Raw genomic sequence first — 138,472 nt, forward strand, 5'->3', positions numbered from 1 at the left:
AAGCAGATGGTAACTCCCACCCCATCCAAGAAGGGCACCAGTCTCTGGGGAAGGGAGGTGCGAGGACAGAGGCAGCTGCAGCCTGGGAGACAGGTGACCCTAGCACCCTCCAGGGCAATGCCGTGACTGTTTCTTGCTTCCTGCCCTCTGAATTTTAGAGGTTGGTAGTCCTGGGTTCCTCCCAGGTCTCGACATCATCATCCCAGCTGGAGCCATGGAGCCCCCAGTCACAGGGAAAGAGACAGTGGTATAAGAGCCTCCTTAGATTCAAACTGAATTCCAGCCTCGGCTCCACTGTTCACCATTGAACTACCTTGCATCTCCAAGTCTTGGTCTTAAGTCTTTAAGTCTTCCACTTAAAAAGGAAGTGAGCTTTTTCCTCGCAGAGGTGCTGAGGATTAAATGAGATAATACATGGAAATATCAGGCATGCAGCACACTTAGCAAATGGTGGTTGTCTCCCTCTGCTTTTCCTCCAGTCTGTGGCCTACAGTTTAAATGGAGAGAAAAGGGTGTGAGATTTGAGGCTAGGGAAGGAGGCATGGGGCTCTAGGCAAGTAGGGGCAGTCACTTAGGCCTGGAGCAAGGGGCCAGGGACCTGGGCAGGCCACAGAGCCCCACAGTGCCCTCTCTACCCTATTAATGGGCCCAGAATTTGGAAGCCAGCCATCAGCTGCCCTCATGCCTAGGGTCTTCCTACAGGTGGAGCTGAAGAGCCAAGAGGCTCAGAGTCTGCAGCAGCAGCAAGACCAGTACCTGGGTCACCTGCAGCAGTACATGGCTGTCTTTCAGCAGTTGACCTCCAAGAAGGAGGCACTGCAAAGGTAGTTACTGCTGCAGACCTTGCTCATGGATCAGCTGCAGCAGCAGGAAGCTTAGGGCAAAACAGTGGCCGAGATGGCCCGCCAAGAGCTGCAGGAGACTCAGGCGAGGGAGTTACTGAGGGCAGGGCCCCAAGGGGGACAACCTGGCAACCTCCGTGCTTTCTCACTCTCTTTCCTGGTCCCTTAGGAGCGCCTGGAAACTAACAGCCAGCAGAAACAGCAGCTACAGGCCTGTAGATGAGCATCATGGCTCTCCCTGGGGAAGGTACGGGAGACCACTCAGAGGAAGAGGCGAGAGCCCCAGGAGGAAAGGGGGACTGTTAGCAGCATAGGATTGAGGAGTTGGAAGAGACCTTTAAGACAGCTGGTCATTATGCCTACCGGTGTCCGCACTAAGTTTGGTATCAATATGGTGACCTCCTGGGAGCAGGGGGCCATCAGATTGCCTAAGGAAGGGAGAACTGGCCCAGCTCAGAAAGGGACCAGGTCAGAACTCCCACACTGATGGCTAGTGGGACTGTGCCTGGGCCACATAGCGAGACCTTGGCTCTTAGAAAAAAAAAAAATGAAAATAGAGAACAGCTACTCATTCCTATCTGGGAAGGGGCTGGCCCAGGGTTACACAGTGAGGGTGGGGACAGAGGTGGGCCCACTGTACCTCCCCTGTTGGGTTGTCTGAGGACCCCTCTAGCCACCCCCCACAGGAGATGGACTGGGCAGTAAGGAGGAGAAGAAGGTGCCTCAGCCCATGCCGAGCATCTTGGAGGACCTGGAGAGCTGGAAGGCCAGGGTGAGCCTGACTCCCACTGCCCCACCTTTGCTGCCTCCCTCTGTGGTCCCTCCCAGACCCCCTTTTGCTCTTTATTTCCTGCCCTCTGGTTTCTCTGGACCCTTGTGCCTTCCCTGGGAGCCAGTGGTCAGACATCATTTCACCTGTGACCCACAGATGCACCCTCTGAGGCCCCAAAGGAAGAGCTCCTGTCCCCCTCCCTGCCACATTTGTCCTGTGTATCCCCCTACAAGAATGCACACGCCTTGCCTGCAGGTGGCCTTTTTAAACTCGGCTTTAGCCAGTGCCAAGGAAGAGCAGTAGGCACAGCTATGTGTGCAGCTGAAGGAGCAAAGGGTGCGCTGCCAGCGCCTGGCTCATCAAGTGGCCTTGGCCCAGAAGGAGCCAGAGGTGGCAGTCCCAATCCCAGGGACTGGGGGCGATTCTGCATGTGGGGAGATCCACTGGGTTTTCACCATGTTGGCCAGGCTGGTCTTGAACTCCTGACCTCAAGTGATCCACCCTCCTTGGCCTCCCAAAGTGCTGGGATTACAGGCATGAGTCACCACACCCAGTCCAATGAAGACCTTTTTAAAATTTGCAGTTCAGGTTGTGGAAAATTTGAGCTACAAATTAGCAAGAGTTTACTCTTCATATGAATGTTGTCAGATTCATCGTTTAATAATTGGTGTTTATATTTTCATTTAATGTCATCCACTTTTCTACAGGGTATGGACAGTGGATTTGCAGGTGGAGAAGACAAAATTTATAATGTTTATGATCAAGCCTGGAGAGGTGGTAAATAAAGATATGGCCCAGAGTATTTATAGGTCCAGTAAAAATCTGGACAAGGACATGTATGGTGATGACCTAGAAGCCAGAATAAAGACCAACAGATATCAAGCCGTATAACTCTGTTTCAGTATTTACACCAGTGAAAACAAAGTAGTTCATAGTCTTTTCTCTTGTTTCCTAGATTTGTTCCCGACAAGTTTTCTGGTTCAGATCACAGGCAGAGAGGCCAAAAGGATGAGAAGGACCAGTTCAGTCTGAGGAAGATCCTTTTGGTCTGGACAAATTTTGGAAGAAGCCAGACAGCATGGTGGCTCTCAAAGACCCTCAGCAGCAGCCCCAAAGAACATGAGCATGAAGGCAAGAAGAGGAGGAAGGAGTAGACACACATCTCTTCAAAGCAAATGAACTGTGATTATCCATAACCCTAATGATGCAAGTGCTATGGGGCAACACTTCGTGAGTGGTCAGGATACAAACCAGATCTGGATGCTACTTTTCATTATTGGAGAAAGTGGGAGTAGGGAGGGAGTGGGGATAGAAAATTCTACTTTGAATTATTTGGTTTTTTTAAAGAGTGGGTTTTATTTGTGCTCCTCCCACCTTTCAGCATTTATAGAACATGCTGGCCCACATCCACAATCAAGACCACTGCCTTTTGTGTGACACGTAGTTCGCGTTAATATTTTGTGTAAGAACAGCTGCTTATGAGTCAAGTTGCCCCAATCGCAGTGAGGTGGAGGATGTTCACATGTTGGAACTGTCCTGCCAAATAAATGTGGCCCCTGTTGCACTGTGTTTTAAGTTGGAGTGGGGAAAAGAAGCTCTTGCTTTGTTTCAAATAAAAACCTTTAGACAAAATTCTTGGTTGTGTTTCCTTTATGTAATAGGCTGGCACAGTCTCAAAAATCTTCCTCTTCATCAGATGTTTGGATAACTTTAGGCCTTTGAGTTTGAACCTGGAGCTGAAAAAAATAAGCACTGTAGGGAAGGAAAGGCAATGTCTGCAAAAACATTCAATTTGAAAATCACCTTTTTATGAGGGAGTCAGTAAAAAGAACTCAGGCAGTTTTTATTTTCACCTTGTTCTTTTATTTGTTTTCTCATCAAATTCCCTTTACCATCTTTGTTGTTCTTATGACTCCCTCACCCACCATTAAAAATTGCAAATTGGGTGAGTCCCAGTGGCTTAGTCCTATAACCCCAGCACTTTGGGAGGATGAGGCAAGAGGACAGCTTGAGGCTAGGGGTTCAAGACTAACCTGCAGCATAGAAAGGCCCAGTCATGATGAAAACAAATAAATGAAAAAATAAAGTAGTAAATCAATCTGGCCCAAGATCACATAATCAGTGGGAAAGACAAGATTTCAGCCCCAGCTCACCCGACTGGAAAAGTATGCTGCTAGGTCTCCTGTGTTCTATATATCTTGCTAACCATTATGGGTCTTCTTTTTATTTTATTTATTTACTTATTTATTTTTTGAGACAGAGTCTCACTCTGTCGCCCAGACTGGAGTGCAGTGGCACAATCTTGGCTCACTGCAAGCTCCGCCTCCTGGGTTCATGCCATTCTCCTGCCTCAGCCTCCCGAGTAGCTGGAACTATAGGCACCCGCCACCACGCCCAGCTAATTTTTTGTATTCTTTAGTAGAGACGGGGTTTCAATGTGTTAGCCAGGATGGTCTCGATCTCCTGACCTCATGATCCACCTGCCTCGGCCTCCCAAAGTGCTGGGATTACAGGCGTGAGCCACCGCGCCCGGCCTAAGGGTCTTGTACTTCTCCTTTAAAAGCGGGAACTCTTCCACCCCACCATTCTAACAAGCATGAAGGCAGCTTCAGTTACAAATCTCTCAAAGTCCCATCATTCCACATTTATGATCTATTTAATTGATACATAATCAGATAGTAGCTACATGTATATCATAGATGTATCTGGTATACAGATTGACCTTTATTCCATCTAGAATATGATTTTCCTGTTGTAGTGCATTCTGAAGTTCTTCTGAAGAAAACTGAATCCAACCCAAACCTCTGTGAAAGCCAGTCTCCTCGTCCTAGAAATTCAAAATATGGGAAAATATTAATCATGAACTTGAGAAAGTTTCCACGAGCTCCAAATCAAATTGCCAACTTTTTCATTTGCCACAATCGGGTTGATTATCTACTGTTTGAGACAGGGTCTCACTCTGTGGCCTAGTCTGGACTGCAGTGGTGTGAACATGACTCACTGCAGCCTCACCTTCCTGGATTTAAGGGATCCTCCCACCTCAGTCCCTTCAGTACCTGGGATCATAGGTGCGCACCACCATGCCTGGCTAAGGTTTTACATTTTTTGCAGAGATGGGGTCTTGCCATGTTGCCCAGGCTGGTTTCAAACTGCTGGGCTTGAGCAATCCTCCCACCTGGGCCTCCCAAAGTGCTGGAATTACAGGTGTGAGCCACCATGCCCAGCCTCAAACCGGATTCCAGACATTTAGAAATGTCAGTAACCTTGCTTCATACCCTTCCTCATTACCCAAGGCTAAATTCCTACTCTGTTTTCCTCACTGCTATTAGACAAGATATGGGTAATGAGCTTTCTATGTCATTCTAGATGCAAACCATATTAACAGTAATAGCCAAGGGAGATTTTGATCAGAACTCTTGTTTCTAACCTCATTTCTAGAAAATAGAAAATTAGGCCTCAAAACCTAGGTGCACTATGATCATTTCTGAGCCCAGTCACCCTCATCACCAGCACTATCATCATCACGCGTTTCTAATGACGAACAGACAACATTTAGCCCTTACTTAACCTAATTACAGACTTCTGATTAATTTAAACAATTGTGTTACTTTCCCTTTGTGCAAACAGAAGACTTCTTGAGATGGAGTCTCACTCTGTCGCCAGGCTGGAGTGCAGTGGTGCAATCTTGGCTCACTGCAACCTCCAACTCCGATTCAAGCTATTCTCCTGCCTCAGCCTCCTGAGTAGCTGGGATTACAGGCATGCGCCACCATGGCCAGTTAATTGTTGTATTTTTAGTAGAGATGTGGGTTTCACAATGTTGGCCAGGCTGGACTTGAACTCTTGGCCTCAAGTGATCTGCCTGCCTCGAGCTCCCAGACTGCTAGGATTATACGTGTGAGCCACCGCACCCAGGCTACATTACCACAGCCCTTACAGTGCTGCAAGGAACAAAAGGGTTTCAGTGAGGTGCGTGTAAACTCTGTGTACTCACATCACACCCTAGAAAGCCCACAGAAAAATACAGGCCAGGATAAATGTATAGACTGACTTCTAAACCCTCACAAGAAAGCTAAGGAAATGTAATTAATATAAAATAGTATTTTATTAGTTATAAATCTAAAAGGTACTCAATGAAGATAAAACTGAAAATATTCTCTGCCGATTATTAGACATCTATTAGAGATTATTAGCATACTATAGTAGGCAGAATTCTAAAATGGGTCCCGTGATCTCCACACATCCCCCATGTTACACCCTATACAATCCCCTCATTTTGAGTGTAGGCAAGACCTGACTTGTTTCTTGTTGTTGTTGTTGTTGTTGTTGAGATAGAATCTCACTTTGTCACCCAGGCTGGAGTGCAGTGGCGTGATCTCAGTTCGCTGCAGCCTCCACCTCCCAGCTTCAAGTGATTATCCTGCCTCAGCCTCCCTAGTAGCTGGGATTACAAGTGGTGGGATTAGCCATCACTCCTAGCTAATTTTTTTGTATTTTTAATAGAGATGAGGTTTCACCATTTTGGCCAGGCTAGTCTCGAACTCTGGACCTCAAGTGATCCACCCACCTCGGCCTTCCAAAGTGCTGGGATGGGAGACCTGACTTGTTTCTAATCAAAAGAATATAGCAAAAGTGATGGGATATCACTCTTGTGATTATGTTCTATATAAGATACCATCTTAGCAGACTGTAGAAGCCCTTGCTGGCTTTAAAGAAGCAAGCTGCCATGTCATAAGACAGTCTACAGATGAGCCAGGTAACAAGGAGCTGCAGGCAGTCCCTAGGTGAGAGCAGCTCCCAACTCAGAGCCAAAGGTCATCAAGGAAACAGATCTCAGTCCTACAGTTAAAGATGAATTCTGCCAGCCACATTGAGGGAGCTTAGAAGTTAGTCTTTTTCCCCAGTTTGCCCTTTGACACACTGCAGCCCCAGCTGATACCTGGACTATAGTGATGAGAAACCCTAAGGAGAAGACCCAGCTAAACTGTGCCCAGCTGTGAGACACGTGTTATTTTCTTCAGCCATTATGCTTGTGGTATTTTGTTATACAAAAATTAAAAAAGCTAACACAAATACCTATGATAAAGCTTTTTTATTTCTTAATCAATATCACTCAAAATGTTATCAATAAAGACCTTAGACCAGACACAGTAGCTCACGCCTTTAATCCCAGCACTTTGGGAGGCCAAAGCAGGAAGACTGCTTGAAGACCAGCTTGGGCAACATGGCAAGACCCCCATCTCTATAAAAATATGTCGGGCGCAGGCCGGGCGCAGTGGCTCATGCCAGTAATCCCAGCACTTTGGGAGGCTGAGGCGGGTGGATCACCTGAGGTCAAGAGTTCAAGACCAGCCTGGCCAACATAATGAAACCCCATCTCTACTAAAAGTACAAAAATTAGCTGGACATGGGGGCGCATGCCTGTAGTCCCAGCTACTCAGAAGGTTAAGGCAGGAGAATTTCTTGAACCCAGGAGGCAGAGGTTGCAGTGAGCCGATATTGCGCCATTGCACTCCAGCCTGGGCAATAAGAGCAAGACTCTGTCTCAAAAAAAAAAAAAAAACAAGTAGGCCAGGCACAGTGGCTCACAGCTGTAATGCCAGCAGTTAGGGAGGCCAAGGTGGGTGGATTATTTGAGTCCAAGAGTTCGAGACCAGCCTGGACAACACGGTGAGACCCCCATCTCTATAAAAATAGGCCAGACACGGTGGCTCACACCTGTAATCCCAGCACGTTGGGAGGCCAAAGTTGGTGGATCACTTGAGCCAGGAGTTCAAGACCAGCATGGGCAACATGGTGAAACCTTGTTTCTACAAAAAAATACAAAAATTAGCTGGGTGGCACACCTGTAGTCCCAGCTACTTGGGAGGCTTAGGTGGGAGGATTACTTGAGCCTGGGAGGCAGAGGCTGCAGTGAGCCAAGATTAGGCCACAGCACTCCAGCCTGAGGGACAGAGCTAGACCCTGTCTCTAAATAAATAAAAAAATATTTTTAATGTAGGTTGAGCGCAGTGGCTCACGCCTGTAATCCCAGCACTTCGGGAGGCTGAGGCAGGCAGATTACAAGGTCAAGAGATGGAGATCATCCTGGCTAACACGGTGAAACCCCGTCTCTACTAAAATTATAAAAATTAGCTGGGCATGATGGTACACACCTGTAATCCCAGCTACTTGGGAGGCTGTGGCAGAAGAATCGCTTGAACTCAGGGGCAGAGGTTGCAGTGAGCTGAGGTCACGCCACTGCACTCCAGCCTGGGCTACAGAGTGAGACTCAGTCTCAAAAAAAAAAAAAGAAAAAAGCAAAACATAAAAACAAACAAAAAAAAACTTTACATTTTTTTTCTTTTTAAAAAATTTTGTGGGAACATAGTAAGTGTATATTTTTATGGGGTACATAAGATGTTTTGATACAGCGATGCAATGTGAAATAAGCAAATCATGGAGAATGGGGTATCCATTCCCTTAAGCATTTATCCTTGAACTACAAACAATTCATTTGCACTCTTTGAGTTATTTTTAAATGTACAATGTACTCCATGGAGCACTTAGTAGGTGCGAGTCACCCTATTTACCATGTTATATGCACTTTTATTTTAACTTTCATGAGTTAACTTTTTTTTTTTTTTTTGAGACGGAGTCTCGTTCTGTCACCCAGGTGGAGTAGAGTGGCACGATCTTGACTCGCTGCAAGCTCTGCCTCCCAGGTTCACACCATTCTCCTGCCTCAGCCTCCCGAGTAGCTGGGTGCCCGCTACCACACCTGGCTAATTTTTTTGTGTGTGTTTTTAGTAGAGACGGGGTTTCACCGTGTTAGCCAGGATGGTCTCCATCTCCTAACCTTGTGATCCGCCCACCTTGGCCTCCCAAAGTGCTGGGATTACAGGCATGAGCCACCATGCCTGGCCAAGTTAACTATTATTAACATGCCCAATTTTTATATGAGAAAAGTGAAGCTTAAAAAGGTAGGTGATTTGTCTAAGGTCACTAAACTCAAAATTAGTAATGCAGAACCAACTCTGAGATTTTGTAGACAATTTTATACTGGGAGAAATGGTGTAGTGACTTCAGAAAGAATAGAATTCAATTGATAATTGCAAGGAGGCATAACATGTGTACATGGAGAGGTTTTACTATTTGATCTGAACATTGCATTTCAGACGTAAATATCTGATCTTTGCTGTTGGTTACCCAGCAAATGACATCATGGGACATGAGATTCTGGATACCACCCCACTTATTTAATTCTGTGGAAGTGATTAGGAAACAAAGTACAGCAAGTTCTTCTCAAAACACCATTGTCATGAGAGGTCAACACAGACCCAAGAGCTAGGTAGCAGTGTCATGGCGACCTGCGTTAGACCACGAATTTTTGTAGGTCAAGAGAGGTTGGATATTGGCAATTACATAGTTTCCCATTTAATACAACTAGATCTTCTTATTGAAAGATAACTGATATGGTTTGGATCTGTGTCCTCACCAAATCTCATGTCAGTTATAATCCCCAGTGTTGGAGGTGGGTGCTGGTGGGAGGTGATTGGATCATGGGGACAGTTTCTCATGGTTCAGCACCATCCCCTTTTGGTACTGCATAGTGAGTGAGTTCTCACAAGATCTGTTTATTTAAAAGTGTGTAGCATGCCCCCCACTTCCTCTGGCTCTGGCCATGTAAAGGTATTTCTTTATAGCAGCGCAAGACGTATTAATACAGTAGCCTCTGCAAAGCATGCAGAATGAAGTAGGGGAAATGAAAAAAGAAACCCAGTTAGAACTTTTGTGGTGCTACAGGCAAGGAAGAATGACTGTTTTCATAAAAGTGGCGTTTACCTGTAATCCCAGCACTTTGGGAGGCCGAGACGGGCGGATCACGAGGTCAGGAGATCGAGACCATCCTGGCTAACCCGGTGAAACCCCATCTCTACTAAAAAATACAAAAAGCTAGCCAGGTGAGGTGGCGGGCGCCTGTAGTCCCAGCTACTCGGGAAGCTGAGGCAGGAGAATGGCGTGAACCCGGGAGGCGGAGCTTGCAGTGAGCTGAGATCCGGCCACTGCACTCCAGGCTGGGCGACAGAGCGAGACTCCGTCTCAAAAAAAAAAAAAAAAAAAAGTGGCGTTTACAAGGAGAGGTCGAGTACGTTCCTGAATCATTTCTAAACTAAAATGACAGATTACCAAGTGGACATGAGGGACGAGAACGTGAGAATCACCAGGAAGACACTGGGGTTTGCAGGAAAAGACACTGAGAGCATTCCATGAGGTTTGACTTCTTCCAATGTCAAGAATATCAAGAAGAGTTTCTTCACACTTTTGTAGACTTTATTCTGTATGCCATAACTGGGTCCATGCTAATTTTTAAAAAATGCATTTCCATTTTAAAAACAAATGCTCAGCCGAGCGCAGTGACTCACACCTGTAATCCCAGCACTTTGTGGGGCAGAGGTAGGTGGATCACCTAAAGTCAGGAGTTCAAGACCAGCCTGACCAAAATGTTGAAATCCCATCTCTACTAAAAATACAAAAACTAGCTGGGTGTGGTGGCAGGCACCTGTAATCCCAGCTACTCAGGAGACTGAGGCAGGAGAATCACTTGAACCCAGGAGATGGAGGTTGCAGTGAGCTGAGACCACACCATTCCACTCCAGCCTGGGCAGCAAAAGCAAGACTCCATCTCAAAAAAAAAAAAAAAAAAAAAAGGCAGAGAAGAGAAGTTATACCATCAATAATTAATGAAATGAGAATGATTAAACTGGTAACAATTGAAATGGTGATATAACTGGAGAAGGAGGAGGGGGACTGGGAAGGTAGATCATAGTATGTATTGGTTAGCTACTGCTGCATAACAAACTACCCCAAAACTCAGTGGCTTGATACAACAATCATTTGTGATCATTCACCCATCTGCAGATGTACAAGAATTCAGCTGATCTAGGCTGGGCTGGCCAGATTGCTTTGCTTCTGTCTGCAAGTCTGCAAGTCACTGGGATGGTGTTGCCCTACATCTTCTATCCTTCTCCCAAGACCAGCAGGCTAGCTAGATGATGACAGAGGTACAGCAGAACAGACCTACTGCACAATCACTTTTCGCTTTTTTTTTTTTTTTTGAGACAAAGTCTCACTCTTTCGCCCAGGCTGGAGTGCAGTGGTGCTATCTCAGCTCACTGCAACCTCTGCCTCCAAGGTTCAAGCAATTCTCCCACCTCAGCCTCCCGAGTAGCTGGGATTACAGGTGCATACCACCATGCCCTGCTAATTTTTTGTATTTTTAGTAGACACAGGGTCTCACCATTTTGGCCAGGCTGGTTTCAAACTCCTGGCCTCAAGTGATCTACCCACCTCGGCCTCCCAAAGTGCTGAGATTACAAGCATGAGTCACCACGTCCGACCTCATTTGTTTTTAAAAGAACTCAGTAAGGATGCAATGGACAGGAAAAAAGATCGAATTTATAGCTGGCTAACAGAGGCCCAGAGAGAGCAGATTATATTGCTATTGTTAATACCATTGTGACTGGCCAGGCATGGTGGCTCACACCTGTAATCACAGTACTTTGGGAGGCCGAGGTGGGCAGATCTGGGCAGATCACCTGAGTCCGGGAGTTCGAGACCAGCCTGACCCATATGGAGAACCCCATCTCTATTAAAAATACAAAATTAGCTGGGTGTGGTGGCACAGGCCTGTAATCCCAGCTACTCGGGAGACTGAGACAGGAGAATCGCTTGAAGCCGGGAGGTGGAGGCTGCGGTGAGCCAAGATCACACCATTGCACTCCAGCCTGGGCAACAACAGCAAAACTCCATCTCAAAAAAAAAAAAAAACCGTTATGACTACCACTGTTTGTTTGAACCTTTATTGAGTGCTTTACCAGGCACCACACTAACAATCCCACTTAATCCTCACAAGAACCATAGGAGACAGTTACTATTATCACCTCTATTGTATAGATGAAAAACATGGGATATTAGAAGTTAAGTGCTTGCCTAAGATCACTCAGAGCTGGGATTTGAACACCAAGGTATAGCTGATTCTCTAAGCCCATTTTTTCGCTGGGGATGAGGGCACAGAGAGGAAGGGGGAAATTAAACTTTTATTCACTTTTTGAAAGGATGACTTATTCACATAGTCCAAAACTCAGAAGGTACAGAAGGGAAGTATCTCCCAGCCACGCTGTACCTCTCTCCTGAGTTTTGTATGAATGCTTGCAGACTTGTTTTATGTACATTATCATAGTACATACACATACACACACACACGTGTGCCCTCTCTGTATTCTGTGTGGGAAGAAACATATGAAAGGGTCATTCAACTTCTGGTAAGAATCTCCCAGGACGGGGTGAGCCAAGTGCTGAAGCTCATTCTAACAATCTTCCATCTCCCCAGACCTCAAGGAAAAGCCCAGTCTGAGCCTTCTCCCAGCACAGCCCCTAGGAAGGGCACTTGGCCCTAGGGAACAAGCCACCTGTGAAAGGAGAAGAGAATCCATAGTAGGTACAAGAGGGTAGCAGGCAGAGTCAGGGAGGCAAGAACCTGAGGACGATGATGAGGAAGTAGCAGTCTGGGCAGTGTACAATGTGGCTATCTGCATCTCTCCTCCTTTCCTCCCTTCCCTTCTCTATGATTCTGCAGTGGCACAATCATAGCTCACTGCAGCTTTGACCTCCTGGGATCAAGCGATCCTCCCACCTCAGCCTCCCAAGGAGCTGAGATTACAGGCACACGCCACCATGCTCAGCTAAATTTTTATACAGACGTGGTCTCGCCATCTCCCCCAGGCTGGTCTCAAACTCCTGGGCTCAAGTGATCCTCCCACCTTGGTCTCCCAAAGTGTTGGGATCACAGGTGTGAGCTGCTGCACCTGCACCTGGCTGGTCTCAACTCCTGGGCTCAAGCGATCCTCCCACCTTGGTCTCCCAAAGTGTTGGGATCACAGGTGTGAGCTGCTGCACCTGCACCTGGCTGGTCTCAAACTCCTGGGCTCAAGCGATCCTCCCACCTTGGTCTCCCAAAGTGTTGGGATCACAGGTGTGAGCTGCTGCACCTGCACCTGGCTGGTCTCAAACTCCTGGGCTCAAGCGATCCTCCCACCTTGGTCTCTCAAAGTGTTGGGATCACAGGTGTGAGCTGCTGCACCTGGCCCTGTAGGCTGTGTTTCTGACTCAGGCCTTTTCAAGGAAGATGAAGTCACCCAACTAGAAGCCTCTCTGCACCCTCTGGAGGCAAAAAGAGAATAAACTGTGGCCTCCACCCCCACACCAACCTCTTACCTCCAGAAACATCTACCCAACCAAGAAACCACCCAGGAAAACAGAGGTAAGACATCTGCCCTATGGCTCTTGGCAACTTGGAAGTTGTGGGACTTCTTACCTGGGGAATAGCAGCTGGGGACAATCCTAGGATTCAGGACTTGGGGTCACGTGGAGCCTCTCTCTTGACCCCAGTTGGACCTACCTGCTTGACCAGAGCCCCACCTAGCCTCTCTCCAGTCTCTGGCCTTACTCTTGGCCCAAACATCTGGCTCAAGAGATCTTCTAATATCCAACAGGCCAGATGGGCAGACAGTAGGAAAAGTTGGCTAATCAGCTAAGCTGGACAAGAGAAAAACACCAGGGAGCCAAGGCCTGACCAGGGCAGCTGGGTCTGGGGGAAGTGGTTACGACTCTCTTCAGGGAAAGGACTGCCTGCTCACTGGACCCTTCAGGCCTGGCCTCTGAAAACCCAAATCCACTTCCCTGCTTAGAGCAAGTGCTGCAGAGTCTGGCGGAAATGAAAACGAGCCAAGTTCTCTTTGTAACTTTACAAGTCTACTGTGACCATGGAACCTGGTGTTGACTTAACAATGTCTACAACTGAATCTAATAGGTTAGGCCAGGGGTTCAGCTGCTGGCCAGGCATGAGTCTTGAGGGAAGGCTGGAACTCCTAGCCATAGACCCTGCTAGGCTTTAGGGCCCACCTGGCATCCTGGGTTCCCACTGAGCTCTACGATTAGACACAGGAATCCTCAGAGGAGGGAAAAAAGTATTATCTTTTTAAAAATTTTCAGACCAAGTCTTGCTCTGTCGCCCAGGCTGGAGTGCAGTGGCTTGATCTTCGTTCAGTGTAACCTTCGCCTCCTGGGTTCAAGAGATTCTCCTGTCTCAACCTCCTGAGTAGCTGGGATTACAGGGACATGCCACCATGCCCAACTAATTTTTGTATTTTTAGTAGAGACAGGGTTTCACTGTTGGCCAGGCTGGTCTCAAACCCTGATCTTAGGTGATCCTCCTTCCTCGACCTCCCAAAGTGCTGGGATTACAGATATGAGCCACCGCATGGAGCTGAAAAACTATTTTTCTGAGGGCTATTCAATACACATAGCATGATTATTTTGTGAGCAACCAAGTTATTTCATAATTTGAAGTCTTGTAGCTAAGAATGGAGTTTTTAAAAAATGCCTACTTTCCTCAAAATGTCCCATCCCATCAAGATATTTTTTCTCTGTCCATTATTCCCTATATCTGGAAATGTTATCAGCTCTACTTAGGATACTTCAATCACAGGCCTGCACTCCTGGAGTAGAAAACTTACATGGTAATAAAAATGAGAAATTAAAACAAAACAGCTCATGCGTGTAATCCTGGCACTTTGGGAGGCCAAGAGGGGCAGAACACTTGAGGCCAGGAGTTTGAGACCAGCCTGGGCAACATGGTGAAACCCTGTCTCTACTAAAAATACAAAAAAAATTAGCCAGGCATGATGGTGCACATCTGTAATCCTAACTACTGAGGAGGCTGAGGCATGAGAATCACTTGAACCCTGGAGATGGAGGCTGCACTGAGCCCAGACTGTGCCACTTTACTCCAGAAGAGAGAGAGACTGTCTCAAAAACAAAAACAAAAGAGCAAGAAGGAAATATGGGGATCTGGTCCTTTGTTTCCAGAACAGAGGGACCTGGGCTGGGCACAGAATCTCGGAGCATTAGGAAACAGGCTGCAGACCCCTAATCAACTGCATCATTGGCAGAGCAAAAGCCGAATGCTCAGCTGCAGGACTCCTCTAGGCCTGTGCTCCCCACAGTACCACTCAGTGTCTCCTCTGAGCCAGCAAGGTGAGTCATAGCACCTGGACAGACCTGACTGGCCAACTGGGGGTTAGTAGGTGTGATGACTGAACAGCTCTCTAACAGCAGCCAGGGTGCTCTGTCTCAGTGCCCCCAACTACCCTCCATGCCTACCCCCAACAGGATCTGGCTCCATCTGCCCTGCTCCTCTGGCTTGGCAGGAGTCCCCCAGGCAAGTTAGCTATGGAAGAAATGCCGAATCACAGCCAGAGGAGGTCATCTCCTAGCCCCGTGTACTCCCAGGACCTGCCCCCCACCAGGATCCCTGTGCTCCTGAAAGGTACTTTATGTGAGTTCATAAAGCTGGCCATGACCTCACTGATCCCCCTGCCTCCCCCACATGGATGGATGTTGCCACCTTTAATCTTCAAGCCAGCCTCAAATGCCACCTCCACCAGCCTTGAATCCATTTGGAACCAACCTCCCCCCAAGGTGAGCATTTGGAATGTTCCAAAATTTTCTCTTGCCTCCTTCAGAGGAGCCTGCCTTCATTTAGTCTTTGCACTGTTTATTGAGCAAAGTGCCTTTGTTGTCAAGAGCCCAATGAATATGGCCAAGTGTCCATATGATTTTCAAGAGATGAGGGACAGAACATCTTGGTCATTCATCTGTTTGGTTATCCTCACATCTTTTACAGTTAGCTCCTCTGAAAAAATAGCTTCAATACTTCCAACTGTCATGTGAACTCATTTTCCCTTAACTCCGTGTTCCCTACTCTTAAACCAAAGTGAATTAATTCAAAAAATCACAAACTTCTTTTTTTTTTTTTTTTTTTGAGATGGAGTCTAGCTCTGTTGCCCAGGCTGGAATGCAGTGGCACGATCTCGGCTCACTGCGAGCTCCACCTTCCAGGTTCACACCATTCTCCTGCCTCAGCCTCCCAATCAGCTGGGACTACAGGCGCCCACCACCACGCCCAGCTAATTTTTTGCATTTTTAGTAGAGATGGGGTTTCACCGTGTTAACCAGGATGGTCTTGATCTCCTGACCTCGTGACCCGCCTGCCTCAGCCTCCCAAAGTGCTGGGATTACAGGTGTGAGCCACCGCGCCCACAAACTGATCAGTTTGTGATTTGGCCAAACTGTGGTCTACTGATCTTTGCCATTAGGGAAAAACCTAAAGGTTGGTTGGGTTTTGTTTTGTTTTGTTTTGTTTTCATCTCTTCGACTCTGAGAGCACCACACTGAGCATTCAAAAGCCCAAATCCCAGGCCAGGTGCAGTGGTTCGCGCCTAGCACTTTGGGAGGCTGAGGCGGGCAGGTCACTTGAGGTCAGGAGTTCCAGACCAGTTTGACCAACATGGTGAAACTCCGTCTCCACTAAAAATACAAAAATTAGCTGGGTGTGCTGACGGGTGCCTGTATTCCCAACTACTCGGGAGGCTAAGGCAAGAGAATCGCTTGAACCCGGGAGGCAGAGGTTGCAGTGAGCCAAGATCATGCCCCTGCACTCCAGCCTGGGTGACAGAGTGAAACTGTCTTAAAAAGAAAAACAAATGTCTGTTCATAAGAAGACATTCATGCAGCCAACAGACACATGAAAAAATGCTCATCATCACTGCTCATCAGAGAAATGCAAATCAAAACCACAATGAGATACCAGTGGCCTCATGCCAGTTAGAATGGCAATCGTTAAAAAGTCAGGAAACAATAGCTGCTGGAGAGGATGTGGAGAAATAGGAATGCTTTTACACTGTTGGTGGGAATGTAAATTAACCATCGTGGAAGACAGTGTGGCAATTCCTCAAGGACCTAGAACTAGAAATACCATTTGACCCAGCAATCCCATTACCAGGTATATAACCAAAGGATTATAAATCACGCTCCTATAAAGAGATATGCACACATATGTTTATTGCGGCACTGTTCACAATAGCAAAGACTTGGAACAAACCCAAATGTCCATTAACGACAGACTGGATTCAGAAAACGTGGCACATATATATCATGGAATACTATGCAGTCATAAAAAAGGATGAGTTCATGTCTTTTGCAGGGACGTAGATGAAGCTGGAAACCATCATTCTCAGCAAACTATCACGAGGACAGAAAACCAAACACTGCATGTTCTCACTCATAGGTGGGAGTTGAACAATAAGAACACATGGACACTCCGGGGCCTGTCAGTGGGTGGGGAGCTGGGGGAGGGATAGCATTAGGAGAAATACCTAATGTAAATGATGGGTTGATGGGTGCAGCAAACCAACATGGCACATGTATACATATGTAACAAACCTGCACATTGTGCACATGCACCCTAGAACTTAAAGTATAACAAAAAAAAAAGAAAAGAAAAAAGCCCCAAATCCCACATGCCTGCTCTGAAAGTTATTACCAGATTATTAAAAAACTTTAAGGTATGTCTCACCTTCTCCAAGATAATAAAATATGTGGGGGAAGAAAAGAAAACCAATTAATCAAGCAGGTGAAGAAGTGGACATAAACAAACTGAAGGTTAATGGCAGCAACATAAATAAGCCGGGGCAAAGTATCCCCCAAACTAGAGAAGGCTCAGGGGCATGCACAGCTAGAGAGAGCAAGCCAGAGAGGGGTCTCGGCACTGCCTCACCTTACACTTGTCTGATATGGGGAGCGCTTCCCCATTGGAATGGTTCAGGTTAGACACCATCACATTGAGATTAAATATAAATGACTAGGAATGACCTTCAGATAGCGTTTAGCATCTGTAACCAATCTGACAATAACGTGCTCATCAGGTACCTATGGATTAAATCACATACTGGCATATTCAAACTGAATGTCAGTCTGGAAATAAATTTACTATATTAACTGAAATACCACTCTTTGTGTAAGTATTTTGTCATACATTTAAGAAAAAGCTAAAAAGAATGGAAATCCTATGATAATAACTTAAGTCTTTCTTCAAAGTGCATGCACTCTTTTGCAATACCTCATTCAGCCAAGTATTTGTTCTCTTCCTCATTCAGTACAAGGCAGCTTTCAATTTGCTTAGAAGGCAACATTAGAAGGTTAGAGTTCAGCAGAAACACAGAATTTTAAAATGTGAGTTCAAACTGAATAAATCTGAATTTCTGTAGGAGGTAAAGAATCAAAATACCTGTTTATTTAAAGATTGCAGTATGTGATAATCATTTTTAAAGTATTTGATTAAACCTGATAGGTTTTCCAGAAATGAAAAAAAAATCAATTTTAAAACCAAAGCTGATTTTCTGAAATTTTCAAAATGTAAATCAGCTCTATCCAGAATATAGTTTCTCTAAAACTTTATCTTAAGGAGTCATTTTACAATAGTATAACTATTAAAAAATGTACTGTTATTTTAATGTTTTGAAATAAATTAAAACAGTTTTTTTTTTTTTTTGAGACGGAATCTCGCTCTGTCACCCAGACTGGAGGGCAGTGGCGCGATCTCCACTCACTGTAAGCTCTGCCTCTCAGGTTCATGCCATTCTCCTGCCTCAGCCTCCCATGTAGCTGGGACTACAGGCGCCCGCCATTGCGCCTGGCTAATTTTTGTATTTTTAGTAGAGACAGGGTTTCACCGTGTTAGCCAGCATGGTCTCGATCTCCTGACCTCGTGATCCACCTGTCTTGGCCTCCCAAAGTGCTGGGATTACAGGCGTGAGCCACCGCACCTGGCCAAATTAAAACATTTTAAAATATGAATACTGTAGCATAAAAGAAAGAAACTGGAGAAGGAAAAGTAGAGAAAGAAATGCCAATTCCAGTCCAAAGCTTTGTTTGCCAAGTTTTCTTAGAATAACTTTTACCAATTTACGAATTCTTGTAAACAGAATCTATATAGAAATACTGAAAGACTTTTGCCTAAAGTGGCATTATTGAATACTGCTGTGATGCTACTGTAATGTAATAAATTATCGTTGCGAAGTGCTGTTTTTGACTTAAAATTTTATTTTGTGTGTCTTGAAAACCATAGTATTAAAGGTATTGAGATTGTGCAAATGCTGGGCACAATTGGCATGAGATAATGTTTTTATTTTTACAAAATTATAATGTAACTATGCAAGTGTTTATTAAAAGAACACAAACTGAAAAAGTTATGGGATTAAAAAAATAATGGGATTAAACAAGTTATGAGATGTTCAGCATGGTGGCTCACACCTGTAATCCCAGCACTTTGGGAGGCCGAGGTGGGCAGATCACGAGGTCAGGAGATCAACACCATCCTGGCCAACACAGTGAAACCCCGTCTCTGCTAAAAATACAAAAAATTAGCCAGGCGCGGTGGCACACCCCTGCAGTCCCAGCTACTTGGGAGGCTGAGGCAGGAGAATCACCTGAACCTGGAAGGCGGAAGTTGCAGCAAGCCGAGATCGTGCCATGGCACTCCAGTCTGGGCAACAGAGTGAGACTCCGTCTCAAAAAAAAAAAAAAGCTATGAGATTAAAAAGTTATGGGATTAAAAAAAAAAAGTTACACTATGATATTTTAAAATGTTGTGAAAAAAGCGGTGGAAAAAAATTGTGGGAAAGAAGTTGTGGAAAAAGTTATGGAAAAAAAAGTTATTCCAAAAAAAGCTTTATGAAAAGCTATGGGATTTTTAAAAAAAAAAGTAATGTGATAAAAATTAAATAAATAAAAGCAGGCCACTGTCAGCAAAGACTGGAGAAGTGTCTAATGGGCAAGACAGGTGCAGATCAGATGAAGATCACCATCATCCAAAAGCAGGGAACTAGGCCCAGTGTGGTGGCTCACTCCTGTAAGCCCAGTATTTTGGGAGGCCAAGGTGAGCAGATCACCTGAGGTCAGGAGTTCGAGACCACTCTGGCCAACATGGCAAAACTCTGTCTCTACTAAAAATACAAAAAATTAGCTGGCATGGTGGCCTCTGCCTATAGTCCCAGCTACTCAGGAGGCTGAGGCCGGAGAATTGCTTGAACCCAGGAGGTGAAGGTTGTCGTGAGCCGAGATCACACCATTGCACTCCAGCCTGGGTGACAGAGCGAGACTCCGTCTCAAAAAAAAAAAAAAGTTATGGAAAAAACTTATGAAAAAAAAGTTATAGGATTAAAAAAAAGTCATGGGATAAAAATAAAAATAAGACTGGGTGCGGTGGCTCACGCCTGTAAGCCCAGCACTTTGGGAGGCTGAGACAGGCGGATCACCTGAGGTGAGGATTTGAGACCAGCTTGGCCAAATGGAGAAACCTCATCTCTACCAAAAATACAAAAATTAGCCAGGAGTGGTGGCGCATGCCTGTAACCCCAGCTGCTCCAGAGGCTGAGGCAAGAGAATCACATGAACCTAGGAGGTAGAAGTTGTAGTTAGCCAAGATCGCACCACTGCCCTTCAGCCTGGGCAACAGAGTGAGACTCCAGGGGTAAAAAAAGGAGTGTCATGTAATGCTTCACTCATCTTCTTTAAACGGCAGTGGGAGTAAATCCCACCACTTTAGGGCAACCTCCATCTCTTACTGCAGCCAAGATTCAATCTAAGGGGGTTAGTGGGAAGAAAGGCTCAGCATAAAATACTATATGAACCCTCAAAGTCCAGTGTGAGCACAGCGTGTTTTTTGTCTTTTGCTTAACCTTGTATTATATAGCTTTTCAAACATAGAAAAGTAGGGAGAAGCTCAGCAAGGTGGCATATGACTGTATTCCAGCTATCTGGGGGGCTGAGGCGGGAGGATCACTTGAGCCCAGGAGCTCCAGGCTGCTGTAAGCTATGACTATGCCACTGCACTCCAACGTGGGCAACAGAGCAACATTCCATCTCTAAATAAATAAGTAGAATACTAAAATGCAATAAACCCCCATGTACCCATCAGCTTTAACAATTAACAAATGGCCAATCATTTTTTTATTTTTTTATAGACATGGGGGTCCTGCTATGTTGCCTAGGCTGGTCTTGAACTCCTGGGCTCAAGCAATCCACCTGCCTCGGTCTCCCAAAGTGCTGGGATTACAGGCGTGAGCCACTGTGCCTGGCCCAGTCTTTTTCCTGAGTGTTCCTTCATCTCCCCCTGGGTTATTTTAAAGCAAATCCCAAACATATTTTAGCATTTTTTTATTTTTTAAGAGACAGATCGGGCCAGGCATGGTGGCTCGCGCCTATAATCCCAGTACTTTGGTAGGCCAAGGCGGGCAGATCGCCTGAGGTTGGGAGTTCGAGACCAGCCTGACCAACATGGAGAAACCCAGTCTCTACTAAAAATACAAAATTAGCTGGGCGCATGGCGCATGCCTGTAATCCCAGCTACTCAGGAGGCTGCAGCAGGAGAATCACTTGAACCTGGAGGTGGAGGTTGCAGTGAGCTGAGATTGTGCCATTGCACTCCAGCCTGGGCAACAAGAGCAAAACTCCATCTCAAAAAAAAAGAAAAAAGAAAAGAAACGGTGTCTCACTTTGTTGTCCAGGCTGGGGTGCTGTAGCATGATCATAGCTCACTGCAGCCTGAAACTCCTGGGCTCAAGTGATCCCCCTGCCTCAGCCTCCCAAGTATCGAGATTAAAGATGCCCACCACCACGCCTGGCTATTTTTTACGTGTTGTAGTTGGCCAATCTCATCTCAAACTCCCAGCTCAAGCAACTCCCGCCCCCAGCCCCACCCCGCCACCTGGACTTCCCAAAGTGGTGGGAATTACAGGCACGAACTCCTGGCCAAATTATTTCATCTGTAAAAACTTCAGTATGTATCTCTAAGAGATAAGGACTTGTTTTTAACAGAAATACAAGCCTGTATAACATAGAAATAAAAAAAAAATGACAACATAGAAATACAATACCTGACCGGACGCCGTGGCTCACGCCTATAATCCCAGCACTTTGGGAGGCCGAGGCAGGCGGATCACTTAAGTTCAGGAGTTCGAGATCAGCCTGGCCAACATAGCGAAACCCAGTCTCTGCCAAAATTACAAAAATTAGCCAGGCATGGTGGCACGCGCCCGTAATTCCAGCCTACTCAGGAGACTGAGGCAGGAGAATCTCTTGAACCTAGTGCTGGGGGTGAGGGAGGGGGGTGGCGCGAAGCTTGCAGTGAGCCGAGATCCTCCACTAGGCAAAAGGGCGAGACTCTGTCTGGAAAAAAATGAAAAGAAAAGAAATACAATACCTGAAAAGTTTTAGTAATTCCTTAAATCAGTTTTCTTTCAATTATTATCCGAAGAAGATCCACACATTGAAACATTTAGTTGATATATCCCTTAAATCTCTTTTATTCTGAAGTGTTTCCCCCTCCCACATTTCCCCCTTTGCCATTTTTTTGAATAAGACAGATCATTTGTCCCACATAATTTCCTACATTTTGGATATGGTTGATTTCATACCTACGATGTCTTAACATATTCCTGCTAATCTCTACATAGCCTATAAACTGGTAGTCAGATCTTGAGACTTGATTAGGTAGGTGATGCTCTGTATTTCCTATGCATATCACCAGGAAATGACATAAGGATATGACTGATCAGAGTTCAGGTATTGTTAGCCTGATGCATCCATTATGTCTTTTTTCTTTCTTTCTTTTTTCCTTTCTTTTCTTTTTTCTTTCTTTTCTTTTCTTTTTTTTTTTTTTTTTTTTTTTTTTTTTTTTTTTTTTTGAGGCAAGGTCTAGCTTTGTTGCCCAGGCTGGGGTGCAGTAGCACGATCGCAGTTCACTGCAATCTCCGCCTCCCTGACTCGAGCGATTCTCCCACCTCAGCCTTTGGAGTGCTGGGACCCCAGGCGCTGCCACCTAATTAATAGACGCGTTGCCTGTGATTTTTAAATGTCCCTTTCAAGACGCCGTCCCCTTCCTGGTACGCGAAGCGCTGGGAACGAAAGGGACTTCCGGGAGATCTAGGAAGCCGCTTCTCTTTCTGGCAGGAGGCGGGGTTCTCCCCGTACGCTGCGGAGTCTCTGCGGGGTGTAGACCGGAATCCTGCTGACGGGCTGAGCGGATCAGGGAGGGAGGGTCAGGACACGGTGGCTGCAGGTCTGAGACAAGGCTGCTCCGCGGTAGTACCTCTCTTGCCTGGAGGTGGCCATTCATTCCTGGAGTGCTGCTGAGGAGCGAGGGCACATCTGGGGTCTTTGGAAGTCGGTGCCCAGGCCTGAAGGATAGACCCCTTGCGCTTCCCCTGGGCTGCGGCCGGCCTTCTCAGAGCGAAGCGCGTCCTTCCACCCCGCGGCGCAGGTCACCGCTGCCATGGCTTTTCCCCATCGGCCAGACGCCCCTGAGCTGCCTGATTTCTCCATGCTCAAGAGGCTAGCTCGAGACCAGCTCATCTATCTGCTGGAGCAGGTCAGTGCTCGCCTGGCGACTTTATCAGATCTACAGTTTAGCACTCATTGGATGCACATTTCTTCCTTGCCGTGCCCCTTTTATCTTGTTCTTGGTCCCTGGTATTTCCTTGAAGCTTCCCCAGCAGGTCCAGAATGAATCCAGGGAGTAGTAAGAGCTGTTTGGAACCTGGCCAGAGAGTTAATGGCAGTCAGCCCCCAACCCCCATACAAGCAAGGGAGACACTATTAGTGCCAGGCATCCCTAGGGACGGAAAGATGGTTAAGACATATTTGCCATTAGGGATCCTACCACTCCAGCAGGAGCTGTGTGAAGCACAAATTATCACACACAGGTGGTAAATGAGTGATAGAGTAGTGTACCCGAAGAGTTCAGAATAAGTGATCATTTCTAGCTGAGGTGATGATCTAGGAGCTTCAAGGAGGTGAGTGTGAATAATAAGCTTATTTTCTTTGGAGACTAAGCATGCTCCAGGCAGATAGATTGGTAGAAGCAAAGTTGACAAACCAGGGAAAGACAAGGCATGTACAGGGAAGACACCCATCAGCAGTTACACAGTAGCCACTGACGATTTTTTTTTTTTTTCCATTTGTGGCATGAGACAATACTTGATGATGATTCTAATAGTGATGTGTGTGGTGGGGTAAATGGGCAACAAGAAGGCCAGTTAGGAGACCGTAGATTAGACAAGTAATAAAGGCCCACACAAAACTGGTAGCAATGGGAATGAAGGGAAATGATGGATTTTTAAGTTATGGTGAAAGAAAACTCAAAGACTTACTGATTGGTTATAAAGGTTGAGGAGAAGCAAAAATGAGTGAGATTTTTAACCTGGTTATTAGGAAAATAATACTGCTACTGTGATTTTAATGGATCACTTGTGTAATCATTTAGTTATTCATTTTATGTCTGTATTCCTCATTAGATTGGAAGGTGGGCAGGGATCACGTTTGTTTTGGTCAACACTACCCAGTGAGTACCTAGCTTAGAGTCAAGCACACACCATATGCTTAATAAATATTTGTTGTATGAACATTGAATAGAAGTGAGAAAAATAATTAGAAAAAGGAACAGGTTTGGTGGGGGAAGTTGATTTGTTTGGGTTTGGATGGGGGAAGTTAAGATGCCAGTGAGAAATACAGCTTGTAACATCCAGCAGATAGAAATGTGGAACTGCAGCTCCATTGTGAGGACTGGAAGGAAGATGGATCAAGACGAGAACTGCAGGGCATCTTGGACCAGATTTTATTTCTATTTAATTTTACTTATTTATTTTTTTTGAGACAGAGTCTCACTCCGTTGCCCAGGCTGGAGTGCAGTGGCGCAATCTTGGCTCACTGCAACCTCCACCTCCCGGGTTCAGGCGATTCTTCTGCTTCAGCCTCCTGAGTAGCTGGGATTACAGGCGCGCACTGGCCAATTAGCCCACCTGGCTAATTTTTGTATTTTTAGTAGAGACAGAGTTTCACCATGTTGGCCAGGCTGGTCTCGAACTCCTGACTTCAGGTGATCTGCCCGTCTCGGCCTCCCAAAGTGCTGGGATTATAGGCATGAGCCACTGCACCCAGCCTATTTCTCTTTTATACTTAGTGCTTGCACAGTGACGTGCACATAAAAGACTTGCAACAAATGTCTGAAGAATTGAAAAGAGGTGCTAGTTAAAGCTGCTAGTTCAGGTGAGATCAAGTAGAGGAGACCAAGGAGAGAAACTTGAACCTACTGGGTTATTCAGCATGGCCAAAGTGGATTTCCAGGCAATAACGTCCTCTCCTAACTAACTTCTGACTTAATTTTTGTTAATGTGCATTGCTAGTCAGGCTTGAAATATCAGAATCATCTTTGCCTCTCCTTCACCCTGATACTTAACTGAACCAGTTGCTGAGTTCCATGTATACTTCTTTACACATAACTTTTTTATGGTGATTATCAAATAACACTTGCACATTATAGAAAATGTAAGAAGATCAAGGAAAGTAAAAAGAAAAAAAAATTACTTATGGCCCTACCATAAGTTATAAGCACTGTTAACACTGTTAATTTCTTTGAAGTATTTTTAAAAATTATATTAGGCTGGGCGCAGTGGCTCACGCCTGTAATCCCAGTACTTTGGGAGGCCGAGGCGGGCAGATCACCTGAGGTCGGGAGTTCGAGACCAGCCTGACCAACATGGAGAACTCCCATCTCTACTAAAAATACAAAATTAGCGGGGCATGGTGGCGCGTGCTTGTAATCCCAGCTACTTGGGAGGCTGAGGCAGGAGAATTGCTTGAACCCAGGAGGTGGAGGTTGGGGTGAGCCGAGATCATGCCATTGCACTCCAGCCTGGACAACAAGAGTGAAACTCCATCTCAAAAAACAAAAACAAAAAACCAACATTATATTACACATTCCATGTATCTCTTAATCTATTTTTGCTCGTACCACTACCAGCCTAAATCAGGCCCTCTTTCATTGCCACATGCTTGGGCTTCCTGGATGGTTTCATTAACTCCCTAAGTGGACTCCCTGCCTCCAGTTTCTCCAGTCTTCAGATTCATTAACATTTCCAGCTGATTGGAATGCTTCAATGCACAAAAGTTTTATTTTTCCTGTTAATTAGAGGATCAAGGTCACACTCCCCAAAGCTGGCATTTGGAGCCCTTCCTGCTCAATCCTAGCCAACTATTTCAGTCTATTTTTCACCATTCACCTACCTCAAGATTTCCTACCCTCTGTTTACCATTTTGGATTTGGGAAACTAAAAAATAAATAAACATTTAAAAAGCCCAAACATGGTGGCTCATACCTATAATCCCAACACTTGGGGAGGCTGAGGCAGGTGGATCACCTGAGGAGGTCAGGGGTTCAGGAACACCCTGGCCAACATGGCTACTAAAAATACAAAAATTAGCCAGGTGTGGTGGCATGCACCTGTAATCCCCACTACTTGGGAGGCTGAGGCAGGAGAATTGCTTGAACCTGGGAGGCAGAGGTTGCAGTGAGCTGAGATCCTGCCACTGCACTCCAGCCTGGACAACAGAGCAAGACTGTCTTTAAAAAAAAAAAAAAAAAAAACAGACCGGTAGTGGTAGCTCACGCCTGTAATCCCAGCACTTTGGGAGGCTGAGGCAGGTGGATCACGAGGTCAGGAGTTCAAGACCAGCCTGGCCAAGATGGTGAAATGCTATCTCGACTAAAAATACAAAAATTAGCCGGGTGGGGTGGCGGGCACCTGTAATCTCAGCTACTCGGGAGGCTGAGGCAGAGAATTGCTGGAATCCAGGAGCCGGAGGTTGCAGTGAGCCGAGATCACACCACTGCACTCCAGCCTGGGTGTCAGAGGGAGACTTCGTCTCAAAAAACAAACAAAACAAAACAACAAATAAGATTAAAAATAAATAAATAAAAAATTTCCTGCCCTCTATACCGTTGACCTTTTGGACTCGATCATTCTTTGTGGTGGGGGCTGGCCTGGGCATTGTTGGATGTCTCGCAGCATCCCTGGCCTCTACCCACGAGATGCCAGTAAAACCCCTACCCTGAGTCAGATAACCAAAAATGTATCTGGATATTGCCATACGTCCCTCAGAGGGCAAAATCGTCCCCTGACCACACAGCCTATGTTCTCTTTCTGATTTTTGCTGGACTGCCCTCTTCAAACATCTGTGTCAACATCCTACCCATTCATAAAGGCCTGGTTGAGAGGAATCTCCCAATGACTTTCAGCTCCCTGTCACTAACTGTGACCTCTCCTTCCTCTGAACAGACATTGAGATCTGTGTCAGGAGTGGTGGTGTAGAAATCGTATGACAGGGATTGTGGGGTGGGGGAGTGGAAGGGTGATGGGGTGAGGATTGTCCTGGGTTTGCTAAGTTTTCTGCAGTGAGCGTGCGCTATTTTATTTTGTACTTGGGAGAAAAATGCAAGGTGGGATTCTGTTGTGTTTGGCTTTGTTCAGCAGGAGACCAGGGGTGGTTGGGAGCCAGAGTGGAGGAGGCAGCAGAGAAGGGGAGTGAAATGCAGACCAAGGTCACAGGTGAGCAGAAGGGTTGAGTGACAAGGAGTTAACCTGAGAAAGAAGGTGGGATGTCTTCTTCCCGCTGGTACAGAAAACAAGAAGGCAAAACAGGTAAATATACAGAAAAGTGTCAACTGTGGATACAGATAATAAATAAGGTGCTGGGCTAGACGATGCTTAGTGCCCTCCCACCTCAGAGACTATGCTTCTGTTAGATGGGTGGCTAGGCTAGTTCTCAAGTGAGGAAGCTCGTGTGACCTGTGAGTGACCCAACATATTGTGTCTCCTTCAGCTTCCTGGAAAAAAGGATTTATTCATTGAGGCAGATCTCATGAGCCCTTTGGATCGAATTGCCAATGTCTCCATTCTGAAGGTACCATCCCTTTCCCCTGGGGGTCATGCCCCTCTTTCCTCTTTGAGCAGTTTTTCTTTTGATGAACAATACAAATTACTGAAGAGTGACTACCGTTGTAGGGCAAACATAGGGTAGCTTAATTGGGTGGAAAAGGGAGATCGATGCTGTTGTTCATATTTTTTTGTTTTGTATTTTTTTGAGGAGGGAGACGAAGTCTCTCTCCGTTGCCCAGGCTGGAATACAGTGCAATGGCACAGTCACAGCTCACTGCAATCTTGACCTCCTGGACTCAGGCGATCCTCCTGCCTCAGCTTCCCAAGTAGCTGGGACCACAGGCATGTGCCACTACACCTGGTTAATTTTTAAATTTAAATTTGTTTTTATTTTTCTGAGTCTGTTTGCTACGGAATATATGATTTTTTTTTTTAATTTTGTAGAGATGAAGTCTTGTTATGTTACCCAGGCTGATCTCAAACTCCTGGGTTCAAGTGATCCTCCTGCCTTGGCCTCCCAACATGGCTGGGATTACAGGCCTGAGCCACCGCACCTGGCCCATACTGTTTTTATTTCATTTTTGGTTTTCCTATTGACAGCTTGGGGAAAGTTCAGTGGGATGGTTGTCAGGGGAGCAGTTTGATTCCTAGAATTAGCATAATTAGGAAGCCCTCAAGAAGTCCCCTATCTTCGTATCACCCTTTGTGCTTTTCAGGCACTCTTATGTCCATTGTCTTATTGGATTCTCTCTGTAGCAACACGAAGTAGACAAGCTATACAAGGTGGAGAACAAGCCAGCCCTCAGCTCCAGTGAACAGTGAGTGTCTGGGAGAGTCTGTCCCTACTCCAAGCTGGAGGAGGTCCCTAGGGGCACATTTGCCTTTCATCTGTCCTTGTTGAGATATATGGTTCACCTCCCTGAACTTTACAATTTCATAGCTAGGTTACTCTTCTGTAGTTTTGTTTTGTTTTGTTTTGTTGTTTTGTTTTGTTGTCTGTAGTTTCCTTTCCGTGGTTTCTTGTCCTCTTCCCTCTCTAATTTATATTACAGTCTATAACCAGATTGGCTAATCTTTCAAAATTATTTTCATCGTGCTCTTCTCAAGAACCTGCAAGGCAGCCGGGTGCGGCAACTCACGCCTGTAATCCCAGCACTTTGGGAGGCCGAGGTGGGCGGATCTTCTGAGGTCAGGAGATAGAGACCAGCCTGGCCAACGTGGTGTAACTCCATCTCTACTAAAAATACAAAAATTAGCCTGGTGTGGTGGCGTGTGCCTGTTATCCCAGCTACTCGGGAGGCTGAGCCAGGCGAATCACTTGAACCAGGGAGGCGGATGAGTTGCAGTGAGCCAAGAGCACGCCACTGCACTCCAGACTGGGTGACAAAGCAAGACTCCATCTCAAAAAGAAAAAAGAAAAAAAAAAATTGAATCTGCAAGGCCTCTCATTACTTGCTGAAGATTGTCTACATGATTTGTCATAGACTCCAAGGCTGTCTGCAGCGTGGCCTCCCACATTACCTTTCCAGCCTTGTCTCTCGTGTGTCCCCTTCAAGCCTCTGTTGAGTTGTGCTTCCACCTGCCTCTCAGTTCTGTGCCTGTGCCTTCACCTTTTTCATCACTCCATTCGCTCTGCCTGAAATTCTCTCCTGTCCTCACTGCTCCTATAAAGAATGTCCGCCAGGCGCTGTGGCTCACGCCTGTAATCCCAGCACTTTGGGAGGCCGAGACGGGTGGATCACCAGGTCAGGAGATCAAGACCATCCTGGCTAACACGGTGAAACCCTATTTCTACTAAAAATACAAAAAATTAGCCAGGTGTTGTGGCGGGTGCCTGTAGTCCCAGATACTCGGAAGGTTGAGGCAGGAGAATGGCGTGAACCCGGGAGGCGGAGCTTGCAGTGAGCCGAGATCGTGCCACTGCACTCCAGCCTGGGCAACAGAGCCAGACTAAGTCTCAAAAATAAAAAAAATTTTAAAAAAAGAATGTCCATCATTCAGAGTCCAGCCACCTCCTCCATGAAGTTCTCTGTTGCCGTTCCAGTCCAGGGTGATTTTCTCCTCTGGATTGCCATGGCATTTTGTATTTATCCTGTAGTCATGTACAGCTGTTGCCTTGATTTTAAAGTGTTTCTGAAACTTAATGTACACGTTTTCTTAGAAGATAAAATTCTCCTGGATACATGGAGAATATATCCATGGACCCCAGTTTGAAAAACATTATTTTCTATTACTTTCTTTTTTTTTTTTTTTTTGAGACGGAGTCTCACTCTGTCGCTGGGGCTGGAGTGCAGTGGCCGGATCTCAGCTCACTGCAAGCTCCGCCTCCCGGGTTCACGCCATTCTCCTGCCTCAGCCTCCCGAGTAGCTGGGACTACAGGCGCCGGCCACCTCGCCCGGCTAGTTTTTTGTATTTTTTAGTAGAGACGGGGTTTCACAGTGTTCGCCAGGATGGTCTCGATCTCCTGACCTCGTGATCCGCCCGTCTCGGCCTCCCAAAGTGCTGGGATTACAGTTTTCTATTACTTTCTTACATTTTTAAATTTTTTTAATTAAATTTATTTATTTTCAGAGACAGAGTCTCACTCTGTTGCACAGGCTGGAGTATAGTGGTGCAATCATAGCTCACTGCAGCCTTGAGCTCCTGGGCTCAAGGGATCCTTCTACCTCAGCCTCCTGAGTAACTGGGATTACAAGTGTGCACCACTGCGTCCGCCTGTAGTTTTATTTTATTTTTTTGAGTAGGAGTCTAACTCTGTCACCCAGGTTGGAGTGCAGTGGCGGGATCTCAGCTCACTGCAACCTCCGCCTCCCAGGTTCAAGCAATTTTCCTGCCTCAGCCTCCCAAGTAGCTGTGATTACAGGCGCCTGCCACCATGCCCAGCTAATTTTTGTATTTTTAGTAGAGATAGGGTTTCTCTATGTTGGCCAGGCTGGTCTTGAACTCTTGACCTCAGGTGATCCGCCCACCTCGGCCTCCCAAAATGCTGGGATTATAGGCATGCACCACCTCGCCAGGCCTTTATAGTTCTTGTATTTTATTTTACGATTATTATTATTTATTTTTATTTTATTTTATTTTATTTTTTTGAGACAGAGTTTAGCTCTTGTCATCCAGGCTGGAGAACAATGACACAATCTGGGCTCACTGCAACCTCCGCCTCCCGGGTTCAAGTGATTCTCCTGCCTCAGCCTCCTGAGTAGCTGGGATTACAGGCATGTACCACCATGCCCAGCCAATTTTTGTATTTTTTAGTAGAGACGGGGTTTCTCTATGTTGGCCAGGCTGGTCTCAAACTCCTTACCTCAGGTCATCCGCCTCTGCCTCCCGGAGTGCTGGGATTATAGGTGTGAGCCACTGGTCCCAGCCTACTCTTATTATTTTTAATAGAGATGAGGTCTCACTGTGTTGCTGAGGCTACTTTCGAACTCCTGAGCTCAAGCAATCTGCCCACCTTGGCCTCCCAGAATGTTAGGATTACAGGTGTGAGCCACAATGCCCAGCCTTTATTTTTAACTGGCAAATAATAATTGTATATTTTTATGGGGTATTCTTGTATTGTTTTTCGGCACTGACTGTTAATATACTCCATATGTGCACCTTTTTTTGCCCACTGGATTGTAAGTTATTTGAGAACAGCAATTTTTGGGTCCACTATAGGGCCAGTAATGTACCCAGCTCATCACATTCTATCCATTGTATTGAGAGTATCTTCTGTGGTTGATGTATAGTGGACCAAGAGAATGGCATAGCTTTGGCTAGGATGAGACCTATAGGGCAAATGGCAAAAAAGTTGGTATTGTTTCAGTTTCTTCTAAGTTGCTATCCAACTTGATAATTTTTCTTCACTGTTTTTTTTTCTTTCTCTCTCATAGATTGTGCTTCTTGGTCAGACCCCGCATCAAGAATATGCGATACATTGCCAGTGAGTGTGCCATGGTACTATGTGTGACTGTGGGAAACGGCGGGCAAGATCTAAGGGCTTTGGCCATAAGGACCCTCTAATAAGAAAATAATTGTTTGAGTTGGCTGTAGCACTTGTGAAGGATATCTGCTTCCCTGCTTCTTTTTTGTTGTTGTCATTTTTTTTTTTTTTTGAGATGGAGTTTTACTCTTGTTGCCCAGTCTGGAGCACAATGGCGTGATCTGGGCTCACTGCAACCTCCACCTCCCGGGTTCAAGCGATTCTCCTGCCTCAGCCTCTGAGTAGCTGTGACTACAGGTGCCCAGCACCAGACTGGGCTAATTTTTTATATTTTTAGTAGAGACGGGATTTCACCATGTTGGCCAGGCTGGTCGCAAACTCCTGACCTCAGGTGATCCACCCGCTTCGGCCTCTCAAAGTGCTGGGATTACAGGCGTGAGCCACCATGCCCGGCAGCTTCCCTGCTTCTAGTGTAACTGATGGCTCATGGCTTGCTGGGCTGCATTCCTTCTCTCTGTAGGTCTTGTCAATGCTGACAAATTGGCTGGCAGAACTCGCAAATACAAAGTGATCTTCAGCCCTCAAAAGGTGAGTTTGAATCCTGGAGGAAGTGGGATAAGGTAGAACAGGACTGAGGACCAGGCAGGGGTAAGGGGCCAACAGCACTACCTCCCTGTCTCAGTTCGTTTTCTGTTGCTGTAACAGAATGCCTGAGACTAGGTAATTTATAATGAACAGAAATTTATTTAGCTCATGGTCTGAGGAGGTAGTGAAATCCAAGAGTGTGAGGCTGGCATCTGGCGAGGGTCATCCCATGGCAGAAGGGTGGAAGGTAGAAGCCAGCACATGAGACCAAGAGGCACCCAGGGGCTGGACTTGCCTTATAGCACCCCCCTCCTGCCATAAGGACATTAATCCATTCATGAGGACTCCTCCCTTGCGACCCAATCACCTGTTTTTAGGCTGCACCTCCCAACACTGTTGCCCTGGGGATTCAGTTTCCATTGCACTCCCTCAAAGCAAATTATGTATGATTGAACAAAATACCTGTCACTGTCTTTTCATTTACATATCTTCAATTGTTTAGCAGAGGGTCTGCCAGCATACTGTTCCAAATAAAGTGTTGTGGAATTGTGTGAGGAGGCCTCTACGTAGATTTTTTTTTAGTGAAAAGCTTCACACTTGCGAGGTAGAACCTGCTCTGTATCCCTTACACAAACTCTAGTATAGTAATGGTGCACAATGTTACGGCTTTCCAATGACTTTCTCCCTGTATCTCTCTTTAATAATAAATTAGATAAATCATCACCCCCCTCCTCCCATCCCCTATGCTTATAGGGATGTGACTGGGCTGCCCCTAGGTTACTAGAACCATGCCACCATGTATTGGAAAAGCCTTTTCTTGCACAGGAAAGGAGCCTTAGAGACTGTTTTACTCCACCCCAACTTTGAGCAGCTGAGGGAACTGAAGCCCATGCTCACACAGTGAATTAGCATAGCCAGGCTAGAGCTCTTCCATCTTTAACTCAATGATTGCAGTACATATTTGGAGGTCATCATAGTCTGTCCATTTTTTGATTCCATTGAGCTCCCCTCTCACCTCTGCATTAGCTACATTCATCCTCAATCCCAGTGATTGGGAGGAATGACGTTCCAGGCCTTTACCTTGCCAACCATAGGCCTATAAAGCTACAGCAAGTAGTGCATGCATACTTAGAGAAGGTAGAAACTAGACTAGGAAGAACAGGAATTTATTCCTTTTCAATCTTTCTAAGAAAATTCTAGAGAAGGCCGGGCGCGGTGGCTCACGCCTGTAATCCCAGCACTTTGGGAGGCCGAAGCGGGCGGATCACAAGGTCAGGAGATCGAGACCATGGTGAAACCCCGTCTCTACTAAAAATACAAAAAATTAGCCTGGCGCGGTGGCGGACGCCTGTAGTCCCAGCTACTCAGGAGGCTGAGGCAGGAGAATGGCGGGAACCTGGGAGGCGGAGCTTGCAGTGAGCCGAGATCGCGCCACTGCACTCCAGCCTGGGCGACAGAGAAAGACTCCGTCTCAAAAAAAAAAAAGAAAATTCTAGAGAAAATAGAAGCAGTAACTAAGGACTGAAGCCTCTGAAACCAGGCTGTCTGGATAAAATCCACCCTTGAGGCCTTATTACCTGTGTGGTCTTGGGTTAGGTACTAAGCTGTTCCATGTCTCAGTTTTCTCATCTGGAAGACAGACTTGATAATAGTACCTGTCTCTTAATTTAAGTGAGATGACTTTGAGTCTCTGTTGAAATAAGAAATCAAGTGGGACCCTAGGCTTATATTGTTTTCTCCTTCTGTAAAAGGAATAAGAGGAAAGAACCAGTGACCTTCCTTTGAATGTCACCTGAAGATTGATAGCACAATCTTACAAATATTTATCTTAAGATAATATGCTTAGGAATACAAACACGTGAAGTATTATTACCAGGGCAAGAAATTATTGAGTAGGACAACCACTCAGAATTATAGGTACTTTTGAATGCTATTAAAACAGTCATAGCAATAATTTCTAGTTCTTGGACCCTTACAAAACCATTTCTTTTTTTTTTTCAAATTATGCTTCCAAGGACAGATTTGTTGTTTTGTTTTGTTTTGTTTTTGGAGACAGTGTCTTGCTCTATCACCCAGGCTGGAATGCAGTGCTGCAGTCTTGGCTTACTGCAACCTCCGCCTCCCAGGTTCAAGCAGTTCTCCTGCCTCAGCCTCCCGAGTAGCTGGGACTACAAGTGTGCACCACCATGCCTGGCTAATTTTTTGTATTTTTAATGGAGGTTCAGTTTTGCCATATTGCCCAGGCTGGTCTCGAACTCCTGAGCTCAGGCAATCCACCCACCTCTGCCTCCCAAAGTGCTAGGATTACAGGCATGAGCCACTGTGCCTGGCCAAGGACACATTTGTATTAACAGGGAATAATCCTACAAGTTAAAATAATCCTACAAGTCTCTATATTACACAGAAAAACAAAATTGGTATTTTTATGAGTGTTCTCCACTTAACACCTTATCTAATCGAATTATTTGACCTAATTTTATATTAGGAGGCATCTCTCTCTCTTCTTTGAGACTCCTTTGTTAATTATGAAGATTGGCAGTTTTCAGACCTGGCTCTGGAATTCCATTACTTCCCACTAAAAGTTAAAAGCAGGCCTGTAGATTTCAGTTTTCCTGGTAGAAATGAGTGAGGGAGGAATAGGATTCTTCTGTGTAACAGTAAAACAAGGAGCACATAGCATTGATCTACATCTCACAGAGCTAGTATGAAGATGAAGACAAGTGATTCTTGTAAAACACGAAGAATAATGCCTAATCCATTTTAAGGGCTTACAACATTAGCTGTTAATAGTGTCATCTTATTATCAGATGTGAGTGCCCTCAGCATTCTTTCTTATTACTTTCAAATATTCACCCTTTCCCCACTTACCTCAAAGGAGGAAGAGATCGTGGCCTTTTCCCTTTGAAGATGAGCTGTTCCATGCCAGTTCTTGACCCCGTTTCTGCTTTCCTTCTCCATTGTCTTGCTTTACCAGGTAGACTTTCTCTTCTGCCTTCACCCATGTCTGTCCCTTCTAAACAATGTCCCCCATTTCATCTCTTCTCAGGACTCCCCCTTCTTTCATGGCCAGGCTTCTGTGAAGACTGTTGTACTGTCACTGCTTCTGCTTCCTTATCTCTACCTTCATCGTTTCATCAAGTCTCCCTCAGGTCTCTGTTGTCAGATCCACTGGTGTCTATTTAATGTTAATCCTACTTAACTTCCCTGGCATTTGACACTGTTGCCCACCCTTCCTTGCAACTCTGACCTTTTCTGCCTTGACTATTGCTGTTTTCTCCTGCCCCTACCTCTCTGAGTGTTCTTTCTCAGTCTTCTCTGCCAGGTCCTGTACTCTGGCCCCCTTTCATCTTGGTGTTCCCTAGGGTCCTGTCCTTAGCTCTCCTCTGTGTGTTCTTTTCTCTTGGACAGACCATCTACTTTTTTATTTATTTATTTGAGATAGGGTCTCACTCTGTTGCCCAGGCTGGAGTGCAGTGGCGCAATCTTGGCTCACTGCAGCCTTGACCTCTTGGGCTCAAATGATCCTCCCACCTCAGCCTCCTGAGTAGCTGGGACTACAGACACGCACCACCATGCCCGGCTAATTTTTCATTGTTTGGTAGAGACGGGGTCTCTACCTTGTTGCCCAAGCTGGTCTAGAACTTCTGGACTCAAGCGATTCACCTGCCTCGGCCTTCCGAAGTTATGGGATTATAGGAGTGAGCCACTGCACCCAGCCACATCATCCACTTTAAATACAGGGTATATGCTACTTAATCCCAAGTCCTTGTCTGTGACTCCAGAGGTCCCATGGGCATGTCCTAAACAGAACTTACTCTCCCTTGTACAGATCGTTTGCTCCCATCTGCTCCTCCACAATTTCCAGAGCACTTCATGCCGTTGCTCTCATCTCTGCCTGTACAACTTACCTTTCGAAGACAGCTGAATTCCTTCTCCTTTGTAAAGTTCTTCCATTCGCTCGTGAGATAAGAAACAATTTACTCAAACATAAATTAAATGGATGAGAAAGAAATGAAGTGCTGGGCTGGATGATTCTAATGGTCCTTTCTAGATCTAAGAGTCTGGGTTCTCTTTTCTTTCACTGAGTTCAGTAATTATTGTCCTCATCAGTGACCACAGAGGAACTGCAGAGAAATGGAGAGAACAGAGAAAAAGGTGGTTACTAATCAATTTCCTTTTCTCTTTCAGTTTTATGCATGTGAGATGGTGCTTGAGGAAGAGGGAATCTATGGAGGTGAGAGGAGATGAATGTGAGTGGAAAGGGAGAGAGAACATACAGAAGAAAAAACTGTTGTTGTTCTCCACCCCCCAGCTCTTTCTTTTCCTAGTCTTATTCCTGTTAGTGTAGCAGGAGGAGAGGTTCCTGAGAATGGGAATGGGAACAGGACCACAAATTAGAACACTACTCGGGGCTGGGCGCGGTGGCTCACGCCTGTAATCCCAGCACTTTGGGAGGCCTGAGGTCAGGAGTTCGAGATCAGCCCAGGTAACATGGTGAAACCCCATCTCTACTAAAAATACAATAATTAACTGGGCGTGGTGGTGCACACCTGTAATTCCAGCTTACTCAGGAGGCTGAGGCAGGAGAATTGCTTGAACCCAGGAGGCAGAGGTTGCAGTGAGCCGAGATCACGCCATTGCACTCGAGCCTGGGCGACAAGAGTGAGACTCAGTCTCATAAATAGGCAGATAGATAGATAGATAGACAGACAGAACGAACACTATTGGGGTAGTATGAAAGTAATACCAGGGCTTAGAGTTGGAAATGACCAACCACTCTTTTCTCACCTTCCAAGGCTTCCACAGGAAAAACTGGGCCTCCCCTGTGTGCATTTCTCAGGCTATTCTCCACACAGCCCAAACCTGATCACAGCACTCCTTGCTGGAAATCTGGCAGCAGCTCAAAATAAAGCCCAGAATCCCCAACATGCCTCCTATCCCTTGCACAGTCTGGCCCCTCCTGTCCCATTAGCCTCATTGTGTGCTACTTCCTTCTCTTGACTCACCACCCTCCAGCCAGAGGGATTTTGCCCATGATTTTCCAGGTGCCCAGGATGTTCTCCATCCTACAGCTTTTTGCCTTCCCAAGTCTTACGCAAATTCTAAGCTTAATTTTCTCTTCTTGACGGAAGTCTTTCCTACACCCCCAGTTGTGGTTACAGCCCTTTAATATATGGTGCTCACAGCTTGCTGTTTGACCTCTTTGGAGCACAACCGTGATTTAACAGTTTGTGTCATAATTTGTCTGGTGTGTCTCCCCCACTAGACTGTAAGCTCCAGAAGGTTGGGAGCATGTCTATTTTGCTCACTGCTGTATCTCTGGTGTTCATATAGTCCTGCATGTAGGCAGCTTTCAGTAAATATTTGCTGAATAATGAATGAGCAAGCTGGGCATGGTGGCTCACGCCTGTAATCCCAGCACTTTGGGAGGCTGAGGCGGGCGGATCACCAGAGGTCAGAAGTTTGAGAGCAGCCTGGCCAACATGGCAAAACGCTGTCTCTGCCAAAAATATAAAAATTAGCTGGGCGTGGTGGTGCATGCCTGTAATCCCAGCTACTTGGGAGGCTGAGGCAGGAGAATTGCTGGAACTCAGGAGGTGGAGGTTGCAGTGAGCCGAGATCTCACCATTGCACTACAGCCTGGATGATGAGAGCTAAACTCAGTCAAGAAAGAAAGAAAGAAAGAAAGAAAGAGAGAAAGAGAGAGAGAGAGAGAAAAGAAAGAAAGAAAGAAAGAAAGAAAGAAAGAAAGAAAGAAGAAAGAAAGAAAGAAAGAGAAAGAAAGAAAGAAGGAAAGAAAAGAAAGAAAGAAGGAAAGAAGGAAAGAAGGAAAGAGTGAATGAACGTTTTCTTGGCACTTTTGGTCAGCCTTCTAGTAAAAACCCATCACTTACCACATTGTGTTACAGGCTGCTGTGGTCACATCTCCTTTCCTTATCAGACTGTGAGCTCCTTAAGGGCAGGGACTGTGTCTTATTCTTTGAGCCTCCATTGCTTAATGCAGTACTGGCGTGTGGCAGGCACTCAAATATTTATTGCATGATTGTGGCAGACCTTCCCTCTTAACGTGGAGCTAAGTACCTTCTACAGGGAGGCTGATGCTCTGTGTCCCCACAGATGTGAGCTGTGATGAATGGGCCTTCTCTTTGCTGCCTCTTGATGTGGATCTGCTGAGCATGGAACTACCAGAATTTTTCAGGGATTACTTTCTGGTAAATGCAGAGGCCCTTGGGTCTTGGCATCAGGGGATGGAGACACATGTGGGATGCAGAGGGCTAGAAATACCAATGTAACCTTTATCCAACTCAAGTAATTTATCACGAGTGATAGTGATATAGTGATTGAGTGCTACAGATTGGTCTTTGCGGGACTTCCCGTGGAGCCAATGAAAATGCATCCCCCAGACCCTGCCACCCTGCTCCAGGGCTTCTAGGGCTAACCACTTTCCAAAGGGTCCTATTGGGTTGATTCATATCTTTATGACTTGTGTGGTCCCTGCAGGAAGGAGATCAGCGTTGGATCAACACTGTGGCTCAGGCCTTACACCTTCTCAGCACTCTCTATGGACCCTTTCCAAACTGCTATGGAATTGGCAGATGCGCCAAGGTAAGAGCACTAGCAGTACTGTTGTCCCGGCAGACCCTGTTTCCCCTGTTGTGTACCCACGTGAGGTTATCCAAGGGTATCTGTGATATAAGGTGTATTCTTTGCTTTCATTGTTCTGGAATGGATCCTCAGAGAGGAGAACTTATGTGGCTAACAGAGAGGCAAAAGCCAGGGTCTCCTGGGTGGCATTCCTAAATCTCTTTTCATTTTGGGGACAGAGTAACACATCTTCTCACCAGTATGAAGAGTGTCGGGGAAGGATAGACACAGATGGGAGTAGATAGGGCCATATTGTAAATAATGAGCTCCTGTCTCGGGGACAAGAGGAAGTATCACATGGAAGGGGTTGGCTGCAGTAGGGACCTGGACACAAGACTGAGAATATTTTGGGCCCTGGCAGATGGCATATGAATTGTGGAGGAACCTGGAGGAGGAGGAGGATGGTGAAACCAAGGGCCGAAGGCCAGAGATTGGACATATCTTTCTCTTGGACAGAGGTAAATTATGCCCAGCGCTCCTGTCATCTTTTGGCCTTAGAAGACATGGGAATATGGAAAGCGTGGTGGCAAAGTTAAAATCCTAAGGTTAGGGCTGTGAATCCCAGCTTTGAGGAGCGTGGGTCCTTGGCCCTATGGAAGTGTCAAAGCTGCCCTTGAGCATGCTGTGTAGAAGGCTGGGTCAGAGAGAACCTTCATGGTCAGGGATCTCTGTTTCAGATGTGGACTTTGTGACAGCGCTTTGCTCCCAAGTGGTTTACGAGGGCCTAGTAGATGACACCTTCCGCATCAAGTGTGGTAAGTGCCATGGTCCTCTGCATCTTGGCAAGATGGATGTGGTCATCAGCCTTGGCACCTCCCACATGGCAGGGCTTGTGGGAGAGACCCAGACCCTGAATGAACTGCTGGCTTCCAAATAGTTTGAGGACCTTTATGGCAGTTCAAGGAAGGGTAGGAGAAGTCCTCATTGGAGATCCTAAGAACTGTCCCTCTGCTCTCAAAGGGAGTGTCGACTTTGGCCCAGAAGTCACATCCTCTGACAAGAGCCTGAAGGTGCTACTCAATGCCGAGGACAAGGTGAGGGTGTGGGTGCTAGCAATGGGCCCCCCTAGGGCCACTGCTTATACCAGGCTGTGGGCCCCAGCTCTGTGAGGGGAGGCTGAGTCTGTGGGAGAGAGGGTTTCCCCACCAGTTAAGAGCATACCCCAGAGCACGGAGTAGGCATTTGATATGGACCCATGGATCCCAGCTGAGCTTTGTTTGTATTTCTGCCAGAACACCTGAGCACCCTTCCTGTACTGTCATTCTACTGCTAAGTGATGGTTCTGATAGAGTAAGTTGTTCCTGTCTTACTCCCCTCACAGGTGTTTAATGAGATTCGGAATGAGCACTTCTCCAATGTCTTTGGCTTCTTGAGCCAGAAGGCCCGGAACTTGCAAGCCCAGTATGATGTGAGGCTCCAAGCCCTGGTCCTCTGTTTTGTTCCCTCAGTGGCTTCCCAAGGCTGCTGCTCCTTCTAATATTATGACAGGTTCCCTGTCCTTTCTCATGGATGGATGACAACTGAGGGAGGGTGGTGGTTTCTCATGTCTGAGGTTGGGGGGTTAACCTTTGGGAATTTTCCCACAGCGCCGGAGAGGCATGGACATTAAGCAGATGAAGAATTTCGTGTCCCAGGAGCTCAAGGGCCTGAAACAGGAGCACCGCCTGCTGAGTCTCCGTAGGTTTCAGCTTGAGGGGCGTGAGGGGAAGTGACTGTATCCCTCTGGGGAAGGCTCCCGAGTACCGTTACCCCAAGGAGGAGGTCCCTGTTCATCTGCCGCATATGATCTTATTTGGTGTAAAGTGGGAAGAAGTGCTTTTGGATTTTGCCTTAAGAGGTTTTTATTCTTCTGGACAATAAAGGGGCATCTTTCTAGAAACAGGAATATGTCAGCTCCCTTTATCCAACCTGCAGATATTGGGGCCTGTGAATCCATCATGAAGAAGAAAACCAAGCAGGATTTCCAGGAGCTAATCAAGACTGAGCATGGTAACTGCCACAACCTTGCTGTGCTACTGCCCACACTTCTACTTCCCCAGCTCCCAGCCCCATCCCACCCTTAAAAGATGTTCTCTGGCTCTTTCCAGCCGACACTGGCTATGTGGAATGCTGTTTCCTGCTAGAAGTCCTGGGGGTCCCTTAACCCACCCCAAGGATGGAGAAAGAGATGGGGAGACAGACATCTGTTAGCATAGATGGCAACAGCTGAGCTGGTCCCCCAGTAACAGGCTCTCCTCTGATTTCTCACAGCACTGCTAGAGGGGTTCAATATCCGGGAGAGCACCAGCTACATCGAGGAACACATAGACCGGCAGGTGCGCAGGTGGAGGGCTGCGGGGGCCAAGAATGGCGTTTAGAGGGGGGGTCAGCCTTAAGCAGAAGGAAAAGAACATGTGTTGTGAAGCCTCAGTCCTCCTTGAGTCTTTCTTCCTATGCAGGTGTCGCCTATAGAAAGCCTGCGCCTCATGTGCCTTTTGTCCATCACTGAGAATGGTGAGCCCAAAAGACTAAAGATGAGAATGTCAGATTGAGAAACTATGTCTTAGGGACAGAAGAAGTGATTTTGAAAGGCTAAGGCAAATGTCTTAGCAAACAGAATGTTTCCTTGTAATTTCATGGGTTCTTTTTTGTTTGGGGTGAATGATCACCAGGACACAGGGTAATTTATTGTTTTAGCCCTAAGTGGGACCACATCCAGGCCACCCTAGAGCCCTGTCATATCTTAGGACTGCAGGGGTGTAGAGCTGAGTGGCGTTTCTCTCATCACTCCATCTGTCCTTATTTTCAATAAGATAAAGATACATTCCAGGAAAAAGGGACAGCAAGTTAATTTCATGAACATTTATTTTATTTATTTATTTTTTTGAGACAGAGTCTCGCTCTGTCACCCAGGCTGGAGTGCAGTGGTGCGATCTCGGCTCATCACAACCCCCACCTCGTGGGTTCAAGTGATTCTTCTGCCTCAGCCTCCTGAGTAGCTGGGACTACAGGTGTGCACCACCACGCCCAGCTAGTTTTCATGAACATTTCTAAAATCCCAGATTCTGTAATCTTCGTGGCAACTTCTTTTCACTGTTGAAGTCTTGCAGTTGGTGAATATTCTTGAAGGTTGCCTTCTTTTTCTTTTTCTTCCTTTTCTTTTTTTTTTTAAGACAGAGTCTTGCTATGTTGCCCAGGCTGGAGTGCAATGGCACGATCTCGGCTCACTGCAACCTCTGCCTCCTGGGTTCAAGCGATTTCTCACCTCAGCCTCTCGAGTAGCTGGAACTACAGGTGCACGCCATCACACCAGGCTAATTTTTGTATTTTTAATAGAGACGGAGTTTTGTTATGTTGGCCAGGCTGGTCTGGAACTCCTGACCTCAGGTGATCCACCTGCCTCAGCTTCCCTAAGTTCTGGGATTACAGGAGTGAGCTACTGTGCCCGGCCGAAGGTTGCTTTTTACCCAGAGAAGTATTTTGCTTATTCTAAATCTCATTTACTATAGTTAGAATCCCAGTTATTCTTACCTCGATGGAGAAAAACATATAAGACCATGCTTTTGGAACTCATTTGAACACTTTTCCTATTTCTCAATAGTTGTGAAGCAGTTCCTAGTAGAACTCCCCCTTAGCCAGGAAGAAATGCATGAGTCTGCCAGGTGCAGTGGCTTATGCCTGTAATCCCAGCACTTTGGGAGGCCAAGGCAGGTGGATCTCAAGATCAGGAGTTGGAGACCAGCCTGACCAACATGGTGAAACCCTGTCTCTACTAAAAATACAACAATTAGCCAGGTGTGGTAGTGCATGCCTGTAATCCCAGCTACTCAGGAGGCTGAGGCAGGAGAATGGCTTGAACCCAGGAGGTGGAGGTTGCAGTGAGCCAAGATCGCGCTTCAGCCTGGGTGACAAAGCAAGACCCCATCTCAAATAAATAAATAAATAAATGAGTCATCACTTCTCCCTCCTGCTGCATCCTCCCCACATCCCACTACGATCACCATTAGTTCCAGTGTCCCCTCCTCAGCACCCTTATGTTTCACAGGTCTTCTTGGGAGCTCCCAGACCTAGGCTTTATTTTTCAGTAAGCAAGCTTAAAATGTGAACCAACTGTATACTCTACAGGATTAACATTTACTGAATCCTTCCTCCTGAAGAAGGCATTCTTTGCTGGTTGATCTGTACATTTTAGGGTGCCTCTGCCAGCCTCTTTCTCATGCACCTGTCTTATTTTCTTCACGCTTAGGTTTGATCCCCAAGGATTACCGATCTCTGAAAACACAGTATCTGCAGGTAAGGCCTGGAGAATGTATTCTTGAGGGAACTTGGTGGAGGGCAGTTACTGGGCATTTTTGAAAGAGGCAAAAGAAGTGGCCCCTTTCCTGCCTCCATTACCCTCCTGTTTCCATTCAGGCCTCCCTCTTAGAGCTACTAGGGAGAGTCACCTTTCACCACGCCTCTCTGCTCTCTACCCTTGTTTCACCCCATACACTGACGGCGCATGGCCGGTGCTGAGAATTTAATTTAAACATTTCAGCGCTGGCCCCAGAGGTGAGTTCTTACTCCTGGGAGTCTCTCTCATTTTAGCACCGTGTGAGGCATTGATTCAGCTTTCCTTCCGGGTACTTCTTAAGTCTTACTTCATCCAGGAAGCCTTTCCCATACATCCATAGGTCTCTAAAGTCTCATGCTGCTTTTTATTCTTCTTCGTTTGGTGTTTAATTATTTCTTTTTCTTTTTCTTTTTTTTTGAGACGATGTCTCGTTCTGTCGCCCAAGCTGGAGTGCAGTGGCGCAATCTCGGCTCACTGCAACCTTTGCCTGCCAGGTTCAAGCAGTTCTCTGCCTTAGCCTCCTGAGGAGCTGAGACTACAGGCACGAGCCACCATGCCCAGCTAATTTTTGTGTTTTTAGTAGAGACAGGGTTTCATCATGTTGGCCAGGCTGGTCTCAAACTCCTGACCTCAAGTATCTGCCTGCCCTGGTCTCTCAAAGTGCTGGGATTACAGTCATGAGCCACCGCTCCCAGCCCTGTTTGGTTATTTCTGATGTGAAAATTTATCTCAACTAAGTGTGAGCTCCTTCACACTGCAGCAGAGGCTACATAGTCCTTCTCTCCCTCACCTCTGTAGTGCCTGACAGTGCTAGATGCTCTTTGGACACTCAGTAAATAGTCTAATTGCATCTTCTTCAGAGCTATGGCCCTGAACACCTGCTAACCTTCTCCAATCTGCGACGAGCTGGGCTCCTAACGGAGCAGGCCCCCGGGGACACCCTCACAGCCATGGAGAGTAAAGTGAGCAAGCTGGTGACCGACAAGGCTGCAGGTAAGCAGGGAGCACAGGTGACCCCTACTCCAGCTGTTGTCCTGACTTCTCTCAACAGGCAGCATGCTGGGAGGGACAGAATGAATTGGAGAAGGTGGACTGATTCCTTCCTATTAATGTCATTACTATTATTACTACTACATCTGACAGTAAGAGCGGTTTCCACATAGTGAACACTTACCATGTGCTGAGCCCTTTAGTTTCTCATTGAATCCTCACAAAGACTCTGTGAGGTAAATTTTCTCATCCTCATTTTATGGATGATGAAACTGAGGCTTAGAGAATTAAGTGATTTGTCCCAGGTCCCTTAGTTAGTAAGTTAGGTCAGTTTAACTCCAAAGCACATACCAATAAACTTGGGTTACCCTGTGGATTGCATTTAGTAGAGACCTGGTACCCTGTGGGAGGGGGAAGACTGTGGGTGGGGAGAAGGGTGGGAGTTCCAGGGAACTGTAGTTGAACAGCTTCCGAGAGTTTTTGGATGTGATTGGTGCTGTCGTGTCCTGACTGGTGTTGTTCGTGGCAGTGTCATGAATCCATAGACCTTAGGTGAAACCTGACACAGATTTCTTCCCCAGGAAAGATTACTGATGCTTTCAGTTCTCTGGCCAAGAGGAGCAATTTTCGTGCCATCAGCAAAAAGCTGAATTTGGTATGTGGAACAGGGATGATTAGGGGAGACGGTGGGTTCATTCCATTGTGGGGTACTTTTTTTTTTTTTTTTTGAGATGGAGTCTTGCTCTGTTGCCCAGGCTGGAGTGCAGTGGCACAATCTCAGCTCACTGCAACCTCTGCCTCCCAGGTTCAAGTGATTCTCCTGCCTCAGCCTCCTGAGGGATTACAGGCATGCGCCACCACACCCAGCTAATTTTTGTATTTTTAGTAGAGACAGGGTTTCACCATGTTGGCCAACTTCTGACCCCGGAAGTTCTGGTCTCGAACTTCTGACCTCAGGTGATCCACCCACCTCGGCCTCCCAAAGTGCTAGGATTAAAGGCGTGAGCCACTGTGCCCAGCCCATTGTGGAGTACTTTGAATCCACAAAAACCTTTTTGTCATTTCATGTGTATAAAGATTCTTCTGTTTGGTAGTCTTATAGCATGGTAGATTCATTCATTTAATCAACATGTAACAAGCACCTGCCAATGCCAGAGAATATTCTAAGTGCTGCTTCAGTGACAACCATATCCCATGTCTCTTAAGGACAGGGAAAGGAGAACCTGTCCCTCCAGCCCGTTCACATTATTCAATAGTGGTGCATGGGAAGTCATTCCAGAGAACTGGCAGTTGCTGAACAGAAACTGCTATCTTCTGTTACGGATTCTCTTTTCAGGGCTATTGCTGGTTCTCCCTTTTGTTGAAATAAGAATTGTTCTTTGGGCTATGCCACTTTATCTGACCCTTTAAAGTGTTAGGGAGCTGAGCTGTCACTTGCCTAATGAAGTCCCTTTGTGTTTTTTTTTTTTTTTGAGACGGCGTCTCCCTCAGTCGCCCAGGCTGGAGTGCAGTGGTGCGATCTCGGCTCACTGCAAGCTCCGCCTCCTGGGTTCACACCATTCTCCTGCCTTAGCCTCCCAAATAGCTGGGACTACAGGCGCCCGCAGCCATGCCCGGCTAATTTTTTGCATTTTTAGTGGAGATGGGGTTTCACCGTGTTAGCCAGGATGGTCTCGATCTCCTGACCTCGTGATTCACCCGCCTCGGCCTCCCAAAGTGCTGGGATTACAGGCGTGAGCCACCGCACCCGGCCAAGTCCCTTTGTCTTATAGATCCCACGTGTGGACGGCGAGTATGATCTGAAAGTGCCCCGAGACATGGCTTACGTCTTCAGTGGTGCTTATGTGCCCTTGAGCTGCCGAATCATTGAGCAGGTGAGAGCATATTACTCTTGCTCCCATTCATATTTCATTCTCTCTGCTTTCTCTTGGTCCCTAGCCTGTCTTCACTTTTTTTGTTTTCTTTGAGAAATGGAGTCTCGCTCTGTCACCCAGGCTGGAGTGCAGTGGCGTGATCTCAGCTCACTGCAACCTCCGCCTCCTGGATGTAAGTGATTCTCCTGCCTCAGGTTCCCAAGTAGCTGGGACTACAGGCATATGCCACTGCACCCAGCTAATTTTTGTATTTTTAGTAGAGATGGGGTTTCATATAGACGAGGCCAACTATATGTTGGCCAGGGTGGTCTCGAACTCCTGACCTCAGGTGATCGCCCCGCCTCAAACTCCTAAAGTGTTGGGATTACAGGCGTGAGCCACCACACCTGGCCCTGTCTCAACTTTTTGCTACTTGAGTAATGAGCAAGAAATGTGACAGTCTGGCTGCTGTGCCCTTCCTTTCCTAAGCCTGATATTGTCTGTAGCCTTAAAAACAGTGCTTATACCTTCACAGGTGTTAGAGCGACGAAGCTGGCAGGGCCTTGATGAGGTGGTACGGCTGCTCAACTGCAGTGACTTTGCATTTACAGGTATGTGGCATCAACAGTGGGGTAGGCTGGCAGTGAGAGGTGGGCTGGATGCACCACTCAGGACTAGCATGTCAGGGAAGAGCTGAATCTGGTCTGATCCTCACAGACATGACTAAGGAAGACAAGGCTTCCAGTGAGTCCCTGCGCCTCATCCTGGTGGTGTTCTTGGGTGGTTGCACATTCTCTGAGATCTCAGCCCTCCGGTTCCTGGGCAGAGAGAAAGGTAAGAGAGAGCAGAAAGGTGAGAATTGGCCTGTATTATATCTGGGCAACAAAGTGTTGGCTGGGCGCAGTGGCTCATGCCTGTAATCTCAACACTCTGGGAGGCCGAGGCGGGCAGATCACCTGAGGTTAGGAGTTCGAGACTAGCCTGACTAACATGGTGAAACCCCATCTCTATTAAAAATACAAAAATTAGCCAGGCATGGTGGTGGGTACCTGTAATCCTAGCTACTCAGGAGGCTGAGGTAGGAGAATTGCTTGAACCTGGGAGGTGGAGGTTACAATGAGCCAAGATGGCGCCATTGCACTCCAGCCTGGACAACAAGAGCAAAACTCCATCTCAAGAAAAAAAAAAAAAAAAAACACGCAAAGTGTCCTGCATAGGAATAGTTTTCTCCTGGCCTCGGAGTACAATTTGCCATAGCCTTACTGTGGGCTGCTATAGTAGGGAGCCCAGTTATACCAGGCGTAGAAAGCAGTGGTGCCCAAGGGTATGGCACTCACGTCTCTGTCTATAAACCGGTGCTCTGATCCCATGGGGACTGTAGAAATGGAGGGGCTCTGTGGTTATCGTTGGGGCCTAAGATCTGCGCTGTCTCTTCTGCTGCTGCATTTGACTCCTTAGGCTACAGGTTCATTTTCCTGACAACAGCAGTCACAAACAGTGCTCGTCTTATGGAGGCTATGAGTGAGGTGAAAGCCTGATGTTTTTCCCGGCCAGTGTTGACATCTTCCCTGAACACATTCCTCAGTGGGAGGCAGGCATCTGGCACCCAGCTGTTATAACCAAGTGTCTACCAACTATCTGCTACGAGCCGGGAGCATGGAACATGTTGGGATTTAGAGAACATATCTGAGAAGAGAGTTCACTTCCTGCTCCCAGGATATTTCTCTTTTCTGTTTATGAAGTACAACCCATGCTGCTAAGATACAAGCAGGAAGAGGTATCCTTTGCTAAATCCTGTTTGAATATCATTGTAAATAAAGCCTCTGCTCTCAGATGTAATATGTTTGTTGTTCTGTACATGCACTTCCATCTTTATTAGTGAAAGCCCATTGGAGCTTTCTGCAGGGGCTTCCTATGCTTCTCGGCCTGGACTTTGTAGTGGCCTGGTCTGGTTCTTCCCTGTAAAAGTCACTCGACCATTCTGTACCTGAGTTTCCTCAACCATAAAATGAGGGGGATGGATGAGGTGACCAGCAAGCATGTTTCCAATTCTAAAATGTTGTGATTCATTACATTTTTGAGAAAATGACTTTGTTGTTTTAACTTAAGGAGGCACTTCAATTTTAAGCGTTTTGTTTCTTATTGCAAAATGAAAGACTGTGTGCCATTAGAGCCATTTCAGGCATCAGCAAACAGTGCTCCTGTAAATGTACCAGCACCCTCCTCATTGCTGATGCTAGTATCCTTTCTCCCTCTCTATTTACCTTTCAAAAATGATGAAATATAGGCCAGGTGCTGTGGCTCATGCCTGTAATCACTGTACTTTTGGAGGCCAAGGCAAGAGGAAAGCTTGAACCCCGGAGTTTGAGACCAGCCTGGATAACATGGCAAGACCCCATCTGTACAAAAAATAAAAAAATTAGCCGAGGGTGGTGGCACACGCCTGTATTCCTAGCTACTGGGGAGGCTGAGGTGGGAGGATCCCTTGAGCCCAGGAGGTTGAGGCTGCAGTAAACTGTGACCCTCTCTCCAAAAAGAAAAGAAAAAAGAAGGAATTACAACCACCTGTGTTAGTGGCCACTTTTCAGGCCTCTTCCAGCTTGATCCCACTGATGACTACACTTTCCTTGAAATTGTCGTATTCAGCTTCCATAATACCCTTTCTTTGTCCTCCCACAGTCTCTTAGGTTGTTCTTTGATCCCATTTGCTGACATCTCCCCTCTCTCTGTCCTTTGTTGTCATCCACTTCCAGATCTCAAGCTTTCATCTCACTCCACACAAGTATGTCCTACCTGGTCATTCCACAGGCACTTCAAACTCAGCATGTACAAAATAAACTCATGAGTGGAAGCTCTTGTCCCTACTTGAATCCTTTAATCTGCTCTTCTTCCTGTATTCCCAAACTTTGTTCAAATGAGCAAAAAATTGTATTCTTGACCTCAGATTTTTTCTTTCTATGCCCCACCTTCAGCTGGTTCCCTTGTCCTATTGGTTCTTATTTCTAAATGCTCTAGTTCATCTTCTCCTCACCATCTTCTTCAGCTGGTTCCCTTGTCCTATTGTTCTTATTTCTAAATGCCTCTAGTTCATCTTCTCCTCACCATCCCTATGATAGAGGTCTTTATTGTCTCTTGCCTAGGTTTTTGTAAGAGTGTCCCTCCCAGCTGCTCATCCTCCCATCTGTTCCCCATTCCACAGTGCTGCCACTTAATAAAAGGAAGAAAGAAAATCAAAACCTGAGTTACTAGATCATCAAAAGTATTCTTCCTATAGAATAAGGATCATTCTGGGCCCGGCACAGTGGCTCACACCTGTAATCCTAGCACTTTGGGAGGACGAGGCAGGCAGATCACTTGAGGTCAGGAGTTCAAGACCAGCCTGGCCAACATGGTAAAACTCTGTCTCTACTAAAATATAAAAATTAGCCGGCTGTGGAGGTGCGCACCTGTGGTCCCAGCTACTCGGGAGGCTGAGGCGGGAGAATCACTTGAACCCAGGAGGCAGAGGTTGCAGTGAGCCGAGATCGTGCCACTGGACTCCAGCCTGGGCAAAAGAGCAAGACTCTGTCTCAATAAATAAATAAGTAAATAAAAATAATGATAATTCTGTATAAGAATACATTCCAAGGAAAAGGCATTCCTCAAGCATCTAGCTAGAATTTTGAGTGTTATTTCAAGCTAGTGTGCAAGACCAAAGACACTGCCAACAGGGCTGTTGTTCGCAGAAAGAATAGGTGGCATCAGAAAAAGATTAAACAGTGGCAAAACATTGCACTTCCATCAAGTAGAAATATATGACCCTGTAATAGGGTTTTTGTTTGTTTGTTTGTTTGTTTTTTGAGAAAGGTTCTTGCTTTGTCGTCCAGGCTGGAGTGCAGGGGCATGATCATGTCTCACTGCAGCCTTGACCTCCTGGGCTCAAGTGATCCTCCCACCTCAGCCTCCCAAGTAGCTGGGACTAGAGGCTCATACCACCACATCTGGCTAATTTTTGTATTTTTTATAGAGACGGGGTTTTGCCACATTGCCCAGGCTAAGGTCATATATTATAAACACATATTACACAGTGTTTTACATGCAGCGTTTATGCTCTGAATGGATATCTTTGCATCAGTTCTGTGACTTTGTTAGCCTCAGCACCTCAGTGTAAAGGACGAGAGAAAAATTGTCTTATCTCTGGATACTTAATAATGCTGGCCCTAAGAACATGTATGAAGATCACAAATTTGTGAAGCTTTCTGAAAAGCTCTCCTGTTAATTTAACCAACAAAGAATGCAAGTAAATTTTAGAAGTGGTGCTGCCATCCACTATTAGTGGTGTCAGTGTTAATCAACAGAGTGCAAGGAAACTGAAAAAGTAGTGCCTGTTGTCCACTGAGTTTGTGCTGTGAATATCTGGCATGCTGCTGATAGGTTAAAAAGAACATTGAAGCCGGGCGCGGTGGCTCACGCCTGTAATCCCAACACTGGGAGGCCGAGGCCGGCGGATCACCTGAGGTCAGGAGTTCAAGACCAGCCTGGCCAACATGGCGAAACCCCATCTCTACTGAAAATACAAAAAAAGTATCCAGGCATGGTGGTGCGTGCCTGTAGTCTCAGCTACTTGGGAAGCTGAGGCACAAGAACCCGGTGGCGGACGTGCAGTGAGCCGAGATTGGGCCACTGCACTTCAGCCTGGGTGACAGAGCGAGACTCCATCTCAATTAAAAAAAAAATAAAAAGAAGAACATTGAAAGCAGCAATGAAGTTTTTCTGAAAATAAGAAAAATATGGTTCTGAAGCTGAAGCAAACAAGCATCCTTTACCTTTAGGGAAAAGGCATGTGAACGTAAGTTACAGTTGGTCAGTAAACACGAAAAATGTGCAATTTCAGTTATAATCAAGTGCCAAACAAGGAAATGCCAGTATTATTATTTTACCTACAAAATGAGCAAAGATGTTTAAAAGTACGATAGAATTCAGCCCTGCTGAGGGTAACAAAAGGAGGGTACTTTTCCGGTGAGGCTTTGTGCGGAAGGCAAATTAATAAAGGGAGCATTCAGTAATTACACCTCTAGGAATCAGCTGTACGAAAATGCAGGATGCAAAGATTTATGTATGAATATATTCAGTCCAGCCTTATATTTTAAATTATTATCTAAATATCAATAGCAGAATGGGCGAGATAGTTACACACCAGGATATTATGCCACCATGAATCACTGGGGAAAAAAATGTGATACATAAGCATTTAGGGATGTAACATGTTCATAGAGGAAAGGAGGCTACAAAAGTACTTTGATGTTTATTTTGAGTTTTAAATTTTTCATGTAACAATTTAGAAACTCATCTAATTTGAAAGAAAACCACACCTAGGTGATCTGCACTTATTCACCAATCAGGTGAGTTGGGCAAATCATTCAAATCTTTTTGAGTTTCCTCTGCAATGGTGACAATACTCGCCATACAGGATTGTGAAGGTTAAATGGGATAACTAGCGTTGAAAGGTTCCAGGCCCATGAGCAGGACTCAATGTTCCTTCCCTTCCCCTTAGTGTACGGCTTCCTACATCTGGGGAAGAGTCCCACCAAAGATCAGTTCCAAGGTTGGCTTCTTGGATGAGAGAGGGAAACTAGGCGCTAACTTTCCTATTCCTCCCCGCTCCCGGTCTCGGCAGCCGGGAAGCCACGGTGCTCTCAACTCCCCCGCCCGCGCACTTCGAATACAAACTGCGCCGGGCGGGGCGGGGCGGGGCGCTGCTCCGATGACGTAGCCGACTCGGGAGGGGAGTCCCTTGAGGCTGCCGCCAATCGAGGGAAGCGGGAGGCGCAGGCCCCGCCCGCCCACTCACGGACAGTGACGTCATCCCCCGCCCCGTTCCAGCGCTTCCCGGGTCCGGCTCACGAGTCCCCGCCCGACTGCGCACCCGCGAGCTACAGCCCGAGGGGCGGGGATTTTCGTGGAGCGACGGGACGCGACGCCAATCGCGGCAAGGCTTCGCCCCGTGGCGCGGTTTGAAATTTTGCGGGGCTCAACGGCTCACGGAGCGGCTACCCGGGGTGAGGTCGCCGGTGTTTGCGGGTGGTTGTTGCTCTCGGGGCCGTGTAGAGTAGGTCTGGACCTGGACTGACGGCTGCTTGGAGCGTCTGCCATGAGGAGAAGGTGCGGGTTGCGGGGAAATCGAGGGGACGCGGGAGAGAGCGACGCCTCTCTCGGGTTCTGGGCCAGTTCAGGGGTGCGGGGCCCGTGCGAGGTCCCGGGACTAGGGCGTCACAGCAGTCGGCGCTGAGTGAGGCCGGGGGCGCGAAGGGGCAGGGTCTGGAGGCGGCGAGCCAGTGCGAGGGCCGCGGCGGAGGTGAGACCTGACGCGCTGTCTCCCGGCGGCCCCGGGTGTCCGCAGGCTCAGACGCCCGGGTGGGAGCCGAGCGCCAGTGCCCGGACGCGGCAGGGCGGGCGAGGCCGGGGGCCCGGGTCGGCCTCCACCCAGGCGGTCAGCGCTGGTGCTCGGACTCCACCTTCCCTGCCCTCGGCGTCTCAGGTGCCGCTTCTTGGCGCAGATGACTCGTTGTAAACCTTCTGTGGTCCTGGCTTCTCTTTAAAGCTGTTAAGTTTATTTGTCGTTGTTTTGTTTTATTCTTTGTTTTTGTGGAAACGCGGTCTCCTGTGTTGGCCAGGCTGGAGGCGTGAGCCACCGCGCCCGGCCCGTTGTTTTTCTTTGTATGTGGCCAGCGGTGTTAACGTTTTGTTTGAATTGGAAAGATAGTTTTGTTTCTTTGCAAGTTAAGAAACGGATTATGGAATTCTTTTCCGGTCGTTTTAATAACTTCCTAGGCAGTGTTGGGGAGGGACTGTCCGACTTGAAATCCTGACCAGTGACACTGACACTTACCAGCCTTGTGACTTCCAAATATTAACTTTAATTTCTGAAAGTCGTAGATGAAGTATTGTGATGATACAGCGTTAATTTGTAGTTTTTGGTGGAACTGATTGTTCTAAGGCTTTGTAAGATTCTTCATTTCGTGATCACTAATTCTGATCTGTCTTTTTCAAATGCTTGCCCTCAGAATAATGAGAATTGAGTGCCAACATGGTGAAACCCCGTCTTAACTGAAAATACAAAAATTAGCCAGGCGTGGTGGTGCCCCTGTAGCCCCAGCTTCTCAGGAGGCTGAGGCAGGAGAATCGCTTGAGCCTGGGAAACAGAGGTTGCATGAGCCGACATCTCGACACTGCACTCCAGCCTGGGTGGCAGAGTGAGACTCTGTCTCAAAAAAAAAAAAAAAGGCCATTAACAGTTTATGAATTATTTAGGCATCTTCTCTATCAAGGGATTGAATGAAGCAGGAGAAAAAATTACCCTTTAGTGTTGGTTCCAGGCTAATGGATATAATTAGGCTTTTTTTTTTTTTTTTTTTTTTTTTTTAAGACAGGGTCTCACTCTGTCACCCAGGCTGGAGTGCAGTGGCGAGATTGCTCACTGCAGCTTTGACCTCTGAGGCTCAAACAAAACTCTGGCCAGAATTAATTATGGTTATCGGTCCCGGAAACAGGTTGCACAGGAGATCAACAAAACTCCTTCTCTGGAGTGCTAAGAAAAAATAGGGCAGTGGATCAGTGAAGGCTGCCTGAAGGTAGGAAATAATTTAGAGGACCACTTTGAGATTTCTTCCAGTCCAGTTATTTATGTTCAAGACTGGAAAAACTGACCCATTCTACAACCTTTGTGTCCTTGAGTGGTAGTCTTTGTATGCACTCTGAGTTTTTCAGTGAGTCTAAAAAAAATCTCAGACTTGCTCCTTTTAGGGGATTACCTGAAACAATTTAGCCAGGTAGTATTTCAGTGTATCATGATAATTGTTCATAATGATTGCTCTGAAGCATCTTAAGAACATACAACTTTTTTGAAATGTCACATTATTCATTCAAAAAGACTTCTTGGGCCTGGCACAGTGGCTCACACCTGTAATCCCAGCACTTTGGGAGGCCAGGTGGGAGGATGACTTGGGCCCAGGAGTTCAAGACCAGCCTGGGGCACCATAGCAAGACCCTGTCTCTAAAAAATAATAATAATTTATACTAAAAAAGAAAAGAAAAATAATTCTTGAATGTTATATACAAGGAACCATTCCAAGTGGTGGGGATATAGCAGTGAGCAAAAGTGACATCCCTGCCCTCACAGTTTGTATTCTAATAGCAAAAGAGGAGTGTAATAAATAAGTTAATCTTAAATGGTGATAAGTGCTATGTAGAGAAATCAAGCAGAGAAAGGGGATAAGAAGTACTGAAGGTGTAGAAAGTGGGGTTGTGGTTTTAAAGAGATGGGTCAGGAAAGGCCTCCCTGAGAAGGTGATCTCTGAGCAAAGACCTAAGGAGGAAAAGGGTGAAGCCATGCAGCATGGGGGAAAAGAGATCTAGGTAGAGGAATCAGCATATCAAAAGAAATGGCTTTCAGATGGAATGGGCCTTCATAGGGCTTTGGAAAGGCAGAGGCTTTTCCTTGGCGTGAGATGGCAAGTCACTGGAGGGTTCTGAGTAGAGGATTAGGACTTGGGGCTCCTGTGTTGACAATAGACTTAAGGAGGCCAGCATTGAAGCAGTGAGACTAGTTAGAAGCCATTGCCATACAGCAAAAAGTTGGTGGTGGTGACCTGGACGAGGGTGGGGGTGGTAGTGGTAGCAGCAGAGGTCAGGAGGAGTGAGATTCTGCCTGTCTTGTGTAGATAATGCTAATGGCGCGAATATAAGAAAGAAGTGTCAAGGATGATACAAGATTTAAGTTAAAAAAAAAATTAAGTTCAGTACAATTTGAATGTTAGGAAGAGTAAGAAATGTTAGTTTTTAATTCTTTGAAAATGATCCTGTTACAGGAACTGTCTCTAACTAGAATAATACCCATTTCCAACAGGCCAAATAAAATGCATTATATATTAGTAAAGTTTTCTTTCTTTCTTTCTTTTTTTTTTTTTTTAAGACAGTCTTGCTCTGTCGCCCAGGCTGGAGTGCAATGGCATGATCTCAGCTCACTGCAACCTCTGCCTCCTGGGTTCACCGGGTTCAAGTGATTCTCCTGCCTCAGCCTCCTGAGTATCTGAGATTACAGGCACCGGCTACGACGCCCAGCTAATTTTTATGTTTTTAGTAGAGATGGGGTTTCACATGTTGGCCAGGCTGATCTCTCGCTCCTGATCTCAGGTGATCAACCTGCCTTGGCCTCCCAAAGTGCTGGGATTACACAACGTGAGCCACCAGGCCCGGCCATAGTAAAAATCTGTAAGTTTTTCAATTAAGTCGCAAATCAAAAAAGTTTCAGATTGTGTGCCGAGATGTTTTTAATAACAGCTTTGAGATATAATCCACATACTATACAATGTACTTAAAGTGTATAATTCAGTGATTTTTAGAATATTCACAGTTGTGCAATCATCACTGCAATCAGTTTTAGAACATTTATATCACCCCTTTAAAATCCCATTAGCGGTCAATCCCCTTTCACCTCATGGTCCAAATTCTCTCCACCCCCAACTACAAATCTACTTTTTGGCTAGGCAAGGTGGTGCACACCTATAATCACAGCACTTTGGGAGCCCAAGGTGGGAGGACTACTTGAGCCCAGGAGTTCAAGAACAGCTTGGGAGACTGCCTCTACAAAAAAAAATTTTTTTTTTTTTTTTAAGATGGAGTCTCACTCTGTCACCCAGGCTGGAATACAGTGACACGATCTCAGCTCACTGCACCTTCTGCCCCCTGGATTCAAGCGATTCTCCTGCCTCAGCCTCTCGAGTAGCTGGGATTATAGGTGCCCACCACCACGCCCAGCTAATTTTTGTATTTTTAGTAGAGATGGGGTTTCACCATATTGGCCAGGCTGGTCTCAAACTCCTGACCTCGTGATCTACCGGTCTTGGCCTCCCAAAGTGCTGGGATTACAGGCATAAGCCACCGTGCCTGGCCTAAAAAAAATTTTTTTTTGTTTAAGTTAGCTGGGTGTGGTGGCTCACATCTGCAGTCCCAGCTACTCCGGAGGCTGAGGTGGGAGGATCACCTGAGCCTAGGAGGTTGGGGCTGCAGTGAGCCATGATCATGTTACTGCACTCCAGCCTAGGTGAAAGATGTCTCAAAAAAAACATACAAACCCCAAATCTACTTTTTACCTATTCTGGATATATCATATAAATGGAACCATAGCTGTTGTGGTCTTTTGTGACTTGCTTCTTTGACTTAGCATAATATTTTCCAGGTTTATTGCCAAATAATATTCCATTGTATGGCTATATACTACATTTTATTTACCCATTCATGAGTTGATGGCCATTTGTTTTGTTTTGTTTTGTTTTGTTTTCACTTTTTGGCTATTGTAAGTAATGCTACTATAAACATTTGTGTAGTTTTCGTATAAATGTGTTTTCATTTATTTTTGGTAAATACCCAGTAATAAAACTGCTGGGTTGTATGAACTCCATTAAACTGAGGGGCTGGGTGCAATGGCTCATGTCTGTAATCCCAACACTTTGGGAGTCTAAGGTGGGAGGATTGCTTGGGCCCAGAAGTTCAAGACCAGCCTGAGCAACATGGCAAACCTTTAAAAAAAAAAAACCCAAAAACGAAAATTAGCCAAGCATGATAGCATGTCTGTGGTCCCAGCTACTTGGGAGACTAAGGCGGGAGAATTGCTTGAGCCTGGGACGTTGAAGCTGCAGTGAGCTATGGTCACACCACTGCACTCCAGCCCAGGTGACAGTGAGGCCCTGTCTCAAAAAACAAAAAAACAACTGAAGAACTACCAGACTGTCTTCCAAAGAGGCTGCACTGTCTTGCATTCCCACGAGCAGTGTTTGAGGGTTCTAGTTTCTCTAGATTCTCACCAGTACTTGTTGCTATATATATATTTTTTTATTATAACCATCCTGCTGGCTGTGGTTTTGATTTGCATTTCCGTAATGACTAATATTGAGCATCTTTTCATGTGCTTATTGGCCATTTGTATATCTTCTTTGGAGAAATGTCTATTCAGATTCTCTGCCTATTGTGCTAGATTTTTTTATTCAGGAAAATGATCACTTTACCTTATAGATATGTTACAGAGATAGGCAGCCCTGCTTGTAAACCTTCGTCAGGATCCTAGAATACATAATACCTCTATTAGGTTAGGTAGGTTAGGAGCATAGGACCCTTTGGCAGGAATTCAGGGCCATTCATTTTGCATCTATTGAACAACTACTATGCATTAGGGTGTGGTAAAATGAAGATGAATAAGATGTGGTGGTCCTTGCCCTTGAGTTTATGGTCTACTAGGGGCCTGGGGGGAAAATGGCAAGTGAGTGACAAGTCCACAGGTCTCCAGAGGAGGTGGTGGCAGATAGAAGGAACTGAACGTACAAAGCACGGTGCCATCAGAAAATGAGGGCTGCATGTGGTTTATTGAGGGGCACTGTTCAGGGAATGCCCAGGAAGTTCAGTTAGCTGGAGACTTGGGGAGTGACAAGTGGCAGAGATTAGCAAACTCGGAGAGAGGTTTAGAAGGCCTTTCCACGGAAGGTGGTTGAACTATTTCCTGAGGGCAATGGGACCTTTGAAGGGGAGTAGTTAAGCAGGGAGCTGATGGGATTTGTTGTTATGAACAACTAGCTGGTCTGTGGAGATTGGCTGGGCAGGGGTAGGTCTGTCAGACTGAGGAGACTGGTATACTTAAGTAATGACCTTCAGAGCAGTGCCCCCAGCTGGCCTGTCTGGAAGCCAGGGTTTTGCATCCAGATCAAATATTGGCCACAGATTGGATCTTAAAAGTTATTTTTAATAAAATGCTAATATTAGGATTTTAACTTGTGCATTCTTGTGTCTTCAAAATGAAGTGCAAAAGGAGTGTTTGCCTGGGGAAGCTCTTTAGTTGGACTTTAGTTGAGATTATGTTAAATAAATGCCTTATGGTTAACATTTCTTTTTTTTCTTTTTCTGTTGGACTTGAACTGTTAACATTTCTAAACTGAAGGGAGTACAGTAAATTCTTTTTTTTTTTTTTTTTTTTTGAGACGTAGTCTCGCTCTGTCGCCCAGGCTGGAGTACAGTGGCTGGATCTCAGCTCACTGCAAGCTCCGCCTCCCGGGTTTACGCCATTCTCCTGCCTCAGCCTCCCGAGTAGCTGGGACTACAGGCACCTGCCACCTGCCCGGCTAGTTTTTTGTATTTTTTAGTAGAGACGGGGTTTCACCGTGTTAACCAGGATGGTCTGGATCTCCTGACCTCGTGATCCGCCCGTCTCGGCCTCCCAAAGTGCTGGGATTACAGGCTTGAGCCACCGCGCCCGGCCGAGTACAGTAAATTCTTTTAAATGTTTGTCAGTATTGGGTGTTGGTATGGCCATCTGGTATAGGCAACAGGTACTTGTGTAGAAATGTTTCTTCAACAAGAACAGGCAACCTCTAAACTGGGATTTCGTGGCTGGAGATATTTTGGATGTGAATGTATTAACAGCTTTGGAGAGACACATTGTTAGAGATCTAGGCTGGTGACTTGTAGAACCACCGAAAGCTCTGAGACAAGGGCTAATGAAAGTCTCTAGCTCCAATTGGGTGTGGACGGCACACGAACAGCTAAGTGTTTAAGTGATTTGCTGCAGGCTTCTCAGCTGACTGGAAGCAGAGAACATCTAGATTGCAGTTTCTCTGGTGCCAGGGTAGTCTTAGTTGTCCTGTTATACCTAAGAAAAGGGAGAAAAATTTCTATTCTTTAAATGTTCTGTAAATCAGACTAATGGTTCTAATTTTTAAAGTAAACTTTTCTTAAAAGATACAGAAGCCAGTTAAATTTGTATTTTAGATGAATAATTTTTTGTTAAAATAAGCTTTTGGCAATTGAATAACATACATTCAGAAACGTACAGAAATCAAGTGTAAACTCAGTGAATTTTTCACAGTTGATGCACCTGTGTAAGCAGCAACCCAGAAGCCCTTTACCAGTCACTGCCTCCCCTGAGCCAAAAGAACCACTATCCTGACTTCTGAAAGCATAGATTAGTTTGGGCTGATTTTTTGTTTGTTTGTTTTCGTTTTTCAGATAGGGTGTTGCTTTGTTGCTCGGGCTGGAGTGCACTGATCACAGCTCACTGCAGCCTCATCCTCCCATGCTCAAGCAATCCTCCCACCTCAGCCTCCTGAGTAGCTGGGACTATAGGCATACGCCACTGTGCCCAGCTAATTTTTTTTTTTTTTTTTTGGATAGACACAGAGTCTCCCTGTTGCCCAGGATGATCTCAAACTCCTGGGCTCAACCAGTCCTCCTGCCTCGGCCTTGCAAGGTGCTAGGAATACAGGCATGAACTACCATGCCTGACCAGTTTTGCCTGTTTTTGAACTTTATGTCAATGGAATCACATAGTGATACACACTTGCGTATCTGGTGGCTTTTGCTTAGCCTAAAGTGTTTTTTTTTTCTTCCTCTTCCCCTTACAACTTTTTTTAAAGTTGTTTCTTTGACTTCATTAAAAAAATGAAAAGATTTGAAGTATAATTCATACACAGTAAAACGGACTCACTTTACAGGTAGTTTCAATTGTATACTGTTATATAATCACCATCAAGATCTAGAACTATTTCATCACCCCAAAAAGGTAAAATTTAAAAATAAATAAATAAAATAGAAAAATAATAATTTGAGCTTTCCATGTCATGTGTAGTGTGTTCATTTTCTTTTTTGAGACAGTTTCGCTCTGTTGCCCAAGCTGGAGTTCAGTGGTACGGTCTTTGCTCACTACAACCTCAGCTCACTGCAAACCCCACTTCCTGGGTTCAAGCGATTCTCCTGCCTCAGCCTCCCCAGTAGCTAGGATTACAGGCGCATCACCACACCCAGCTAATTTTTTGTGTTTTTAGTAGAGATGGGGTTTCCCCATGTTGGCCAGGCTGGTCTCAAACTCCTGACCTCAAGTGATCTGCTCCCCTTGGCCTCCCAGAGTCCTGGAATTATAGGTGTGAGCCATTGCACCCAGCCGGTTTGTTCATTTTCATTGCTGTATTATTGCACTGTAGGGATGTACTATTCATTCTGTTGATAAACATCTAGGCTGTTTCTGTTTCCATGATATTATGAGTAGTGCTTCTCTAACCATTCTCATGTGTCTTTGGTGAAGGTATGTGTTCATTTCTGCTAGGTATGTATGTAGAGGTAGAACCGCTGGGTTCAGCTTTAGTAGATAGACTGCCAACAGTTTTTAAAATAGTTGTACCAATTTACACTATGCCAGCAGCATATGAAAGTTCTCACTTTTCTATATACTCACCAACACTTAATGTTGTCTTTTTAACTTTAGCCATTCTTTGAGCTGCTAGTTGTAATTTAAGAAGAATAGGCTGGGCGAGGTGGCTCATGCCTGTAATCCCAGCACTTTGGGAGGCCAAGGTGGGTGGATCACTTGAGGTCAGGAGTTCGAGACCAGCATGGCCAACATGGTGAAACCCTATCTCAACGGCTTAACTTTAGCCATTCTTTGAGCCGCTAGTTGTAATTTAAGAATACTAGGCTGGGTGCAGTGGCTCATGCCTGTAATCCCAGCACTTTGGGAGGCCAAGGCGAGTGGGTTTTTGTGTTTTTGTAAAAATACAAAAATTAGCTGAGCGTGGTGGCGCATGCCTGTGATCTGAGCTACTTGGTAGGCTGAAGCAGGAGAATCACTTGAACCTGCGAGGCGGAGGTTGCAGTGAGCTGAGATCACGCCACTGCACTCCAGCCAGGGCAACAGAGTGACACTCTGTCTCAAAAAAAAAAAAAAAAAAAAAGAACGAAAAAATAAATAAATAAAAAGGCCAGGCACGGTGGCTCACATATGTAATCCTAGCACTTTGGGAGGCTAAGGAGGGAGGATCACTTGAGGCCGGGAATTCGAAACTCGCCTGGCCAACATGGCAAAACCCCATCTCTACTAAAAATACAAAAATTAGTTGGGCATGGTAGCACGTGCCTGTAGTGCCACCTATTCGGGAGGCTGAGTCAGGAGAATCATTTGAACATAAAAGGTGGAGGTTGCAGTGAGCCAAAATCGCACCACTGCACTCCAGCCTGGGTGACAGAGCAAGACGCTGTCTCAAAAAAAAAAAAAACCCCAAAATAGTAATAAATTGCCAGATATTTTTGTAGGAGTTTCTTACCAGCAAGTTCTTGTGTTAGTTTAGTTTACCAACATTTTTATCTGGTTTTTCTTTAGTAAAAGTATTTATAATTCTGTATTATACTTCCATAGGTAGATGATTGTTGAAAGTCCAGAAGGTTGAGCTTCCATGATGTAATATGATATGAAATCTTGCCATGCTAGTGGTATTTGGTAGGAAAAGGGATGGGGAGTGGTTAAAGGTGAATTAGGTTGAATGCCTGTTTTCAATTTGTTTTTTTCTCAAGGCCACTGAGAAGCCAGTATTTTTAGTTCTTGAAAATAGTGCTGGCCGGGCGCGGTGGCTCAAGCCTGTAATCCCAGCACTTTGGGAGGCCGAGACGGGCGGATCACGAGGTCAGGAGATCGAGACCATCCTGGCTAACGCGGTGAAACCCCGTCTCTACTAAAAATACAAAAACTAGCCGGGCGAGGTGGCGGGCACCTGTAGTCCCAGCTACTCGGGAGGCTGAGGCAGGAGAATGGCGTAAACCCGGGAGGCGGAGCTTGCAGTGAGCTGAGATCCGGCCACTGCACTCCAGCCTGGGCGACAGAGCCAGACTCCGTCTCAAAAAAAAAAAAAAAAAAAAAAAAAAAGAAAATAGTGCTTTTAGTCCGGAGGCTGTGACTGATGTAACTAACAGGTCTTAGGTTTTGGTTTTCAGTGAGGTGTTGGCGGAGGAGTCCGTAGTATGTCTGCAGAAAGCCCTAAATCACCTTCGGGAAATATGGGAGCTAATTGGGATTCCAGAGGACCAGCGGTTACAAAGAACTGAGGTGGTAAAGAAGCATATCAAGGTGGGTTGAATAGTACTGGTCTCTGCATTGGACCTGGGTAAGAATGTTGGTGTCTCACCCGAGATAGCATGCAGAAGGGACATGTGATCATCGGCATTGGGATAGCACAGGCTCTTCCTGTTTGGTTTGGTTTGGTTTTGAAGTCCCTTCTTGAAATTTGAGGAGGCTGGGCACGGTGGCTCACGCTTGTAATCCCAGCACTTTGGGAGGCCGAGGCGCGTGGATTGCTTGAGGTCAGGAGTTCAAGACCAGCCTGATCAACATGGTGAAACTCCGTCTCTACTAAAAATACAAAAATTAGCTGGCCATGGTGGTGAGCACCTGTAATCCCAGCTACTTGAGAGGCTGAGACAGGAGAATCTATTGAACCTGGGAGGTGGAGGTTGCAGTGAGCCGAGAATGTGCCATTGCACTCCAGCCTGGCCAACAGAGTGAGACTCCGTCTCAAAAAAAAAAAAGAAAAAAGAAATTTGAGGAGTTTGGTATTGCTGTTGGGAGTTTTTTTTCTCCATTGCCCCAAACTTATGGACTGTTTTCCCTCTTGTAGGAACTCCTGGATATGATGATTGCTGAAGAGGAAAGCCTGAAGGAAAGACTCATCAAAAGCATATCTGTCTGTCAAAAAGAGCTGAGCACTCTGTGCAGCGAGTTACGTGTTGAGCCATTTCAGGTCCGTGGCAGCCCACAGAGTCTCTGGGGATCTGTCTAGGGCCTGATATTTAGGAAGTAGCGTTGACTTGGGCCAGCAGATGGAAGGCTGCCTCATAGGGATGGAGCTAGCCATGAGAAGTGGGGAAAACATGCTGCGTAATTAGGCCCAGCAGGGTAATTCTCAGCTCTGTAGAGAGTTGCCCTGGTAAGAGGTGAAGCAACTAATAGATCATCAAAAAGAAGCTGCTGCTTACCATAGTTTTGCTTTGTAGGGAATATTAATTTTTTTATATAAACTCTGAGAAAAAGGTAGGCATAGATGGTGCTACACTGTTCTTTCTCTGAAAGAAAATGAAAACAGGAACAAAAGTAATGATAAAAAGGAATACTACGAAAAAAACAAACCTTTGTGAGTTTTATCATACCCAGAAGCTGCATACCAATGAACCACCCAAAATAGCTACTTCAGAAGAAATGTCTCAAAAGCTGGAATATTGGGAGTGCATAGTCCAGTTCAGAGCATGCCATGACATCCATCTGGGTACGGAGCTGAGAAGTGGCTATATTGTGGTCCACTGCAAGTCAGGGACTTGAGTGAGGACACCAGAAAGGATGAAATGAATAACAGATGGGGTCCTGAAAAATCTCTGCTTAGAACCAGTAAAAACAGTGCCAGGATCATAAAAATTCAGACAGATGTGGAGCTTGGAAAGATAATGAGTACATCCATAAGGTTCTCAGGTCCCTCTTCCTGTTACAGGAAGACCTGCCTGGGTGTCTATTTGGAGTTAGCTTAGGAGGGAGACCGCCTTTAAAGGGCAAAGGATAATTCATACCTGATAGCCAAGAGCAATCAGGCAGAAGAGAACATGAAGTGGAGCTTCCTGGAGTCAACATAAATGTCATAAATATAATTGATTTTGGACATAGTTTCTCTTTCTTTTTTCACATTTGATGTGAAATTGGGCGAGAAGTGAGGTGTACAATGATACATCTCCCTTAAGTTGCCTAATATTCCTAGTTCACAATGTTAAATGAAATTGTGTAAATTTATAGGACATATAGGAAAAATATTTATGCCCTATTAAAAAATGCCACTTTTTTTTTTCTTGTTAACCAGTTAGGAGTAGAGCAGGGACTACCAGATGGGTTTTTGTTGGTAAAGTGAGACGATGTTCATAGGATTAGCAGGGTGAGTATTTAGATATGAGCTGGGCATGCAACCCTACAGCTAACCCAAAGGAAGCTTTCCAGCCAATTTACGCATTTATTTATTTATATATTTATTTAGAGACACAGTCTTGCTGTGTTGCCCAGGCTGGAGTGCAGTGGTGCTGTCTCGGCTCACTGCAACCTCCGCCTCCCAGGTTCAAGCGATTCTCCTGCCTTAGCCTCCCAAGTAGCTGGGATTACAGGTGCCTGTCACCATGCCTGGCTAATTTTTCTATTTTTAGTAAAGAGCGGGTTTTACTATGTTGGCCAGGCTGGTCTCCAACTGCTGACCTCATAATCCCAAAGTGTTGGGATTTTGGTGTGAGCCAACGCGCCTCCCAAAGTGCTGGGATTCTAGGTGTCAGCCACCGTGCCTGGCTGCCAACTTACACTTTTTATAAAAGTGCCTAGTGCCTGGAGTAGTCTAATCATAGAGACAAAAGGTAGAATGGTGGTTGCCAGGCTTGGAGAAAGGAAAAAAATGGGGACTTATTGTTTGAGTATGAAGTTTCACTTTTGCAAGAGGAAATGAGTTTTGGAGGTGATGGTCATGATTGCACAGCAATATGACTGTACTTAATACCACTGAACTGTACACTTAATGGTTAAGATGGTAAATTTTATGTTATATGTATTCCTTTTTTTTTTTTTTCGAGACAGAGTCTCGCTCTGTTGCCCAGGCTGGAGTGCAGTGGTGCAATCTGGGCTCGCTGCAAGCTCTGCCTCCCTGGTTCACGCCATTCTCCTGCCTCAGCCTCCCAAGTAGCTGGGACTACAGGTGCCTGCCACCTCGCCCGGCTAGTTTTTTGTATTTTTTTTAGTAGAGCTGGGGTTTCACCGTGTTAGCCAGGATGGTCTCGATCTCCTGACCTCGTGATCCGCCCATCTCGGCCTCCCAAAGTGCTGGGATTACAGGCTTGAGCCACCGCACCCGGCCTATGTTATATGTATTCTACCACAAGTTTTAAAATTGGAAGAAAAAGTACCCTATTCACCTTTCCTCACTGGGACCTTCCTTTGGAAACCCTCTTTATGCCATATTCTGTTGACCATGAGTTGACTGACTTGTAAGTTTAACTGAAAGTCTGTCATCCAAGCCTTCTTATGTTATCCTTCTCTTCCTTTGAAGGAATTCACTTGGAATCTTATAACAGTGGTACATTGTCTTATTCAGGAAGAAGGAGAGACAACCATCTTGCAACTAGAAAAAGATTTGCGCACCCAAGTGGAATTGATGCGAAAACAGAAAAAGGAGAGAAAACAGGAACTGAAGCTACTTCAAGAGCAAGATCAAGAACTGTGTGAAATTCTTTGTATGCCCCACTATGATATTGACAGTGCCTCAGTGCCCAGCTTAGAGGAGCTGAACCAGTTCAGGCAACATGTGACAACTTTGAGGGAAACAAAGGTACACTGCCTACATTTGTACTTCCTAAAAACCACTTTGGTTTTCCTCTAGGTATCTTGTAATTGCTTTGTTTTAAAGGCTTCTAGGCGTGAGGAGTTTGTCAGTATAAAGAGACAGATCATACTGTGTATGGAAGAATTAGACCACACCCCAGACACAAGCTTTGAAAGAGATGTGGCGTGTGAAGACGAAGATGCCTTTTGTTTGTCTTTGGAGAATATTGCAACACTACAAAAGTTGCTACGGCAGGTACTGTCTTCTCAAATTATGCCCTAGGATCTCCGTAGTATATAGTTTGAACAAAACTGACAGCTGTTTTTTCAGTCTTAAATAAGGAGACAATGTAAGATGAGAGAATGAGGGAAGGTAAGGATAGTAATATATGATATACAACCTTGATTTTTGTTTAATATTTAAAAAAGCTTTATATGTAGCTCCAAGAAAATGAAATTATAGATGAAATAACATTAGTCATTTGAATTAGATTAGTGTTTAATTAAAATTGTTTTCAGTTCTAAATTTGAATGCTAATTCTTGGAGTCCAAGATCCTGACAGCCTTACAGCTTGTGTTTAGGAGGCATGAAAACATGCTACTTTGAGTTCTCATGAAAGTGCCTCCTCTACCAGACATTTCTTTGCGGGAGGCCAGAGGGCTAGCCTCTGTGCTACTGCTTTGCTGTGAGTGACACTGGCTTTCTGTGCTATAGCTGGAAATGCGGAAATCACAAAATGAAGCAGTGTGTGAGGGGCTGCGTGCTCAAATCCGAGAGCTCTGGGACAGGTTGCAAATACCTGAAGAAGAAAGAGAAGCTGTGGCCACCATTATGTCTGGGTCAAAGGCCAAGGTCCGGAAAGCGGTAAGAAACCCAGTGGGTACTGGGTCAGAGTCTTCTCTTAGCACTTTTGTGTTAGTCATAAAGACTGTTGATTTGGCCTGGTGCAGTGGTTCATGCCTCTAATCCCAGCACTTTGGGAGGCCGAGGTGGGTGAATCATTTGAGATCAGGAGTTCGAGACCAGCCTGGACAACATGGCGAAACCCTGTATCTACTAAAAATAAAAAAATTAGCCAGGCAGTAGTGGTACATGCCTGTAATCCCAGCTACTTGGGAGGCTGAGACAGGAGAATTGCTTGAGCCTGGGAGGCGGAGGGGTGTAGTGAGCCAAGATTGCGCCACTGCACTCCAGTCTGGGCGAGAGAGTGAGGCTGTGTCTCAAAAAAAAAAAAGTGTTGATTTATAACACCTTTGTGGCTTTGCATTATAATTTTACTTAAAAGGGAGGGAACTTTTGCAAACCTTAGTGAATATAAAAGTATGACAGCCACCTTTAACAAGTTTCTTTCTTTTAGCTGCAATCAGAAGTGGATCGGTTGGAAGAACTGAAAATGCAAAACATGAAGAAAGTGATTGAGGCAATTCGAGTGGAGCTGGTTCAGTACTGGGACCAGTGCTTTTATAGCCAGGAGCAGAGACAAGCTTTTGCCCCTTTCTATGCTGGTTAGTATAGGAGTGAGGTCTTTGGTTGGTTGGTTGGTGGGTTGTTTGTTTGGAGACAGGTCTTACTCTGTTGCCCAACCTGGTCTCAAATTCCCAGGCTCAAACAGTCCTCCCACCTCGGCCTCCCAAAGTGTTGGGCCACCACACCCAGTCAAAAGTGCGGTCTTCCTGTGGCCTGCTCACTAGTTTTTAAGACATCCAGACATTCAACAGGAAGTATTTCCTCTTCTGAACAGATAAAGCCACCTTTTCAAGACATTTAGCATAATTGCCATTCCTTTTTTTTTTTTTGAGACGGAGTCTGGCTCTGTCGCCCAGGCTGGAGTGCGGTGGCCGGATCTCAGCTCACTGCAAGCTCCGCCTCCCAGGTTTACACCATTCTCCTGCCTCCGCCTCCCAAGTAGCTGGGACTACAGGCGCCCGCCTCGTCGCCCGGCTAGTTTTTTGTATTCTTTAGTAGAGACGGGGTTTCACCGTATTAGCCAGGATGGTCTCGATCTCCTGACCTTGTGATCCGCCCGTCTCGACCTCCCAAAGTGCTGGGATTACAGGCTTGAGCCACCGCGCCCGGCCTGCCATTCCTGTATGAAAAAGCATTTGCAAATATTATTGGGAAATACTCGTCTCTTGCTTTCTTTCTTTTTTTTTTTTTTTTTTTTGAGACGGAGTCTTGCTCTGTCGCCCGGGCTGGAGTGCAGTGGCCAGATCTCAGCTCACTGCAAGCTCCGCCTCCCGGGTTCCCGCCATTCTCCTGCCTCAGCCTCCCGAGTAGCTGGGACTATAGGCGCCCGCCACCTCGCCCGGCTAGTTTTTTGTATTTTTTAGTAGAGACGGGGTTTCACCGTGTTAGCCAGGATGGTCTCGATCTCCTGACCTCGTGATTCGCCCATCTCGGCCTCCCACAGTGCTGGGATTACAGGCTTGAGCCACCGCGCCCGGCCATCTCTTGCTTTCTGAAGCAGTATGTCACTGTAGCTTCTAGCTGTGAAGCTTAAGTTTTTATCAGGTGCTTACTTTTTGCAGGTTCAGTGTCAAACCCTTAATATTATTTCACAAAATCCTCATGTCAAGAGCTAAGGATACTAAAGCACATAAATACTGAATAACTTAACCCAGAAACATAGTGGTAAATGCCAGAGCCTACGTTTGGGCCAAAAGGAGCTTGACTCCTGGAGCGCAGTGGAGTTCTAGTCTGAACTGAACTAAATATAAAGATGAAGCTATCCCAACTAAATTCAACAGATATTTTTGCACATTTTCTGTGATCCACCCCTCTACTGGCTGGGCAAGACAGAAAAGAAGAATATGAAAGAAACCAAAGACAAGGCAAGAGATGATGCAGATTTTTGACGACATTATTTTAGTCTCCATCCTAGTCTCTTAGGCCCTAGTCCCTCAGGCCGATTATGACAAAGCTGGTTTTTATTAACCACTATATAACTATTACACACACACACGCCTCTTCCTGTATCAGTTTACTATAAGGAAAGAATCTATTTCCATTTTAGGGAATGGATGATTCGTAAAATTGGATACTAAACACTAGAGGAATTGTTTTAAACTACTGGGCCTATATTTTGCAGAGGACTACACAGAAAATCTGCTCCAGCTCCACGATGCTGAGATTGTGCAGTTAAAAAACTACTATGAAGTTCACAAGGAACTCTTCGAAGGTGTCCAGAAGTGGGAAGAAACCTGGAGGCTTTTCTTAGAGTTTGAGGTATTGCCCTAGTTTTTGTGTTTTAACTGTTAAGAAAGCATGCCATGTACGGAATCAGTCCAGTTAGCTTTGTTCTTTGCCAGGCTTTTGATACCCCATCTTTAAGTCTCTCTGAATTTCTGCTGACCCCTCTATTTGGTAAGCTTATCTGCAGGGTCTTATAAGAGAAAAGCCCAAAATTAATGGCTTAAATAAGGTAGGCATTTCCTGCATGAATGAAGTTCAGAGCTGGGCAGTATGGGGCAGGCATAGCAGATCTGCACAGTGAGCAGGGCCCCAGGCTTCTCCGGCCGGGGCACTCCCCCACCACTAAGGGTGGACCTTATTCTCAGGGCCAGGATGGCTGCTACTAGAGCTCCCACCCTGATGGCACTTTTTTTTTTTTTTTCCCGGAGGTGGAGATTTGCTGGTCACCCAGGCTAGAGTGCAATGGCGCAATCTTGGCTCACCACAACCTCCACCTCACGGGTTGAAGCAATTCTTCTACCTCAGCCTCCCCAGTAGCTGGGATTACAGGCATGTGCCACCATGCCCGGCTAATTTTGTATTTTTAGTAGAGACAGGGTTTCACCATGTTGGCCAGGCTGGTCTCGAATTCCTGACTTCAGGTGATCCGTCCATCTCGGCCTCCCAGAGTGCTGGGATCACAGGCATGAGCCACTGCATCTGGCCCCTGATGGCACATTTCAGACAGTGTGGTGGAGGAAGGAACAAAGAAGGCATTGCCCCTCACTCCTTCAAGAGCTCTTCCTGGCTCTGTTCACACCACCGTGGCTCACATGCTGTCAGCTGCTGGTGAGGCTGGGTGAATTGCTGCCCCAGGTAAATTCTGGTTCTGTTACTAAGGAAGGAGAGAAGAATGGATGTTGGGGCAGGCAACTAACATATTCTACCATTCCAGCTTTTGCTATTTACTTAGAAAATTGCATGGGTATTGATTCCTTCTGATAGGCAGCAAGGATGGGTTCCTTCAGACCATTTTAGAGCTCAGGGACTATGGTGAGGCAAGTGAGGCGTGTAGGGCACAGATTGAGGGACACCTTGTTCTTGGGTTCATGCTGGCCCTGTTAGAGCTCAAAGGGCCTTCAGAGAATCTGAATTCAACTCCTTCAAGTTTACAGGCAGCAAACTAGGACTCAGAAGTGGAGAGAACTATGGGATATCTTACAGCTGTTTAAGAACAGATGTCTTTGTCCTCAGTTATTCTTTACTTCTGGTTACAACAAAAAGAAGAGTAAACATAAATAAGGAGGCTGGGCATGGTGGCTCATGCCTGTAATCCCAGCACTTTGGGAGGCTGAGGCGGGCGGATCACAGGTCAGGATATCGAGTCCATCCTGGCTAACATGGTGAAACTCTGTCTGTAATAAAAAAAAAATAAAAAAAATTAGCCGGGCATGGTGGTGGGCGCTTGTAGTCCCAGCTACTTGGGAGGCTGAGGGAGAAGAATGTTATGAACCCAGGAGGCGGAGCTTGCAGTGAGCCCAGATCAAGGCACTGCACTCCAGCCTGGGTGATAAAGCAGGACTCCGTCTCAAAAAAAAAAAAAACAAATATAAATAAGGAGCTAAGGCAGCAACCTTTGTTGACATGCCGGTATTTAAGAAGAAAACAAGAAATTACCATCCTGTCTAGTAACGATTGGCTGTCACCAATCAAGCAGTATGGAAGGGAAACAATTTAATTTTCAAGAATGTCTTCTAAATTTTTCTGCTTATGTGCCCCTATTTTTGAGTATATATACCTAATTTATAATTACAAGCTATATACTTGCATTACTGTTCTGATATACTGTATATGTTCTAAAAGAAAACACATGCTGGTCCAAGAGTAGTGGCATTTATAACTCGGTGATCACAGCCAGTTACAGATTTGTTCCTCTCCCACTGCATTACTTGACTAGAAAGAAGACAGTAAAAAACAGAAAAGTTAATAAAAAGTTAAAAAGAATGAGAAGCTTTAACTATTTTTATTTATTTATTTATTTTTTGAGTCTCACTCGTTGCTCAGGCTGGAGTGTAGTGGCGCGATCTCGGCTCACTGCACGCCACTCAGGTTCAAGTGATTCTCCTGCCTCAGTCTCCTGAGTAGCTGGGACTACATGTGACTGCTACCGGGCCCACTAATTTTTTTACTCTTAGTAGAGATGGGGTTTCACCATGTTGGCCAGGCTGGTCTCGAATTGTCAACCTCAGGTGATCCGCCCGCCTCGGCCTCCCAAAGTGCCGGGATTATAGGCGTGAGCCACTGCGCCCAGCAAGAACAAAGACTCTTAACAGAAGTTATTGGTCTCATGGTGCCAGGCTTTCCACTAATTAAAATGTACTTTTCACAGAGGAAAGCTTCAGATCCGAATCGATTTACAAACCGAGGAGGAAATCTTCTAAAAGAAGAAAAACAACGAGCCAAGCTCCAGAAAATGCTGCCTAAGGTAATATTATTGCTAAGGGTTTTTGGTGCTTGGTTACAAAGATACCTCACTATTTGTACGTCTTTTTCTTTCTATTGTTTAGCCCCAAAACAATTTTCTTCAAAGCTTAGGCAGAGATAATAAGTTACATATTCAGTATACGCAACTGTGTATCAAGGCGTATTCGTTTGCTAGGACTGCCAATAATAAAGCACTACAGGCCAGGTGTGGTGGCTCACACCTATAATCCCAGCACTTTGGGAGGCTGGCGGATCACAAGGTCGTCAGGAGTTCAAGACCAGCCTGGTCTCCACTAAAAATACAAAAATTAGCCAGGCATGGTGGTCAGCACCTGTAATCCCAGCTACTCAGGAGGCTGAGGCAGGAGAATCGCTTGAACCCGGGAGGCAGAGATTGCAGTAAGCCAAGACCGTGCCACTGCACTCCAGCCTGGGCAACAGAGTGAGAGACTCCATCTCAAAAAAAAAAAAAAAAAAAAAAAACAGAAAACACTACGTACTGGGCAGCTTCGACAACAGCAACTTATTTTCTCACAACTCTAGAAACTGCAAATCTGATGACAACATGTCATTGGCAGAGTTGGTTTCTTCTGAGGCCTCTCTCCTTGGCTTTGTAAATGGTCGTCGTCTTCTCAGTGTCTTCACATGGTTTTCCCGCCATAAGTGTGGCCTGATTACTCCCAGTCATATGAGATTAGGGCCCACCTAATGACCTCATTTTAACTGAGTTCTTTTTTTTTTTTTCTTCAAGAGATGGGGTCTTACTATGTTGACCAGGCTGGTCTTGGACTCCTGGCCTCAAGCAATCCTCCCATCTCGGCCTCAGGAATGCTAGGAATATAGGAATGAGCCAGCACACTTGGTTTTAATTCTCTTTTTAATGACGCTGTCTCCAAATACAGTCACAATCTGAGGTACTGGGGGTTAAGGCTTCAACATTTGAATTTGGGGGGAAACACAATTCAGCCAGTTACATAAGGAAAGCCTTTGACAGAGTTCTGTGGGCTTCATTACCATTTTCCACTTTGATAATACCACCATTTTTTTGAGTTAAGTCAGGGATATCATTTCAAAACACTCTCATTTAGTAATTCATCTGCTCCTCACAACATCCCTATGAGATTGGTATTATTTCCATTTTTACAGATGAGAAACTGAGGTACTAAGAAGTTAGGTAAATCTGGCCAGGTGTGGTGGCTCACTCCTGTAATCCCAGGGCTTTGGGAGGCCAGCAGTTCGAGACCAGCCTGGCCAACATGACGAAACCCCATCTCTACTAAAAATGCAAAAATTAACCAGGCGTGGTGTATGCCTATTAATCCCAGCTACTCAGGAGGCTGAGGCACAAGAATCGCTTGAACCCGAGAGGTGGAGGTTGCAGTGAGCCGAGATCGTGCCACTGCACTCCAGCCTGGGCAGCAGACTGTCCCAAAAAAAAAAAAAAAAAAAGTTATATAAATTTGCTCACTGCTTCACAGCCAGTAAAGAGGGTGATTCCAGATTGAACCCCATTATGTCTGATTTCAGAGTCCTGCTCCTAATGTTCACTGCCTATTTCATATTGCTGATCTTTCCTGTGCTGCCTCCAATTTCAGGCACCAAAACCTTAGTGGTCAAACTTTGGGTTCTTGCCATTTTCCACTCTTGTATGTTGTGTGAATGAAATGTCCCCGGGCTTTGATTTCTGGTCACTCTGACCTGTACCTATGTGGGCCCAGCTACCTGAGATGAGGCTAGTGATGCTCTGGGGAGGAGGAGTCACTCTCTAGAGAAATCATTTCATTTGGGCTTTACGCTAAAGAGTTGAAGTAATTAACATGTCCTTATTTCTGGTCTCAGCTGGAAGAAGAGTTGAAGGCACGAATTGAACTGTGGGAACAGGAACATTCAAAGGCATTTATGGTGAATGGGCAGAAATTCATGGAGTATGTGGCAGAACAATGGGAGATGCATCGATTGGAGAAAGAGAGAGCCAGGCAGGAAAGAGTAAGTGTGAACATGAACACAAATTGGGATAAGAGGAAGATGGTAATCTGAGCAGCCCAGAGTCTCTGCCAGGGACCAGGGTTTGTTGAATAGGGAGCCTGTGGCAGCTCTTTTTAGCTCGGGCTGTGGAGACATGGGCCTAGATTCCTGGTCCTGCTTCTGTTGCCATCCCAGACCTGCTCTCTTCCTGAGATTTATCACTGTTGCTTCTGACTTTCACGCAGCAACTCAAGAACAAAAAACAGACAGAGACAGAGATGCTCTATGGCAGCGCTCCTCGAACACCCAGCAAGCGGCGAGGACTGGCTCCCAACACACCAGGCAAAGCACGTAAGGTAAACACAAGGCTTAGGGAAGCACTGATTTCAAGGGAGTGGGTGAGGGTAGTCCCAGCCACCTCTTTGAACAGAGCCAGCCCCTCCATACCCGTAGGTATTTCTAGTCAGGTGGGACGAGAGACTGAGAAAAGAAATAAGACACACAAAGTACAGAGAAAGAACAGTGGGCCCAGGGGACGAGTGCTCAGCATACAGAGGACCCACACCCGCACTGGTCTCTGAGTTCCCTCAGTATTTTTTATTATTTTCACTGTCTCGGCAAGGGGAATGCAGCAGGAGGACAGGGTGATAGTGGGGAGAAAGTCAGCAGGAAAACATGTGAGCAAAGTAATGTGTGTCCCAAATAAGTTCAAGGGAAAGTACTGTGCCTGGATGTGCACGTAGGCCAGATTTATGCTTCTCTTCACCCAAACATCTCAGTGTAGTAAAGGGTAACAGAACAGTATTGCCACCAGCATATCTCGCCTCCAGCCACAGGGCGGTTTTCTCCTGTCTCAGAATAGAACAAATATATGATCGGGTTTTACACCGAGACATTCCATTCCCAGGGGCATGCAGGAGACAGAGGCCTTCCTCTTTTACTAATCCTCCTCAGCACAGACCCTTTACAGGTGTCGGGTTAGGGGACAGTCAGGTCTTTCCATTCCCACGAGGCCCTATCTCTGGCTGTCTCAGTGGGGGAAAATACCTGGACAATACCCAGGCTTTCTTGGGCAGAGGTCCCTGCGGCTTTCCACAGTGCATTGTGCCCCTGGTTAATTGAGAATGGAGAATGGCGATGACTTTTACCAAGCATATTGCCTGTAAACATACTGTTAACAAGGCACATCCTGCACAGCCCTAGATCCCTTAAACCCTGATTCCATACAGCACATGTTTCTGTGAGTACAGGGTTGGGGCTAAAGTTGCAGATTAACAGCATCTCAAGGCAAAACAATTTTTCTTAGTACAGATCAAAATGGAGTTTCTTATGTCTTCCTTTTCTCCATAGACACAGTAAGTCTGATCTTTCTTTTCCCTACATCTCTTGCCCTCGGTCCTGCAGAGGGGAAAGGGCTCTTCTGTCCCTTCATGTCGAGTCCACTTGAGAATGAATGGAAGGCTGAATAGCAGCCTATAGTGACAGTCACAGAGTGGCCAGCTTTGGTGTCTGCGCTTGAGTCCTTGCATCAAATTCGAGGGGCGGGGGGGAATGATTGCTAACATTCTGGTAATGATGAAAAGAAAGCTTCACTGGTTTTCCCTGTAAGGCCAAGAGGTGGCCATGTTGTACCATGTGAAAAACAACGTTCATGCTTACTTACTAAATGAAACATGTAATGATTCTCATCTCTACAGCACAAAGTCAGAGAGGACTTTATTTATTTATTTTTTGAGACAGTTTCGCTCTTGTTGCCTAGGCTGGAGTGCAATGGCATGTTCTCAGCTCACTACAGCCTCCGCCTCCTAGGTTCAAGCGATTCTCCTGCCTCAGCCTCCCAAGTAACTGGGATTACAGGCATGTGCCACCATGCCCAGCTAATTTTGTATTTTTAGTAGAGACAGGGTTTCTCCATGTTGGCTAGGCTGGTCTTGAATTCCTGACCTCAGGTGATCCACCCACCTCTACTTTCAAAGTGCTGGGATTACAGGCGTGAGCCTCTGCGCCTGGCCTACTTTTTTCTTTTTGATAAATAAAAGCATTATTTCTTCTCCCTACTCATATTTTGTAACATAAATTTATTCTTTTTAGACAGTGTCTTGCTCTGTCGCCCATACTGGAATGCAGTGGTGTCATAATGGCTCACTGCAGCTCAACCTCCTGGGCTCAAGTGATTCTCTAATCTCAGCCTCTACGTAGCTGAGACTTACAGGCACATGCCACCATACCAAGCTAATTTTTTTTGGGGGGGGGGTGGGTTTTGAGTTTTAGTAGAAATGAGGTCTCACTAAGTTGTCCAGGCTGGTCTCAAACTCCTGAGCTCAAGCGATCCTCCTGCCTCAGCCTCCCAAAGTGCTGGGATTATAGGGCATGAGCCACTGTGCCTGGCCTAAAATGTGTTTTTTTTGTTTTTGTTTTTGAGATGGAGTCTTGCTCTGTTGCCAAGCTAGAGTGCAGTGGCGTGATCTCGGCTCACTGCAACCTCCGCCTCCTGGGTTCAAGTGATTCTCATGCCTCAGCCTCCTGAGTAGGTGGGACTACAGGCCTGTGCCACCATGCCCACCTAATTTTTGTATTTTTAGTAGAGATGGGGTTTCACTTTGTTGGCCAGGATGGTCTCAATCTCTTGACCTCAGAAGATCCACCTGCCTCAGCCTCCCAAAGTGCTGGGATTACAGGCGTGAACCTCCACCTCCCGGGTTCAAGCGATTCTCCTGCCTCAGCCTCCTGAGTAGCTGGGATTACAGGTATACGCTACCACACCCGGCTAATTTTTTATTTTTAGTAGACATGGGGTTTCTTCATGTTGGTCAGGCTGGTCTCATACTCCCAACCTCAAATGATCCACCCACCTTGGCCTCCCAAAGTGCTGGATTGCAGGCATGAGCCACTGTGCCCAGCTCCCTAGAGTTTTTTTAATTAAAAAGAAAAAAAAAAAGTTTTGGCTGGGCGCAGTGGCTCAAGCCTGTAATCTTAATACTTTAGGAAGCCAAGGTAGGGGGATTGCTTGAACTCAGGAGTTGGGAGACTAGCCTGGGTAACATGTTGAAGCCCCATCTCTAGAACACAAAAATTAGCTGGTTGTGGTGGCACACACCTGTGGTCCCAGCTACTCAGGAGGCTGGGGTTGGAGGACTGCTTGAGCCCAGAAGGTTGAGGCTACAGTGAACCAAGATTGTACCACTGTACTCCAGCCTGGGTGACAGAGTGAGACCCCCATCTCAAAAACATTTAGAGCTCTTATTAGCATATGTTTTGACATATGTACGTTTACATAATGAAACTGTCACCATAAGTTAGATAATGAACATTTCCATGGTCCCCAAAGTTTCCTAGTGCCTCTTTGTATTACCTCCCTCCTTCCCTGGCTCCTGATTTGCCCCCAGCCTCTAGCTGTGGCAAGTAGGGATTTACTCTTTATAGATGTTTGCATTTTGAAACATTTTACATAGAATCCCGCAGTATATATTCTTTTTTGTCTGGCTTCTTTCATTTAGTATAGATTCATCTCTGTTGTTGCATGTATCAAAAGGTCACTCCTTTTTATTGCAGATCAATATTCATTCCACTGTATGAATTTGCCACAGTTTGTCCACTTACCTGCTGATGGGTATTTGGTTGTTTCCAGCTTTTGGCTGTTGCAGGTAGCTGCTATGAACATTTACATCTAAGTCTTTGTATGGATCTCTGCTTTCGTTTCTTTTGGGTAGAGACACCTGAGAGTAGAATGGCTGGGTCGTATGCTAGATGTCTTGTGCCACAGTGGTTGTACCATTTTACATTAACATTTGCTGGATATCAATAGGCTTTGAAAACTTTCCACAGGTTTCTTCAAACCTGTGCAGTATTAGACACAGCAGGCCCTTCACCATGCAAACCCATCTTCCCTGGACTGCCTCCAATAGTCATTTCTCTGTAGGGTAGAGACAGGTTGCTGGAAATGCTGAGGATGTTACTGCACATAAGTAACCCACGTGTTCTTCTCTCTAGCTGAACACTACCACCATGTCCAACGCTACGGCCAATAGTAGCATTCGGCCTATCTTTGGAGGGACAATCTACCACTCCCCTGTGTCTCGACTTCCTCCTTCTGGCAGCAAGGTTAGTATGCCCTGTGTCTAAGCACATCCTCACATGCATCCCTAGCCTGTTCACCCAGAGGCCCCACCTACTTGTTCTGGATTCTAAGATCCCTGGATTTGGTTCTTACTTACATGCTGAGAGTTGACAGATATAAGCTAGCTGACCATTAAATAATGGTCCAAAATTAATGTGCAAAAAAAGAGAACAGTCACTCTGAGCCCCACTGGTACCATGAGAAGCACTGGGATGTCTGGGAAACTGAAGATCAGGCAGGGTCGCTGTGGACTCAATTCCAAGCTGACTCAATTCCAAGCCCAGTCTTCAGCTGGTATGGAGCTAAATCCCCTACATGTGGGTTCCAGCCCAGTGAAACCAGATGACTAGACATGCCAAGTACTCAGTAGAGATGTTGAAAAGTATGTGGTAAAACACAGTCTTTCAAATATTTTATTAGACTATGCACAAGATAGGTGTTATGTAAATCAAGAATTCATATTTAAAAACATTTTTTTCTAGAGATGGGGTTCTGTTATGTTGCCCAGGCTGGTCTTGAACATGTGGCCTCAAGCAATCCTCCTGCCTTGGCTTCCCAAAGTGTTGGGATTATAGGCGTGAGCCACACCCAGCCCCATTTTTTTTTTTTTTAACTAAAAAGTATAGGATTATAGACATGAATATAAAGATAGTCTCAGCCATTGACCAGTGCAGGTATTGTATGTGCACGTTCATTAGGAGGAGGATACATGGATCTCTTTCCTTTCTCTGCAGCCGGTTGCTGCTTCCACCTGTTCAGGGAAGAAAACACCCCGTACTGGCAGGCATGGAGCCAACAAGGAGAACCTGGAGCTCAACGGCAGCATCCTGAGTGGTGGGTACCCTGGCTCGGCCCCCCTCCAGCGCAACTTCAGCATTAATTCTGTTGCCAGCACCTATTCTGAGTTTGCGGTAATTCACCTTTTCTAATATCTACCAGTCTCTGGGGAGCACACAGTTGGGGCAGAGTGGGTATCTTCCCAGGGGCACCCAGGCTATTAGCTAGGGCAGCTACCTTGGAGGCTGAGAATCCCTTTCCTGCTTTGATCATGGCGGGGTTGGTGTGATTTAAGGGGGGGGTTGTATAGGAAGGAAGTTGGCAGCAGCAACTAGACATTTAACCTGGATCCTTCTGCTTAATATATACCATTCCCTGGCTGCCAGAGGCAACCCCTCTATCACTGCCCTGGTGCTCTCTTGGTGGAGTTCTTGGTAATTGTCTCAATTCTTTGTTCTTAGAAGGATCCGTCCCTCTCTGACAGTTCCACTGTTGGGCTTCAGGTCTGTATGGCAACCCCTGCATGTCCCATGTCCCTTTTCCTAACTGATCTGTCATCTGCTGGCTTCATTCATCTGGGCACAGGGCTACACTAACCAATAATCTCGGCAGTGTTACAAAGGAAGCAGGAATTCCTATCATGGACTCAAAAAAAACACATCTGATTTACATTCACAACAGATTAATAAGAAAATTTGTTCAGACTTGAATTGGATTCTCAGCCCCTAAAGTCAGGCAGTTTTAAATCGTGTTTAACAGAAAACCTTGACCCTCCCCAATTGTGACATCAAAGGCCTGCAGTAGCTGGAAAGAATAGAGGCCCCATCACATGGGGAAGGGAGCCCCAGCTGTGTGCTGCCTACAATGAGGCTCTTGGCCTGTGTGCTGATTATTTCCTGGAGTATATGCCTTCCTAACCTCAGGGCTCAATTGCCAGCTCTGTCTGTTCTCAGCTAGCTAATGCCGATTTCCTCACCTTTGCCTCTTTCCATACATTGAGCTACTGAAGCATAGATGAAGCATTGGAAGCAAGTTTTTCCAGAATGCTCTTCACTTCCTAGTATCCTACTCTATATCTGCTAACACCTAATTACACTGCCTTTTACTTAATCTGTCTTCTCTTCTCTCAATATTTTACTAGCAAGAGGTGAGGATGTCCCTCACCCTTGAGGGGATATGTTGAGTTAAACCCCTAGCCTGCCTCCCCTCTTAATTGCTGCAGGGATGGAGAATGGAACAGTTGGCCAAGGCTGCAGCTAATTTTAATCACTGAAACTGGCTTCCTACTCCGGCAAGTTTTTCAAATTACGTGGCTGGTGGTGCTTCTACCTATAAAAGTGGGTGTCAGTCACTCTGGCAGACTGCTGGACGGAGGTCCAGCTTTCTCTTTTTTGCTTGTTCAACCAAGGCCCATGTTATCTAGTTGAGGCTTAAATGTACCTGCCTATCTCTGTGGCTAGTCCTAGGTAGGTTCATCTGGTTTGGGTTGCTATGACTGATAGACTCCACCAGGCAGCACCGAAGCCGGTAAACTAACCTCTGCTAATATCTGTCTTTCTCAGTGGCCATTCATGCTTTATCTTTTGCTGCTATACCATGTGCTCCAGCATGAGATCAAATCACCAGCAGGTTACAAGGCCTCAGCCCCAGGGATTGGTAGATATATGTTCTGGCCCACTGTTTTAGAGGGCTTCAAGAGACCAAAGCTTGTTGCCTACTTGACGACTCTAAAGTAGCTTTGTGAAGTAGAGTCATGCCTCACTTAATGACAGGGATATGTTCTGAGAATGTGTGGGGCAATTTCATTGTGCACATATCAGTGTGTACTTAACAGTCCTAGACAGTACAGCCTATACACCTAAGCTATATGGTATGGCGTTTGCCTCCTAGGCTGCAAACCTGGGCAGCATGTTACAGAAAGAATACTATAGGCAATTGTGGGTTTTTTTGATTCAGGCTGGGATACTGTAGGCAGTTGTAACGCAATGGTAAGTATTTGTGTATCTAAACATAGAAAAGGTACAGTAAAAATACGGTATAATCTTATGGGACCACCATAGTGTATGTGGCCTGTTAACTGAAACGTCATTATGTGGTGCATGACTGGATGAAGGATTTCTCTTCTCTGAGGTGTAACAGAAGGGACTGGCTGAGGAAAGGGATCACAGGCATGCGTGCACATGCACTCTGTCTATGACTAATAGAATGGTGCTCAGAGTTCTTCGCCTTTTACTCCTAACGCAGCCTATGCCAGGCTGGGGATCTCAGAAACTGCCTTCAAGGGACCTTTTGCTGACATTTAACCATACTTAGAAGGGTGGGGCATGTGTAATAGAGGCAGTATTGCCACTGATGTTATTTATTTTTCAACAGCGAGAACTTTCAAAGGCTTCCAAATCTGATGCTACTTCTGGAATCCTCAATTCAACCAACATCCAGTCCTGAGAAGCCCTGATCAGTCAACCAGCTGGGGCTTCCTGTGCCTAGACTGGACCTAGTTATATGGGGGTGACTTTAGTTTTTCTTCAGCCTAGGCGTGCTTGAAACCCTGGACAGGTTCCATGACCATGGGCCTAACTTAAAGATGTGAATGCGTGTTACAGATGAAAGTCCATCATAGGTTTAGTGGTCCTAGGAGACTTGGTTTTGACTTAAATACCTTAAAAGTTTATGGCAGGAAGTGCAAATTTTAGCATATGGGGCCTGACCTCTACCACGTAATTCTACTTGCTGAAGCATGATCAAAGCTTGTTTTATTTCACCACTGTGTAGGAAAATGACTGACTATGCCCATCCCTGGGGTAGTTGTGGCATGTATACCTGTAACTAGTAATTAACATCTTTTTTGTTTAGGCATGTTAAATTAATGCTGTAGCTATCATAGCTTTGCTCTCACCTGAAGCTTTGTCCCCACCACACAGGACAGCCTTCCTCCTGATGAGAATGTCTGTGTGTCTGAAGTTGAGATGGCCTGCCCTACTGCCAAAAGAGGTGACAGGAAGGCTGGGAACTGCTTTGTTAAATTGTGTTCAGTTCTGTTACACAGTGCAATGCCCTTTGTTGGGGGTATGCATGTATGAACACACGTTTGTTGGAATGCTTTCTTCAGCATTTGTCCCTGGCTCCCATCTCCCCATTCCTGTGCCTACTTTGCCTGAGTTCTTCTACCCCTGCAGTTGCCAGCTGCATTGGGAGTCTGTTTGTTCCAATGGGTTGGGCTGTCTTTGTCATGGAGATCTGGAACTTTGCACATGTCACTACTGGGGAGTTGTTCCTGCTCTAGCATCCACGATGAGACGCCCTCTTTACCTACCCTCTCAATCACTACTCTTCTTGAAGCACTATTATTTATTCTTCCTCTGTCTGCAGCAGTACTACTGTCAACATAGTGTAAATGGTTCTCAAAAGCTTACCAGTGTGGACTTGGTCTGTGTCAGCCACACTTGTTTATCATACAGTACGTGTCCTGTTTTTAAAATATAAAATTATTCTTAAAAATAAATTAAAATCTGTATACTTACATTTCAAAAAGATACAGTGTGGTGTTTCCTTTTTTTCCCCAGTCACTTTTTGAGTTGGTTGGTCTGTGTGTGAAAAACAGAAACAGAAAAAACTAAAAGAACCTCCTGGAAATTTTTTTTTTTTTTTGAGACGGAGTCTTGCTCTGCCCAGGCTGGAGTGCTGTGGCACGATGTCGGTTCACAGCAAGCTCCGCCTCCTGGGTTCACGCCATTCTCCTGCCTCAGCCTCCCAAGTAGCTGGGACTACAGGTGCCCACCACCACGTCCAGCTAATTTTTTGCATTTTTAGTAGAGACGGGGTTTCACCTTGTTAGCCAGGATGGTCTTGATCTCCTGACCTCATGATTCCCCGGCCTCGGCCTCCCAAAGTGCTGGGATTACAGGCGTGAGCCACTGCGCCCGGCCTCCTGGAAATTTTTAGTCAGGAATGTGATTTTTTTTTCTTTTTTTGAGTCTCACTCCATCACCCAGGCTGAAGTACAGTGGCACTATCTTGGTTCCCTGCAACTTCCACCTCCCAGGTTCAAGCGATTCTCCTGCCTCAGCCTCCTGATTCGCTGGAATTACAGGCACGCATCACCACACCTAATTTTTATATTTTTTTTTTTTTTTTTTTTTTTTTTTTTTGAGACGGAGTCTCGCTCTGCCCCGCCCAGGCTGGAGTCAGTGGCCGGGTCTCAGCTCACTGCAAGCTCCGCCTCCTGGGTTTACGCCATTCTCCTGCCTCAGCCCCAAGCACTGGGACTACAGCGCCCGCCACGTCGCCCGGCTAGTTTTTGTATTTTTTAGTAGAGACGGGGTTTCACCATGTTAGCCAGGATGGTCTCGATCTCCTGACCTCGTGATCCGCCCGTCTCGGCCTCCCAAAGTGCTGGGATTACAGGCTTGAGCCACCGCGCCCGGCCAATTTTTATATTTTTAATAGAGACAGAGTTTCACCATGTTGGCCAGGCTGGTCTTGGACTCCTGACCTCAGATGATCTGCCTGCCTCCCAAAGTGCTAGGATGACAGGCGTGAGCCACCACACCTGGCAGAGTGTGATTTTTAAAATACTCTGTGGTACATTTCTAAATTAAGAATATCTCGGCTGGGCGCGGTGGCTCAAGCCTGTAATCCCAGCACTTTGGGAGGCCGAGACGGGCGGATCACAAGGTCAGGAGATCGAGACCATCCTGGCTAACACGGTGAAACCCTGTCTCTACTAAAAACTACAAAAAACTAGCCGGGCGAGGTGGCGGGCGCCTGTAGTCCCAGCTACTCGGGAGGCTGAGGCAGGAGAATGGCGTGAGCCTGGGAGGCGGAGCTTGCAGCGAGCTGAGATCCGGCCACTGCACTCCAGCCTGGGCGACAGAGCCAGACTCCGTCTCAAAAAAAAAAAAGAATATCTCTTATTCTCACTAATTTTTTGTGAGAAATATAAAACCTAACCCCTGATGTGTAAAGACAAAGGGAGTCCTAGGAAGCTTCTGGCTTCAATGCCATTTGTCTCAATATGGGGAGGCTGCCCAACTTCAACAGCATTACTGAGGGAGGATGGATATAAACTGTACACATGTGAAGGGTAAGACAGAAAAGCCATCACTACAGTCAAGTTAACCAAGCATCTCTACCCCGGAAGTTTCCTCCCACCCCTTTCTCATTCCTCCTTCCCAGCCTCACCCTGCACAGCAACCACTGATTTTTTTTTTTGACATGGAGTCTCGTTCTTGCCAGGCTGGAGTGCAGTGGCGCGATCTCAACTCTGCCTCCCAGGTTGAAGGGATTCTCCTGCCTCAGCCTCCCGAGTAGCTGGGACTGCAGGCGTGTGCCACCACACCCGGTAAATTTTTGTATTTTTAGTAGAGACGGGGTTTCACTGTGTTAGCCAGGATGGTCTCAATCTCCTGACCTCATGATCCGCCCACCTTGGCCTCCCAAAGTGCTGGTATTACGGGCATGAGTCACTGTACCCGGCCCACCAATTTCTTTGTTACTACAGATTAGTTTGCATTTTCTACAGGTTTATTTATTAGGTTTATTTTTCACATTTGGCTTTTCTTCAGTTTTTGGCTATTAAAAGTAAGGCTGCTATAAACATTCATATACAAGTTTTTGTATGGATATGTATTTTTTTCTGGATAAATACCTAGGAGTGAAATGGCTGGATCACACCTGTGGTAGGTATACACTTTTTAAGAAATGCCAAACTGGGCTGGCATGGTGGCTCACGCCTGTAATCCCTGCACTTTGGGAGGCTAAGGTGGGCAGATCACAAGGTCAGGAGTTCAAGACCAGCCTGGCCAACATCGTGAAACCCCGTCTCTACTAAAAATACAAAAATTAGCTGGGTGTGGTGGCACACACCTGTAAACTCAGCTATTCAGGAGGCTGAGGCAGGAGAATTGCTTGAACTCAGGAGGCGGAGGTTGCACTGAGCCAAGACTGCTACTGCACTCCAGCCTGGGCAACAGAACAAGACTCCATCTCAAAAAAAGAAAAAAGAAATGCCAAACTGTTTGCCAAAGCAGTTGTACCATTTTACATTCCTACCAGTAATGTATGAAGGTTCCAGTTTCTCCACATCTTCACCAACAGTTGGTATGTTCAACCTTTATGTAATTCTAGTTATTCTGGTGTATGAAGTGGTGTCTCACTATTGTTTTCATTTACAATTCCCTAATGACTAGTGATGTAGAGCATCTTTTCATATGCTTATTTGCCATCCTTCTGGCGTCTTTGTTGACTTCTGTCCATTTTAAAAAATGGCTTGGCCAGGCGCGATGGCTCATGCCTATAATCCTAGTACTTTGGGAGGCTAAGGCAAGTGGATCACATGAGCCCAGCAGTTCGAGACCAGCCTGGGCAACATGGCACAACCCCATCTCTACTAAAAATACAAAAAACTAGCCAGATGTGGTGGCACGTGCCTGTAGCCCCAGCTACCCAGGAGGATGGCTTAAACCCAGGAGGTGGAGGCTGTACTCTAGCCTGGGCAACAGAGAGACCCTGTCCAAAAAAAAAAAAAAAACCCACAATGAAACCCACTTCATACCCATTAGGATGGCTGTTAACCAACAAATAGAAAACAAGTATAGATGTGGAGAAATTAGGATTCGTGTGCACTTCTAGTGGGAATGTAAAACGATGCAGCCTCTGTGGGAAACAGTAGGGCAGTTCCTCAAAAAAAATTAGAATTACCACACAAGCAATTCCATTCTGGGTATATATCCAAAAGAACTGAAAGCAGAGACTCAGAGTTGTACACCCATGTTCACAGCAGCATTATTCACTGTAGTGAACAAAACTATCCACCAATGCACGGATGAATAAAAAGCAATATATACGTACAACAGAATGTTAGCCTTTAGAAGGCAGGAAGTCCGGATACATAAGCTACATCATGGATGAACGTGGAGGACATGCTGCTAAGTGAAGTAAGCCAGTCATAAAAAGACAAATACTATGGGATTACACTTACATGAGGCACTTACAGTAGTCATAGAAACAGAAGGTTAGGACTGTGGTTGCCAGGGGCTGGGGAAGGGGAGAGTGCGGAGTTAAGTGTTTAATGTGCAGAGTCTCAGCATGGAATGATGAAAAAGTTCTGGAAATGCATAGTGATGGTTGCACCACAGTAAATGCATATGTCACTGAACTATGTACTTAAAAATGGTTTAAAAAATTTTTCTCTTTTATTGAACATTTTATGTTCAGTGTATTTTAACCACAATAAAAAAAAGAAAAAAAAAAAACTTAAAGACCCCATGGGTGGGAAACATTTGCTAAACCACAGACACATACATGCACAAATACAATTTAACCATATAGAAAACTACTGATGTTAAACTTACTTTATCAAAATAAGTTGATACTTGTAAAGCACTTTGAGCCTTACCTGGCATGGAGTAAGCATCACCTAAGTATCAAACAAAAATTGGTAATACCAGGAGAGACTGAAACAACAAACTACATGGTAGCAGAAGATACTCTGAATACTAACTCTCAAAAGACGTGGATCTGAAATATCCAAAAGAAAAATCACTAAGGAAAATACAGAACATTTTAAAAGGCCAGAAAACTTGAACAGGCACTTCACAACAGAAAAATTCCAAATGGCCAAGAAACATGAACTTTTCACCTCAAGCAATCACCCCACTTAGCCTCCCAAAGTGCTGGGACTACAGGTGTGAGCCACCATGCCAGCTATCCAATACACAAATGAAAAGCTACTCAACCTCATCAGTATTCAGGGAAATGCAAATTAAAACCGGTGTGCATCTACCTGACATTTCAGCCACAGCAGACACCACCCTGCTGGTGGAAAACAGTTACCTAGTAAAATTAAAGGTATCTCTTGACTTAGCAATTCAACTCAATGTTCTGCAAAGGAACCTGTGCACGTGTGCAGAAGACTGCTCAAAGTATTATGTGGAATGACCGAAATCAGAAACAAAATGACCATCAACAAAACTGTATCACTTGAGGTATTATTCATACAACGGAACACCATATAGCATTAAAAATGGAAGAACTCCAGGACCCAACAAGGATGGATCACACAATGCTGAGTGACAAAAACGACACAAAAGCACATATACAAGATTCCATTTATCTAATGCTCAAAAGCAAACAACTATGTTGTATAAGGATGCATGCAAGGCTGGCAAAATGCAAACGAAAGCAGGAAAGTGACTGACAAAGGAAGATGACCTGGAATGTGCCCCAATCTCAGCTACACATCAAATTACCTGGGGTAAGGTGGGCGGAGCTTTGAATCTACCAGTATCTAGGCCACACACCCAGAGGTTCTGATTTCATTGTTTCGTTGATTTCATTGTTTCATTGATGCTGATCTTAGGCAGACGGGGTTGTCAATGTTCTCCAGGTGTTTCTAAAGTGCAGACAATTTTAGGATGGTGCTTGAGGGTGAAAGGCAGGACTATGATGGGAAGGGGCAAATACAGGGCCCTTGGGGTGCAGGCACTGGTTTTCCTTGACCTGAATGGGGGTTTCACAGGTGCTGTATATACATATACATACACACGTCAACTCTTCCCTTTCTCCACAGCATACACGTAGGTGTTCCAGGGCCCACAGGTGACAGCCTTTACTTGGAGTTGCTCATCTACAAAGTATTCCACACGGCGGGGCCAATCCAAGCTGGTGGTGTCCTTGTGGCCCAGCTGTCCATATTTACCTAAAGTGAAACCAGCCCCTTTGCCATAGTCTCCACTGGGTCTTGCTGCTGCTTTCCCTCCACGAAGGGGCCCAGACTATTAAATGAGGTGCTAGGATTATGCCCCACTGCTCTGTGAATCCGGGAGACCCAGAGCCAGGCCAACTTGGGTATCCCCAAGAGGCTAGTGGCGACCAGCCACTCCAGGCAAGACGCTCCTCCAGACTTCCCTGCTACCCAAGCTAAGATGTTCAGAGCACACATTTCCGTCATACCTTTTTATCCACCCAGTGTCATATCCACAAAAAGCTGCTTTGTAAATGCTGGTTGGATACTCCCTTAAGACAGTCTTTCAGAGAGGTAGGCAGGTGGTACCAATATCCTCTCCATGTCTCCCCCGTCTGGGCTCGGACTCTGTGCCTGCGTCTGTTCCAACCCCAGGGAGGGAGCAGTCCTGATCCTCCCAGTGACCTGGCCGAGGCCCCTGCTTCCTCTAGTCTTGGTGGCTTTGTCACCTGCCCTATACTCCCAGGTCTTTCTTCCCCTTGGTTTCAGGGTCACAAAAACAATCCATTTACTTACCCCAGCCCCAGGTGTAGAGCTCCCCTGTTCCTGAAAGCAAAAGAACAATCAATAGTTGTCACTACTGTTCTTTGGCAAGGCATTTATCCAGCCTGGCTTGGCACAGCCCACCGCTAGCACATTACAATCGTCATGAGATGTGCCTGGCGTAGAACAACATATTCTCAACAACTGGCTGATCACATGTGGCATGGCAAAGGATCCCAACGGAAAAAGTGGCGGATCTTCCTGTGTGCCCCAACTACCGAGCGCCACAGTCTTCCTCCATGCCGGACTGGACAGACCCTGCTGTCAGAGGTGGCGGCAGGCAGGGAATGTGTCTGTGGGCATGCACGGAGGACAGAGAGCATCACCCTCCCACCAGAAGGAAGAATCTTCTGAGCTTGACAGGCTGGGGAACTACTGTGAAACAACATGGGGGTTGGGGCTTATCCACTGAGCAAGGTAGCTGCTCTGTATGAGCCACAGAAGCCTTATAACAGAAGTTTTTCCGTCAACCACACCCCTTTCCACAGCAGCTCGAGTGGCGTGGAGTGCCTTCCTGCTCCATCCCAAACCAGCCTGCCAGCCCCACTCACGTGTCACCACAGCTGTGTGCCGGGATCCACAGCTGACCTTGACTGCATCTGAGCCCAAGGGGAGATCCAGTAATGCTGGGAAGGGCTGGACAGCTATGAAGGGGGCAGGGGCTCCATCCTCAACCCGGCCCGTTCTCTTCACCTGAGAACCATCTTCATTCAGTCCTGTGGCTTTAGAATTATAATAATAATGATGTGAACGCCAACTGAGCCCTGAGCTAAACCTTATTCATGCTGTCACTTATTACCACAACAGCTCTGAGGCACATGACTATCTAGCTCCAAATCTGGTGCTCCCAACCCCTACATTCTACAGGCAGGGTTGGCACTACTGCACAAGTGTGTTGTGCCAAGACCGGCATCAGCCTTGCCAGTGCTCCCTCCCGTAAGGGGTTCACATGCTCCATCTGAGCAGTGTAGCTCTGAGGCCAGCATACAGCCAGGAGTTAGGAATGACAGCCACATCCTGGGGAGACAGCTGTGGGAGCCGAGTTGACCCTCACCTTCCCTTGCGACAGTCTCTCCATCCTCTGCCAGGTTCCTGGTGGGCAGGGCCAGCTGCCCCGATTCATTCCAGCCCCAGATATAAATATCCCCAGTCTCTGAAAGAAATCAAGGGGACACATGAAACAGACTGTGAACCCCCTGCATACATCCAGACTCCCTTCCCCATCCCATCCGCTCATGGGGACAACTAAAGCCTGCCCTGCCCAAGGCAGCGCTCCAGGCCAAGGTGCTTCCTCTCAGGCCCCGGGGTCTTGTCTTAGGTCCCATCTCCCTCAATGCCTTCAGATCACCCTTTAAGACCCTTAGTGGACCTTCCACTTCCATTCTTACGCTGCCAAATTGCCCCTCATTTTAGAAACGTATCCCTGGAAGTGCCGCAGTGGCCTCCCTTTCAAAACCACAGGGCCGGGGCCAGGTGTGGTGGCTCATGCCTGTAACCCAGCACTTTGGAGGTTCAGATGGGTGGATCACTTGAGCTCAAAAGTTCGAGACTAGCCTCAGCAATATGGCAAAATCCCTCTAAATAAATAAATAAAACCACCACTGGGCCGGCCTGTGCCCCTTTTTCAACTGCACCCGCAGCGGTCCTGTTGAAAGCCATGTACAGCTCTCCCCTTCCTGGCCTCCCACAACACTAGAGCTTTTTGGTTGGAACAGCTGCCTAATTCTAAAAATGTCTAATAGCTGATTTTATGAAGTGCTTCATCCATGCTGATGTTTCATGTGCTTTTCAAATATAATCACTTAATTCTCACAATAGCCCTGCAGGTGGTTTTATGACAGTATCGCCATTTACGCAGGATCCCTATTTTATTCACGACAACTGAAGCACAGAGGGGTTAAAGTACCAGGCCCGAGGTCTCAGGGCCCCAGCAATGATCTGAAACTAGGAAGTCTGGCGGGATGCGTCCATGCTTCAATCTCTACACTAAAGGCCTCAAACTCCTGCTGGGCCTTGAGTGCAGGGTGTCTCAGTGGGTTGTTTCCAGCCGTCTGGTCTCTCTTCTCTCCAGCCCAGGGTTTGTTTGTTTTCTTTGAGACAGTCTCACTCTGTCACCCAGACTGGAGTGCAGTGGCATGATCTTAGCTCACTGCAACCTCCGCTCACGGTTCAAGTGATCCTCCAGCCTCAGCCTCCCGAGTAGCTGGGACCACAGGCACGAGCCACCATGTCCAGCGCATTTTCATATTTTTGTACAAAGACGAGGTTTTGCCATGATGGCCAGGCTCAGCCCAGGGTTTCCTGAGCTTGGCAACCAGCCCAGGCTGGTTCCATGAGAATATGGTGCAGGGGAAGGCATTAGTAGTTTTTTTTTTTTTTTTTGAGACTGAGTCTCACTCTGTTGCCCAAGCTGGAGTGCAATGGCATGATCTCGGCTCACTGCAACCTCCACCTCCCGGGTTCAAGCGATTCTCTTGCCTCAGCCTCCTGAGTAGCTGGGACTACAGGCACATGCCACCACGCCCAGCTAATTTTTGTATGTTTAGTAGAGATGGGTTTCACCATGTTGGCCAGGATGGTCTCTATCTCCTGACCTCGTGATCTATCCATCTTGGCCTCCCAAAGTACTGGGATTACAGGTATGAACCACCGTGCCCGGCAGGCACTGGTAGTTTTTTGTTTTTGTTTGAGACAGAGTCTCACTCTGTCGCCCAGGCTGGAGTGCAGTGGCTCGATCTCAGCTCACTGCAACCTCCACTTCACAGGTTCAAACGATTCTCCTGCCTCAGCCTCCCGAGTAGCCGGGACTACAGGTGCGCACCACTGCACCCAGCTAATTTTGTATTTTTTTTTTGAGACGGGGTTTCACCATGTTGGTCAGGCTGGTCTCAAACTCCTGACCTCGCGATCCGCTCGCCTCGGCCTCCCAAAGTGCTGGGATTACAGGCATGAGCCCCTACGCCCGGCCCCCCTGGCATTGGTAGCTTTTTAAGATTCCAGGTAATCTAAGTAGCAGCCAGAATTGAGAGCCCCAGACACAGGCAAAGATCATCTGTTCCCAGCCTCACCCTCTCTGCATGGGCTCTAACAGCCTAGGAAGGAGCTGCACCTGGATCACCAAGTGAAACTCCTCACTCCGGCCAGCTGTGGCACCACCACAGGGACACACTCATCACCATCCTGGTACCTGCTGGGCACCCCAGTATCCACTCTGTGCCACATGTCTTAGTCCCCTAGGCAGCTTTCTCCCTTCTCCTTGGCTCGGCTGCCCCCTCACACTCCATACTCCCTCAGGACCACTGTTAAAAGACAGTCCTCACTGGTAGCAGGTGGCGAGAGGAGAGGAGGGGCAGTGAGACCAGTAACAGAGAAGCTAGGAACAAACTTCAGGGTCCAGGTATGAGTGGGCGATGGTGCAAGCAGAGGCGGCCCAGGGTGAGAGGTATTTAGGAGTCATAACTGACTGGCGATGGATGGATGAATTTGGAAGGAGGCCTGGGTAGGCCACCCACTCAAACTGGAAAACGAGGAGGAAGGTTTGCACAAGATCATGAGCTCCTCTGGAGAAGCACTAAGTCACTCACCACTCACACACACAGAATGCCAGCCCCCCGCGGCCACCTCAGCCATGGTTAGGCCCTGCAACGCCTCCAATAGCCGTGGCTCCAGCTCTGCCTCCAGGGTCCCATGGCCCAGCTGTCCGTGCCTAAGCAAGGGAGACCCTCGTCAGCTACAGTCACATTAAGGGGTCCCCCTCCGCTTGCTTCTCCAATCACCAGCCCTCACCTGCCCCCGGCCCCGCTCACCTGCCCCCGCCCCAGGAGAACACCTGACCAGCCACGTCTAGCAGCAACGCGTGCTCGGCGCCCAGCTCCAGCTGGCGCGCCCGCAGCTCCGGAGCCAGAGGCCGGTAGAAGGGAGGCCGCGGGCTCACGTAGGCACGGGCGCAGGGCAACAGGGGTAGCCTCCCAGTCTGGGCCTCACCGCCCGGATCGTCTTCCCCTTCGGCCTCGGGCACCACATTGTGGGCCCACAAGGGCTCCCCACGCAGCGCCGAGTCGGGCGCCCAGGCCTGCAGTAACGCCTCCGGCCCCGGCCCAGCGCGCAGCACCAGAAGGAGCCCCTCCGAGGCCCACGCGTCCCTGCAGCCGCCCGCCGCGCCGCTGACTGAGCCCGACAGCTCCACGCAGCCTCCACCTGCGGGACGGAGAGAGGGCTAGGGAGGGGAAGGGACACGCACCGAGGGCCTAGAATTGGGGGCGGAGCTGGGGGCTGGTCTAGATTGGAGCAGGGTGGCCAGAATGGAGGCGAGATCGGGGGGGGGGGGGGGGGGGGGGGGGGGTGTTCCTGGGAAGGGGCCGAATTGGGGACCAACCCAGAATGTGGGGCTGGCGGCCTGAACGGGGAAGACAACCCGGACTGACCACAGCGGTGCGGGGAGGCGACTGGAGACTGCTGCTGGAATAAGTGGGGACGGGGCGGGGAGGCTCACGAGTCACGAAGGCGGTGTAGCTCCAGCTCGCGCTCACTCGGCAGACGTCGACGCCCGCCCGCAGCGGACTGGGGCTGTGCACCTGGTGCTCGCGTCCGGAGCCCAGCTCCTGCCCGAAGCCGCAAAAACCGAAGCCGAACCAGGCCCCTGGCCGCTCCTCCGCCATGCCCCAGCAGCGCCCTCTGCACTCCGCCACCTGGCTGCGGCGGGCCCAGGAAGATTCTTGTAAAAGAGCCCGCTAGTGGGACACTGGCAAGTCCTGGCCTTCCAGGGGCTGGAGTTGCCTTATCTATAAAATAGCGAAACTACCATTCTCCTGACCACAAAGGCAGAGTCCGTGCCACAACGTTTCGCTGAACAGGCGCCCTAGCTAATGCCCTACCGGATTTACAAAGATTCTCAAATATTTAGTGAGGCACTTTCCCTGTCCTCCCTTTTGGCTCAAGCTCAGCGTGCCACAAAGTGGGTACGAAGTGGCCTGTCCTTTAGGCATTGGACTAGGATCCGAGCGCCCCCGACACCCCCACCCGTCCCGCAGCTTCCCAGCATCTGGCACTTTATCCCATGTAATCTTGGGAACCAAAATGGTCGTTTTACAGAGATTCCCAGAGAAAATAACCCTTACACACTCATAGCTAGACAGAGACGGGCAGAGGACTGAAATCAGGTCCCACCAACTCCACACACAGTGCTCTGCCCCTCACCCCACAGTGGAACGCAGAAGAGCGTTTGGGAGGCAGTGCCTCTGCAACTTAGCGGGGCCTTGTGACCTTAGCCAATTAACTTGAGTCCAGTTGCATTTCTTCAGTTTACAAAGGGAAGTGGGGGCGGTGCTGTTTGAACCTACCTCACAGAATTGTAATAAATGCAAATAAAGGGTTTGGTGCGAGTACATGCCATAATAAACACACAGTATGAGCTTATTGAATCCAGTATTTAGCGTTGACAAAAAAATTATCCCTGGACATCTTGTTGGTTTTGAGAAAGGTATACAGACACGATTTCAACTGTACCTTATCTAGTCGTTTATTCGTCCAGCAAGAATTTACTGAGCGCTCCTCCTCTGTGCCAGTGAGGACAGTTGCCTGCTCCCAAGGAGCTAACCCTTAAATGGGGAGACAAACACAGTCTGGTGGTTACAACAGCAACGCCACTTCAAGCAGATTCGGCTGGAGCAGGTTTTTTTGTTTTTGTTTTAATAATTTATATAATAGAGACAGAGGTCTCGCTATGCTGCCCAGGCTGGTCTCGAACTCCTGGGCTCCAGCGATCCGACCACATCGGCCTCCCAAAGTGCTGGGATTACAGGCGTGAGCCGCCGCACCCGGGCTGAAACAGAATTGCACTGGCATTTTCAGGCCTCTGAAGTCAGATCTTGGGTCTCTCCTGCGACCCCAGTTCCTGCGCTCCTAACCCCTTCCGTGTCCTCTCCCAACCTAATGGGGCCTCTGACCTTGATCTTGACCCTATGCCCTCCACCCTCTCGGACAGGTCCTTCCGGTAGGCAGCCTTGGAGGAAACGCCAAGGCGCAGAGCTGCCGCCTCCGAATAGGCCTCTCGCCCAGCGGGCGCCGACAGCCACGGGGAGAAAAGGTATGAAGGGCGCGCGACGCGAGGCGGCCAATCCCCCGCAAGGGCGGTGACGTCGCTGCCCGGGGCGCGGCGGCCGCAGCCCTGTTCACCTCCCCGCGAGGGCCGATCAGGTCCCAAGGCCTACGCCGGGTCTGTGAAATGGACTGAAACCTCCGGGAGGCGTTGGACCAAGGCAAAGGTTGGACCAAGTGGTCCCGCCCCTGCAGGAACCCGGGGTGGTAGAGCTCGGATTAGAACCGCCGAGAGGACATTCATTAAGACCCGAGCTAAAGGGTTGACGAGGAGTGACCCCCAAGACGGGGGGACCCTGCCACCTACCTCAGTCCGAAACCACAGCAGCTCCAAACCAGACCCGCCGGGGACTGATGCCCAAACAGGAAGCAGCTTTTACCTTCCACGGATTGGCTCAGGACCCGTCACGTGCCCCTGTCGACCCAATGAGCCTCACGCTGGGCTTACCCCTCCTTGAAACAGGCTAGGGTGGTGGGCGCGGCCCAAACCGCCCTTCAACCAGGCTCAGCTGGCCACCAATCCCAAACCCCCAAGCGCCCTCTCCGCGGAGGCCACAGACGACTTCCAATATAAAGACAAAAGTGTTGAAGGCCCAGCATATGGGAGTCTGTACCCTAAACGATTTATTTATTAGGATAGTTTAATGTTTTTTGAGATAGGGTCTGGCTCTGTCACCCAGGCGACACTTTGGGAGGCTGCGCTCTTGGCTCACTGCAGCCTCTGCCTCCCGAGTAGCTGGGATTACAAATGCGCACCACCACACTCTGCTCAATTTTTTTTTTTTTTTTTTTTTGGTATTTTTAATAAAGAAAGGGTTTTGCCATGTTGCCCAGGCTGGTCTCAAACTCCTGACTTCAAGTGATCCACCTGCCTGTCTCCCAAAGTGCTGGGATTACAAGCTTGAGGCACCACGTCTGGCGAGTTTCTTATTGATTGGCTTCCTAGGCTTACTCTTTGTCCCTCCAATAGGATTAAGAAGCAACTCAGTGGGCCCTGGTTGAGGAATCCACTGGATTCCTTCCATGGAGGTGGCTTTGCCACTGTGAAGCTCCATTGCACACTCACCCACGCCCAGCTCACACCCATACTCATCCACACTCAGAGACTCCCACCCACAGCAGCCCTCCCTGCCCAAGGACAGGGCACACAGTGGAGTTCTACACACTTTTATTGGACGGGCAGGCCTGATAGCAGGCTCAGGCCATGCTCACAGCTGGTGAGGCTGCTGATGTGTGTGCCCTTCCGGATGCCTCACGATCCACAGGCTGTGTTGGGATGCACCTTCCCCATTCCCAGCTGACTACAGTAGTACAGAGAAAGGGCCCCTCGCAGTGAGGCTGCAGGCTGTGCTGGCCAAGCAGGGCTGTGTGACTGAACGTGGCTGCTGACTCAGAACAGAGGACATCCTAGGGCAGCAAGCGAGCAGGGGCGAGAGTATTGGGCATGCCAGCCACCACCAGCCAAAGCTGCTTCTGTCCTTGCTCTCTGTGCCACAATAGGTAGCATGTGCATGAGCCTTGGGCCCAGGGACAGCCCCCTCACTCTCCATCTTGGTTGGGTTGGATAAGCCCATATTCCACTGCTTTGTCCAGGCAGGCTGCAGCAGCCCTTGTGACAGGGCTCTGGTCACCCTTAGCTAGCACTGACAAGATCTCCATCATCTCACTCTCCATCAGGGTGCTGGCAATCTGCCTCGAGGCCTCCACCATGTTCAGCACCACCACGGCACCCCGGTGCTGCAGCTCCTGGTTAGAACTCAGAAGCAGGGCCTGCAGGATCTCCAGCCAGTGTGTGGTCTGTGAGAAACAGGGTAGATATGACCCCCAAGCAACAGGCTCAAACTTGGCAAGGGACACACCCACACACCCTAGGACTGTCCCCTTCAGCTGCCACCATGCTGGGAGTTCCTGGTCCATCCCCACTCCCCCACTGAGAAGAGGCCACTGACCACTTGGGGAATGCGGCTGCAGAGCGTGGGCCGCATGGAGGTGAGCATGGCCAAGCCCCCGGCAGCCGCCCGCTGTAGCAGCTCATCATCCTCTCCACTGTACAGCACCAGCAGCTTCAGCCGGTCATTGCCCTGGGCTTCGAAGAGGTCCTGCACCTGTGGCCAGATGTGGTGAGTGGACTAAGTCAGTTGGGTGCAAAGCCCAGCCAGGGCACAGGTACTTCTGCATCCCTACCTGTCATGAGCACCCGGACCAACCCTTACCTCCTTGCTCATGGCCAAGTTACACATGCACTCTGTGGCTGCCCGGCGGATCATCTCATGCTCCTCAAACATGTAGCCTTCTATCATGGGCACAGCCTTCTCCTTCAGGATCTTCTGCCTGCAGGGCCACAGGAGGAAGCAGCAGGGATACAGTTTGGATGTTGTCCCTTCTAACCCTCATGTTGAACTGTAATCCCCAGTGTTGAGGTAGGGCCTGGTGGGAAGTGACTGGGTCATGGGATGGGTCCCTCATGGCTTGGTGCTGTCCTCGTGATAGTGAGTTCTCATGACATCTGGTTGTTTAAAAGCGTGTGGCATCTCGGCCGAGTGTGGTGGCTCACACCTGTAATCCCAGCACTCTGGGAGCCCGAGGCAGGCAGATGACTTGACGTCAAGAGTTCAAGACCAGCCTGGCCAACATGGTGAAACCTTGTCTCTACTAATAATACAAAAAAAAATTAGCTGGGCGTGGTGGTGCACACCTGTAGTCCCAGCTACTTGGGGAGGCTGAGGCAGGAGAATCGCTTGAACCCAGAAGGTGGAGGTTGCAGTGAGCCAAGATCACGCCACTGCACTCCAGCCTGGGTGACAGCGGGAGACTCCATCTCAAAAAAAAAAAAAAAAGTGTGTGCCATCTCCCCCCACTGTCTCTTCCTCCTCCTTTCACCAGGTGACGTGCCTGCTCCTGCTTTGCCTTCTACTATGAGTAAAAGCTCTCTGAGGCCTCCTCAGAAGCTAAGCAAATGCTGATGCCATACTTATACAGCCTATAGAACCATGAACCAATTAAACCTCTTTTCTCTATATATTACCCAGTCTCAGGTATTCCTTTACAGCAATGCAAGAACAGACTAACACAGGCAGCATCATCAGAGTTTCTACATTCGCTCCACCCTTGCACCCACACCCTCATGCAATCAAGTCCTGGGCTGAGGATTTCTCTTGGCAATGTCCAAGGACCCTCTTGCACCAGACAGGAACTACAGTGCTTCTTAGCCTTCTAACCAGGCCTAGGAAATAGCATAGGATTGTGGAAAATACTGAAAATTAGGAGGCAGAAGACCAGGGTGGTCTTCAAACGCCTAACATTTGAGGGTTTTTGCTTTTGTGTTTTTTTGAGGCAGGATCTCACTCTGTCACCCTGGAGTACAGTGGCTGGAGTACAGTGGCATGATCACAGCTCACTGCTGTAGCATTGATCCCCCAGGCTCAAGTGATCCTCCTGCCTCAGCCTCTCTAGTAGCTGGGACTACAGGTACATGCCACCACACCTTGCTAATTTTTTTTTCAACTGTTAAGTTCAGCGGTACATGTGTAGGATGTGCAGGTTTGTTACTTAAGTAACCGTGTGCCATGGTGGTTTACTGCACAGTTCATCCCATCACCCAGGCATTAAAAGCCCAGCATCCATTAGCTATTGTTCCTGATGTTCTCCTTACTTTCTTTTTCAAATAGGGACGAGGTATTGCTACATTGCTCAGACTGGCTTGAACGTCTGGGCTCCAGTGATCCTCCTGCCTCATCTTCCCAAAGTGTCAGGATTACAGGCGTGAGCCACCGTGCCTGGCCTCATCTGAGTATTTACCCTGACCAGGCACCTGGATCATCTTACTTAATCCTCACCATGGCCCTACGGTAAAGGTGCTAGTGTGATCATCATCACTACTGTTCTGCAGAACAGAAACGGGCTAAGTAATGAGTAATATGTTCAAAGTCACAGTTAGTAATAAAACTAAAACATGCTGGCCGGGCGCAGTGGCTCATGCCTGTAATCCCAGCACTTTGGGAGGCTGAGGTGGGCAGATCACGAGGTCAGAAAATCTAGAACAGCCTGACCAACGTGGTGAAACCATGTCTCTAGAAAAATACAAAAATTAGCTGGGCGTGGTGGCGCGTGCCTATAATCCCAGCTACTCAGGAGGCTGAAGCAGGAGAATCACTTAAACCTGGGAGGTGGAGGTTGCAGTGCGCTGGGATTGCACCACTGTACTCTAGCCTGGGCAACAGAGCAAGACTCCGTCTCAAAAAAAAAAAAAACTAAAACATGCTGATATGGTACAACGCTAGGGGCCAGGTACCCATGTAGTAAGTACTTTTAAGTGTATTTTCTCATTTTATTCTCCTCATACTAGAATCATCCCATTTCACAGAGGGAAAAACTGAGGCAGAGCAGTTAAATAACTTGCCTGAGGTTACCCATTTGCAATCAGGGAAGCTAGGCAGTCTGACTCTAGAGTCTGCCGTGCCATGCTGCCTCTCGGCCTGTCTCCTCCTCTCTAATGATGCAGAGGAGTCACTGTGAGGCTCACAGAAGCTAATGACCGAGGAGCATTTCCCACTGTGTAAACTGCTGTGGGGAATATTCCAAATCCTGATGCCTGGTCCAGGCCCCGCAATCCCAAGGGACCTTACCGGAGCCTCTCGCTGATCCCCGCCAGGTTTGTTAGGGCCATGAGCGCCTCAAAGTTCTGCAGGCCTGAGCAGTTGAGGTGCAGCAGGGAGACAAGGGGCCGGACCACCTCATAGATCTGCAACATGCACCCACCTGTCGGGTACTTGCCACAGGCCCCACAAGCCCCACCAACCCTGCAGGGAGGAGCCCGCCCCCAGGAGAGTACTAATGTCTCAGGCTGTCCTCCCTGCCCCAGGGTTTGGCAAGCTGAAACTTCCTGCTGGTCCCAAAGAGGAGCTACAGCCCAGCCCACAGGCCATCAGGGACAGAGGGAGTGGAAAGGCCGGGGCAGGAAGATACGCACCCGCTCACCAGGGAAGGTCATCTCGGGGTTGGAGGTGATGGTGAGCTTGGCAAGGGCCTGGGCTGCCTTTGTCTGCCCCACGTCCGTGCCTTCCAGGGCCAGCGGGATCAGTGCCTGTAGGAACAAGCCTGTCACTGCTTAGGACGTGCCTGGGAGTGTAAGACCCCAATCATCAGGCCCTCAGTCCCTGACCATGCCACCTTTACCCTCCTCCCTCTCCCCAGGCTTGACTCCCTGTGCAGACCCTCTGCACCCAAACACTTCCTGAAACACCTAATAAGGGCTGGACGTGGATTGTGCTGGGCACCAGGGCCATGGAGGTAAATGAGACAAAGGAATAGTAGAGCCTAGGACCAGTAGAGCCAGCCACCAGTGTGGAGGGGCCAAGGAGCCTGCCCGCTTCCGTGTCACTCTCTCAGCAGGAAAATGTTCCTCTGGCCATGAATAATGTTTTTCTGTCCCACATCTAACACCCAGCTCTAGCGTGGCAGCTGCTGACTCATGTTTTATAGGCTGACGGCTCAGCCATCAGGAAGGGGGGTGTAAACCAGCTTACCCTGCCGCCTCCCTGGGCAACCACAGTGCCTCGGTCCTCTACCTCTTCCACCAAAGCCAGGAAGACCCTGTGGGGAGAAGGCAGTGGTGCGCAGGCGGCTCTGGGACTCTGGCAGGCAGACGCTCCACTTCTGGGCTCAGCAAGGACAGCAGCCAGGCAGGCAGCCCCTGTCGCTCTAAGAGGCCCAAAGCACTGGAACCTGCACCCTCTGGAGCCACATCCACAGCCCTGAGGCTCAGGAGTTGGGAAAGGTTGGCTCCCACCAAGGCTGGCTCACCTGGAGAGCAGCTCTCTGCAGGAACTGGTCAGCACAGGGCTCTCCGTCTTCACCATGCACACCACGGCGGACACCACACCCGCCGCCAGCAGCTTCTTCACCCGAGCCCGCACGAAGCTCGGCTTGTCCTGGGGGAGGAGACAGCTTAAGAGAGGGGCCTGGACTGACTCACAGAGAAGGGGACCCTTCTCACAGCAGCAGTTGAGGAACTGGGAAATAAAACAGCCAGACAGGCCAGGCACGGTGGCTCATGCCTGTAAACCCAGCACTTTCGGAGGCCGAGGCAGGCAGACCACGAGGTCAGGAGATTGAGACCATCCTGGCTAAAACAGTGAAACCCTGTCTCTACTAAAAATACAAAAAATAAGCCGGGCTTGGTGGCAGCCACCTGTAGTCCCAGCTGCTCAGGAGGCTGAGGCCAGAGAATGGCGTGAACCCGGGAGGCAGAGTTGCAGTGAGCCAAGATCGCACCACTGCACTCTAGCCTGGGCGACAGAGCGAGACTCCGTCTCAAAAAAAAAAATAAAAAATAAAAAATAAAATAAATAAATAAAACAGCCAGACAAAGGGAAACAAACTGGCTTAAAAGGGAGGCTGTTGGCTGGGCGCAGTGGCTCACGCCTGTAATCCCAACACTTTGGGAGGCTGAGGCGGGTGGATCACGAGGTTAGGAGATCAAGACCATCCTGGCTAACACGGTGAAACCCCATCTCTACTAAAAATACAAAAAAATTAGCTGGGTGTGGTGGCGGGCGCCTGTAGTCCCAGCTACTCGGGAGGCTGAGGCAGGAAAATAGCGTGAACCCGGGAGGCGGAGCTTGCAGTGAGCCAAGATTGCGCCACTGCACTCCAGCCTGGGCTACAGAGCGAGACTCTGTCTCAAAAAAAAAAAAAAAAAAAAAAGAGAGAGAGGTTGTTCTGCTGTGGATACCCTGGGTTAGCTGGTCCCCATGGTGGTGAACCCTCCAGCCCCTCTGGCAGCCCCTCACCTTGGGGTGCTGCTCGGGCACGTGTTGCTTGGCATACTTGGCCAGCTCCACCATCTTGGGGTCAGGCTCCTCATAGTCGTAGCTGTTGGTGCAGTTCACCAGCGCCGAGGCCACCGCAAAGAGCACTGACCTCTCCTCAGACTGCCAGGACAGAGAGGCATTCACATGGGCATCCCGGGGCAGAGCAGCACTCAGATAAATGCTGTCCAGGCCCAGGCCCCCAGTTCCACCCTCAGCTGGGACCCCTGGGTACAGGATGAATTCAGGAAGCTCCTCAGGCCCCAGATTTTGGGAGCTTACAAACTTGACCTCCCCAGCTCCTCCAAGAAGAATGTCCTTGCTAACACCACTGGTGCTGGCCAACGTGCCCACACTACACAGAGAAGCCACTCAGTCACCAGCCCTCCTCCCTGGGGTCAAAAGACCCCATTGGCCAAGCCCTGCCAAGAAAGCCTGATAAGCTCTAATCCTAGACAGTGTCCCCAGGCTGACAGCAGGAACCACAGAGCTACCCTGCTGAGCTGGAACAGAGCCTTCAGAGCAGCCGCATCCTCCACAAACTCTTCCTTCACGTCGGCATCAAAGGTCAGGTAAGCCAGGCCCTCCACTGCCCAGCGCCGAGTGCCTGCATCGATCTGGTCATTGCACAGCCACCTGGGGACATGCAGGATAGTGGGCAACCCTCAGGATTGGGGGTAGGGAGGAGCACACCAAGGCCAAGGGGGAAAACCCAAGGGTTTGGGCATCCCCTCAATGTATAGAAGCAGTTCACGTACCAGGATCCAGACTGCAGCCCCTGCCTGAGCCAGAGAGCAGGACAGGGAGGAGGCCTCAACTCCCACCCAGACCCTCGTGTCTTAAGATCTATCCCACAGGTGGGGGACCACAGCAAGGCCAGACGACTCACTTTCGACACTGCTTAGCCAGTTTGAGAGTGGAGCCTTCAGCAAACTGCTTCATGCTGAAGTCAGTCCCTCCAGCCGAACCAAGCTTACAGAGTCCCTGGAGGAAGAGGGCAAGACCAGTTGGCCTGGGGAAGGAGGCAGGAGCTAAGCTCCTCCACATTTGGCTTGGACTCCCTCCCTGGCACTCTGCCATGGCCCGCTGGAGGCTACACAGACAAATCAGCACCCTCTCCCTCCAGACCACCACTTAGAGCATGTGGCAGCAAAATCAGCTAGTGGGTGGCCGCATGACACAGCATCTGCAGACACTGACGTGCTGGCTACTGGACCATCATGGGCCCAACCCCTTCCCAGGCCACACTGAGAATGGCTCTGTTTCCTTCCACGTTGCACAAAGAAGCCCTCTGCAGGTGGAGTGGAGAGGTGTGTGGGGAGAGGACAGGTACTTCAGCCACAGCCAAAATCCTTATGAGATGGAGAAATCCAGGACTGAGTGCCCCATGGAGGAAGACCAGCTTCCACAGGGTGCACAGCCACAACAGGCTCATGGAGGGCCAGGTAGTCCCCAAACCCCCAAACCACCAGCTCCCGGGAATGCTGCATGACCCCTGTAGGCCCAGCCTTAAGCCCTGTGGTGGGAGGAGCCATGCCCACGTCTCTGGCCACAACAAGGCCCAGAATTCATTCATTCATTCATTCATTCATTTTAGAGAGGGTCTTGCTCTGTTGCCCAGGCAGAAGTGCAGACATGGGTGGCTCACTACAGCCTCAACCTCCTGAGCTCAAGTCCTCCTGTCTCAGCCTCCCATGTAGCTAGACCTACAGGCATGCACTACCAAGTCTGGCTAATTTTTTTAGAATTACAATATTGCTTATTTTCATCTAGAGTGTGCTGGGACCGCACCCTGCAACACCAGCTGGACCAGGACCCCTGCCTGGCTGCCTGCCCACCCACCCCAGGCCCACCGTCTCACCACCAGCGCCCGGATGCGGATGCTGTCCTTCTCACTGCGCTTATATAGGTCCTTCAGCAGTGAGACACCATTGGCAGTGATGAATGAGGCCCGCTTAGCCTTGCCAGCTGCGTGGATCAGAGCCTCCACAGCCACCAGCTGCTCCTCCTCCTGCTCAGAGGCACACAGAGCAATCACACTCTCCATGACACCGCTCAGCTCCAAGGCCCGGTTGCCAGCGTCACACGGGCCCTGCAGGAGGCAGGACACCGTCTGGATGGCCCGTAGCTTCCCGGCCAGCCCTTGGCCCTCAAACCAGCTCCTGAGGGGCACAGGGTGACAGCTGTCACACCAAGGCCAACATAAAGGGACTCTTCTTTCCTCCCTTCCCCTCCACTGGCCAGGCACCTGCACTACTTGGGCAGAAACAGCAGGAAAGTTGCCAATGGGAGGACTAGGACGTTTCCACCTGGACAATACTGGCTGATTTTCTTTATCGACACTTTCACTCGAGCCTTCCCTGATATCGTATCTAACACAGGTTACTCCCACATCACCATTGATGTCCCTTCCTGGACTTAAGCTCTGAAATGATTCTGCTTATTTCATAATTTATCATCAGTTTTCTCCCCAACAGCTGTAAGTTCCTTTGATTTTTTTTTTTTTTTTTTTTTTTTTTTTTGAGACAGAGTCTCACTCTGTCCCCAAGGCTGGCGTGCAATGGCGTGATCTTGGCTCACTGCAACCTCCACCTCCTGGGTTCAAGCGATTCTCCTGCTTCAGCCTCCCAAGTAGCTAGGATTACAGGCATCCACCACCATGCCTGGCTAATTTTTTTTAGTTTTAGTAGAGATGGGGTTTCACCATGTTGGCCAGGTTGGTCTCGAACTCCTGACCTCAGGTGATCCACCTGCCTCCACCTCCCAAAGTGCTGGGATTACAGGTGTGAGCCACTGCGCCCAGCCTATAATCTCGTTTAAGAATAAGGACTGTTGCCCAGGCGCAGTGGCTCACGCTTGTAATCCCGGCACTTTAGGAGACCAAGGCAGGCAGATCACCTCAGGTGTGAGGTCAGAGTTCGAGACCAGCCTGGCCAACATGGTGAAACCCCATCTCTACTAAAAATACAAAAATTAGCAGGGCGTGGTGGTGAGCACCTATAATCCCAGCTACTTGGGAAGCTGAGGCAGGAGAATTGCTTGAACCTGGGAGGGTGGAGGTTGCAATGAGCCAAGATCATACCATTGCACTCCAGCCTGGGCAACAAGAGCAAAACTCCATCTCAAAAAAAAAAAAAAAAAAAAATCCCAGCACTTTGGGAGGCCAAGGCAGGCGGATCACCTAAGGTCAGGAATTCGAGACCAGCCTGACCAACACGGAGAAACCCCGTCTCTACTAAAACTACAAAATTAGCTGAGTGTGGTGGCGCATGCCTGTAATTCCAGCTACTCAGGAGGCTGAGGCAGAAGAATCGCTTGAACCCTGGGAGGCAGAGGTTGCGGTGACCCGAGATCGTGCCATTGCACTCCAGCCTGGGCAACAAGAGTGAAACTCCGTCTCAAAAAAAGTAATAAGGACTGTCATGTTTCACCTGTGTGGGAATAGATGCGTAGGAAGTGCTTGGTAAACCCAGTACGTGCTTGATGGCATTTGTTGCATTACTGGAACATTGATTTGAGAAAGAACCTCCCTGGGGAGGCCACTTTGGAGCAGGAAGTGGGCCTTGGGGCCACTTTTCCTTCGTCCAGCCCCCAACTAGTCCTCCCTAAGACTACTCTTTCTGCTGGAAACCTTTCATTTCTGCCCCTGCTCAAGGAGTCAGAACTTTTTTGCTGGAATCCCTGGCAACAGGAGGTGAAACAGACTTCCTTACTTGATGTAGTTTTCACAGAGTCGGTGGAAATTCTCCCTCTCCGCATCACACTTGAGGTCATCAAAGAGCTTGCTGAGGAGAATGGAGGCGCTCATGCGGCTGTTCGCGGTCACTGCAAGCTCCCCAGGAGGGTCCTGTAGAGAGCCCCCAACTTCCAAAATCTTTTTCAGACCTGAAAAGACACCCCATTTAGAAATTAGAACACTAGTTCCAACCCCTACAAGTAAAAGGAAGAGGCTTCATAGGAGATGCGGAGAAAAGCAAGACAAGAAAGCTACAGAGTTCTGACAACTGCGTCCAGGGCAGCCCAGAGAATCTGCTTAGCTGATCTGCTACCTAAGGGAGGCAGCTATAGGATCAGGAAGGACCTCAGAAGTGAGGCCTGCATGCCAACCCTTCCCCTGGGGCCAAATGCTCTGGAGCTTTGAGGTTCCTCATCTGTAAAACTAAGGGGAAAGGAATATCCACACCTCATAGGATCATTGTGAAAGGCCCTGCTCATGCAGGGCCTTTGCAGAACTTTTCTTATTTATCTTTTTTTTTTTTTTTTTTTTGAGACAGTCTTGCCCTGTTGCCCAGGCTGGAGTGCAGTGGCGCAATCTCGGTTCACTGCAACCTCCGCCTCCCGGGTTCAAGCGATTCTCCTGCCTCAGCCTCCAGAGTAGCTGGGATTACAGGTGCGTGCCACCATGCCTGGCTAATTTTTTGTATCTTTTAGTAGAGATAGGGTTTCACCATGTTGGCCAGGCTGGTCTCAAACTCCTGATCTCGTGGTCCGCCCGCCTCGGCCTTCCAAAGTGCTGGGATTATAGGCACGAAGCACCGCACCCAGCTCTTATTTATGTTTTAGGGGAAAAGAGAGATGAATTGATATATCTACCTTTATTTTTTCCTCTGAGTATGTAAGTAATACATGCTCACTAAAAAAAAAAAAAAAAAAAAAAAAACAGGGGCCGGGCGCAATGGCTCATGACTGTAATCGCAACACTTTGGGACACCAAGGTGGGCGGATTGTTTCAGGTCAGGAGTTCGAGACCAGCCTGGCCAACATGGTGAGATTCCATCTCTACTAAAAATACAAGAATTAGCCGGGCATACTGATGCGTACCTGTAATCCCAGCTACTCGGGAGGCTCAGGCAGGAGAATTGCTTGAACCTGGGAAACGGAGGCTGCAGTGAACTGAGATCGTGCCACTGTACTCCAGCCTGGGCGACAGAGTGAGACTCCATCTCAAAACAAAAAAAGATACAGAAAGCTAATCCAGCCTCTCTGCTAACCTGCTTGCAGGCCCATTCAATGTGCATGTATCTGCACACACATATGATAGAAGAGTCTAACTTTGAGCCCCCTAAGGGTAGCTCCTGTGTCTAGCAGGTGTTGCAAGAGCTGAATCCTATTGCTCTGGAAGATCTTCTCAGTTCCAGCATCCTCCTGGGCCAAAGGACGCACTTCAGTGCAGACACATGGCTGGAGATAATCACAACTTTTCTTTCTTTCTTTCTTTTTTTTTTTTTTGAGACAGGGTCTCCCTCTGTTGCCCAGACTATACTGCAGTGGTGCAATCATAGCTCACTGAAGCCTTGACCTCCCAGGGTTAAGTAATTCTCCCACCTCAGTCTCTGGAGTGGCTAGGACTGCAGACGCACACCACCATGCCCAGCTAATTTTTTAAATTTTTCATAGAGACAGGGTCTCGCTATGTTGCTCAGGCTAATCTCAAACTCCTGGCTTCAAGTGACCCCCTGCCTCCCAAAGTGCATCATCCACCATGCCTGGCCCCACTCACAACTTTTCTTATTACTCCTAAGGATAAACAAACTTCAGCTGCCCAAGCAAGTTTTTGTGAACTATATCACCTACCTTGGTCAATGACCCAGAGGGTGAGGCTGTTGTTGGGGTCCTTGAGAGACTTCCGGGGCACTGCTTTAATCAGGAGGCTCAGGGCATTGTCTCGGCCTTGGCCAGAGACCCCCACCTCTGTCAGCAGATCTAAGAGGTTACTGATGAGGACCTTCAGCTCCCTGGCGGGATCTGGCAACAAGAAGATATCAGTGGGCTCCACAGCAGCCCAGCCCTGTTTGACCCTTGAACTTCAACAAACCAGGGAGACACAGGGAAGCGGGGAGCCACATCCCAGGCTCCAGACTGAGCTCCAGCTTTGTCCTGAGACACCTTGGCTGCTGAGAATCTAGAGTAAAATAATGTCACCAAACCGTATTCCAAGCAACCTGCAGCTCCAAGTCTAGTCCCCAAAAAACTGGCTTGGCTGGCTCAGCCCCATCCCTTCCATGACAGTAACGTCCAAAAGACCCCAGACCTGCTTCCACTCACCCACGATGATGGCGCCTTCTTTGCCCTGGAATCCTTTTTTGACACCTTCCTTGAGGGCATCAAACATAACCTGCAGTAGGTGGCAGGCAGCCAGGGACACAGCCTGGTTTTCCACACCCAGGATGGAGACTACTCGCCGAGTTCCCAATATGCTCAGGGTTGCCACTGTCTGGGGTGGGAGAGGTGGACAGAAGCTTCCAGTTGGTCAAGGGCAGCCACAGATATCCCTAACTGTAAGTTAGAGAATATGGCCAGAAGGAGAGAATTGGGTGGAAGGTGCAGCTCCAGGTGAAAACAAGACAGAACAGATGGCATGACCCAGGGTAATGGCAGGATAATTTTGTTAGAAAGACTTCCTAAAGGAAACATTCCAGAGCAATGCCCTACTACCTCTCCTTGGCGGCAGAGAAGACACAGTATACTGTGGCCCTGGGAGCAGTTGCTTTAGGTCATGTCTCCCCAAGAAAAAGACCTAAACCTAGACAAAGCTACCTGACCACAGGCTTAATGGTCTAGTTCTTCCCCAATCTAAACCCTGAGGTTCTTTCCACACCCTGGGGATGTGGATGTGCACGGAATGGGCCCATGAGACCTCTCCACCCCGTTTCTAAGCTGGAGAACCCTAGAAGGCCTGCTTGGTCCACTGAGCCCTGATCCTGACTGCTTCCACTTAGCAGCTGAGTGTCCTTGGCCAAGACTGTGAACTGGGATGGACCAGAAGGCAGGAGGGAACAGAATGCATATGCTTTTACCAATCTTAGCCTTGTGAGACCCAAAATGCAGCCCAAGCTCAGCCTAAAGAGATTTCATTGACTATTTCACAGTTCCACTCCTATCTAGGAATTGTGGGCTCCCCTAAAAGCAACCAAGGGGTCTAGTCTTTGGTTCCCTCTCCCCTGGAGCAAGCCAGCTCAGGTAAGAGGGGGACATGGACTTCACCACACTGGCCCAGAAGCAGGACTGTTCTTGCTGAACTGTCCATGCTGGGCCACCACCATCTGTGCTGAGAATCGTGTTGGGGCCAAGCCCTGCGTGTCTGGTCACTGTCTCAATGGTAAAGAGATGCTGTGGTGGCCAGGCGCAGTGACTCACGCCTGCAATCCCAACACTTTGGGAGGCCGAGACAGGCGGATCACAAGGTCAGGAGATCAAAACCATCCTGGCTAACACGGTGAAACCCCGTCTCTACTAAACATACACAAAAATTAGCCAGACGTGGTGGCGGATGCCTGTAGTCCCAGCTACTCGGGAGGCTGAGGCAGGAGAATGGCGTGAACCCAGAAGGCGGAGCTTGCAATGAGCCGAGATTGTACCACTGCACTCCAGCCTGGGCGACAGAGTGAGCCTCCGTCTCAAAAAAAAAAAAAAGATGCTGTGGTGACATCACTGACCACATCACTCACTATGAGGACTCTCTGCTCCAGAGGAAATGACAATTTGATCTTTAGAGCAAGGACAAGTGCCCTTTTCTGGGCAATGAGCTTGCTTGTGCCATATGGACATTGAAGGAGTCAGTGACCAATGTGTTTTTGGGAGTTGGCTGCAGGAAAGCTGGGGCTCACACTTGTTAAGCTCCCAACAAAGCAAGTGCTTCGGGTACCCCAGGGCTGTTTTTGCTCTTGCCAGCCCCACTTCATCCTAATTTATGTTGGTCTTTTTCACCCCATTTTTATTTTTTCTGTCTTGTTACACGTATCTCCTTGTACTCTGCCTTAAGTTCTTTTTGTTTGGTTGATTTTTTTTTTTTGAGATAGTCTCACTCTGTCACCCAGGCTGGAGTGCAGTGGCATGATCTCGGCTCACTGCAACCTCCACCTCCTGAGTTCAAGCAATTCTCATGCCTCAGCCTCCTGAATAGCTGGGATTACAGGCGCACGCCACCACGCCTGGCTAATATTTTTATTTTTAGTAGAGATGGGGTTTCTCCATGTCCCCCAGGCTGGTCTTGAACTCCTGACCTCGAGTGATCCACCTGCCTCAGCCTCCCAAAGTGCTGGGATTACAGGTGTGAGGCACCATGACTGGCTTAAGTTATTTTTAGAATAAGATAAGGGGTAGAGGGTGGGTGGAAGAGTGGATGGATGGATGGATGGATGGGCAGATGGGTGGATGGGCAGATGGGCAGATAGGTGGACGGAGGGACGGATGGACAGACAGACAAAGGGACTGAAGCAGTAACCAGCCTCTCCACTCCACCTACCCGTGACTGATGCTCAGAGCAAATGCCAACCAGCGTACGCAGAGCTGCCAGCATGAGGTCAGTCTCTCCTGTGTCCAGCAGACGTTGCAAGAGCTGAACCCCATTGCTCCGGAAGATCTTCTCTGCTCCAGCATCCTCCCTGGCCAGCACCACCAGGTTCTGAGAAGCCTACGTCAAAGGAAGTACATTATAACGTTGACACTGCACGTGGCATAGGACGCAGCACTGGTGAGCAGGGGCCCCGAGCCCCAGACCTCACTGCTTCCACTTCACAGTTGAGTGATTATGGCCAAAAAATAACCTCTTTGAAGTTTAGCTTCCTGTGTAAGTAGAGGGAAGAGCCTTCTCTCAGAATTGATGGTTAGAGCAAATGAGTCCCCAGCACAGCCTGAGGGACTGGGACAGTGCCTCAGTTATCTCCGTACACCCAGCTCCTGGCACAGGGCTTGGTCAACAAGGCACTCTGTGAACTCCTTGGCTCACGCTAAAGTCCCAGACCCTCAGACCTCCCATCCAGGCCCTATGAGCCCAGCTGCACGATTGGAGGAGCTGCAGAGCAGGGCAGCAGGGGCTTCTGGGGCCTACATGGGTGAAGGGTACTATGGATGGGTGGCTCTTGTGGGAGCTCACTTACTGACTCAGCCCGGGGCCTATACCTTTTGCTTTTTCTCAGTGCCTTTCTCTTCTGGGTCCAACAGTATTTGAAACATCTGTTCCACTTTGGCATCCGTCGAGGACATGTATCGCACCTAGACAAACCAACAAAGCATGGAAGAAATCATGGCTCTTGGCCAGAGACATCATATTCCCTATTCATTTGCCTCTAGCTCCTCACTCTGGGAGGCACAGTGAAGATGTCTAGGCTCAGGGCTAGCACCTAGCTACCCTGGGCAGGAAGAGACATGCCTGGCAGTGCCTCCTAAATTTCCCGCAGTTGTTTTTCTTTCTGAGCGATTTCCTGCTTGGGCAGCAGGGGAACTGCCCATGCTGTAGTGCCTTTCGGGAGGGGAGGCATCCTGTCAGCTACAGAACAACCCAGTCACAGTGGTGCCATCTACGTTGTGGCAGAGTGAATGGGCTGCCCATGGCACTGAACTAAGCATTTATAACTCCTGCCAGGGAGCTGGCAGATTGTGAGGTAGTTGCTAACACTTCCTTTAGCTCCAGAAATCTCTTTGGACTGTTTTAAAAACAATCTGAACTGGGCACAGTGGGTCACGCCTGTAATCCCAAAACTTTGGGAGGCCAAGGCAGGCAGATCACCTGAGGTCAGGAGTTCGAGACTAGCCTGGCCAACATCGTGAAACCCCGTCTCTACTAAAAATACAAAAATTAGCTGGGTGTGGTGGCAGACGCCTGTAATCCCAGCTACTCAGGAGGCTGAAGCAGGAGAATCACTTGAACCTGGGAGGCAGAGGTTGCAGAGAGCAGACATCCTGCCACTGCTCTCTAGCCTGGGTGACAGGGTGAGACTCTGTCTCAATAATAATAATAATAATAATCTGAATGGGCAAGATCATCCTAGGCCTACCCCCAGCCCCCAGAGTTCCTGGGCATAGATGGTGGCACGAGCCTAGCATGTGGGCCACCTGCCTTTCTCTCTCGCATCCATGGCAGCCATGACTAACCAGTCATGGCATGTTCCCCTGCTCAGCTCAGGCAATCTGCTTCCTAATTCTTCTCAACATAGGATTCTGGGCAGCCACTGCCAATCAGAGTTGGCACTGAGAGAGAAAACCTATTTGCTTTCCCAGGTTTCAACATTTCAGTGAGGTGTCTGCCATCATGTTATCTGCTTCCACTGTGTCAGCATTTTAACATCAAATTATCTGGTGAATTTGAGCTTGGTTATAGTTCATAATGGTCTTTAGATTCTTTTCTCCTAATTTAAAAACATATATATTTTAGGCCGGGCGCGGTGGCTCAAGCCTGTAATCCCAGCACTTTGGGAGGCTGAGACGGGCGGATCACGAGGTCAGGAGATCGAGACCATCCTGGCGAACACTGTGAAACCCCGTCTCTACTAAAAAATACAAAAAACTAGCCGGGCGAGGTGGCGGGCGTCTGTAGTCCCAGCTACTCGGGAGGCTGAGGCAGGAGAATGGCGTGAACCCGGGAGGCGGAGCTTGCAGTGAGCTGAGATCCGGCCACTGCACTCCAGCCCCGGCGACAGAGCAAGACTCCGTCTCAAAAAAAAAAAAAAAAAAAAACATATATATTTTATAGAACTTCTCTTTATTAAAAAAATATGAGCAGGTGATGCAGTCTCCTTTGGAAAGTCCTCTCAATCCCATTCCTTTCCCCAGGGGTTGCAATGTTACCATTTTATGTATATCTTTTAAAATATTTTCCTAGGCCCGGCACGGTGGCTCATGCCTGTAATCCCAGCACTTTGGGAGGCCAAGGCAGGTGGATCATGAGGTCAGGAGATTGAGACCATCCTGGCCGACATGGTGAAACCTCGTCTCTACTAAAAATACAAAAAAATTAGCCAGGCATGGTGGCGGGCGCCTGTAGTCCCAGTTACTCTGGAGGCTGAGGCAGGAGAATGGCGTGAACCCAGGAGGTGGAGCTTACAGTGAGCTGAGATCACGCCACTGCACTCCAACCTGGGTGACAGAGTGAGATTCAGTCTCAAAAAAATAAATAAATAAAGTAAAATATTTTCCTGAAAAAATAAAGAAACAAAAATGCATATTTGGCCCGGTGCCAAGGCTCACACCTGTAATCCCAGCAAGTTGGGAGGCTGAGGTGGATAGATCCCTTGAGCCCAGGAGCTCAAGACCAGCTACCTGGGCAACACAGTAAAACCCTGTCTCAGCCGGGCGCGGTGGCTCAAGCCTGTAATCCCAGCACTTTGGGAGGCCGAGATGGGCGGATCACGAGGTCAGGAGATCGAGACCATCCTGGCTAACACGGGGAAACCCCGTCTCTACTAAAAAATACAAAAAACTAGCCGGGCGAGGTGGCGGGCGCCTGTAATACGAGCTACTCGGGAGGCTGAGGCAGAAGAATGGCGTAAACCTGGGAGGCGGAGCTTGCAGTGAGCTGAGATCCGGCCACTGCACTCCAGCCTGGGCGACAGAGCGAGACTCCGTCTCAAAAAAAAAAAAAAAACCCTGTCTCTACCAAAAATATAAAAATTAGGTGAGCGTGGTAACACGCATTTGTCCCAGCTACTTGGGAGGCTGAGGTAGGAGGATCGCTTGAGCCTGGGAGGCAGAGGTTGTACTCCAGCATGGGTGACAACCCTATCTCAAAATACATAAACAAAAAATAAAAATAAAAATAAATTTTAAAAATAAAATATTTTCAGCTGGGCGCAGTGGCTCACACCTGTAATCCCAGCACTTTGGGAGGCCGAGGTGGGCAGATCACGAGGTCAGGGGCTCCAGACCATCCTGGCCAACACAGTGAAACCGTCTCTATTAAAAGTACAAAAAACTTAGCTGGGTGTGGTGGCACGCCCCTGTAGTCCCAGTCCCAGCTACTTGGGGGGCTGAGGCAGGAGAATTGCTTGAACCTGGGAGGCAGAGGTTGCAGTGAGCTGAGATCACGCCACTGCACTGCAGCCTGGGCAACACAGCAAGACTCCATTTCAAAAATAAATAAATATATAAATAAATTAATTAAATATTTTCCTTTGTATTTACATACCCAAGTGTACCCACAGAAAAAATATAGCATTATTTTGCTATGCAGGGGATCATTAACATAAATAATACCATATGTGTTACCACATATTTTTCTTCTTTTCTTTTTCGAAAGAGACAGGGCCTCACTCTGTCAGCCAGGCTGGAGTGCAGTGACACAATCATAGCTCACTGTAACTGCAAAATCCAGGGCTCAAAGGATTCTCCTGCCTCAGCCTCACAAGTAGCTGGGACTACAAGGGTGTGCCAACACACCCAGCTAACTTTTTAAGTTTTGGTAGCAACAGGGTCTCACTATGTTGCCCAGGCTGGTCTCAAACTCCTGGCCTCAAGTGACCGTCCCGTCTTGGCCTCCCAAAGCACTGGGATTACAGGCATGAGACAGCATGCCCTGCCTATTTTGCTTTGTTTATTCAACAAGTGTCCCAGAGCTTTCCATTTCAATATGTGTGTATCTACCCATTCTCAGTAACTATGTAAGAGTCTGTAGTGAGGACATTACCCAATTTATTCAGCCATTCCTCTATGGCTGGGCATTTAGGCAAGTTCCAAGCTTTTCTTACTACAAAAAAGGCTGAAATAAACATACACATGTCTACTTGTGCACATGGGCAAGGTTTCTCTGAGAGAAACAGCAAGAAGTAAACATATGGGATCAAAAGATACGCTCATTTCAAATTTGATATGCTAAAGTACTCTCCAAAAGAGCTGTACCAGCCTCACCACTGATGTGTCTGCCTCTCTCCTTCTCGAAAAGTATACAAACTTTTAAATGTCTGCCAAACAGACCTCCAAATCAACAGTAACACGCTGTCATCTTAAATTTGCTTTTCCCTGGCCACAGGCAAGGTTAACCAGAATTCTATATGTTCACTTGCCATCAGTATCTCTTGTCTGGAGAACTGTGTCTGCACCACTGGCCCAGATCCCTTCACCACCGGTCAAGCTTCCACCTCTCTGGGTCACTCACATACCTTCTCCTGAATCTGGCCCCCGATGTTCCGCAAGGCCTCCTGGAAAACTTTGTTCTTGGGCTCCAAGCTCACACATCTTTGCAGGTCAAGGACAGCCTGGTCGAGGCGGCCCAGCTTCTCTAGGGCTTGGCTCCGCCGGTAGAGTGCTTTGACATCCCCACCATCCTTTTCAATGGCTGAGCACAAACAGGAGCGCTGTCAGCACCCATGAGGCCACCATTTCCAGGCAAGAGCAGTAGGGAAAGATCTCGAGGAAAGGCCAGAAGAAGGTAGGGGGACGAATGTGGGACTCGGTGCTTCAGCCTCAGAAAAGGTGAGGGTAGCTGCAGAAAAGGAAAGGCCCGAGGCAGTGGGAAAGAAAGAAGGCAGACGTGTCTCTGGGGCCAAAGGAGGAGAATGTGATGGTGCAGCGGTCCCAGAGTCCTTGCCCACCACAGAAGCCCTACAGCTCCACACAAGGGTCCACCATTCCCCTACCTTTGGATGCCTCTGTTTCTGCTTTGTCGTAATCTTCCTGTAAGAGAAAGACAGGAGCCTGAAAGAATGGTCATCTCCCTTTCGGGGCACTAACCAGGCAGCAGGGGTACTCTCGCTGTCCAAGGTCACCCGATCCCCCTTCACACTGAGGTGCAAAAGACATCTGGCAAGCAGGGATGGCCTGGGAGCTTGAATTCCCAGCTGGGGCCCAAGCATCAGCTGAGATGGGCGAACCCGGGCCCAGCAGGCGAGGGGAAGAGCGCCAGGCTCCCTCACCAGCTTGAGGTGGCAGGCGGCCCGGTTCCGGTGCAGAATGGCCTGGTCCTGGGGCGTAGCGTCCAGACCCAGGGCCTGAGTGTAGGCCCCCAGGGCGCCCTCGTAGTCTCCACATTTGAACAGCTCGTTGCCCTCTTTCCGCAGCTGCTCCACTGAGCTGGCCTGTAGAGAGAAAGGGGGCGGAAACGTCGGAGGGGGTTCGGGGCAGAGCCCTGGAGCTAAGGGAAGAGGAGAGGAGGGATGGGCACGAGCCTCATGGATGGGGAGAAGGAGGCCGGGGATGGTTAGGACGGGTGCGAAGGGGTGATGGCGCGGAGACTGGGTACGCACCCCGGAGGTGGCCGGCCGGGGCTCGGGGGTCCCTGGACCACTCACAGTCATCGCGGAGAGGTTGTCCCGTGCCCGCGCAGGCGCAGTCTCTGGGGCGGGGCGAGTCTGGCTCCGGACGCTGCCGGGAGCTGCCCCGCCCCACTCTTGCGTCGGAGGTGGAGTCAGAGAGGGGCAGGGCTAAGGAGTTAGCGCGCCCGGGCAGGGGCGGGGCACTCGACTCTGGATCGCAGGTGCAGGCAAGCTCCCGGCGCGCCTAAGCTGTCCCCGCGAAGACCTGCAGGGAGTTCGCGGCGGAGGACCTAGAGGGGGGCCTGCGGTGGCTCCAGCCCCGACCCCGGCCCCGATCGCAGCAGAAGTGCACAAGGTCTGCGGTCATCAGGGTCAGAACCAGTAGGCTGTAGAGGCCCAGCACTAGGAGTTGTCCTGGGCCCCTGCGGGAGAGAAAAGAGTATCTGGATCCCGGCCCTGGCCGCGCTCTGGCTGCTGCGCTCTGTGGCAGTACAGAACCCCTGGGAGTCCGGAGAAAGCTCCGGACTCCACCCCCAAATAAATGTAGTCTTACATACACACATTTGCATACGAATTTAGGAGCTCATCCTAGAGCCACCCATGGGCAGATTCAGGATGGCTCCCCATTATCCGCTTGCACAGCCCCCTGAACTTCTCCCTTGTAATTGTAATCATGATCTACATGATTTTCTGTTGGGGTCTGTCCCTTTACTAGTCTGTAAGTTACAAGCCTCCCACCCCATAATTTAGGAACAGAGCACCAGATACTGGAACACCCTGTCGATGTTCCAGTGGCTCTGGGGTTGGAGATCTCACCTGAGGATGGGCGGGGGCGGAAGAGCGGACAGGTTGACCTGGTACAGGGCCTCAAATTCAGCCTGGGTGCAGCAGGAGCCCCCTGCAGCCTGCAGGTGGCAGCAGTAGGCTTCCTCTGGAGAATCAGAGAGACGAGGGCAAAAGAAACCAGGGTAGTGGTGGCCACTGACATCCCGGGTGGTCTGGCACAAGTGAGGGTGGTGGACCAGAGCTGAAGAGAGAGGTTGGGGGGCTAGAAATAAGCAGGAGGGATCTTTCCACAGCCCACTCCACCCCTACTGGAGAGTAAAAGAGATCAGCCCCCACTGGAAGAGCAGGCGCCCTTCCATTCATCCCCATCAGTTCCAGTTCCCAGGAATAGCCCATAGCAGGAAAGGCAGGTGGGCCACAGGGGTAAGTGCTGTACCTGAGAGAGAGGTTGACTGGACAAGGGTCACCCAGCTGAAGAGCAGCAGTAGCCCCACGGATAGGCCTGTCAGCAAGGGGCCTGACCTTCTTCTCCGGACGCCCATGAGATTTCACCACCACCTCTGTCCTGGTCCTGGGAACCCTAACATCTCTCTTTCTAGGCCATGACTGCATACAATAAAGAAATAAAAATCAAAGCTCCAAGGCCCTCGGGCACCATTAATACAAGTCTGAAGCTTCTCTATCACAGGCTTTTAGAGAGAGATGACAGGGACTGGGTTTCTATCTCCTGTTGGAAAACATGGGGACTGCATTGCCAAACTGCTGAAGGAGAGAAGGCTCAAAGGACTAGAGGACAGAATGAGGGATGAGAGAGCAGCTGAGCCATTAGTATGAAGAACAAACAAGCATTTAGAGCCAAATATGTTTCTACCCATTCTCCAACTTCTAGGCTGCCATGGAAGCTCTGGGAATTCTGACCCTTCTATTTCAGGTGTCAAAGACCTCACTTCCAGCATGTGGGGCTTCCCTCCCTAACCTCTGCTGCATGGCAACCACCAAGACTAGCTGAAAACCAAGGGTGAGTCCTTTATTAGCTTTTCCCCTGGGCCTCATCTGCCCCAGCTACCAGCCAGAACACAAAAGCTACCTGTCTGATTACAGTATACTTAGCTAATAGGGAACCCCCTCTCACAGAGGAGTTCCATAGGGACCATCAGGTCTCTCTTACCCCTCAGCTGCCCTAAGACAGGGAATTTCTCCAGAAGGCTCAAGGCCACCAGCCAGCAGAATTAAGTGTTATTCCAGTGCCTACCCAAGCCTGACAACATCATGCTCCCAGAACAGCAATGACAACACTCATCACCTCAGGGGCCCACAGAAGGTGCCTAGAGACTGAAATAGGAGCTCTCATGGCATAAGAAGGCAATGCAAATTTCATCTGCAACATTGAGAACAAAGGCAGTTCCTGCAGAAACGTCACAGCTACCTGGGAGCCTAAGTCTGAAGCAATTAGGCAGGGCTCCCAGTGAAGGCTCTGATTTTTCAGGTCAGGCCCTAGGGTCTCCTGGGTCCAAAGGTGAGGCTCCCCTGCCCACAGAACCTGGCCCATCCCTGCAGGGAGAACTATTTTTAGAACACTTGGAGAGTTTTCAGAGCTTTGACGGGTTGAAGATTGTTCATGGGGGGAGCTTCTGGGAGAAGCTGTCTCTGACTCTGAGGGTAGGTGGATTGTCCTTTCTTCCCGCTCCCGTAGTCCCCTGAGCCTTCCCACCCTGGATTCAGCACACTGTGAGACCACTGCCTTATTTCTTGTCTGTCTTCCTCTTTTCCACAGACTGTGGGCTCCCAGAGAGCCAGGCTTATGTTCTTTTTGCACCTCCAACAGAGTACATTGAGCTGGTGGCTGCGAAGCTGAAGGCAGCTTTCCACATCACTTGCTCTCTGCGCCGGGCATGTCAGCTCCAGGGGAATTCATCTGGGGCAGGCCCAACTCAGCCCGCTGAATTAGCCTCCACGATCCCCGGGCCTCCCAGGAGCCAGGGGGCGCTGTAAACGTTCCGTCCCGGCCCCCGCTGCCGCCGTCGCCCGCCCCATCCGCGCGATGGGCTCCGAGGCCGCCCAGCTGCTGGAGGCTGCCGACTTCGCTGCTCGCAAGCACCGGCAGCAGCGGCGGAAGGACCCCGAAGGGACCCCCTACATCAACCACCCCATCGGTGGGCTCGTCGACCGCGGAGCTCCGGCTGCGGCACCTGGGGGGTGGGGACTGGGAAGGAAACGTGGGGGTGCGTGCACCTCATTGAGCACCTATTTTGTCCCAAGCTTAGTGCGATATACCGTTTAAGTCTCATAACAATTGGAGCGGTAGGCTTGATCGTTCCCTTTGTCGGTTGACACCCAGAGGGTGAGGGACTTGACCAAGATCACCCAGCTAGTGAGAGGCCAGGAGGGGCCACATCTGGCTCTCCAAAACCCACAACACACCGCCTTGGAGCTATCTCCGACCTGACTTCCTGCTTTGCCCCTCCCCATCAGGTGTGGCTCGGATCCTGACCCACGAGGCGGGAATCACTGACATTGTGGTGTTACAGGTAACTTTCCCCTTTCTCTGCCAGGAGTCTGGGATGGGGATCAGGGGCCGCATTCAGCAGTGGGCATCCCTTCGCTGACATCTCAGGGCTGAGTGGGATCTTGTCCCCAGGCGGCCCTGCTCCATGACACGGTGGAGGACACAGACACCACCCTGGATGAGGTGGAGCTACACTTTGGGGCACAGGTGCGGCGCCTGGTGGAGGAGGTAACAGATGACAAGACTCTGCCCAAGCTGGAGAGAAAGCGGCTGCAGGTGGAGCAAGCGCCCCACAGTAGCCCCGGGGCCAAACTGGTGAAACTGGCAGACAAGCTGTACAATCTGAGGGACCTGAATCGCTGCACCCCAGAGGGTACGCTTTCCTATGGGCTCTAAGGGAAAGGGTAGGGGGGTACCGCCTTCTGAAGACACAGGTTGATCAGTTCCCCTGAAAAACCCTGGGCATTCTCAATTCCCAAATTAATCCTACTGGATCACTATTTACTCTTCTTTCATACGGTAAAAATACAATAGCTGGGCCAAGCGGAAGTTTTCAGGACAGCTCATCCCATCAGGAACTCACGGCCCTGAACCAGGCTTGCCAGGAAGTGGGGAAAAGGCAGTGCTTTCCTTGACATCACGCTAGCAAGTTTCTGTGGACTCTTACGCAGGATGGTCAGAACATCGAGTCCAGGAATACTTCGAGTGGGCAGCGCAGGTGGTGAAGGGTCTTCAGGGAACAAACCGGCAACTGGAAGAGGCGCTAAAGCATCTGTTCAAGGAGCGGGGGCTGACACTCTGATCAGTGCTTGAAGCTATCCAGAGGCACAACTCCAGCCTCATTCAGGCCGGACAGGATTCATACACCATCTTTTCTGTGCCTCCCAAACTCCCTCCATCCTTCCCAGATACTACAGGCCAAAAAAAGACTTGCATTTTTTCTCAATCTGAAGGTCTCCTACTAACGAAGCTGAGCCCCGCGTATGGGAATCAGATGTACCCATCCATTTGTGATGCACTCACTGCCTCTCCCCAAGTCTTGGGTCTGTTTGCTATTTTGCATGGTGGGATCTCTGGCCCCTCAGGGACTTGAGATTATGTAAGTACTAGTTCCTAAGACGTTATGGAAAATAAAAACTCTGGGTTAAGGTTTAAGCTGCTGCTGCTCCTTCTCCAGTCTCCTGAATGGGGGACTGTTGGGCTGCATATCTGTCCTTCAGCAAAGCAGGACTAATTGTGTGTCCCTGAGTCACCTCCCTCAGGTTGGGGGCCTCAACCCCTCCGAACCTGGCTTCCTTATCAGTGAGATGGGTTGTGTAATTATCAGGTTAGAGTGTGACGTGCCTGATGGAGCCTGATACATAGGTGCTCAAGAAATGGTAGCAGCCTTCCCCGTTAAGAAAGTTGGAAGGGGGCCGGGCGCGGCGTCTTTCACCTGTAATCCCAGCACTTTGGGAGGCCGAGGCGGATGGATTATTTGAGGTCAGGCGTTCAAGACCAGGCTGGCCAACATGGCAAGGCCCCATCTCTACTAAAAATACAAAAAAAAAATTAGCCGGGCGCAGTGGCTCGCGCCTGTAATTCCAGCTACTCAGGAGGCTGAGGCAGGAGAATCGCTTCAACCCGGGAGGTGGAGGTTGTAGTGAGCGGAGCCGGAGTGTAGTGAGCACTTGAGCTTGGGTGACAGAGCGAGACTCCATCTCAAAAAAGAAAAAAGTAAAGACCTATTGGAAGGGAGTGCCGCCCGCTTACTGACAACATTACTGGGCACGGGAGAGACCCCAGCAGCAACATGACTGGGCCGGTGGGGGACGGCGGTTCCCCAGTACCTCAAGCCGCGCCGGAAACTCGGTGACTCGCAATCCCTTCGCCCTTCCGCATTGCGGTTTACTTTGGTTGTTAAGCTAGAGGGACTTCCGGGAAGGCCCGGAAGTGGCCCGGGGCTGTCCGAACTCGGGAGCCCAGCAGTAGTTGGAGTGTAGGAGAGGTGGTGGAATTTTGCTCAGTGGCCATGGGGAGGGATTGCCCGCTGGTGGTTTTTTTAATCGTTGCTGAGCAGCTGAGGTTTATTTTTATTTATTTTTTTCTGCATCCAGTCATCCATTAAAGCCAAAGTTTATTAAGTTGTCTGGAAAAGCGATCATCTTGGGTACGAGGAAATTGTTAGGTCAAAGCTGTTCCACTACGTTAGTTGTTTGCCCGAGTGAAGGCCCCAACGGAGGACTCTGGGAAAAAGTAGGTGAAGGGCAACCAAAAAAGCCGAATTAAAAGAAAACAAATGAACAAAGTTCAGTGTAATCCCCAGGGTATGGTACATTTTGGAGAACTTTGTACTTAATTTTTTTAAATTAGTTTTGCGGGAGTAGGATTACAATTTTTTTTTGTTACAAAAGATGGCTTTGTTGTAGTCCACTTTATATATTTTGTTGCCCGTGTTTTTAGTGTCATAGCTAAAAAATTCTTGCCAAATCTAATGCCATGAAGTTTTTCCCGTTTTCTTCTAGGAGCTTTGTCGTTTTAGTTTTTTGGTTTGGTTTTTTTTTTTTTTTTTTTTTTTTTTTGCTTTGCTTTGTTTTTTGAAACAGAGTTTTGCTCTTGTTGCCCAGGCTGGAGTGCAGTGGCGCGATCTCGGCTTACCACAACCTCCGCCTCTGGGGTTCAAGCGATTCTCCTGCCTCGGCCTCCCGAGTAGCTGGGATTACAGGCGTGCGCCACCACGCTTGGCTAATTTTTGTATTTTTAGTAGAGATGGGGTTTCGCCATGCTGGCCAGGCTGGTCTTTAAGCCCTGACCTCAGGTGATCCACCTGCCTTGGCCTCCCAAAGTTACCGTTTTAGCTTTTAAAGGTAAAGTCTTTGATCCATTTTGGGTTACATTTCTTTTTAAATCGATTTAATTTGGCATAAGGTATACAACATGATATTATGAGGCTACATACAGGTAGTAAAAAGGTTACTATAGTGAAGCAAATTAACACATCCATCATTTCACATAGTAACCCAATTTTTTGTTTTTGTAGCAAGAACATTTTGGGTTAATTTTTGTATATGATGTAATTTTTTGTATATACACCATATACAAAATATATGATGTATGGTTTTGCTTGTGGATGTCCAGTTTTTCTAGCACCATATGTTGCGAGGTCTGTCATCTTAGTACCTGTTTTTGGATTTTTTTATTTTTTATTTTTTAGTAGAGATGGCGTTCCACTATGTTGGCCATGCTGGTCTTGAACTCCTGACCTCAGGTGATCCGCCCACCTCAGCCTCCCAAAGTGCTGGGATTACAGGCCTGAGCCACTGTGCCCGCCTGAATTTTCTGTTTGTTTTTGAGACAGAGTCTTGCTCTGTCGCCCAGGCTGGAGTGCAGTGGCACAATCTCAGCTCACTGCAACCTCCCCTTCCCAGGTTCAAGTGATTCTCCTGCCTCAGTGTCCCTAGTAGCTGGGATTACAGGTGCACACCATCATGCCCAGCTAATTTTTGTATTTTTCGTAGAGATGGGGTTTCGCCATGTTGGCCAGGCTGGTCTCAAACTCCTGACCTCAGATGATCCGCCCTCCTCAACCTCCCAAAGTGCTGGGATTATAGGCGTGAGCCACTGCCCCGCTGGCTTTTTTAAGTATGTTGAAAGTACATCTCACTCTGCAGCTTCCTTTACCCTCACCAATATTTTTGAGATTTATGTTGATACATGTATATATTTACATCATTCCTTTAGTTTACTTAATAGTATTTTATTAACAGATAGTATTTTATGTGTGCATTCTCTTTTGACAATTAGTTGTTGTTCATTTTTCACCACACCAAATAGCGCTGCAGTCAACATTCCCATGTTTCTTTGTGCATATGAATCACAAGGTGTGCTTATATTCTGAACAAGAAGAACCCCTTGGATAAGTCTTTTTTTTTTTTTTTTTTTTGAGACAGTCTTGCACTATCGCCCAGGCTGGAGTGCAGTGGCACAATCTGTGCTTACTGCAACCTCTGCCTCCCCAGTTCAAGATATTCTCCTGCCTTAGCCTCCCTAGTAGCTAGGACTACAGGCGTGCACCACCATGCCCAGCTAATTTTTTGTATTTTTAGTAGAGATGGGGTTTCACCATGTTGGCCAGTCTGGTCTTGAATTCCTGACCTCGTGATTCTCCTGCCTCGGCCTCCCAAAGTGCTGGGATTACAGGCGTGAGCTACCGCACCCAGCCTTGAATAACTCTTAACAGTATTGCTATCTAGAATTTTAGTTCCTGCCTCTTTTTAAACTATAAAATAGTATTACATGTATAGCCAATATTTAGGTATACCCTCCCTCTCATCAGTTCATGCCCCTAGACAAATTCTCTTTTTGCTTAAGTACACCTATTTTCTTCCACTAAAGTTTTGTACATTACAAACTCTTGAGTCTTTGTGTGTCTGAAAATGTCATTTCCCCCTTGCTCTTGAATGGTGTAGCTGAGAGCAAATTCAAGGTGGAGTTTTCTCTAGGTTTGAATGGACTCTAGGTGTCTATTGTAGCTAACTAGATGTCTGCTATCACTGTGACTGTCTTTCCTTTGTAAGACTTTTCTATTTTCTTTTCTTTTCTTTTTTTTTTGAACAGCATCTCCAATTTGCATTCATAAAATTATTAATCCAAATTGCAAAAGTAGACTTTTACAGAGTCACAGGTCAGTAACAAATCAGGACATGAAATGTTTCAGAGATTTTTTTTTTCCTTTTTTTTTGAGATGTAGTCTCACTCTATCGCCCAGGCTGGAGTATAGTGGTACAATCTTGGCTCACTGCAACCTCTGCCTCCTGGGTTCAAGCGATTCTCATGCCACAGCCTCCCTAGTAGCTGGGATTAAAGTGCACACCACCATGCCCAGCTAATTTTTGTATTTTTAGAGTCTAAAATACAACTAAAGACAACTTTGGGATCTGGCCTCCCAAAGTGCTGGGATTACAAGCATGAAGGCATCACACCCAGCCTCCAGAGACATTTTAATAAGTTCCAAAGAAACACACTAGGCTAGGCCGGGCGCGGCAGCTCACACCTGTAATCCCAGCACTTTGGGAGGCCGAGGCGGGCGGATCACGAGGTCAGGAGATTGAGACCATCCTGGCTAACACGGTGAAACCCCGTCTCTACTAAAAATACAAAATAATTAGCCTGGCATGCTGGCAGGCGCCTGTAGTCCCAGCTACTCAGGAGGCTGAGGCAGGAGAATCACTTGAACCCGGGAGGCGGAGGTTGCAGTGAGCCAAGGTCATGCCACTGTACTCCAGCCTGGGTGACAGAGTGAGACACCGTCTCGGGGGGGGCGGAAAAAAACAAAAAAAACCACTAGGCGTAAAATCTACAGTTAAACCATGGTTGTATAACAGGTTATATTCATTCCTGCAGTTTCTCAATAAGTTCTTATATTTGCCTTTCTCTTTTGAGAGGGAATTTCACTCACTGTATTGCTAAGGCTGGAGTGCAATGGTGCGTTCTCAGCTCACTGCAACCTCCATCTCCCCAGTTCAAGCTATTCTTCTGCCTCAGCCTCCTGAGTAGCTTCGACTACAGGCATGTGCCACCAGCCCAGCTAATTTTTGTATTTTTAGTACAGACAGGGTTTTGCCATGGGGGCAGGCTGATCTCAAACTCCAGACCTCAAGTGATCCGCCCACCTTGGCCTCCCAAAGTGCTGGAATTACAGGTGTGAACCACCGCGCCTGGTCTTGTTAAGGTTTTGTCTTACATAATTTGCAATATATCTACATGAGGTTATTTTTATTTTTATTTTTTTGACACGCAGTTGTGCTCTCGTCACTCAGGATAAAGTGCAGTGGCATGATCTCAGCTCACTGCAACCTCCATCTCCCGGGTTCAAGCGATTCTCCTGCCTCAGCCTTCCAAGTAGCTGGGATTACAGGCTATAGGTGTGTGCCAGCATGCCCAGCTACGTATTTTGTTTTGTTTTGTTTTTTGTTTTGTATTTTTAGTAGAGACAGGGTTTCACCATGTTGGCCAGACTAGTCTCAATCTCCTGACCTCAAGTGATCTACCCGCCTGGGCTCCCAAAGTGCTGGGATTACAGACGTGAGCCACTGCACCTGACCCGTTTTTTAAAATGTACCTTTCTTGGAACTTAATGAGCTCTTGGATTCTGAGATCTCACATCATTCTTCAGTTCTGAAAAATTCACCGTCTTTGTTTTTTCTTCCCTGTATTCTCACTAGTCTTTTTTTCTAAAACTGCTATGAAACATTATGCCAAAGCTTCTCAGTCTATCGTCCATCTGTCTTAGCTTCTTTTTTATATTTCTTTTATCTCTGTGGTGCATTCTGGGTGATTCCTCAGTTGTTTTCCAGACCTGCTAAATTTTTATGTCATCTGCTTCCAGTCTAGGGTTTATCCCATAAAGCATATTTCAATACTTGTATTTTTACATTTCCAGCATGTATAATTTGTAAAATCTTATTTGCTTTTCAGTCATTTTCTCATTGCAAGACCATCTTCCTTTAGCTCTTTGGTGATTGCACATATAGATATTTTAAAGTATTATTTTAAATTGCTTGCATGTCATCCTGTTTTTGTTTACAGCTTACATTTTTCCTGCCTGTGTTCCTCTCAGAGTCTGGTTCTGGTCCCCTGACGTTACACTTGGTTACCTGTCCCATGTGGACTTTGAAGTCCCAGCACCTACCATCCTGAACTAGTCTCTACTTCTCTCAAGCTGCATAGGTTCAGCCTCTGCTAATGGCTGTATTATTCTCTCCATTCTTTGTCAAAGATGATTTCCTTTGAGTTTGACTGTTTTTGCTTTTTTTTTTTTTTTTGAGACGGAGTCTTGCTGTGTTGCCCAGGCTGGAGTGCAATGGCTAGATCTCAGCTCACTGCAACCTCTGCCTCCTAGGTTCAAGCGATTCTCCTGCCTCAGCCTCCCGACTAGCTGGGATTACAGGTGCCCACCACCACACCTGGCTAATTTTTGTATTTTTAGTAGAGACAGGATTTTGCCATGTTGGTCCGGCTATTCTGGAACTCCTGACCTCAGGTGATCTGCCTGCCTTGGCCTCCCAAAGTGCTGGGATTACAGTCGTGAGCCACTGCGCCCGGCCTGTTTTTACATTTTTAATGTTTGTTTAGCAATTTTTGGCATTGGGAGTTGAGAGGGAGAATTATAGGTGTGCTTGCACCTCTAGTTGGAATGCAAGTCTCTGGGTATCTTAGTCTGTGCTGTTATGACAAAATACCTGAGACTGGGTAATTTATAAAGAACAGAAATTCATTTTCTTACAGTTCTAGAGGTAGGAAGTCCAAGATGAAGGTGCTGGCAGGTTCTGGGTCTAGCAAGGGCTGCTTTCCTCTTCCAAGGTGGTGCCTTTGTTACTGCATCCTCACGGTAAAAAAGGCAGGTTGTGTGAAGCCTCTTTCACTAGAGGCTTAATCCTATTCACGAGGGAGAAACTCTCATGATCTAATCACCTTCTAAAGGCCCCACCTCTTAATATGCGGCATTGGAGGTTAAGTTTCAGTATGAATTTGAGAGGGACACAAATATTCAAACTCGCAGGAGGCATGCTGATTGTGAAACACCAGTGCTTCCTCCTCCACTGAGGGGCCTTTTCCAGGTCTCCACACTCAACCCTGTCACATTCCGAATGCTGGAGAGTCCGCATCTCCAGCTCCACTTTGGTTTCCTGTGCCCAGACTACCCAACTACATAGATTTTTAGTTCAGGTTTATTCTTTTTTTTTTTTTTTTTTTTTTTTTTGAGGCGGAGTCTGGCTCTGTCGCCCGGACTGGAGTGCAGTGGCCGGATCTCAGCTCACTGCAAGCTCCGCCTCCCGGGTTTACGCCATTCTCCTGCCTCAGCCTCCCGAGTAGCTGGGACTACAGGCGCCCGCCGCCTCGCCCGGCTAGTTTTTGTATTTTTAGTAGAGACGGGGTTTCACCGTGTTCGCCAGGATGGTCTCGATCTCCTGACCTCGTGATCCGCCCGTCTCAGCCTCCCAAAGTGCTGGGATTACAGGCTTGAGCCACCGCGCCCGGCAGTTCAGGTTTATTCTCAACTAGGGAGATCCAAAGTCAGGAGCCAAAATGAAGGGAGATTGCAGACCCAGTTCGTCCTGGTGACTGTTACCATCTGAATTGATTTCTCACTGACCCTAAGTAAAATTGAGGGTCATTGTGAAGGATCTGGTATCTTATCTCTTCTCACTATGAAAATGAGAATGACCCCTTGAAGTGTTTATCCTTCACACACTTTTTTGTTAGGGAAGAACAAAGATTTTGTTCAGAGATCTCTATTGTGGATGGTAAGCCTCATTCCCACCATCCTAGACTGATTTTCCCCCTCTGTGAGTGCACAGATGCCTCATTACTAACCACAGTGACAGAGCAAGGTAAGCAAGCCAGGTTCAGGTCAAATTAAAGATGCTGCTCTCTCTGCACAAGTGTTCAAAGTTTTACGTTTTACCTACCCCGAGGCAAGCCATATGAGGACACCGTCTGGGTTGGCTCACCCTACATGGGAGGACCAGCTCTTAATGGTTCAACTGGAGCCTTTCTCTCTGTGGTTCCAACTGGCCATATAGCCCTTCCTTCTTCATGAAAGCTAGACGGTTCCAAGTAAATGTAGGAATAGAATCCGATCCATTTCCAGTGGTTGAAATGGCTTCTGTCATGTCTTGGTTAATTCTGATGGTAACCCTCAGAACTGAGGCTGGCCGGGCGCAGTGGCTCACGCCTGTAATCCCAGCACTTTGGGAGGCTGAGGCAGGTGGATCACTTGAGGTCACGAGTTCAAGACCAGCCTGGCCAACATGGTGAAAACCAGTCTTTACTAAAAATACAAAAATTTAGCCAGGTGTGGTGGTGCACGCCTATAGTCCCAGCTACTTGGAAGGCTGAGGCATGAGAATTGCTTGAACACCAGGAGGCAGAGGTTGCAGTGAGCCAAGATTGTGCCATTGCACTCCATCCTGGTCAACAAAGCAAGACTCTGTCTCAAAAAAAAAAACAAAACTGTGAGGTCTCAGTGCCACAGCTCTGTGGTAAAGGGTTGCTGCTTGCTTTAGAAGTTGGGCCATTTCCAAATTATGCACGCACAGGAATCACCTGAGAGCTTGTTGAAAATGCAAATTCTTTGGCCTCTACTCCCAGAGACCAGTTCAAAGGTTGTACCCGGGAATCTGCCTTTATACCCCTGTGCACTGAAGTCAGCTTTTGTTTCTTGCTTCTGTTACAAGGCAGTCTCAGGGCAGCTGTAGCTCTGCCCTACACATCTGCATTGCAGCCTCCAGGCTGAAGGAGAAGCTCTAGTCAGACCAGAAATCTGTACTTTCAACAGCAATTCTGGTGATTCTGAATCACACCTTGAGCCACACGGCCTTAAGTCATTTTATGTTTTTGTTTTTGTTTTTTTTTAACAGAGTCTTGCTCTGTCACCCAGGCTGGAGTGCAATGGCGCAATCTTGGCTCACTGCAACCTCTGCCTCCCGGGTTCAAGCAATTCTCCTGCCTCAGCCTACCGAGTAGCTGGGACTACAGGCACACACCACCATACCTGGCTAATTTTTGTATTTTTTTGGTAGAGATGAGGTTTTGCCATGTTGTTCAGGCTGGTCTCCAACTCCTGAGCTCAGGTGATTCACCCACCTTGGCCTCCCAAGGTGCTGGGATTACAGTCGTGAGCCACCACACCTGGCCTGCCTTAAGTCATTTTAAAGGCTAGTAAATAGAATTAAGCACTCACTTCTGTCAGACAAATAATTTCATTGCATATCTAAAGCCTCCAAAGATAATATCCTTTTTTTTTTTTTTTTTTTTGAGACAGAGTCTCGCTCTGTCGCCCAGGCTGGAGTGCAGTGGCGCAATCTTGGCTCACTGCAAGCTCCGCCTCCCGGGTTCACTCCATTCTCCTGCCTCAGCCTCCCGAGTAGCTGGGACTACAGGCACCCGCCACCATGCCCGGCTAATTTTTTGTATTTTTAGTAGAGATGGGGTTTCACTGTGTTAGCCAGGATGGTCTCGATCTCCTGACCTCGTGATCCGCCCGTCTCGGCCTCCCAAAGTGCTGGGATTACAGGCGTGAGCCACCGCGCCCGGCGATATCCTTTATTCTGCTAATTTTCTAGGTGTTCATAGATTACCCTCCTGTTTGATTACAAATTCTACTAGCAAATGACACCTGCCACAGTGGAACTGCTTAGCATCCTTTACTAATAGGATTATAGCTCACATTTGTGGAGCTCTTGTATATACCAGGCACCATGCTAAGCAGTTCACATTGATAATCCTATTTCTTCTGCTATGATATAAACAGGGTTCCACTGTGTGGCCTAATAGGGGCAGCGACAACTCTGATGACCTGGAAGAACTCAGCTCTGTCACTCTTGCCTTTAGACGGCTGCTTGGCAGTCCCCAGTGACTTTCTCTAAGGACCCTGAAGCAAGCTTTTCTCCTAAAGTCATTGTACTCGATTTTTCTATGTGCTGCAAATATTTTCTTCCATATCTGTCATTTGTTAAACCTTGATATTTTCCATCACACAGAGACTTTTGATATTTTTTGGTGCAAAATCTGCTTATCTTTTCCCTTATTATATCTTTTAAGTCTCATGTTAAAGTTTAGAAAAGACTGTCCCACACCAGAGGTATAAAATTTTTTGAGTAATTTTGTATATTACTTATCTTTAAGTAAGTATATCTTCCCTCTGGAACTAATTTGTATGGACATTGTGAGGTAGAGACCTAACTTACTTTGTGGTTTTTTTTTTTTTTAGATGGAGTCTTGCTCTGTCGCCCAGGCTGGAGTATAGTGGTGTGATCTAAGCTCACTGCAACCTCTGCCTCCCAGGTTCATGTGATTCTCCTGCCTCAGCCTCCTGAGTAGCTGGGATTACAGACACATGCCACCATGCCTGGCTAATTTTTCTATTTTCAGTAGATATGGGCTTTCGCCATGTTGGCCAGGCAGGTCGAACTCCTGACCTCAAGTAATCCACCTGCCTTGGCCTCCCAAAGTGCATTGCAGGCGTGAGCCATCGCACCTGGCCGAGATCTAGCTTTGACAGCTAGTTGTCTCAAAGTACTGTTTATTAAATAATCCATCTTTTTCCCCACTTAAAACATCCCTCTTACCATATACTAAATTCCTGTAGCCCTGGGTCTGTTTCTGGACTCTCCTGTCTGTCTGACCCCCTCCACGTCACACTGAGGTAATGGTGGCATGAGAGTTCTCTGGGAATCTGGCAAGACGTGTGCCTTTTCCCCCTCAGCAGTCCACCCCCTACTCATTATCATCCAGAGTAGTCTTAGTGTTCTCACACATTCACTCTCCCAAATGCACTTTAGAACTGTCAAATTCCAAAGTACCAATCTCACTGGAATGACACTGAATTTATCAGCTGATGTGGGGAAAACCAGTATGTGGACAGGAACATGATGTGTATCATTGGGTCGACTTACAGAATACTCTTAACAGGTCTTCAGTTGATTCTTAGGTTTTACAGGTAGGCAGTTTTATTGTCTACAAATAATGACAATTATAATTCTTCCTTATTCTCCTTATTTGGCTTGTTGCAGGGATTAGTAGTGCTGGGACATTGCTGAATAATAGCATGCCCTTGGCTAGTTTCTGACTTTAATGGGAATGCCTGTGGCGTTTGACTCTTTAGAATGCCAGTAACTGTTGGTTTCTGAAACAGACCTTTATCTAGATTAGGGTGTTTCTTTCCAGACTTAATTTACTAAGAGTTTTAATAAGGGATGGATTTTAAATCTTACCAAATATCTTTTCAGCATCTATAGAGCTATCGTAAAATTTTCTTTATTAATTGAAGCTGAAATGAAGGCTCCTGCGCAGCCATACTGCCTCCTCATATACTCTACATACCCCTAGTCCCCCGTGCCAGTAACTGAATACCTCTGCAGGATAGACCAAAGGTGAAGCTTTAAGGCCTGCCTGCTAGGCGTGGTGCTGAACGCCTTCTCAAGCTGCCCAAGCACATAGGGTCTTGGAGGCTTTCCTTTCCAGAGAAAGAAAGCAGGACCAATCCCCACCCCCTGCCATAATAAGAGCGAGCTCTTGGGGACAGCAGTGTACAGAGCATAGAAGCCAAAGAGGATTCAGGCAGGGCGGAGGACCCCATGCTCCTGCCACCACCCCACAAATCAGTACATAGGCCAAGTGCCTACTTTGCCAGGGGTCTTGCTACCCCAACTGACCTATGACCTCTGGCCATGACAATCTCTAGCGAGTCCTTCCTGCCACTCTGCAGCCTCTTAGCCAATGCATGCAGGCCAGGCGGCACTTACAGCAAAGCCATCACAGAAAGCAGCGAGGCCTTCAGACTCATAGGAGAAACAGTGATTCCTTCTACTGCTCCACCCCCATTGCTAACTCTGGGTCCCCATCCCTGTCCTCCCAGAGTCACTCTGATCCTGCTCATCACACCAGGACATGGAGTTTCTACGTAACCACAGGATTCCCCTAGAGCTGGCTGTTGCCCACAGTGACCCTGATGCCAGGCTGTTACCCACTTAGCCTCCCTTACGTCTTCTGTCTGCTTCCACTTCTCCTATATCCCCTTTTGGAAAAAGGATGGGTGCCTGAGCCTGTGCCCAGTTGGGTGTCCACTCACAACCTGAAGCAGAGCCTGGCACTGCCCACTCTGACCAAGGGCCTTCTCTCCCTGATCTCACTGACATCTGCCCTATTTACCCATCACTGGGTTTGTGGGTTGCCCCCAAAACACAGCAGCAGCAATAAACAGAAAATGAGGGCAGAGCCCAGTGTGTCACAGTTCTGGGAGGCAGATCAGGATGGGATACCCGTGTGGCCTGTCCAACGATCTTCATGTTAAGAGGCCATCTCTGTAAATGAACTTTCTCTTCAGGCCACAAGAAGCCCTAACCCAAGCGGAGGCGAAAGGTAGCAATCTCCATGGGCTCCAAATAGACGTCAGTGCTGTTGGATGGGGAGGCCAGAGGGTACAGCAATGTCAAGGAGGTTGGCTGAAGGAATACCATATCCAGGCCATGGAAAAGGCTCCCCAGGGCTACCTGTGGAGAGGAGAGAAGGTGCAGGGTTGTGCTGGGTGCCGAGACACTAAAGAATGCAGCTGTTCATCTACAATTTGTTACCTCTTTAAGAATCTCAGCCAGGTGCAGTGGCTCACACCTATAATCCCAGCACTTTGGGAGGCAGAGGCAGGTGGATCACCTGAGGTCAGGAGTTTGAGACCAGCCTGGCCAACATAGTAAAACCCAGTCTCTACTAACAATACAAAAATTAGCTGGGCGTGGTGGCAGGCGCCTGTAATCCCAGCTACTCGGGAGGCTGAGGCAGAAGATCCCTTGAACCAGGAGGTGGAGGTTGCAGTGAGCTGAGATCATGCCACTGCACTCCAGTTCCGGCTGGCCCCTCTCAGCAACACCACGGCTTCTCACACATGAGTGTGCATCCAGTATCATGGGCTTGCTGAGATTTGCTCAACCCTAAAGCCTGCCTACAGATCTCCAGGTAAGAACCGTTCCACTGAGCTGTGAGCTCTGTGAGAACAGTGACCATGTCTTGGTTCACTTCTGAAACAGTGGAGCCCAGCAGAGGACCTGGTGCCCGGGGACATTTATCAGTGCCGGCTGATAAGAGCTTACAAAGTAACTAACAGGATGGGTTCTGGTTTTCTATTTCTGGTGTTTTCTACTTTGCCTGACAGAGGTCCCTGCTCAGGGAACAACAGTTCTCAAGCGATCTGCCTTGTCTAGAACTTCCCCTGCTCGGCCTCGGGAGCTCTGAAAACATGTCCACAGCTTCTCCCCTTCTCTCCAGAAAGCCCTGGAGTGACACTTTCTTCTCCCAGCCTGTCACCGAATCTCAGCCCAGTCTTACCAAGCTCACGCCTGCCGTTCCCAGGTGTTGTTTCCCCACCCTACTCACCTTGCCTTGGCTTGTGGTGCAATTGAAGCCCAAGTTCTTGGCCTCCAGGCCGCAGTCAAAACCCTTGCGGTGTAAGATGAGTGCCATCTCCGCTGAGGGCAGGGTGTCCTCCTGGATGACAGACAGTGCCCAAGGAAGTGGGTGCAGGGCTTTCAGAGATTGGAGATGCAGCAGCACCTTTGCCCAAAGGCAGTGCTGGCACAGGGAGGCATGTGGGTAAGGAAAGACCAGAACCTGGTCCTGGAGGTTCAGAGCCGAGTACCTGCTAAGGGGTCTGGACTTTATCCTGGAGGCTAAGGAAGGAGCTGAGCAGGCAAGGACACCATCAGAACTCTGCTCTCAGCGTGTCACACTGAGGGACACTCACCTCAGCCTGTAGTGTACGTAGGTTGAGCAGGTGGAAGTCACAAGGTAGTGAGGAAGCCAGAGGATGAAATGAGCGCAGACCAGGGCCTGGGAGCTGCGTCCTAGCTACAGGCAGAGCAAGCGCCGGGGTGTTCAGGTACATGGAGGTCAGGTGGCTGAGGAGGGATGGGTAGCTGGTAGAGTGGCTATCTTGGACCTGCAAGATTGACCCAAGATATTGGTGAGGGACTGAAGCCAGGCTGAGGGGAGAGGATGAAGCAGGATCAGTTCCTTTGGAAAGAGCTTTCCTGGTGTGCCTGGACTCAAGGGCATGCCTGGCTCCAGGCGAGGTTCCCCTGACCCTTCAAGTGTGGACATTTGCCATCTCACCCAACTCAGAGGGCTATTTCACTATGCCGTTTCTTTTCCACATTTTAGTTTATTGTTCACATAACACTATCATGAGCAACCCACTCCCATCAGCCATATCTCCCCTCACACACAGATCCACAGTGCAGGGAGGATGGCAGACAGGCAGACGCAGGCCTCACCATGGAGCATGGGCCTCCAATCCAGAGTGCTCCGGGTAATTCTGTGGCTTCACGCGTGACACCACATCCACAGTGCCAGCCAGGCTCTCAGGCCCAGCGCTGCCGGGGCTCTGCCAGCAGGGCTACTCCTTAGCAGCTCACCTGGACGTCAGACTCACAGGCCTGGGCTGAATATTCTGGACTTCTGTCCTGGGCGTCCCCCTCCTTCCAAGCGCCCAGCATCTCTCACTTCCCTCTGCATTCCCACGTAATGCTAAACCCTCTTCCATCTCACCTTGGCAGTGTCCTCATAGCCACCTGCAACTTCTCCAGCCTCTGGCCTAGTTCAAGCAGCCAGCATGTCCTGCCTGAACAGCCTCCCACTGTCACCCTCCTCCAGTCTCCCTTCCCACAGGTCCAACCTGCTCCCTACTGTCAGCGTGACATGCTGAGAGCAGAGTTCTGATGGTGTCCCTCCTTGCTCAGCTCCTTCCTTATCCTCCAGGATAAGGTCCCAACCTCTTAGCAGGCACTCAAGGTGCTCTCCCATCTGCCCTGATCTCCCCCCAGCACTCTAGCCCAGCACCAGCCAAGAGGGCATTCTGCAAGGATGGAAATATGTGACACCACATGGTCTAATACAGCAGCCACTTAGCCACCTGTGGCCACTGAGTATTTGAAGTGTGGCCAATGGAATAAGAAAGCAAATTTTTTACTTGATTTAGTTGTATTTAAATAGCCACAATAACACTACTGGCCACCGTACTGGACAGCATAGTTCCAGTGTAACTAAGGAACTCATTGCTGTTCCCCAGCCTGCTGTCTTTCCTGCCTCCTACCCTGTGCCCTGGTTCACATCTTCAAATCACACCCCCATTCATCAAAGCCACACCTGGGTGACACCTCCTTGACCTCAATCTCCTTAGCCCACATTATTACCTTGCTCCTCGGGATCAGTGAGACAGAGTCCTTTTCTACTTTGCATTTTTATACACATGGCTTCTCTGCCACCCCTACTCACGAGTAAACTCCTAGGAGAGTCAGCACTGTCTGCACTTATGTCCCTCTGGGTCCTCACAGTAAACCAGGTGCTCAATATCTATCTGATGCACGAGTGACTGAGCGGCGGGCTCTGTCACCTGGGCTCCGGCGCAGCTATGCCTTGCTTGTACTAGTTTCCCGCTCCCAGAGCCGACCCCTTACCTCTCGGTTACCGCTCCTGCTGCTGTGAAAGATCAAGCCCCTAAACATGGCTGCCAGTTTGGAGAAAAAGTCAGGCTGGTGGGGCAAAGAAAGCCATGAGATGAGCAGGGTTGGAGCACAGGCTTAGAGAATGCTGGGACAGGGCAGAGGAGGGCAGCACAGAGGAAGGTGGGAGATGAACATGAGGGGCACAGGCAACAGGGCGCTGCTAGGAAACGAAGGTGCCAGGCTGCGTGACATGGGACACAAAACGCCAGACTGCCTCCCCCAACCCCAGGAATTCAGCCCTACTCTCTCTCCCTTGCCCACCTCTAGCTACGTTCCTCGAGCCCTAGGCTGGACCCCCCCGGGCCACCCCCAGGGACTAGCTAGACCTGGCTCCCTGTGTGTTAGCCCCAGGTGTTACCTCGCTGCCCACGGTTCGCCGCTCTAGCAGGAGGCGGAAACGGTTGCAAGTTCTCTTGTTGTCCTTCAGCCCTTGGCCTAGGCCCCTGTTGTCATCCTGCATTAGCCGCCGGTCCAAGATCACCTCCAGCTGGCCTGGGGAAGCAAACAGTGAGTGCTGGCCTGCCCCCACCCCCAAGCAGACACTGACCTTTAGGAGAATCCCAGCCACAGACCCTGAGGGAAAAGCCCAGCTCGAGAGACAGAAGCTGAATCACTCAGGAGAGGAGGTCACGGGTTCCCACAGCTGGGAGGGAACCTGATGAGGGGCTGGTCCTGTGCAGCCTTATTTTGCAGATGAGGAAGCATGAGGCCCAGAAAGGGGCAGGCTGGCCCTGGCAGTTTACCCCCAAAGCTCTGGGATTCAGGACTAGGGACCGGGCCTAGGGGCCCAGGCAGGAAACCGAATCAGGATGGGTTACATACAATGAAATAAACCAGAAACGAAAAACTTTGATCAACAGCCACTGATAGTGTTGCTGCATACCTCCGTAATCTGGGGCAGGTTTGCTCAGGTTGGGCAGGTTTTGTTGTGACTAAAACACAGGCTCTCCTGCCCTTGTTCTACACTGGACAGCCAGACAGCCCCAGCAGGCCAGATTCAAACTCGGACTGCCTGTGTGTTAAAAGTAGGGCTATGGAAAGGACAGCCAGATGGCAAGTCAGGCAGAGGCTCATATTAAGTGTCATCTGAGGTTGCCCCCGGAAAAACAGATGGCACGTGACCATCTTTGCTTTCTTTTCTAGAGTATGCTTGGAGCAGGGGCTCGGTGCATGGCTGATGTGTTGGGGACAGAGGCCCCCGTGTGTGCAGGTGTTGGAGGTGGGTGCAGCTGTTCATATACAAGATCTCGAGGGAAACCACACCAGCTGCCCCACATTCCACCGGGACATATGGCCCTATTCTCCCTTTCACCTCTCCAGTCCTTACTGACTTGCATAGTTGCTCAGTCTTTTTACCCAGAACAATCACAGAAAGATGTCTGAAAATCCTAAAATGGATCCCTTGTATAGAAGACAGTCATTTTTTCACACACCACATCCCAGAGGGGTAGAAAATCCAGTCAGGGATATTGGGGCTGTTAGGAGTCATAACATAGATGGACCAGGGGCTGTTACTGGCAGAGAAAGGCACACTCCTCCCAGCAGGGTCAGGCCCCTGCACTCGCCAGCCATCAGACCACGCCTAGCCTTGACTGGGTGCTCTCAACTCAGCCCTTTGAAGGGCTCTTCCCCGAGATAGATCTCAAGGGCCTCAGATGCCACCAAGTGCAAACTGTTCATTTTGCCCTGAGGATATGGGGGCCACACAGAGATTGCCAGCATGACCAGCTGCCCGGGTCTGACTCCAGGCCAGTGCTCCCAATGCCCATATTTTGATTCTTAAGAACATCAGTCTTGGCCGGGCACGGTGGCTCACACCTGTAATCCCAGCACTTTGGGAGACTGAGGCAGGCAGAGTACAAGGTCAGGAGTTCAAGACCAGCCTGGCCAGCATGGTGAAACCCCATCTCTACTAAAAATACAAAAATTAGCTGGGCATGATTGTGGGCGCCTGTAATCCCAGCTACTCAGCAGGCTGAGGCAGGAGAATCGCTTCAAACCGGAAGGTGGAGGTTGCAGTGAGCGGAGATCGCACCACTGCACCCCAGCCTGGGCGAAAGAGTGAAATTCCATCTCAAAAAAAAAAAAAAAAGAGAAAAAAATGTCAGTCTCTCTTTTAATGATCACTAGTAGGAAAACAATATTTTTCTCATTTCCTTAATATTTCATAACACTGAGTGCACTTTACAAGCTGTCCCTACTCTCATCCCTGCCCAGAAGAGGGTTGTACACCTCAGCTGAGAATCACTGTTCAATACCCTGATGCTTCTTGCCTTTTTTTTTCAGACTGGGTCTTTCTCTGTCACCAGGCTATATAGTGCAGTGGCACATCTTGGCTCACTGCAGCCTCCAACTCCCAGGCTCAAGCAATCCTCTCATCTCAAGTCTCCTGAGTAGCTGGGACTACAGGCATGTGCTACCACATCCAGCTAATTAAAAATTTTTTTTTGTAGAGCCTGGGTCTCGCTTTGCTGCCCAGGCTGGTCTCAAACTCCTGGCCTTCTGCCTTGGCCTCCCAAAGCGCTGGGATTACAGGAGTGAACCACTGCGCCTAGCTTTACTTTTTGACTTTTTTTTTTCTTTTTCTGGCCCCAAGAGTTGTAACCCTGACAGTTCTTCAGGGGATCCAGTAGGACACTCCACCCAGTTGCCTATACTGCTGCCTCTACCAGGGGACAGGGGGACAGCAGGTGCCTGCCTCATGTGCCAAGAGCTCTGAATGGCTCGCCCCCTCTCCAAGCATGGAGGTGACGCAGACCAGAAAGAGGCAAGGGAGGCAGAGAGGGGAGCCCTTGAGGGTGGGGATGGGCTTCTTTTTGTCTGATACCTTCTGCAGAGCTCTGGGCCCTACTCACCATCTTTGAGGCTAGAGACACCCAGGGCCTGGGCAGTGTGCAGTGTGAGGCGCTTATGTGCGTCCTGGATATAGGCCATGACTGGCATGGGATAGAAGTTGGCCTGGAGCGGGAGCTTCTTCAGATACCGTCGGGGCTGCACCTGTGGGGGCAAGGTCAGCAGATCAAGGGCACCATGTGGGCCCCAAGCAGACCCCAGATGGAAGGAGTCCCTGATCACTCTCGCCTCTCATTCCTCTTTCTCCATTAGGGCAGATCATCCCCCAGGGCCTGTGATAGGGTCAAAAGCACAGTCCAAGTTCTACTCTGTGGGGTCTCCGAGACCCAGGCCCAGGAGTCACCTGAAAGCCATTGAGGTCTGTGAAGAAGATACCCTGGCTGTCGATGTCTGTATGGATGCGCAGGGCCAGCTCCTTGTTGACGTAGTCCCGGATGTCCACCAGGGATGATATGTCCAGAGATAGCCCCTCCACCCCTGGGCACAGGAACAAAGTGGTGGCATGGAGAGGTGGGAGGCTGAACCACAGCTAAGAGGCTGGGCTGGGGGATTAGAGCCGAGCTGGGGAGAGGCTCTGTCCACCCTCCCAAGAAATTCCCAGGGCATTTCTGGATGACTTTTTCTCCAAGAGAATGGAGCATCCCTGTCTCAAATGATACGGAACAGAGGTATGAACAGAGAAGCAGCAGAAGGAAGAACACGCCACAGCTGTAGAGCCCACACCTCCTTCCAGATAATTCCTCATGGGCGGGGCTCACCTGGCAGATTGTAAAGCCGGACCACCTGGTGAACATGCTCATAGTACGCAACCACCTCTGAGAAGAAAGGGCCTTCAGTGACATGCAGCACAGGGGGCTCCTTGGGGACATAGGGCTGGGGAAAGAGCAGATTGCTATTGAAACTGTGGCACAGAGGGCAAAGCAGGGAGGTGCCAGCCCAGGGATGGGCAAGAGAGCACCTATTCCTAGATACCCCTGGGCTGAACAGGAAAGACAAGGCCCCTGGCAGGCAGCAATAAACCTGTGGGAAGGCCTGTGCCCCCTCCTGCCCTCCCTGCTAGTGAGACCTCCCAGGGCCTGCCAGGTTGTTCAAGGCATCTTTAGGGTACCTTGGCCTCGCCATCGGGCAGGAAGAGGTAGGCTCCACTCTTGTCTTTGGACGTACGGGTGCCATAGACTAGGAATTCCATGTCCACCTGCTGCTCCTGCTCCTCATCCACCCTTCGGATGCTCTGCCAAAAAACACAGCCCTGACCCCTGGCCCCACACCAGCATGTCAGGCCTGCCTCCTGGGAGGACATGGACTAGCTTCCCCAAGGAGCCACGGCCAGCTTCCCCATGCTGTCAGTCTGGAGCTGAGATGTCCCAGGCCCGGGTCCACTGTGGGTCAGGTGGCAGAATGCTCACAGGGCCGGGAGGCCACTCTGCACAGTGCCACCACCACACATGCCCTGCTCTGGCCCCTGGCCCTTCCCCACCACCCTGGCCTTTTACCTTGAGGAGCCCAGTAAGGCCTGAGAACCAGACCTGCATGTAGCGGTTGCTGAGGGCGAAGTCACTGCTGCCAGAGTCAATGACGCGGAGAGGGAATGCTTCGTGCCTGCTGACAGACAGCTGCCGGCCGTGCAGGTAGACACGCACAGAGGAGGGCAGCGTGCGGTGCCCATCCAGGCCCAGCTGTAGCTGCAGCACGCCCAGGCCCAGGGCTGGCAGGCGGACAGGCACAGACACCTGTAGGCACAGGAGGGGTGAGGAAGTGGGTGGCATGGCATTCGCCACAGGGGTGCTGGGGCATTCGCTTACTAACAGAGGGCTTGAGCAAGTCCCTGTACCCACTGGGGCCTCTGCCCTGCCTCCAAAGTGGAGGTGATATGATTTGCCCTTTCTTCCTCTTCAGATGTTATGATTCTCAAGTGATATTTGAAGAAGTATGAAGTGGTAACCACACATTAAGCTTTCGATATACACCGATTGACTGAATGATGAGGCATTATAACTGCTATTTTTACCGTTACTATTACCATACCAACCTTTCCCTTCTTTTCAAGGACAGACTCAAATCCCAAGAGTACCTGTCGGCTGGACAACTCCCTCCCCAGCACACCTGTCCTCAGCCTGGAGAGTAAGCAGGGCCACAAGCAGGAGGGTGGGAAGCTGGTGTCGCCAGACGGGGAGGGGCCCATGATGGGCAGAGGGCCAGGCCCACCTGATGAGCCTGCACCTCACCTGGTAGACATCAGGGACCACCTCGGTGGCAGAGCTCCAGTGTGCGCTGATCTGCACGGCCAGGGGCTGACCCTCCTCCGAAAGGACGCGCACACGGGGCGAGTTGACCAGCAGGGACACCATGCTGAACCGCTCCTGTTCCAGCGGGTTGAATAGCACCACAAACCTGTGCATAGAAGGTGGGCTGACCCAAGAAGCCACTGCTTCCAGTCAGGGCAAGTGCCCTGCAGTGGTTCAGCACACACTGGGGCAGAGGGGCCTGAGAGCCAGGGAATGGCTCTGCCTCTCTGCACCTGGTGTAGTCCAGCTTACCTGGGCGAGGAATCCAGCTGGATCACCGTGCGCTCTGGCAGGGCATCGTGACTTAAGCGAGTGTCGTCCTGGAATTCAGTGGGCCAGAAGGGAAGAACCATCATGGGCTCAGCCTCCTCCCACCCCGCCTGCCCCGGGTGCGGACCAGCAGCTGCACTGGGCACAGAACTCATTCAGATGGGGAAGGAAAAAGAGGAGTGGCACCCTCATCCAGTAGCTCTTGGGATGCCACCTGCACACAGCGGGGGGTCCCCATGCAGACCCAGGAGGGCTCACCACTTGGAGGAAGGGCGCCTCAGGGTCAAAGTGGTAGGTCTCCTTGTCCC

General features: G+C 48.2%; 6 protein-coding genes and 1 pseudogene across 45 annotated transcripts in view; 4 read left to right on the forward strand and 3 right to left on the reverse strand.

Moving 5' to 3' along the window:
- Positions 1-1,230, forward strand: part of LOC117071078 — a 1,831-nt pseudogene extending 601 nt beyond the window's left edge.
- Positions 1,231-15,039: 13,809 nt separating this feature from the next.
- VPS33B (VPS33B late endosome and lysosome associated) lies at positions 15,040-47,669 on the forward strand. Of its 6 annotated transcripts, none has more exons than XM_033188921.1 (24): positions 15,058-15,135; positions 26,862-26,939; positions 27,214-27,294; positions 28,026-28,087; positions 31,146-31,195; positions 31,716-31,783; positions 35,969-36,014; positions 37,898-37,992; positions 38,282-38,386; positions 38,787-38,883; positions 39,103-39,180; positions 39,386-39,459; positions 39,747-39,833; positions 40,012-40,102; positions 40,340-40,414; positions 40,676-40,740; positions 40,864-40,918; positions 42,651-42,697; positions 43,598-43,730; positions 44,309-44,382; positions 45,500-45,601; positions 46,116-46,191; positions 46,298-46,414; positions 47,039-47,669. In XM_033188921.1, the coding sequence occupies exons 3-24, from the start codon at positions 27,253-27,255 to the stop codon at positions 47,116-47,118; spliced, it is 1,719 nt and encodes a 572-aa protein (XP_033044812.1). In that variant the 5' UTR covers positions 15,058-15,135; positions 26,862-26,939; positions 27,214-27,252; the 3' UTR covers positions 47,119-47,669. The 6 variants fall into 6 exon arrangements, with proteins under 6 accessions (XP_033044814.1, XP_033044812.1, XP_033044810.1 ...); XM_033188919.1 differs by lacking the exon at positions 15,058-15,135 and adding an exon at positions 22,234-22,924; XM_033188923.1 differs by lacking the exon at positions 26,862-26,939 and having other exon boundaries at positions 15,040-15,135.
- A 3,780-nt stretch (positions 47,670-51,449) lies between these two features.
- On the forward strand, positions 51,450-80,805 carry PRC1 (protein regulator of cytokinesis 1). Of its 12 annotated transcripts, none has more exons than XM_033188934.1 (15): positions 51,450-51,721; positions 61,347-61,493; positions 62,041-62,163; positions 64,531-64,764; positions 64,843-65,013; positions 65,473-65,622; positions 66,116-66,263; positions 67,847-67,983; positions 70,319-70,414; positions 72,253-72,399; positions 72,624-72,734; positions 76,369-76,479; positions 77,230-77,406; positions 77,734-77,775; positions 80,194-80,805. In XM_033188934.1, the coding sequence occupies exons 3-15, from the start codon at positions 62,053-62,055 to the stop codon at positions 80,350-80,352; spliced, it is 1,794 nt and encodes a 597-aa protein (XP_033044825.1). In that variant the 5' UTR covers positions 51,450-51,721; positions 61,347-61,493; positions 62,041-62,052; the 3' UTR covers positions 80,353-80,805. The 12 variants fall into 12 exon arrangements, with proteins under 12 accessions (XP_033044825.1, XP_033044821.1, XP_033044823.1 ...); XM_033188930.1 differs by having other exon boundaries at positions 61,361-61,493; XM_033188932.1 differs by having other exon boundaries at positions 61,361-61,493; positions 79,646-80,803.
- Positions 57,874-93,315, reverse strand: RCCD1 (RCC1 domain containing 1). Of its 15 annotated transcripts, none has more exons than XM_033188944.1 (9): positions 92,504-93,125; positions 91,051-91,339; positions 90,365-90,755; positions 90,143-90,264; positions 87,613-87,711; positions 87,110-87,280; positions 86,532-86,561; positions 80,794-80,856; positions 57,874-58,253 (listed from the first exon to the last, which is right to left on the reverse strand). In XM_033188944.1, exons 2-9 carry the CDS (start codon positions 91,214-91,216, stop codon positions 58,147-58,149), a joined length of 1,149 nt encoding a protein of 382 aa, XP_033044835.1. In that variant the 5' UTR covers positions 91,217-91,339; positions 92,504-93,125; the 3' UTR covers positions 57,874-58,146. The 15 variants fall into 15 exon arrangements, 14 of the variants coding, with proteins under 14 accessions (XP_033044835.1, XP_033044840.1, XP_033044847.1 ...); XM_033188949.1 differs by lacking the exon at positions 57,874-58,253 and adding an exon at positions 68,551-68,824; XM_033188956.1 differs by lacking the exon at positions 57,874-58,253 and adding an exon at positions 69,567-69,882 and having other exon boundaries at positions 87,147-87,280.
- Positions 93,316-93,805: 490 nt separating this feature from the next.
- On the reverse strand, positions 93,806-118,618 carry UNC45A (unc-45 myosin chaperone A). 4 transcript variants are annotated; one of them, XM_033188927.1, is made up of 23 exons: positions 118,549-118,618; positions 114,650-114,819; positions 114,244-114,454; positions 113,464-113,849; positions 113,089-113,250; positions 112,813-112,849; positions 112,336-112,511; positions 108,365-108,457; positions 107,709-107,876; positions 105,509-105,677; positions 105,038-105,208; positions 103,177-103,348; positions 101,325-101,625; positions 100,353-100,447; positions 99,958-100,099; positions 99,446-99,586; positions 98,457-98,584; positions 98,180-98,246; positions 97,624-97,737; positions 97,280-97,395; positions 94,868-94,985; positions 94,604-94,759; positions 93,806-94,451 (listed from the first exon to the last, which is right to left on the reverse strand). In XM_033188927.1, the coding sequence occupies exons 4-23, from the start codon at positions 113,467-113,469 to the stop codon at positions 94,194-94,196; spliced, it is 2,790 nt and encodes a 929-aa protein (XP_033044818.1). In that variant the 5' UTR covers positions 113,470-113,849; positions 114,244-114,454; positions 114,650-114,819; positions 118,549-118,618; the 3' UTR covers positions 93,806-94,193. The 4 variants fall into 4 exon arrangements, with proteins under 4 accessions (XP_033044818.1, XP_033044819.1, XP_033044817.1 ...); XM_033188928.1 differs by having other exon boundaries at positions 112,336-112,658; positions 113,419-113,849; XM_033188926.1 differs by lacking the exons at positions 114,244-114,454; positions 114,650-114,819; positions 118,549-118,618 and having other exon boundaries at positions 113,419-113,547.
- On the forward strand, positions 116,059-117,874 carry HDDC3 (HD domain containing 3). 2 transcript variants are annotated; one of them, XM_033188959.1, is made up of 4 exons: positions 116,059-116,366; positions 116,686-116,741; positions 116,852-117,092; positions 117,254-117,874. In XM_033188959.1, the coding sequence occupies exons 1-4, from the start codon at positions 116,255-116,257 to the stop codon at positions 117,352-117,354; spliced, it is 510 nt and encodes a 169-aa protein (XP_033044850.1). In that variant the 5' UTR covers positions 116,059-116,254; the 3' UTR covers positions 117,355-117,874. The 2 variants fall into 2 exon arrangements, with proteins under 2 accessions (XP_033044850.1, XP_033044849.1); XM_033188958.1 differs by having other exon boundaries at positions 116,119-116,366; positions 117,391-117,874.
- A 9,558-nt stretch (positions 118,619-128,176) lies between the features above and the next one.
- MAN2A2 (mannosidase alpha class 2A member 2) overlaps positions 128,177-138,472 on the reverse strand; it is an 18,731-nt gene continuing 8,435 nt past the window's right edge. For 3 of the 6 annotated variants that reach the window (XM_033188963.1, XM_033188962.1, XM_033188960.1), the window contains 13 exons: positions 138,423-138,472; positions 138,147-138,214; positions 137,835-138,000; positions 137,103-137,339; positions 136,718-136,840; positions 136,368-136,482; positions 135,953-136,086; positions 135,612-135,753; positions 133,115-133,248; positions 132,709-132,783; positions 130,998-131,192; positions 130,631-130,741; positions 129,601-129,753 (listed from right to left, as the gene is read on the reverse strand). The exon at positions 138,423-138,472 is cut by the window's right edge and continues 65 nt beyond it. In XM_033188963.1, coding sequence (XP_033044854.1) covers positions 129,601-129,753; positions 130,631-130,741; positions 130,998-131,192; positions 132,709-132,783; positions 133,115-133,248; positions 135,612-135,753; positions 135,953-136,086; positions 136,368-136,482; positions 136,718-136,840; positions 137,103-137,339; positions 137,835-138,000; positions 138,147-138,214; positions 138,423-138,472 — 1,703 coding nt within the window. Of the gene's footprint in view, positions 129,754-130,630; positions 130,742-130,997; positions 131,193-132,708; positions 132,784-133,114; positions 133,249-135,611; positions 135,754-135,952; positions 136,087-136,367; positions 136,483-136,717; positions 136,841-137,102; positions 137,340-137,834; positions 138,001-138,146; positions 138,215-138,422 lie in introns of all 6 variants that reach the window. The other 3 variants (XM_033188961.1, XM_033188964.1, XM_033188966.1) reach the window with 3 other exon arrangements.

Source organism: Trachypithecus francoisi, unplaced genomic scaffold (assembly GCF_009764315.1).
Source record: "Trachypithecus francoisi isolate TF-2019V2 unplaced genomic scaffold, Tfra_2.0 Lachesis_group3, whole genome shotgun sequence".
Lineage (NCBI taxonomy): Eukaryota > Metazoa > Chordata > Mammalia > Primates > Cercopithecidae > Trachypithecus > Trachypithecus francoisi.

Excerpts from the sequence above, each read along its gene's own strand:
- PRC1 (XM_033188930.1), top strand. Across the intron at positions 66,264-67,846 it reads TTTTGCCCCTTTCTATGCTG|AGGACTACACAGAAAATCTG; the intron begins GTTAGTATAGGA and ends TATATTTTGCAG. Across the intron at positions 70,415-72,252 it reads TCCAGAAAATGCTGCCTAAG|CTGGAAGAAGAGTTGAAGGC; the intron begins GTAATATTATTG and ends TTCTGGTCTCAG.
- VPS33B (XM_033188919.1), top strand. The coding sequence starts at position 22,829 with ATGGCTTTTCCCCATCGGCCAGACGCCCCTGAGCTGCCTGATTTCTCC. Across the intron at positions 43,731-44,308 it reads GGTGACCGACAAGGCTGCAG|GAAAGATTACTGATGCTTTC; the intron begins GTAAGCAGGGAG and ends TTTCTTCCCCAG. Across the intron at positions 45,602-46,115 it reads GCTGCCGAATCATTGAGCAG|GTGTTAGAGCGACGAAGCTG; the intron begins GTGAGAGCATAT and ends ATACCTTCACAG.
- HDDC3 (XM_033188958.1), top strand. The coding sequence starts at position 116,255 with ATGGGCTCCGAGGCCGCCCAGCTGCTGGAGGCTGCCGACTTCGCTGCT. Across the intron at positions 116,367-116,685 it reads CTACATCAACCACCCCATCG|GTGTGGCTCGGATCCTGACC; the intron begins GTGGGCTCGTCG and ends CCTCCCCATCAG. Across the intron at positions 116,742-116,851 it reads CTGACATTGTGGTGTTACAG|GCGGCCCTGCTCCATGACAC; the intron begins GTAACTTTCCCC and ends TCTTGTCCCCAG.
- UNC45A (XM_033188926.1), bottom strand. The coding sequence starts at position 113,469 with ATGACTGTGAGTGGTCCAGGGACCCCCGAGCCCCGGCCGGCCACCTCC. Across the intron at positions 100,100-100,352 it reads CTGGCTAAGCAGTGTCGAAA|GTGGCTGTGCAATGACCAGA; the intron begins GTGAGTCGTCTG and ends GCATGTCCCCAG. Across the intron at positions 98,247-98,456 it reads TGCAGAGAGCTGCTCTCCAG|GGTCTTCCTGGCTTTGGTGG; the intron begins GTGAGCCAGCCT and ends TTCTCCCCACAG.
- RCCD1 (XM_033188943.1), bottom strand. The coding sequence starts at position 91,216 with ATGGCGGAGGAGCGGCCAGGGGCCTGGTTCGGCTTCGGTTTTTGCGGC. Across the intron at positions 87,712-90,142 it reads GCATTCTGTGTGTGTGAGTG|AGACTGGGGATATTTATATC; the intron begins GTGAGTGACTTA and ends GATTTCTTTCAG. Across the intron at positions 87,281-87,612 it reads AGAGACTGTCGCAAGGGAAG|CCACAGGACTGAATGAAGAT; the intron begins GTGAGGGTCAAC and ends ATAATTCTAAAG.